General features: G+C 47.4%; 2 protein-coding genes, 5 long non-coding RNA genes, 1 other non-coding gene and 1 pseudogene across 28 annotated transcripts; 6 read left to right on the forward strand and 3 right to left on the reverse strand.

Annotated features, from left to right (window-relative positions):
- Nucleotides 1-18,447: 18,447 nt before the first annotated feature.
- Nucleotides 18,448-43,232, forward strand: SCAMP5 (secretory carrier membrane protein 5). The gene is given in 7 exon segments (NM_001260562.2): nucleotides 18,448-18,470; nucleotides 35,555-35,608; nucleotides 36,426-36,554; nucleotides 40,680-40,836; nucleotides 41,963-42,064; nucleotides 42,514-42,631; nucleotides 42,889-43,232. Coding segments are annotated over 6 exon segments (708 nt in total). The 5' UTR covers nucleotides 18,448-18,470; nucleotides 35,555-35,601; the 3' UTR covers nucleotides 43,084-43,232.
- On the reverse strand, nucleotides 21,349-28,613 carry LOC144330000 (uncharacterized). Its single transcript, XR_013395807.1, has 2 exons — nucleotides 27,453-28,613; nucleotides 21,349-22,786 (listed from the first exon to the last, which is right to left on the reverse strand). It is a non-coding gene; the product is annotated as an uncharacterized LOC144330000 (long non-coding RNA).
- Nucleotides 36,167-36,233, forward strand: MIR7192 (microRNA mir-7192). The gene has a single exon (NR_130440.1). It is a non-coding gene; the product is annotated as a microRNA mir-7192 (primary transcript).
- A 3,356-nt stretch (nucleotides 43,233-46,588) lies between the features above and the next one.
- On the forward strand, nucleotides 46,589-47,494 carry LOC144329996 (small ribosomal subunit protein eS17-like; annotated as a pseudogene).
- Nucleotides 47,495-47,548: 54 nt separating this feature from the next.
- On the forward strand, nucleotides 47,549-75,917 carry PPCDC (phosphopantothenoylcysteine decarboxylase). Of its 21 annotated transcripts, XM_077939961.1 has the most exons (7): nucleotides 47,783-47,884; nucleotides 51,417-51,531; nucleotides 52,774-52,980; nucleotides 69,038-69,133; nucleotides 69,970-70,098; nucleotides 74,729-74,897; nucleotides 75,327-75,917. In XM_077939961.1, the coding sequence occupies exons 2-7, from the start codon at nucleotides 51,505-51,507 to the stop codon at nucleotides 75,410-75,412; spliced, it is 714 nt and encodes a 237-aa protein (XP_077796087.1). In that variant the 5' UTR covers nucleotides 47,783-47,884; nucleotides 51,417-51,504; the 3' UTR covers nucleotides 75,413-75,917. The 21 variants fall into 21 exon arrangements, with proteins under 21 accessions (XP_077796085.1, XP_077796090.1, XP_077796092.1 ...); XM_001102073.5 differs by lacking the exon at nucleotides 51,417-51,531 and having other exon boundaries at nucleotides 47,744-47,800; XM_077939965.1 differs by lacking the exon at nucleotides 69,970-70,098.
- On the forward strand, nucleotides 56,213-68,281 carry LOC144329998 (uncharacterized). The gene is made up of 3 exons (XR_013395805.1): nucleotides 56,213-57,044; nucleotides 61,213-62,196; nucleotides 67,079-68,281. It is a non-coding gene; the product is annotated as an uncharacterized LOC144329998 (long non-coding RNA).
- Nucleotides 68,889-71,795, reverse strand: LOC144330008 (uncharacterized). The gene is made up of 2 exons (XR_013395815.1): nucleotides 71,746-71,795; nucleotides 68,889-69,935 (listed from the first exon to the last, which is right to left on the reverse strand). It is a non-coding gene; the product is annotated as an uncharacterized LOC144330008 (long non-coding RNA).
- On the reverse strand, nucleotides 75,325-79,834 carry LOC144330004 (uncharacterized). Its single transcript, XR_013395811.1, has 2 exons — nucleotides 79,600-79,834; nucleotides 75,325-77,182 (listed from the first exon to the last, which is right to left on the reverse strand). It is a non-coding gene; the product is annotated as an uncharacterized LOC144330004 (long non-coding RNA).
- Nucleotides 79,835-81,506: 1,672 nt separating this feature from the next.
- On the forward strand, nucleotides 81,507-89,597 carry LOC144330010 (uncharacterized). Its single transcript, XR_013395817.1, has 2 exons — nucleotides 81,507-81,584; nucleotides 87,781-89,597. It is a non-coding gene; the product is annotated as an uncharacterized LOC144330010 (long non-coding RNA).
- The last annotated feature ends 52,298 nt before the right edge of the window (nucleotides 89,598-141,895 follow it).

Here is a 141,895-nt window from a genome sequence, read left to right on the forward strand (position 1 = left end):
CCTTAGAGCTGCACTGCAGTTTAAGAGTTGTTCACTCAACTTCTTTCCTTCCCTCTCTTCTGCACTCAAGAGTCAGACTTCTATTATGCTCTGATGTCTCTCCCAACCTTTCTTAGTTCCCTCCTCATTTTTTTTCTCTCTCTTTTTAAAATAGAGATGGGCACTTTGGGAAGCCGAGTTCGGTGGATCACTTGAAGCCCGGATTTCAAGACCAGCCTGGCCAACATGGCAAAAACCCATCTCTACCAAAAATACAAAAATCAGCTGGGCCTTGTGGAGCTTGCCTGTAATCCCAGCTATTCGGGAGGCTGAGGAATGAGAATCGCTTGAACCCAAAAGGCAGAGGTTGCAGTGAGCTGAGATCACGCCAGTGCGCTCTAGCCTGGATGACAGAGTGAGACTTTGTCTCAAAATAAATAAAATAAAATAAATAAAATAGAGATTGGATCTTGCTATGGCTAAATAAAATAGAGATTGGATCTTGCCCAGGCTAATATGGAACTCCTACCTTAAGCAATCCTGCCTCAGCCTCTCAGTGTTGGGAATACGGGTGTGAGCCACCATGCCCAGCCCCTCCTTATTTTCTCTAACAGATGGTTTCCTAATAAATATCTTGCATATTTAATTTTATCTTGGAATCCCACCTTCTCTGAGGACCTGGACTAACACATCCCCAAATCTGTTTATGCCTGTTGTAGGTGCTATTGTAATTACATAATTTAACTAAGCCATAACTAAACCATAGAAATATGAATACAGAAGGAAGGTGAGTTGTTATTTCTATGAAAACCAAGTTTCTATGAAAACCAAGACTACTTTAGAAAGGTTTGAAAAGGGTATTTGCTTAAAACAAAAAACAGGCCGGGTGCAGTGGCTCACGCCTGTAATCCCAGCACTTTGGGAGGCCGAGGCAGGCGGATCATGAGGTCAGGAGATCGAGACCATCCTGGCTAACATGGTGAAACCCTGTCTCTACTAAAAATACCAAAAAAAAAAAAAAAAAAAAAAAAAATTAGCCGGGCGTGGTGGCGGGCGCCTGTAGTCCCAGCTACTCGGGAGGCAGAGGCAGGAGAATGGTGTGAACCCAGGAAGCGGAGCTTGCAGTGAGCCGAGATCGCGCCACTGCACTCCAGCCTGGACGACAAAACGAGACTCCGTCTCAAACAAAAAAAAAAAAAAAAAGAAAAAGAAAAAACAAAAGCTGTTCACAAAAAGACAAATAAGGTCTTTTTACAAAAAGACAAATAAGGGTGTGGTGGCTCGCGCCTGTAATCCAAGACTTTGGGAGGCCAAGGCAGGCAGATCATTTAAGTTCAGCAGTTCAAGACCAGCCTGGGCAACACGGCGAAACCCCATCTCCACAAAAATACAAAAATTTGCTGTGTGTGGTGGAGTAAGCATGTAGACCCAGCTACTCAGGAGGCTGGGGTGTATCACTTGAGCCCAGGAGATTTCAGCTGCAGTGAACCATGATTGTGCTACTGCACTCCAGCCTGGGCGACAGTCGTTACAAGGGACTGGAGGGAGGGAGAAATGGGGAGTTGTTTAATGGATATGGAGTTTCAGTTTTGCAGGATGAAAAAGTCGTGGAGATCTCTTGTAAAACAATGTGATTACACTTAATACTACTGAACCACACACTTTAAAATGGTTAAGATGGTACGTTTGGCACACCTGTAATCTCAGCACTTTGGAAGGCTGAGGCAGGAGCTCAGGAGTTTGAGACCAGCCTGGGCAACCTGCAGTGAGCCATGGTAACACCTCTACACTCCAGCCTGGGCAACAAGAGCGAGACGCTGTCTTGAAAATAAAATAAAAATAGGCCAGGTTCGGTGGCTCACACCTGTAATTCCAGCACTTTGGGAGGCCGAGGTGGGCAGCTCACCTGAGGTCAGGAGTTCGAGACCAGCCTGGCCAGCATGGTGAAACCCCGTCTCTACTAAAAATACAAAGATTTGCTGGGCGTGGTGGAGCGAGCATGTAGTCCAAGCTACTTGAGAGGCTGAGGCAGGAGAATCGCTTGAACCCAGGAGGCAGGGGTTGCAGTGAGCCTAGATAGCACCATTGCATTCTGGCATAGAGACAGAGTCAGACTCCATCTCAATAAATAAATAAATAAGTAAATAAATAAATAAATAGATAAAAATAAAAATAAAGATTGTAAGTTTTATATATATATATATATATATATATATATATATATAAATAAAATATATATTTTACTACGGTTAAAATATTGGGCTGGGTACCATGGCTTATGTGTGTAATCCCAGCACTTTGGGAAGCCGAGGCAGGGGTATCGCTTGAGGACTTCGGGACCCATCTGGGCAACACAGTGAGACTCTCCAAAAACAAACAAAAAACTAGCTGGGTATGGTAGTACATGCCTGTAGTCCCAACTACTTAGGAGGCTGAGGTTGGAAGATCGCTTGGGCCCAGGAGGTCAAGGCTGCAATGAGGTGTAATCACACCACTGCACTTCAGCCTGGACAACAGAGGGAGACCCCGTCTCAAAATAAATAAATTAATAAATAAAATAAAAAACTAAATGTCAGTACGTATTGTAAAAAATAATTAAAAATTACAACATGGCTGGGCGCGGTGGTTAATGCCTTTAATACCAGCACTTTGGGAGGCCGAGGCGGGTGAATCACTTGAGGTCAGGAGTTCGAGACCAGCCTGGCCAACATGGTGAAACCCCATCTCTACTGAAAACACAAAAATTAGCCAGGCGTGGTGGCGGGCACCTATAGTCCCAGCAACTCGGGAGGCTGAGGCAGGAGAGAATGGTGTGAACTCAGGAAGCTGAGCTTGCAGTGAGCCGAGATCGCGCCACTGTACTCCAGCCTGGGTGACAGAGCAAGACTCTATCTTAAAAAACAAAAACAGGCCGGGCGTGGCTCACACCTGTAATCCCAGCACTTTGGGAGGCCAAGGCGGGCAGATCACGAGGTCAGGAGATCGAGACCATCCTGGCTAACACGGTGAAACCCCGTCTCTACTAAAAATACAAAAAATTAACCAGGTGTGGTGGTGGGCACCTGTAGTCCCAGCAACTTGGGAGGCTGAGGCAGGAGAATGGCGTGAAGCTGGGAGGCAGAGCTCGCAGTGAGCGGAGATCGTGCCACTGTACTCCAGCCTGGGCGACAGAGTGAGACTCCGTCTCAAACAAACAAACAAAAAACAAAAATTAGCTGGGTGTGGTGGCATGTGCCTGTAATCCCATCTACTCAGGAGGCTGAGGCAGAAGAATCGCTTGAACTCAGGAGGTGGAGGGTGCACTGAGCCGAGATCACACCACTGCACTCCAGCCTGGGCACAGAGCGAGACTCCATCTCAGAAAATAAAATAAAATAAAACAAAAACTTACAAAGTAGCTGTTTGGTTTGGAGAGACTACTGGAAAAGGCTGGGGAAACGCTAAAGAAACCCGACGCTGCACTCACACTGGATCTTGAGCCTAGATGGAGTAGAAGGAAAAGGAAGGCAAGGTGGAGGGATGTTACAGGGATCAGGAGGAAGCTGATAAAAAGACCATTTGAGGACTGGGAAATGGTGTTCTTCAAGCCCATTCTCAATCTTGCTTTGCAAGAATCCTAAAGCATTTAGGCACTTTATAGGATGTGGAAATCTAGACAATTTGTCATGAGTATTGTTATGCAAGAAAAGAAATATGCCAGGAAGCTGAGGCAGGGAGATTACTTGAACCTAGGAGTTTGAGGCTGCAGTGAGCTATGATTACACAACTGTACTTCAGCTTGGGTGACAGAACGAGACTCCATCTCAAGGAAAAAAAAAAAAGGGCTGGGTGCGGTGGCTCACACTTGTAATCCCAGCACTTTGGGAGACCAAGGTGGATGGATCACCTGAGGTCAGGAGTTCAAAACCAGCCTGACCAACATGGAGAAACCCTGTTGCTACTAAAAATACAAAATTACCCGGGCATAGTGTCGTATGCCTGTAATCCCAGCTACTCAGGAGGTTGAAGCAGGAGAATTGCTTCAACCTGGGAGGTGGAGATTGCAGTGAGCCGAGACCGTGCCATTGCACTCCAGCCTGGGCAACAGGAGCGACACTCCATCTAAAAAAAAAAAAAAAAAAAAAAAAAGACAGGCGCAGTGGCTCATGTCTGTAATTTCAGCACTTTGTGAGGCCTAGGCAGTAGAATTGCTTGAGCCCAGTAGTTCAAGACCCTGGGGTGAGACCCCATCTCTACAAAAAATAAAAACTTGGTCAGGCATGGTGGCAGCACCCCTAGGCTCAGCTACTGAGGGTGCTGAGGTGGGAGTGTGTCCAGAATTGGTGGGTTCCTGGTCTTGCTGACTTCAAGAATGAAGCCATGGACCCTCATGGTGTTACAGTTCTTAAAGATGGTGTGTCTGCAGTCTGTTCCTTCAGATGTTCAAATGTGTTTAGAGTTTCTTCTGGGTTCCTGGTCTTGCTAGCCTTACGGAGTGAACCTGCAGATCTTTGCAGTGAGTGTTACAGCTCATAAAGGCAGCATGAACCCAGAGTGAGCAGCAGTAAGATTTATTGCAAAGAGCAAAAGTAGGAAGCTTCCCTAGGGTGGAAACAGACCCAAGCAGACCCAAGCACATGGCCACTGCTGGCTCGGGGCAACCTGCTTTTATTCCCTTAGCTGACCCCACTCACATCCTGCTGATTGGTCCATTTTACAGAGAACTGATTGGTCCATTTTGACAGAGTGCTGATTGGTGCATTTACAATCCCTGAGCTAGACACAGAGTGCTGATTGCTGCCTTTACAATCCTTTAGCTAGACACAGTGCAGGACAGAAAAGTTCTCCAAGTCCCCACTAGATTAACTAGATACAGAGTACTGATTGGTGTATTTACAAACCCTGAGCTAGACACAGAGTACTGATTGGTGTATTTACAAACCTTGCCCTAGACACAGAGTACTGATTGGTGTATTTTAAATCCCTTAGCTAGACATAAAGGCTCTCCAAGTCCCTGCTAGACTCAGGAGCCCAGCTGGCTTCACCTAGCGGATCTCCCACTGGGGCTGCTGGTAGAGCTGCCTCACCTGCAGTGCGCCCACACTCCTAAGCCTCTGGGCGGTCAATGGGGCCGGGCGCCAAGGAACAGAAGGCGGCGCTCGTCGGGGAGGCTCAGGGGGCGCAAGAGCCCAGGGCGGGCGGCCGGAGGGTGGGGATGGGGAGAAGCTTGAGTCCTGCCCCGCAGGGAGGCAGCTGAAGCCCGGCGAGAATTCGAGCGTGGTGCAGGCGGGCCAGCACTGCTGGGGGACCTGGCGCATCCTCTGCAGCTGCTGGCCCAGGTGCTAAGCCCCTCACTGCCCCGGGCCGCCGGCCGCCGGCTCCGAGTCCGGGGGCCCGCGGAGCCCGCGCCCACCCGGAACTCGCGCTGGCCCGAGAGCGCCGCGTGCAGCGCCGCTTCCTGCCTGCGTCTCTCCCTCCACACCTCCCCACCAGCGGAGGGAGCCGGCTCCGGCCTCAGCCAGCCCAGAGAGGGGCTCCCACAGTGCCTTGGCGGGCTGAAAGGCTCCTCAAGCGCCGCCAGAGTGGATGCCGAGGCCGAGGAGGCGCCCAGAGCTAGGGCTGCTGGCATATTGTCACCTCTCAAGAGGATTGCTTGAGCCTGGGAGTTCCAGGCTCCAGTGAGCCACAGTCCTGCCGCTCCAGCCTGGGCAACAGAGGGAGACCCTCTCAAAAAAAAAAAAAAAAAAAAAAAAAAAAAAAAAAAAGGAATTCCAATCAGCAAACCCATACTCAAAGAAAAAGCCTTGGCATTACATCAAAAGATTGGCAAGTTAGTGTATATTTAAATGTTTTACATTAAAGCGAAATATACAAATACGAATCACTTTTTTTTTTTTAGGCCAGTCAAGTGAGTCAGTGGGAGTGGAGAAAGAAACAAAGAAATCTGCAACTAGCCGGGCGCGGTGGCTCAAGCCTGTAATCCCAGCACTTTGGGAGGCCGAGACGGGCGGATCACGAGGTCAGGAGATCGAGACCATCCTGGCTAACACGGTGAAACCCCGTCTCTACTAAAAAATTAAAAAAAAAACTAGCCGGGCGAGGTGGCGGGCGCCTGTAGTCCCGGCTACTCGGGAGGCTGAGGCAGGAGAATGGGGGAACCCGGGAGGCGGAGCTTGCAGTGAGCTGAGATCCGGCCACAGCACTCCAGCCTGGGTGACAGAGCGAGACTCCATCTCAAAAAAAAAAAAAAAAAAAAAAAAAAAAAAAAGAAATCTGCAACTAGTTGTAATCAATGGTAAACACCACTGCACTCGGACTAGCCCACTGTTTTTTTTTTTTTTTTTTTATATGGAGTCTCGCTCTGTTGCCCAGGCTGGAGCGAGTGGCTTGATCTCTGCTCACTGCAAGCTCCACCTTCCGGGTTCACGCCATTCTCCTGCTTCAGCCTCCTGAGTAGCTGGGATTACAGGCACTTGCCACCACGCCTGGCTAATTTTTTGTATTTTTAGTAGAGACAGGGTTTCACTGTGTTAGCCAGGATGGTCTCGATCTCCTGACCTCGTGATCCGCCCATCTCAGACTCACGTATCATTTTTAATGATCCTTTTAAGCTTACTGTTTTTTTGTTTAATTGACCAACTTCTTGTCGCAATTACATCACATAAAAAAGCTTCCACTGAAATAATAATAACTGTGAATTGCTTTATTGTGTAATTACTATATACCTGGGTGAAAGGCTCAAGTGTTGGTCCAGTAGAAGAAAGGCAGGGAGGAGGGACGTTCCAGGCATCAGGAATATTTCAACAATAAACAGAGACTAAGTGAGGGGTTGGGGAGCAGTGTTCTTCAAGGTGGAAGTACCTGCATGGGGGTATTGAGAGGGCTGGAATAAGAGGAGGCTGTAGTCCAGAAGCAAGAGAGGAAAGTGTGATTCAGTGGGTGAAACAGTTTTTGGTGATGACAAAACCTCTGGTGAGGCCAGGGGAGTAAGTGGGTGACTGAAGGAGAGACAGAGGTCACCGGAGTTGAGGAGGAATCACAAACCCCGGGTATTGGGTGAGTCATCCTATGAACTCAGAAGTCTCCTAGAATGGCAGCAAGATTGGGCTTGGAGAGAAAATTGGGGGCAGGTGTCCAAGCAGTAGTGTGCTAGAAGTAAGCTCATATTGGCTCAGGAAAACCAATTGTTAAATTTTCAATTTTGTGGGCTGATTGTTACACATTGCCATTATTAAAATGTAATTATAAAGGCCGGGTGCAGTGGTTCATGCCTGTAATTCTGGCAGTTTGAGAGGTGAAAGCAAGCAGATCGCTTGAGCCTACGAGTTTGAGACCAGCCTGGGCAACATGGTGAAACCCCGCCTCTACAACAACAACAACAAAAGCAAAACAAGACAAAACAAAACAACATTAGCTGAATGTGGTGGTGGGCGCTGTAATCCCAGCTACTCAGGAGGTTGAGGTGGGAGGATCACTTTAGCCTGGGAGGCAGAGGTTGCAGTGAACTGAGATCACGTCACTGCTCTCCAGCTTGGGTAACAAAGTGAGACCCTGTCTCAAAAAAAAAAAAAGTACATAAACTTACAATTAAGTAAAGCATATTAAAACAAAGGTAATGAATATTCAAAGCTCATTGCTTTCTAATAACTTTCCTACATCTTACTACTATTCACGCTTTTGGAGTTATTTCTGCTTCTCGCATCTGTATGGTGGAAATACTATATAATGGTGTGCTATGGTGCATCTCTGCCCAACTCTGCATTCAGTGGCATCATGTTATTAACTCAAAATCAGCTGCGGTGGAAATATATACACCATGGAAATTAGCCAACACTACAGATACAGAGCTTGAGTTACTGAGTTTTTTTTTTTTTTTTTTGAGACAGAGTCTTGCTCTGTCACCCAGGTTGGAGTTCAGTGGCGCAATCTCAGCTCACTGAAACCTCCGCATCCTGGGTTCACGTGATTCTCCTGCCTCAGCTTCCTGAGTAGCTGGGACTACAGGTATGCACCACCACGCCCGGCTAATTTTTTTTTTTTGTATTTTTAGTAGAGATGGGGTTTCACCATGTTGGCCAGGCTGGTCTTGAACTCCTGATCTCATGATCCGCCTGCCTCGGCCTCCCATAGTGCTTGGACAGACTGGTGGACGTGATGCCTTTGGGAAGATACTCATGAGCCACCGCACCTGGCCCACTGAGTTATAGTTTTGTGAAATACCTATGGTCATTCATCAACTACAATCTTGAGTTCTGCAAAAAACGACAGCATTCTGTGAGAATCAATTGGTTATATGGAATTTACAATAAAAGGCGTTGCATATAATGTGTAAGGTCTGTGTTAAGCATCCTTTGTACAGTAAAATTTATAGTAAATATATTTTCACATTATATATACACACACACACATATATATGTAAATACACACACACACGTACATTTTTCCCTGAAGAGCTGGTTGGTAAACATTTACGAACGCATCACTCTGCCAAGGACTCCTTTCCCTGAGACTGGCATTGGGGTGATGGTGAGCAATACCATTCATGGTGGGGCTGACCCTCCCTCCTGCCCCTGAGCTCCCAGTCTCATGGGGAGTCAGGAACTGAGGTAACAATACAGCACTGGGTGTCAGGAAGGAAAGGAACTGAGACCAAGTAGAGGTAGGGAGGTGTTCAAAGCAAGTGAGATTTATGTAGGCACTCAAAGGATGAGTAGGAATCAGCCAGCCAAAGGAAAAACATGAGCAAAGGCCCAGCTGTTGTCAGAAACAATGGGAGGCAGGCCGGGTGCAGTGACTCATGCCTGTAATCCCAGCACTTTGGGAACTGAAGCAGGTGGATCACCTAAGGTCAGGAGTCCAAGACAAGCCTGGTCAACATGGCAAAACCCTGTCTCTACTATTAACACAAAAATTAGCCAGGTGTGGTAGTGCATGCCTGTAATTCCATCTACTCGGGAGACTGAGGCATGAGATTCACTTGAACCAGGAGGCAGAAGCTACAGTGAGCCAAGATCACATCACTGCACTCCAGTCTGGGCAACAGAGCGAGGTTCCATCTCAAAAACAAAAACAAAAACAAACCAAAAACAAAACCGAAAAAACCCCACAACAGGTTATGATGTGCCTGAGGAGAGTGGCCATGGGGTGCTCCTCCTGGAGCACCTGGAGAGTGGAGAAAGAGCAGCCTGTACTGGAAAGGGTTTTTCTGAACCCTAGACCTAAGAAGAGTAAACATTTCTGGACAAAGGGACAAAGATGGGAGTCAGGTGATGGGAAGAGAGGGTATTCTAGGCAGAAGGAACCACGTGAGCAAAAGCAAGGAGGTGAAAGAGAATCTGATTACATAGATCTGCAGGCAGTTCTGGGTGACTGGAGTGCATGTCGGGCAGAGTGTGCAAAAGACAAGGCTGGAGAAGTGGCCGTGGCTGAGGCCAAGAGGGCTGAGAACCAAGCCAGGGAGAGGGTGTGTGCCCTCAGGAGCTGTGGGGAGCCTTAGGAGGGGCCTGAGTAGGGAGTGACATGATTAAGATCCCCGTGGCTGCTTGGAGGAGAATGGCTTCAGTGGGTATCAGGTAGGGAAAGACTGGAGGATGTGATACCTTTGGGAAGATACTGCAGTAACATAGGTGAGAGATGATGAAATAGGGTAGTGGATGTGGAGAGGGAAAAAAGGAAAATTGATTCCAAAGATTTGGGGAAGCGGAATTGAAAGGACTCAACTTTCAGGAATCTGGCATGGGTGATTGAGGGCTGATGCAGTTGTTTTCGAAGAGCACTGATCCGTTATTTCGTAGAATGTCCCTCCACTGGAGTTTGTCTGATGTTTTCTCATGATTAGACTGAAGTTGGGCGGGCATGGTGGCTCACGCCTTTAATCCCAACACTGTGGGAGGCCGAGGTGGGCGGATCACTTGAGGTCAGGAGTTTGAGACCAACCTGGCCAATATGGTGAAACCCCGTCTCTACTAAAAATACAAAAATTAGCCAGGCATGGTGGTGGGGGCTCCTGTAATCCCAGCTACTTGGGAGGCTGAGCCAGGAGAATCACTTGAACCCGGGAGGCGGAGGTTGCAGTGAGCTGAGATTATGCCACTGCAGTCCAGTCTGATGACAAAGTGAGACTCTGTCAAAATAAATAAATAAATAAATAAATTGAGGTTACGCATTTTATGCATAAATATACAAATATCACACAGATCAGTGAATCCTATCAGGAAGTACATGATATACCCATGTCTTATTACTGATGATAGGGCCATCTTTGGGGGCAAGGCCAAAGGAGGAGGGACAGTTATAGGGAAAAGACCTAGGGTTCTGGTTTGGGATGGGGCTAGAGTGCAGAAGAGAATCCAGACCAGAGACAGGGCTTTGGGAACACTCAGCACCATGGAGGTAGCTGAGGACTTGGGAAGGGGCAAGGTTGCCAGGGCAGAGGATGTCAGAAGGAAGAGAAACAGCAGAAATAGAAGCAATACTGGCTTTGCATTGTATCCAAGTGGTCAGGTGGGCGAGGACTGGAGTGTGTCCTATGGATTTGGTATCCAGGGGCTTGGCCAGTGCCTGCAGTTAGTGCTCACCAGGGCCAGGCCCAAGCTGGGACTTGTGGAGGGCGTTTTTTCTTTCTGGACAGTTAATTGGAGCAGATTTGGATGGGCATTCCTGGCTGCACTGTTCCTGTGGTTTTGTTTTGTTTTTTGTTTTGTTTTGTTTTTGAGACAGGGTCTTACTCTGCTGCCCAGGCTTGAGTGCAGTGGCATGATCATGGCTCACTGCACCATTGACCTCCCCGGCTCAAGTGATCCTCTCCCTTCAGCCTCCCGAGTAGCTGGGACTACAGGTATGCACCACCACACCCAGCTAATTTTTTTTTTTTTTTGAGACAGAGTCTCGCTCTGTTGCCCAGGCTGGAGTGCAGTGGCCGGATCTCAGCTCACTGCAAGCTCCGCCTCCCGGGTTTACGCCATTCTCCTGCCTCAGCCTCCTGAGTAGCTGGGACTACAGGCGCCCGCCACCTCGCCCGGCTAGTTTTTTTGTATTTTTTAGTAGAGACGGGGTTTCACCGTGTTAGCCAGGATGGTCTCGATCTCCTGACCTCGTGATCCGCCCGTCTCGGCCTCCCAAAGTGCTGGGATTACAGGCTTGAGCCACCTCGCCAGGCCAACCCAGCTAATTTTTGTATTTTTAGTAGAGATGGGGTTTTGCCCTGTTGCCCAGGCTGGTCTCAAACTCCTGGGCTCAAGTGATCTGCCCGCCTAGGCCTCCCAAAGTCCTGGGATTACAGGTGTGAGCCACTGAGCCCAGCTCACTACTTCTGCTTTAACTCAACCAGTGAGAAGTGGGCAGCGTTCTGAATTCCATGTTAAGAACTCCTGGCTAAGGTGCAAGAGGTGGCAATGAAATTGGCTTGTGTGCAGGCCAGCAGGCTGCCTAGCCCCCAGCACTTCCAGTTGTGGACAGAGCCACCTAGCTGGTGGAGAACTAGCTCTGTGGGTGTGGGTGCCCCCAAGTGGTCTGTTGGAGGCCCTGCTGTTGGAAGGGAAGCAGTGAAGGGTGGCCGTTTGTAAATCTTTGGAGAAATTTCTATTCAGATCCTTTGTGCATTTTTAAGTGGATTATTTGTCTTTTCATTATTGAGTTGTAAGAATTCTTCATATATTCTAAATGCAAGTCTCTTTTTAGATATATCACAAGGGGTAGAAGGTGGGGTCCTTATTCCTTAGACTCAGGCTGCCCCAATATATGTAAATATACACACATACACATATATTTTTTGAGACAGGGTCTCACTCTGTCATCCAGGCTGAAGTGCAGTGGCATCATCACAGCTCACTGCAGCCTTGACTGCTAGGGCTCGAGCGATCCTCCCACCTCAGCTTTTCAGTAGCTGGGACTACCGGCATGTGCCACCATGCCAGAATGATTTTTTTTTTCTTTGTAGAGATGGGGTTTCACCATGTTGCCCAGGCTGGTCTTGAATTCTTGGGCTCAAGTGATCTGCTTGCCTCAACCTCCCAAAGTGCTGGGGTTTCAGGCATGAGCCACATTGCTTGGCCTCTCCCCGACTTTTAAAAATGACAGTATTTTAACTGAGTTCTAGTTTACATATAATAAATTGCGTCTATCTTAACTTTTCAGTTTGATGAGTTCTGATTTTTTTTTTTTTTTTTTTGAAACGGAGTCTTGCTCTGTCGCGTAGGCTGGAGTGCAATGGCACGATCTTGGCTCACCACAACCTCTGCCTCCTGGGTTCGAACAATTCTCTTGCTTCAGTCTCCCAAGTAGCTGGGATTGCAGGTGCCTGCCACCACAACCAGCTAATTTTTGTATTTTTAGTAGAGATAGGGTTTCTCCATGTCAGTCAAGCTGGTCTGAAACTCCTGCCCTCAGGTGATCCACCTGCCTGGGCCTCCCAAAGTGCTGGGATTACAGGCACGAGCCACCATGCCCTGCCGAGCTCTGATAATTTTATACATTTGTAACTATCACCCTAAACAAGATCTAGATTTTATTATTATTATTTTTTAGACAGAATCTCGCTTTGTCACCCAGGCTGGAATGTAGTGGCATGATCTCAGCTCACTGCAACCTCTGCCTCCCAGGTTCAAGTGGTCCTCCTGTCTCAGTCTCCCAAGCAGCTGGGAGTACAGGCGCATGTCACCACACCCGGCTAATTTTTGCATTTTCTTTTTCTTTTCTTTTTTTTTTTTGGGACGGAGCCTCACTCTGTCACCCAGGCTGGAGTGCAGTGGCGCGATCTCCGTTCACTGCAAGCTCCGCCTCCCCGGTTCACACCATTCTCCTGACTCAGCCTCCTGAGGAGCTGGGACTACAGACGCCTGCTACCGCGCCCGGCTAATTTTTTGTATTTTTAGTAGAGAAGGGGTTTCACCCGATCTCCTGACCTCGTGATCCGCCTGCCTCGGCCTCCCAAAGTGCTGGGATTACAGGCGTGAGCCACTGAGCCCGGCCTAATTTTTGTTTTTTCAGTAGAGATGGGGTTTCACCATGTTAGCCAGGCTGGTCTCCAACTCCTAGCCTCAAGCAATCCGCCTGTCTCGGCCTCCCACAGCGTTGGAATTACAGGCGTGAGCCACCGCACCCGGCCAAGATCTAGAATATTTCTATCACCCCCTTCTCCCCACAAATTTTATTTTTGCCCCTTTCCATTCAATCCACACACCTCCTCAACCAGCAACCACTATTCTGACTTCCATCACATTAATTTTCCTGTTCTTGAACTTTATATAAGTGTAATCATATAGTTTGTATTTTTTTGGTCTGGCTTATTTTGCTCAACATAATGTTTTTGAGATTTATCCACGTGTTGTATCAGCAGTTTATTCATTTAAAAAAAAAATTTTTTTTTTTTGAGACGGAGTCTCACTCTGTCGCCCAGGCTGGAGTGCAGTAGCGGGATCTCGGCTCACTGCAAGCTCCGCCTCCCGGGTTCATGCCATTCTCGGCCTCAGCCTCCCGAGTAGTTGGGGCTACAGGCGCCCACCACCACACCCAGCTAATTTTTTTGTATTTTTAATAGAGACGGAGTTTCACTGTGTTAACCAGGATGGTCTCAATCTCCTGAGCTCGTGATCCGCCCATCTCGGCCTCTCAAAGTGCTGGGATTACAGGCGTGAGCCACCGTGCCCGGCCCAGTTTATTCATTTTAATTGTTAAGTCATATTCCATTGTATGAATATGCAATGATTTGCCTATCCATTCTCTTGTTGATGGTTGTTTCCAGTTTTTAGCTACTATGAATGCAACACAATAAATATTCTTGGCCATTTTGTGAATATGTTTTCAATTCCCTTGGGTATATACCTAGGAGTAGAATTGCAGGGCCAAATGATAACTTGCTTAAAAAAGTTTAAATTTTGGCCGGGCGTGGTGGCTCATGCCTGTAATCCCAGCACTTTGGGAGGCTGAGGGGGGCGGATCACGAGGTCAGGAGATCGAGACCATCCTGGCTAACACGGTGAAACCCCATCTCTACGAAAAATACAAAAAATTAGCTGGGCGTGGTGGCCGGCGCCTGTAGTCCCAGCTACTCTGGAGGCTGAGGCAGGAGAATGGCGTGAACTCGGGAGGCGGACGTTGCAGTGAGCCTAGATTGCCACACTGCACTCCAGTTTGGGCGACAGAGCGAGACTCCGTCTCAAAAAAAAAAAAAGTTTAAATTTTTTAGGAACTGCCAAACTGTTTTCCCAAGTGGCTGCACTATCTTACTACCAGCAGTGTATGAAAGTTCTGATTTCCCTACATCCCTGCCAATATTTATTATTACCTATCTTTTAAATTATGGTAATCCTAGTAGATATAGAGTGGTATCACATTGTGGTTTTGATTTGCATTCCCCTGATGACTAATAATGTAGAACATGTTTTCACGTGCTTATTGGCCATTTGTAAATCTTCTTTGGAGAAATTTCTTTTCAGATCTTTTGTACATTTTTAAGTGGGTTATTTGTCTTTTTATTATCCAGTTATAAGAATTCTTCATATATTCTGGGTGCAAGTCTCTTTTCATATATATGATTTGCAAATATCTTCTTGCAGTCTGTGGATTGTCTCGGGGAGCTTCCAGTCTGTTTGGGCGAGAAGGGACAAACACAGGGACAGGGAGGTGTGGAGCAGTGTAAGGAGGAGAAGCACTGTTCAGGAAGGTCTAGGGTGAGCTCTCTGAGCCTCAGAGTTGCTCACTGCTGGATGAGCTGATCTGACATTTCTGTGGCTCTGTAGCAAGAATGTGTGTCCCTGTGTGCTTGTTCTGTGCAATCAGGAATACATGCTAAGTGTCAGGGAGGTGGCATCTTGCAAAACCAGGAGCATGAGGGGGGAAACTGGGGGAAGCAGGAGTTTCTTTCTCTTCTTTATTTCTTTTTCTTTTCTTTTCCTTTTTTTTTTTTAGACAGGGTCTCATTCTGTCGCCCAGGCTGGAGTGCAGTGGTGTAAGAACATGACTTACTGTAGCCTCAACATCTCAGGCTTAATGTGGTCCTTCCACCTCAGCCTCCCAAGTAACCAAGACTATAGGAGCGTGCCACCATGTCCAGCTACTTTAAAAAACTTTTTTTTTTTTTTTTTTGAGACAAAGTCTCACTCTTGTCCCCCAGGCTGGAGTGCAATGGCGCAATCTCGGTTCACTGCAACCTTCGCTTCCCGGGTTCAAGCGATTTCCCAGCTTCAGTCTCCCAAGTAGCTGGGATTACAGGCGCCTGCCACCACGCCCAGCTAATTTTTGTATCTTTAGTAGATATGGTGTTTCACCATGTTGGCCAGGCTGGTCTTGAACTCCTGACCTCAGGTGATCCACCTGCCTTGGCCTCCCAAAGTGTTGGGATTACAGGCCTGAGTCACTGCACCCAGCCAGGGGAGGCTCTTTCTTAAGAAAGAATACTCCATATTGTAAACTTCCACAGGACTAACAGCATAGATAATAACGTGATTAACAAGATTATCATGGAGGTGACATAATGTCGCTCAGGAGCCAGGCTGATGGGTTTAGGTCCTGGCTGTAGTAGATTGTCACGACATAGTGCCCTTCTCATACCCCCTTAGCCATTCCTGATGTGTTTTTTACTGCAAGCCCCTGGGATTTTCTGCCTGAGGGTGCTTTCTGCTCAAAAGGCACACTGGCAAGCTGGAGGTGCCAGGAACAGCTCTCATGTAATGAAGAAACCGTTAGTGTCATCACTCCTTCAGTGGGATGAGTACATTGTCTTCTTCACTCTCCCAGAGATGCCCAATACAATCAAACCCCATTTGTCCACAGTGGTAACCTGCTAATTATTGCACCCTATACTGCTTTTCTTCATTTCATTTCTTTTCTTTTCTTTTCTTTTTTTTTTTGAGACGGAATCTCTCTCTGTCGCCCAGGCTGGAGTGCAGTGGCGTGATCTCGGCTCACTGCAAGCTCCGCCTCCTGGCTTCACGCCATTCTCCTACCTCAGCCTCCCGAGTAGCTGGGACTACAGGTGCACGCCACCACACCTGGCTAATTTTTTTGTAGTTTTAGTAGAGACGGGGTTTCACCATGTTAGCCAGGATGGTCTTGATCTCCTGACCTCGTGATCCCCCTGCCTCGGCCTCCCAAAGTGTTGGTATTACAGGCGTGAGCCACCGCGCCCAGCCGATTTTCTTCATTTCTTTGTTTCACCCCCCCGCCGCCTCCTACTAGTGCTCCATGGAATCATCTCTCAAATGGACTATTTGTGTGAACATCCTTATCTCAGTGTCTGCCTCTGGGGAAATCCAGCCTAAAGATAGTGGTTCTTTTATTTCTTAGATCTATCTGTTCAATTTCCTTGGGCAGATCACTTTACCTCTCTGATTTTCACTTGTCTCATCTATAGAATAGGGATAATAGCACTTATTTCTTAGGATGGCCATGCAGTTTAGCATCTCACTCAGACATTAAAAGTTCAGTAAATACTTCTATTCTTTTCATTTGTTTACTGGCATGTAACATAAATATTCTCCAGAGACTCTTGGATGGACATGCCTCATTCAGGTATAGCTAGGCAGGGAAAGATAAGCAGCCTGGAGCTGGCCCTGTGCGATATTGATTGATTGGGTTCCTGCTCCCAGTTACTTGCTTCCTCTGCAATGGGATTAAATGTCCTCACCATTTGCCATGTGACTTATCTGGCATCCTGTATGGGTAGCATACCTCCCTGGCCCCCATGAATTAGTTTGGGGCTTACCCATGTGACTTGCTTTGAGTAATGGCATATGAGCAGATGTGACATTCTCCACATCTGCAAAGAAGCTTGAAATGTGTTACTGCATGGTTTGGCACAGGCTCTCTCACTCCTGCCCTCCACTACAACAAAGACATGTCTCCAGTGCCTGCCACACAGTTTGAGCTAGCACCTTTAAATACTTTATTTATTTAATTTTTTGAGAGGAAGTCTTGGTCTGTTGCCTAGGCTGGAGTGCAGTGGCATGATCTCGGCTCACTGCAACCTCCACCTCTTGGGTTCAAGCGATTCTCATGCCTCAGCCTCCTGAGTAGCTGGGATTAGAGATGCACGCCACCATGCCTGGCTATTTCTGTATTTTTAGTAGAGATGAAGTTTCACCATGTTGGCCAGGCGGGTCTCGAACTCCTGACCTCAAGTGATTCGCCCAGGACCCTTCCTTCCTGGTTGGTCTGGTGGCGGGATTATGCTTCCTGCTCAGCCCTTCCCAGGCACTGAGGCTCTCTCCCTCCTTTCCCCCTCTGCCACACTAGTTCTTGTCTGCCTTTTTTCACTCCCACCCCCTTTTCATGCCAGCTGTGGGAGTGAGGCACCAATCCTGGCAGGCTGGAGCCAGACAATGAGCCCTTATTCTAGGCAAAGAATCCCTGCAGTGTCTCCCACCCACTGAGGCTCCCTTCCAGGCCTAGGATGCTGTGGGTGGGGAGTGGAGGGTGGGAGGTATGGTGGGGGGGGGGGGAAGGAGCAATTGGCTGGCAGGACAGAGTGGCCCTGGCTGTAGAGATCCCATGGAGGTTTACTATGTAAACACCAATCACAATAAAAGCTTGTCTTTACTCCCAGCCCATCTCTCCAAGTGGGTCTCTCTCAACCCTCCAAAGCTCTGGGTTTTTAAACATTTACTCTGGCCTCTACTCTCTCGGTGTTCATCTCTGCACATCACTGTCTCTTTCATTCCTTTTTCTGAGTTTCTCTCTTTCTAAGCCTCTCTCTCTCTCTCTGTCTCTCTCTTTCTCTCCCTGCTCCTTTGCGTAATTTGTCCCTATTTCTTGCCTCTTTCTTGCTTCATTATGCTCCCTTACCTATCTTATCTTTCCATGTCTTTTTTCTCTCCAGGCCTTGATCTCTCATTTCAATCTCTCTCTCCGTGTGTCTCTGTCTCTGTTTGCAACTCTTCTTTCTCGTCCTCCTATGTCTGTCTTCCCTTGGATCTGTGTTCTTGCCTCTCTGAATATCATCTCCGATCTTCCGTCCTCTGTTCTCGCTTTCCCCCTGCGCCTGTAGATCTGAAGGACCTTCCGCAGTCACCACACTCTCCTGCTCTCAGCTCTTTCTCACTCCTTTCTGGCACGTCTCAGAGGCTCCTGGCATCGGCATGGGAGGTTATTCTCCCCAGTTTACAGATATGGAAGCTGAGGCTCTGGCTGCTGGTGCCAGGCTCCCATCTCTGGGTCTCTTGCTTCTGCCTACTTGCCATGCTCTTGTCCCTGAGGTGTCCGTCAACCACCTGATCCGGCCGGGGCCCGGGAACTAGCACCTCGGACAGCTCCTGGAAGGTGCTGGGGAGGCCGGGTCGTCCTTCTCGCGAGCTCAGGAGGAGCGGCCTTGGGAGTAGAGCGGAAGTCTCGCGAGAGTGACTGCTGCAGGCAGCGGCGGCGCGGGCGCGCGCGGAGACGGCCCCGGGCGCGCGCGCGCGCGCGCTCCCCGCCTCCAGCCCGGGAGCGGCTTGCGGCCGGCTCCGCGCCGCATCGCTCTGGTGCAGCGCAGCTCAGCGCAGCGCGGCGGCCTTTAGGCAGCCGAACGGCCGCGGCAGGTGAGTCTGGGCATGAAGGCTGGGAGGAGAGCTTTGCAGGGAAGCTGGGCGCGTGGCGAGAGGGGTGGGGGTCGCTGGCTGCAGCTTTGTACCCTCTACACTTCACCTTTGGATTCAGGGAGCAGGCCGAACTGTTGAAGAGGTGGGGATGGAGGTGACCTTTACTGTTTGGGGCTGGGGAAGAGCGCTCAGGGCGCACCCAGGCCCCCCAAACCCACCAAGCACCCCCATTCCCATCTGTGACTCCCGCAGAGGGAACTGGGCCTTTGGGTGACGTCAGACCCTGGATCTGGAGCCTGAGCTTTGGGCCCTACATCCCCCCCAGCCCCACCTGGCGTTCCCTGGAAACCGACCTTCTGGGGATGGCGCGCGCGGCCGGGGATGGGGGCGACTGGAAGGGGGTGCCAATGGACTCCTTCGGGTCTTTCCTTCCAACCAGCGCCTGCAGGTGGACCTGGGTTGACTTCCCTCACCTCCCTGGGGCGGGCGACCTTTGGATGGCGGACCTCAGCCGCCCCAGGGTTGCTGGGGTACGGGAGCGCTGGCCCAGGCCACCAGGCGGGCTCCATCAGGGCTTTGGGTGGTGAGCTGGGGGCGCCGGAATTTGGCTCATTTCAGCGCTGGCTGGAGTCGGTCACGAGGATGGAGGTGAGGTGTTTGGGAACCGATCCCTTTCCCCCGCCTCCGGGAGCTCCTGGTCTGGGGGGTTGGGGGAACCAAGTAGAGACTGGGACTGAGCATTCGCTGTCACAGGCGGCTTAAACCGGTAATGTCCCAGCTTCCCGGTGGGGAGATCTGTGAGGGCCTAGCAGACTTTCCCAGGGACACAGAAAGGGAGGCGACAGCCAGCGAATAGGAGACTTCCAGAGGTGATGGGATTTGGGTGGGAGGAGAGGCAAGAGAGGGCATTCCAGGAGAATGTATGGGCAAAGGCACAGGGGTGAAAACGAGCACAGCTGTTAGGGGCTGAACCTGGGAGCTCAGCCATGTGACTGCCGGTGGGGTGGTGAAGTCTGGAGAAATTTGCAACCTGTACCCTATGTGTTCTGCCTCACGAAGCAGGGCTCTGAAAGAGGTAGATGGTTCTTGCAGAGGCATGATTGGCAGAGAGATTTTGTTTGGGGCTACACAGGTCTTGCTAACTTAGGTTTGTTCTGGGCTTGGTGAGCCCTAGGGCAAAGTCTCCAGAGCTGAGAGGGGGCTGTCTCTGGTGAATGGGCCCCTGAAAGAGGGTCTTAGCTTTAGCAAACCCCTTGGACAGTTAGTGGGGTCCCAGGATGGGAGTTCTAGAGAGAGACCTCGGTCTTTGTGGCTGTTTTTAATATTTTCCTGAGTGGCCACCTCCAAGCAAGTTCCCCAAGTCACCTGCCCTCTCTTTGCTAGCACCTTTCTCTAGGGATGAAATAATAGGACTAAGTAGTGACCTCTCTTGAGGATGCTCCTTGTTCTAGTTTAGAGCATCCCCCCGTTCTTCTCCCTCTTCCTTTTCCTTTCCTCCCCCATCCCTCTGCCTCCCTGTCCCTGTCCCAACCCCTTGCCCCCCACAGCATTTCCTTTACAGGCTGCACTTCCTTCCATGCTGCCAGCCGGGAGTTTCAGAAGGTTTCCTGGAGGAAGTGTAATACAGCAGGTTTGACAGCAGCTTTGGACTTAGTCTCATTGGGGGAGGGTGTTAATTGCCTCCCTCCCACCCCTTGGGAGAGTGTCCAAGTCTTAAGCAAGTATATGGATTCACTGTGCCCTGTGCTGGGTCCCTCCTGGAAACTCCATCCAGGAGAGAGTAAAGAAGAGATTATGGGAGAAGACGTGAACACTTAGTGCCCAATGACTGACTCAAATGTATGCAGCGGGATGCAGAGCAGCGGTTTTTGGAAAGGCTTCCCAGAAGGGGTGGGATGTGAGAAGGTGGTAGGACTTAGAGGATCTGATAGTGCTGCCAGTTTAGGGGCACTGGAAGCAGAGGAGGCAGCTAGAGATCATCTTCTGCGTGAGGCTGGGAGTGTAGGAGGCAGGTCAGCCTGTAAGCAGCAAAAGGTTGTGGGGAGGGAGGTTTGTAGCTGACTGGCACAAAGCCTTGAATGCCAGGCAAGGATCTGTAGGAGGCTACTGAACAGTCATCAGTAGGACAGGGATAGCATGGCCAGGAGACTGCTGCTTTCTGAGGATTATTCATAGTTCTGGGATTTCAGGACAGAAGATGGGGCTAGGAGTGGGATGAGGGGATTAGAGGTAGAGCAGGAGGGGGAAACTTCCATCTTAGCAGATTGACTCTGGGCAGCAGAAAAGAATCACCATTTCTGTGCCAGGGATGAGGGGCCCATCCTGGTGAGCAGGGAGCCCTGGAGTTAGCCCTAGGGCTCTGGCCTGATCTGAAGCCAGGCTTGACCCTCTTCTGCTGCCAGGGGCCTCAATCTCCCCACTGTGGGGGCTTCTGTCCTCCTAGCTTCACAAAAAGGAATGGAATACATTATAGTCAGGGTTTCTTAAACAAAATTCAGGTAGTATATACTGTCTTATTGATAATTAAGGAGGTGTTTCCCAAGGCCTACATCTTTGGAGGGGTATGTAGCCCCCATCCCCATTATAAAAGATTATCAGTTGAGCAGATTGCTACTTCTTCTGTTTTGTAGTCTTTAAGAACTTTGGTTTGGCCAGCACGGTGGCTCATGCCTATAATCCCAGCACTTTGGGAGGCCGAGGTGGGTGGATCACCTGAGGTCAGGAGTTCGAGACCAGCCTGGCCAACATGGTGAAACCTCGTCTCTACTAAAAATATAAAAATTAGCCAAGCATGGTAGTGCACATCTGTAATCCCAGCTACCAGGGAAGCCGAGGCAGGAGAATCATTTGAACCTGGGTAGCGGAGGTTGTAGTGAGCTGAGATTGTGCCACTGCACTCCAGCCTGGACAATAGAGTGAGACTCCAGCTCAAAAAAAAAAAAAAAAAAAAAAGAAAGAAAGAAAAAAAAAGAACTTTGGTTTGCAGAGGCCAGTGATTGCTGTCTTCCCCTCCAACCCCCCACCCCCCATTTCAAAGGCTTGCCCTGAAACAAGGGCAGAGAAGCCTGGAAGCTTCCCTTTCTGTGACCCTAGTCTTTTACCGCCCTCTCAAGTCCCAGATTCTCTCTGCCCTAATCTTTATATACAAACAAGGCAGCTTTGCCCTGTGCTCTGGTTTCTACTCTGAATCATTCATACTTTGCTGCACTGACTTCTCTGGAACTGTAAGCAGACTTTTGGGAGATTGTCTGGGACCAGGGACAAGGGTTAGGCTAGAGCCCGGTTAGGGAGGAGACTCCTCCTTTGAGGCCCCTATGTTCTAGTTGTTTTCTCCTCTCCCTCTGCTTCCTTGTTTTCCTGGAGGTCTTTAGTGCTAGACCACAGTTGCCCACTCCACATCCCATTGTCTCAGGGGAGGTAGTGCCTCTTTCAGTCACAATTTTTACCAACTACATCTGAATGTGGTCCTCATTGGCATGGGGCCACCTCTGAAATCTTAAACTCTAGTATTTTTCTCTAACCACAGTCCAACTTCTGCTTTATGTGCTCTGACCTCAAGGAGACCTCTGGTTCTCAGACACCTCCATTTTCTCCGTCTCATGAATTGCCTCTTCTGTGTTTTTTCTGAACTCCATGCCCTCAACCACTGTGCCACTTTGCCTGTGTGTCACTCCAGCTGCCATGAAGGGTCTCCAGTCTTAGCCATCCCTCCATCACTTATAGAAACCCCTCTCCTCATTCCCATCAGTTCCCCTTTCTATTCCATGGGAGGAGTATTCCAAACTGGACTACTCTCGCCAGGCCCTTTGCTCATGTAGAGGTTGGTTGGATTGTGTGTGGGGGAGGTGGAACCACCCCCATGTTTTCCCATTCCTCTCAAATCCCAGTAGAAGAAGATTCCTACTCTAATGCACCTGATCTGTGCTATGGATGCCGACCCATCCTATCTCTTTTGTACCATTGTCCATCAGTTATTTTCCCCTTCATTGTATTTTTAGACTCTCTGGTATTTCCCTTAATAACTCTCTCCCACCTTATAAATATGCTCAAGTCTTCTATTCTGGGAGAAGCCTTTCTAACTCTGTGTCCTCCTCTCACTGCTGCCATTTTAAACCTATGACTTTGTCTTGCTACAAAAGATGGATATATGACCATTGTAGAAATTTTAGAAAATAAAGAAAACAAATAACTTATCCCACTATCAAGAGACAACTACTTATTTGTTTATTTTTATTTTTATTTTTTGAGATGGAGTCTCACTCTTGTCACCCAGGCTGGAGTGCGGTGGCATGATCTCAGCTCACAGCAACCTCTGCCTCCTGAGTTCAAGAGATTCTCCTGTCTCAGCCTCCCAAGTAGCTGGGATTACAGGTGTATATCACCACACTTGGCTAATTTTTGGGTATTTTTAGTACAGACGGCATTTCACCATGTTGGCCAGGCTGGTCTCGAATCCCTGACCTCAAGTGATCCGAACACCTTGGTCTCCGAAAGTGTTGAGATTACAGGTGTGAGCCACTGCACCCAGCCAAGAGGCAACTACTATTAATCTTTTGGCGTATGATGTTTCACTCTTGTCCCAGATATTCTGTGACTGTGTGTATTAAAATTTCAGTCAAGCTTTTTGAAAGACTGGTCTGCTAGATCTGTCTCTTTTTCTTCTCCCTCATATTTTCCTAGTTTCTTGGCAGCTTGGCTTCTCCCCTTTCACTTCCCTGAAACCATAGAGCTCATAGCTGGCTCAATTTTGCTAGTGTAATGAAACACTTCCTGGCCGGGTGCAGTGGCTCATGCCTATAATCCCAGTACTTTGGGAGGCTGAGGTGGGTGGATCATGAGGTCAGGAGATCGAGACCATCCTGGCTAACACAGTGAAACCCCGTCTCTACTAAAAATAGAAAAAATTAGGCCGGGCGCAGGGGCTCTCACTTGTAATTCCAGCATTTTGGGAGGCCAAGGCAGGGGGATCACAAGGTCAGGAGATCGAGACCATCCTGGCTAACATGGTGAAACCCCGTCTCAACTAAATACAAAAAATTAGCCAGGCGTGGTGGCGGGCGCCTGTAGTCCCAGCTACTCAGGAGGCTGAGGCAGGAAAATGGTGTGAACCCGGGAGGCAGAGCTTGCAGTGAGCCAAGATTGCACCACTGCACTCCAGCCTGGGCGACAGAGCGAGACTCCATCTCGAAACAAAAACAAAAACAAACAAACAAACAAAAAAATTAGCCAGCCATGGTGGTGCACGCCTGTAGTCCCAGCTACTCGGGAGGCCGAGGCAGGGGAATCACTTGAACCCAGGAGACGGAAGTTGCAGTGAGCCGAGATTGCTCCACGACACTCCAGCCTGGTGACAGAGAGAGATGCCGTCTCAAAAATAAATAAATAAAATAAAACACTTCCTGATTGCCATATCAACTTGTCACCTGACTGCTTCACAGCCATGGACGTTGTTGACCCAGTTGACCAGTCATTAAAAAGATTGAGATGGATCTGTATTCATTGACATGAAAAACTTTCACAAGATACTGTTGAGTGGGAAAAAACAGGTTATAAAACAGGATGTGTGGAATGACCTCATTTTTGTCATATATGCTTCTATATACATTAAAATTGAAAGCCAACAAAATCCCCCAAACCTAAAGATCAGACTGTTAAAGGGGTGGCATCTGAGAAGGGGGATTTTGGGAAGACTTTTCTAATTTATGCGCTTAGATTTTTGTTTTAATTGCATATATTTTTACACATAACTAAAAAGCAACATATTAATTAACTAATTAGTTTAGAGATGAGGTCTCACTATGTTGCCCAGGCTGTAGTGTGGTGACCATTCACAGGTGCAATCATAGCTCACTGTAGCGTCCAACTCCTGGGCTCACACAATCCTCCCGCCTCAGCCTCCTGAGTAACTGGGACTACAGGCACACACCACTGTGCTAGGCATATTTAAAAAAACTTTAAGGCCATTTTTTTTTTTTTTTTGAGAGGGAGTCTTATTCTGTTGCCCAGGCTGGAGTGCAGTGGCGCGATCTCTGCTCACTGAAAGCTCCGCCTCCCGGGTTCACACCATTCTCTTGCCTCAGCCTCCCAAGTAGCTGGGACTACAGGCGCCCCCATCACGCCCAGCTAATTTTTTTTTTTTAGTAGAGATAGGGTTTCACCGTGTTTGCCAGGATGGTCTCGGTCTCCTGACCTCGTGATCCGCCCGCCTCAGCCTGTCAGAGTGCTGGGATTACAGGCGAGAGCCACCACGCCCAGCATTTTTTTTTTTTTTTTTTTTTAAGGAGAAGAAGAATAAAATCCTTCAATGGCTCCCATGACTCTGAGGACAACTCCAAATCCTTCCCATGGCCTTCAAGGCCAGGATGACCTAGCCCCATTTACCTTTCAACTCCATTTTTGCCTTTCCTTTGCTCCCTCCACTTTGAGATTCATCCTCCCTCTGCCTCTTTCTCTTCCTTAAGTATGCCATGCTATTGCTCTTCTGACCTTCACACCTGCTTTCCTGATTCTCTTTCCCTGGCCAACTCCCTATTCCTTGTTAAAGGTTCAGCTCCAGACTGGGCACTCTGGCTCATGCCTGTAATCCCAGCACCTTGGGAGGCCGAGGCGGGTGGATCACGAGAGGTCAAGACATTGAGACTAGCCGAGATCATCCTGGCCAACGTGGTGAAACCCTGTCACTACTAAAGATATAAAAAATTAGCCAGGTGCACACGCGCCTGTAATCCCAGCTACTCAGGAGGCTGAGGCAGGAAAATCACTTGAACCCGGGAGGTGGAGATTGCAGTGAGCCGAGATCGTGGCAATTGCACCCCAGCCTGGGCGACAGGGCAAGACTCTGTCTCAAAAAAAAAAAAAAAAAAAAAAAAGACTAACCTGGGCAATATGGCGAAACCCCATTCTACCAAGAAACAAAACAAAAGAATTAGATGGGCGTGATGGCACGCACCTGTAGTCCCAGCTACTTGGGAGGCTGAGGTGGAAGGATGTTGAGGCTGCAGTGAGCTGTGATTGTACCACTGCACTCCAGCCTGGGCAATAGAGCGAGACCCTGTCTCAAATAAAAAATAAAACAAAATTCAACGCCTGTGAAAATAAAAATAATAAAACAGAAAATTGAAGCAGCCATCCGGGACGCTCTCGCTGCCCATCTAAGACCTCAAACCTGCCTGCATCTGCTTGGATCCTGTTTGGCTTCCCACCTGTTAGGATCAAGGCTTGTCCACCTCCTTGCACTGGTGCCCCTGTGTCTCCCTCTTCACAGGCTTTGTCTATCAGGTAGCCTCTATCTCTACTGTAATTGCAACCTTTCTATATATCCTACACATCTCTGCCTTATTTCCATCTTAAATGACCCCCAGCTGCAGCCCTCCCTGGGCCCTCTCCCTACCCCCATATCCTACCCAGGTAGTACCCTATCTTTATTCTTGCTCTATATTCTCAGCCAGGCTTCTCTCTCACTACTGTCACCACCAAAACCATTCTTGCTGGATTCACAGCTGACTCGATGCTGTTAGTGTCATGAACGCGTTAGTCCCAGTAGTGCCATCCTTTCACATGGGAGCCCTCAGTGGCATTGTCACATTTGTCCAGTCTCTGCTCCTGGCTGTGGAGACTCCACACTCTCTGGGGTCTCCTCCTGCCTCATCAGCTGCTCCTTCTCATTCTTTCCCAACTATCCTATTGTGCTTTTTTCTTTTTTTTTCTGCTTGACTTTCTTGACTTTTTATTTTTTTGAACAGGTAATGCATTTATATGATTTACAGTTCACAAAGATGTTCCAAATTTTGTCAGTTCTAAGATGAACATTTTGATATTTCTGAAAACATTTTCATGTCTGTGTTTTAAAATTTCTGTCATCTTACAGTTACAAATTGGCTTTTTTTTTTTTTTTTTTTGACATGGAGTCTGGCTCTGTTACTCAGGCTGGAGTGCAGTGGCACAATCTCAGCTCACTGCAACCTCTGCCTCCTGGGCTCAAGTGATTCTCCTGCCTCAGCCTCCCGTGTAGCTGGGATTACAGGTGCATGCCGTTGCACCCGGCTAATTTTTAAATTTTTAGTAGAGACAGAGTTTCACTGTGTTGGCCAGGCTGGTCTCGAACTCCTGACCTCAAGTGATCTGCCCACCTCAGCCTCTCAAAGTGCTGGGATTACAAATGTGAGCCATGGTGCTCAGCCTGCAAATTGGCAATTTTTGTTTTTACTTTTAGTCAATAAAATAATGGTCTATCTTAAAATTGATGATGTCATCAATTATATGGAAATAGCATAAGGATATATAGTAAACATTGTTTCCCATCTACTCTATATCCATTCCGTTCCTTTGTTCTCCAGAGAGCCACAATTACCATGTTTTTTTTTTGATATCCTTCCAGAGATTCTTTGTGCATATATTGTCATTGTCAAATACAGATATGTATATTTTTCCCCACTTTTTATTTTGAAAAATTCAAAGCTACAAAAAAGTTTAAAGAATAGGGCAATGGGCTGGGCACAGTGACCTCATGCCTATAATCCCAGCACATTGGGAAGCCAGGGCGGGCAGATCGCTTGAACCCAGGAGTTTGAGACCAGCTTGGGCAATGTAATGAGACCTTGTCTCTACAAAAAATAAAAAAATTAGCTGGGCATGGTGGTGCACACCTGTAGCCCCAGCTACTTGGGAAGCTGAGGTGGGAGGATTGCTTGAGCCCAGGAGTTTGAGATTGCAGTGAGCTGTGATTATGCCACTGCACTCCAGCCTGGGTGACAAAGTGAGACCCTATCTAAAAAAATAAATAAATAAAATAATGCAGTGACCAACTGTATACCCTTCTCCCATCAATTGTTAATATTTTGCAACATTTGCTTTATCTTTTATTTTTACTTTTTTTTTTTGAGATGGAGTTTCGCTCTTGTTGCCCAGACTGAAGTACAATGGCATGATCTCCGCTCACTGCAAACTCCACCTCCCGGGTTCAAGCGATTTTCCTGCCTCAGCCTCCTGAGTAGCTGGGTTTACAGGCATGCACCACCACGCCTGGCTAATTTTGTATTTTTAGTAGAGACAGGGTTTCTCCATGTTGGTCAGGCTGGTCTTGAACTCCCAACCTCAGGTGATCCGCCCGCCTCGGCCTCCCAAAGTGCTGGGATTACAGGTGTGAGCCACCATGTCCGGTCTATTTTTACTTTTTAGAGACAGGGTCTTGCTTTATTGCTCACTGAAGGCTTGAACACCTTGCCTTAGCTCCTCATGTAGCTGAGACTATAGGCACACGCCACCATGCCTGTTTCTGCTTTATATATGTGTATAAATTTTTTTGCAGAACCATTTGAAAGGAAGTTACAGACCAGACACTGCTTCTAAAGACCAGCGTGTATCTTCTAAGAACAAAGATGTTCTATAGGCTGGCATGGAGGCTCACGCCTGTAATCCCAGCACTTTGGGAGGCCAAGGCAGGTGGATCTCTTGAGCCCAGAACTTCAAGATCAGCCTAGGCAGCATGGCAAAACCTTCTCTCTGCAAAAAATACAAAAATTAAAATTAGCCAGGCATGATGGCATGCGCCTATAGTCCCAGCTACTCAGGACGGTGAGACTTGAGGATCTCTTGAGCCTGGGATATCGAGGCTGCAGTGAGCTGTGATTGTGCTGCTGCACTCCTCCAGCCTGGGTGAGAGAGTGAGACCCTGTATCAAAAATAAAGAAAAAGAAAGAAAGAAACAAAAACATGCACACACACAATACCCAAGAAATTTAATAGTGAATAGTAGTATCTTCTATACAGCCTATATTCACGTTTCTCTAGTTGTCCTAAAAATGTCCTTTGTAGCTGTGATTTTAAAATCCAGGACCTGGCCGGGTGCAGTGGCCTGTAATCCCAGCACTTTGGGAGGCCAAGGTGGGCAGATCATGAAGTCAAGAGATGGAGACCATCCTGGCCAACATGGTGAAACCCCATCTCTACTAAAAATACAAAAATTAGCTGGGCGTGGTGGCATGCGCCTATACTCCCAGCTACTTGGGAGGCTGAGGCAGGAGATATGCTTGAACCCGGGAGGCAGAGCTTGCAGTGCAGTGAGCTGAGATTGCGCCACTGCATTCTGGCCTGGGTGACAGAGTGAGACTCCGTCTCAAAAAAAAAAAAAAAAAAAAAAAAAAATCTAAGATTTGGGTTGGTGTGGTGGCTCACGCCTGTAATCTCAGCACTTTGGGAGGCCGAGGCAGGCAGATCTCCTGAGGTCGGGAGTTCGAGACCAGCCTGACCAACATGGAAAAATTCCATCTCTACTAAAAATACAAAATTTGCTGGGCGTGGTGGCGCATGCTTGTAATCCCAGCTACTCCAGAAGCTGAGGCAGGAGAATTGCTTGAACCCTGGAGGTGGAGGTTGCAGCAAGCCACGATTGTGCCATTGCACTCCAGCCTGGGCAACAAGAGCAAAACTCCATCTCAAAAAAAAAAAAAAAAATCCGACAGCCTTCCCCATTGCATTTGGTTGTATGTCTCTTTTGTCTCCATTAATTTAGAAAGTTCCCCCTGCCAATTTCTGTCTTTCATAACAATAACATTTGTCTTGTAGAATTTCCCACAATCTGAATTTGTCAGATTGTTTTTTCATAGTTATTTTCAGATTAAACATTTTTTTTGGCAACAGTATTCATCCATGACCTTGGGTCCTTCTGTGCACAGCATAGCAGGAGGCACATGATGTTCTTTCTTTTTTTCTTTTTTTGAGACGGAGTCTCACTCTGTCGCCCAGGCTGGAGTGCAGTGGTGCGATCTCGTCTTACTGCAACCTCCGCCTCCCAGGTTCAAGCGATTATCCTGCCTCAGCCTCCCGAGTAGTTGGGACTACAAGTACGTGCTACCATGCCTGGCTATTTTTTGTATTTTTTGGTAGAGACAAGGTTTCACTATGTTGGCCAGACTGGTCTCTAACTCCTGACCTCAAGTGATCCGCCTCGGCCTCCCTCTCTTTTTTTTTTTTGTTTTTTGCTTTGTTTTTTTGAGATGTAGTCTAGCTGTGTCACCCAGGCTGGAATGGAGTGGCACGCTCTCCGCCCACTGCAACCTCCCTCTCCTGGGTTCAAGCTATTCTCCTGCCCCAGCCTCCGGAATAGCTGGGATTACAGGCACCCGCCACCACGCCCAGCTGAGTTTTCGTATTTTTAGTAGAGACAGGATTTCACTGTGTTGGCCAGGCTGGTCTTGAACTCCTGACCTTGTGATCCTCCTGCCTCAGCCTCCCAAAGTGCTGGGATTACAGATGTGAGCCACTGCACCAGGCCCTCCCTCTCTTTTAAAAAATAAAATGGACTGGGCGCAGTGGCTCAAGCCTGTAATCCCAGCACTTTGGGAGGCCAAGACGGGCGGATCACGAGGTCAGGAGATTGAGACCATCCTGGCTAACACGGTGAAACCCCGTCTCTACTAAAAAATACAAAAAAAGTAGCCAGGCGAGGTGGCAGGCGCCTGTAGTCCCAGCTACTCAGGAGGCTGAGGCAGGAGAATGGCGTAAACCCAGGAGGCGGAGCTTGCAGTGAGCTGAGATCTGGCCACTGCACTCCAGCCCAGGCGACAGAGTGAGACTCCGTCTCAAAAAAAAAAAAAAAAAAAAAAAAATGTCACTTTGGATTCATGGATTTTTTAAAAACAATAATCCATGTGGGCCAGGCAATGTGGCTCATGCCTGTAATCCCAGCAGTTTGGGAGGCCGAGGTGGGTGGATGGCTTGAGGCCAGGAGTTCAAGACCAGCCTGGCCAACATGGTGAAACCCTGTCTCTACTAAAAATACAACAACTGGCCAGGTGCGGTGGCTCAGGCCTGTAATCTCAGCACTTTGGGAGACCAAGGCAGGCAGATCACGAGGTCATGAGATCGACACTATCCTGGCTAACACAGTGAAACCCTGTCTCTACTAAAAAAATACAAAAAAATTAGCTGGGCATGGTGCTGCCTGTAGTCCCAGCTACTCGGGAGGCTGAGGCAGGAGAATGGCGTGAACCTGGGAGGCGGAGCTTGCAGTGAGCCAAGATCGTGCCACTGCACTCCAGCCTGAGCGATGCAGCGAGACTCCGTCTCAAAAAATAAATAAATAATTAAATAAAAAAACAGTTAGCTGGGTGTGGTGGCGGGGTGCCTGTAATCCCAGCTACTCGGGAGGCTGAAGCAGGAGAATCAGTTGAACCCAGGAGGCGGAGGTTGCCTGAGCTGAGATCACGCTGCTGCACTCCAGCCTGGGCAACATCGCGTGACTCTGTCTCAAAAAAAAAAAAAAAAAAAGAAAGAAAGAAAAGAAAAAAAAATTCACATGGTTATTACTTTTGATACTCTAATTGTCCCAAATTTGGTTGGTTGTAGCCTTTTCAGATTGGCTCTTGTGTCCTTTTGACTTGCCTCCATTAGTTATTGAGTACTTTCTTCTTTCTGATACCACAAGATGTTCCAGGCTAACCTTGTATTTCCTTTTCCTGGCTTGGAACCAGCCATATATATTTAAAAAATTCTGTGTTCATACTGATACCTCCGCTTTGAATCCAACACCACAAGGCTCTTTCTTACCTTTCCATGGTCTGTATTCTGTCTCCTTCAGTGAGAACCCACCTTCCCCAAATCATCAGCACACTGACTCATTTGCCCTCTTCTGTAGTATACATGGCAAAGCTTTAGAGTCATTGCAGCAGTACCAGCAGTAAGAGTAAACCTGCTAAAATTCATGCCTTTTTTGCAGTTTCTTTTTCTTTTTTTGAGACAGGGTCTTGCTCTGTCACCCAGGCTGGAGTGCGGTGGTACAATCACACCTCACTGCAGCCTTGACTTCCAGAGTTGGAGTGATCCTCTCACCTCAACCTCAGGAGAAGCTGGGACTATAGGCGCACATCACCATGTCCTGCTAATGTTTGTATTTTTTTTTTTTTTTTTTTGAGATGGAGTCTCACTCTGTCGCCAGGCTGGAGGGCAGTGGCATGATCTCAGCTCACTGCAACCTCTGCCTCCCAGGGTCAAGCGATTCTCCTGCTTCAGTCTCCCGAGTAGCTGGGACTACAGGCACATGCCACCACACCCATGTAACTTTTGTATTTTTAGTAGAGATGGGGTTTCACCATGTTGGCCAGGATGGTCTTGATCTCTTGACCTCGTGATCCGCACGCCTCGGCCTCCCAAAGTGCTGGGATTACAGGCGTGAGCTACCGTGCCTGGCCATGTTTGTATTTTTTCTAGAGACTGTATCTTGCTGTGTTACCCAGGCTGGTCTTGAACTTCTGAGCTCAAGTGATCCATCTGCCTTGGCATCTCAAGGTGCTGGGATTCCAGTCATGAGCCACTGCACCCAGCCTGTTTGCACTTATTTTTGCCCTTGAGGTTTATCTTTCTAAGAGTACACAGAATTACTGTGATCAAAAGTTACTTGGGCCTTTTTTTTTTGTCTGTAAGATTGTTAGCAATTTAAAGTATAGTTAGCTTGATTTGTTTTTGTTTCAGTTTTAGGGTTTGCTTTTCTTTTTGGTTTAAGTTTTTGAAATATGGAAGTCATTTTATGTGTACAAGTATATTAAAAAAGCTTGTTAACAAGTATGTAAAGAATGGAAGTCTCTCTACTCATCCATTACTTTCTGGTTGATTCTTCCTGTGTTTCTTTTCAAAAATAAGCAAATTCATATGTGCATTTTTACTTCCCCTTTCTTACATAAGGGGTAGCATATGATTTACACTTTTCGTCCTCTGCTTTTTTTTTTTTTTTTTTTAAACTTAATATATCCTGGAAAGCATTCCACAGCAGTTTACTGAGCTCATCTTTATTTTTTTTTTTAACTTATTTTATTTTTTTGAGACATGGTTTCACTCTGTCACCCAGGCTGGAGTGCAGCAGCGCAATCTTGGCTCACTGCAACCTCTGCCTTCTGGGTTCGAGATTCTCCCACCTCAGCCTCATGAGTAGTTGGGATTACAGGCTCATGCCATCATGCCCGGCTAATTTTTGTATTTTTTTGGTAGAGATGGGGTTTCACCATGTTGGCCAGGCTATTCTCAAACTCCTGACCTCAAGTGATCCTCCTGCCTTCGCCTCTGAAAGTGCTGGGATTACAGGTGTGAGTCACCGTGGCTGGCCTCTTTTTTACATCTGTGTAATACTCTATTGCATGATGCATCTTGTATATTTAAATAGTCACATTTAGGTTGCTTTCAGCATTTTGCTAATGCAAGTAGTGTCATGTTGAATAACGTGTGTGTTTGTCATTTCTTATATCTGGGTAAATGACTAACAGGATCAGGATTATTAGGTTAAAAGGAAAATATATTCTTATTCTCTTCCTTTAACATGAAAGGTTTACCATACAGACTGTTGTACATCTTGCTTTTTTTAACTAATCATGTTTTTGGAGATTTTTCCATATCAGTACCCGGAGAACCTCTTTCTCTTTTTAAAATTTTTAACAGCTGCAGAGCATTTTTAAAAATAGCTGCGGAACAGTCCATTGTATGACTGTACCATTGGTTTAATCAGTCCCCTATTGATGTTATCCTTTGTTATTCAAAACAGTGCTGCAATTAATGCACCTGTGTATGGATATCATTTCCTGATTGTCTCTATCATACCCTTCTCTTTTCTTTTTGTGGTAGATGTTACTGGGTTTTTATATCTGTATTTGATCCCATATCACAAAAGGGCCCAAAAGATTGTAATTGCCTGATCTTTTAATCAGGTCCAGAGGAATTTGACTGGAATGCTAGAAGTGTTTTTATATGTGTGTGTGTGTGTGTGTGTGTGTGTGTGTGTGTGTGTGTGTGTATGTTTTTCCTTTGAGACAGTCTTGCTCTGTTGCCCAGGCTGGAGTGCAGTGGTACAATCACGGCTTACTGCAGCCTCCACCTCCCAGACTCAAGCAGTCCTCCCACTTCAGCCTCCTGAGGAACTGGGACTATAGGCACGCACCACCATGCCTGCCTAATTTTTTATTTTTTGTAGAGATGGAATCTCACTATGTTGGCCAGACTGGTCTTGAACTACTGGTCTCAAGTGATCCTCCTGCCTCAGCCTCCCAAAATGATGGAATTACAGGTGTGAGCCACTGCGCCTAGCCTGAAGTTTTTATTTTAAAGCAAACTTCTCATGGAAGTCTAACACACAGGAGATTGCACAAGTTGTAACTGTATGCTTGGAGAATGTTCACAAAATCTACCTCTGTGTATCCAGCACCCCTACCAGGAACAGATGCTGGGCCCTCAGTTGCTGCCCCATCAAGGGTAATACTGTCTTGACTTCTAATACCATAGATTAGTTTTTCCTGTTCCAAAACTTTAAGCAAATTTCTGCCCAGCTTTTAAATGTTGCATTGCCTTAGCACTTGGTTGTGGACCATTTTCTGCTGTTGACTCTATAAATGTCCACCAAAGTTACTGTTCTAACAAGGTGATTGCTGCTTGGTTTCCTTGGCGTTAACTTGCCAATGATTACTTAGCATGGGTCAACCAGGCCTGCTGCTGAACTTCCAGGAGCAGAGCATGTTTGTACATTCCAGATTCCTATAAGACGCCCTGTCCAGGTGTCCCCCAGCGTCTCATATCCTGCATGTCCATAGCACACGCTGCTTGTCCTCCCCTGGAACCTCCGCCTCATCTCACACAGGCTTGTCATGATGGGTCTCCACCATCCACTCGGAGTTAAGTGGGCAGGGAGTCTTCCAATTGCTCCCTTTCCCTTACTCCTTAAAACCACCTCAAGACTCCTTCAAACTTGTCTCCGAAGGGTCTCAGGGAGCACAGCCTGCCCACCTTGCCTCTCTAGCCTCATCTGCTGCTCCCTCATTTGCTTTCTGCTTTGGCCATAGTGGCTTTCTTTCCCTTATGATAGGTGGCTCATGCCTATAATCCCAGCACTTTGGGAGTCCAAAGCGGGAGGATTGCTTGAGGCCAGGAATTTGAAACCAGCTGTGCAACACAGCAAGACCTCCTATCTACAAAATATTTAAAAATTAGCATAGTAGCCTGTCCCTGTAGTCTAGGTACTCGAGGCTGAGGCAGGAGGATGGCTTGAGCCCGGGAGTGCCACTTCACCCCAGCCTGGGTGACAGAGTGAGACCCTGTCTAAGAAAAAACACAAGTGTGAAGCTCCTTCCTAGTGAGGAACTGTCCCTGTAGGATGCTTTCCCATCTGTCTGGAAGGCTGTTTTGCCCGGGGAACTCTTCTTCATTCTTCAGGTCTTTACTACCACTTGTATTTAATTTCCCTGAGGCTGGGTACAGTGGTTCATGCCTATAATCCTAGCACTTTGGGAGGCTGAGGCAGGTGGATTGCTTGAGCCTAGGAATTCAAATTAGCCTGGGCAATATGGCGAAACTCAGACTCTACAAAAAAATATAAAAATTAGCTGGGCATGGTTCATGCCTGTAGTTCCAGCTACTTAGGAGGCTGAGCTTGGAGGATCACCTGAGCCTGGGGAGGCTGAGGCTGCAGTGAGCTGAACTTGTACCACTGCACTCCAGCCTGGGCAACAGAGAGAGACCCCATCTCAAAAAAAGTTTTTTTAATTAAAATAATTTAATTTCCCTGACTCCCCAGACCAGATTAGATCACTGTGACATGCTATATATGTTTTCACGGCAGCTGTGCTTGCCTTTTATATGATTTACTGCAGAGGTGATTGTTTCATGGGGAGAGCAGGGACCACATCTGTCTTGCTCATTCTCTCTTCCAGCACCATATAAGTGTCTTAATAAATGAACAAAGGCAAAAGGAGTGAAGGGAGGCTAGCCTGTGACCAAGACTGAGGCTCAGTCTGTACTTCAAGGTCAAGGAATAGAATGTCACTTGGCTTTCCCTATATGGGATCCCTTCCCAGGTTCCTTTCCCATCCTTGGATGGGGTTTTCGGAGGGTAGATTTTGTACCTTGAGGCAGAGGGCAGGAGCAGCTGGGAAGATGCAGCTGGTGGAAGGGTGGCTCTGGGAGGAGGGGAGCTGCCTCCATTGTGTTCACGGTACTGTGGGAGTATGTGCTGGGTCCTGTCCTGGGGAGCTTGCTACGCAGATGGGGAGTAGAGAGGGACTGGGTTGAGTGTGGTCCGATCTCATCCTTCTCTGGCTTTTCTTTCCTTCCAGTTCAGGACAAGAGGTGTGGGCAGGCCACTGGGCCAACTGGTACCATCATGGCAGGTAAGGAGAGGGGCAGGCTGTGTGGGTAGGATATGACAGTGAGCATAGCGTGGATGGCCCTCTTCCTGGTCCCCTTATCTCCCCTAGTCTTTGGAGGCCAGGTTCTTTCCATCTTATTGTCCCTAAGCTTTCCCCACTCTCTCCACTGAGGCGTGTCTGAGAACCTCAACATGACATTGTCTAGCCCTCTGTCAGATCTTTGGTCCTAGGGACCAGGAATTGAGCACCTTGATGTCCTTGTCTTACTGTCCATCTGCCTGATTAGTGGCCCCCCTCCCCTCTGTCTCTATTGCTTTCTAATACTCTGAGGCCTTTTTTTATCTGGTTCAGAAGGCTCAGAGGTATAGAATGCCAAAGTTGGAGGGAACTTTAAGAACCGTGTAGCCCAGCCCCCACTAGGCAGATAAACTGAGGTCTAGAGAGGGGCGATGATTTGCCCTAGAGCACAAATGCTGAATGGAGGCTGGAACCCACATCTGTAGATTCTCACACATCCCGCTTCCTCTGCTTGGAGCTGCCCCCGCTGAGAGGGTGGCACCTTGAGGCCCCGAGACAGTGTCACTCAGAATTAAAAAACAATAACTGTGGTCTGTCAAGGTGACATTGTTTTTTATTCTGAGTGACACTGTCTTAGGGCATTTGGCTACTTTGGGATCATCTCAGCTGACCTGGGGAGGTAGGGACGGCTGAGTGGGGGAAACAGAGCAGCCGGTGGCCACAGGGGCCAATAGGGCAGCACAGCCAGAGAAATGATGAGCGTCTTGGATTGTCAGGGGAAAGACTGGAAGTGATGTTGTGCAATGTGTCTCATCCACAGAGAAAGTGAACAACTTCCCACCATTGCCCAAATTCATCCCGCTGAAGCCATGTTTCTACCAAGACTTTGAGGCAGACATTCCTCCCCAGCATCTCAGCATGACCAAGCGCCTCTACTACCTCTGGATGTGTGAGTGCCGTGGGATGGGGGTGGGCCAGGGTGACTGGAGGAGGAAGGAAGACTGGGCGTGCTGGGCAGCAGGATGGGGTGCCCACAGGCCCGACTGTCCTTCAGTCCCACTGTGGCATATGCATGGACCATAAGTCTTCCCCTGCCAGGCTCCCGGAGGCTTCTTCCATGGGCCACTTCCCCGACTGGGCCTCAGTTTCCATCAACCTCCCCATCTAGGCCTCTCCTCCCTTCCTTCCCCTCCACCCTCCTTTCACAGAGCATCTGGACAGGGGTCCCTCTCTGCAGTGTAATCCCTGTCTTCTTGCTTCCCCTTTCCCTTCCACTGGAGTAACTTTCCAGGGAACATCTGAGGACTGTCAGGACCTCAGGATTCTGGATTTGGAGAGGAATCCTTCCCTCAAAACCTTATTTGTCTTGCTTTCTCTGGAAGATTGCTCAAAGAGGAGGATTCAACTGGGAGTTGGGAGCTGTGGGGTCATGTTCGCCTGGACACTGTGCTTCCCAAGCAGCAGGTTCCTCATTTGTAGGAAGAGAGTATTGGCTTGGCGATTGCTGTGATTCCATGCAGCTCTGTGTTGGGTGGTCTGTACCTGTAAGAGTCTAATGTCAGGCACAGTGGTTCACACCTGTGATCCTGGCACTTTGGGAGGCTAAGCCAGGAGGATCACTTGAGGTAAGGAGTTTAAGACCAGCCTGGGCAACACAGCAAGACCCCTATCTCTACAGAAAATTTAAAAAAAAAAAAAATTAGGCCTGTGTGGTGGCTCACACTTGTAGTCCAGCTACTCAGGAGGCCAAGGCAGAGGATCCAATGAGCCTAGGAGTTTGAGACCAGTGTGGGCAACATAGCAAGACCCCATCTCTTAAGAAAACTAGCTAGGGATAGTGGCACTTGCCTGTAGTTCTAGCTACTCAGGGGACTAAGGTGTGAGGATCACTTGAGCCCAGGAGTTCAAGGCTGCAGTGAGCTATGATCATGCTACTGCATTCCACCTTGGGTGACAGAGTAAGCACCTGTCTCTAAAAAAAAAATTAAATAATCTAGAATTCTTTATTTAGAAAACCTTAGCATCAATGTTCTAAGGTTTTAAGGTTGAGAGTGTAAAGGCCTCATTTCTGGTGATCTGCAGCAGGTGGTGGGAAAGGTGTCTTCTTGGGAGGATGGGACTTGGCTGTGCTGAGGTTGGTTAGAAGGTACCTCTTAGGCATGTGAGGGGAAGGGAGGCTGGCTATCCTGTGCTGGGTGTGAACCCCAGAAGCCAAAGATACCCGCAGTGTGACTACAGTTGGATTCTGCTATGTGTGACATTGCCCTCAGTGAGGCCTGCACTTAGCTGCCTACCTGGGCAGATGCTTGCACATGCCAGGAAGGTGGTAAAATATGCTGTCTTTGCAGCAGGTCCCCCATGGCATGGTAGGAAGAGGATGGGGCAGACAGACTCCGTTTCAAGGCCTGGCTTGGCCTTTGAGTGAAGAAGGGATCTCCTACCATGTAACCTGAGAGAAGGGGGGATGGAACAGGTGTGGGTAAGTCTGTAGATGTTGGGAAGCAAATAAGGAAGTTAACTCTGATGGCTTCCGTTTTTTCCATCAAATATGATGTAGTGGGGAGAGTGGGCTCAGGACAAGGCTATGGCCATGTTTGTAGACAGAGAGTGAGGACACTCTCCAAAGAAACCTGGCCCCTAAAATTTCTGGGCCACACACAAGGTCCATTTGAGGTTGGCTGATGTGAATTTATACTCCTGCCAGTCTTCCTCAGGGGGTCCCCTTTTTTCTCAGCGACATTCAGCTCAGGTACAGATGAGAATTATGTTCATCTAGGATGAGTGTGACCAGAAGACAGGGCAGGAGAGGGAATAAGAAAATGAGTAATGAATTATGGACTCTAAGCTGAATAGGGGGAAGAGTGAAGACAGACAGAAACTGATCGCTAGAGAGAGAGGGGCTGAGCCCATGGGTATCCATTCCAGAGAGGAAGCAGAGTAATTGCAGCAGAAGTGTTTGAGCAAGGGAGCTGGGGACAGGTTGGACTAGGGAGAGATGTAACCAATGTAATAGGTTAGTGTCTTTTCTATATAAAGAGCAAATAAAATCAGTTCTTAACACCAAGCCTCCAGGAGATTTTGGGACAATGAACAGGGATAGAGGAAATACAGCTGAATGTACAGGAAGAAATGCCCACTCATTATGAGGGGCCCTGAGATGGGTGACATGGTGGTCAGGCCAGGCTTGTGGGTCACTGTCTGACCTGGACTCTGGGAACTCCACTCCTGGGAACATCTCATCCAGAAGCTGGATTTAAGGGCTATAAATATCTCCTTAAGTCCTCACTAGGCACTCGCCAGGTGGTTTACTCCCAAGGAAATGTATATAACCCTTGAGGTGCTTAAGAGTTTTATTCAGAAGACAGGACCACAGATGCCTGGCTGTTTGAGGCCATGATTGAGCCCTCCTTCGTTTGTTTGTTCAGCAGGTCTTTGTGGACTTGGCTTTGTTTTCAAGGAAGGGAGTGCCCTGATGTTAGATAATGATGTGCTGCACAGACCTGGGTGTGTGTTAGTACCAGCATCACTTTTATCTGTAAATCTTTGAGGTCCCTGCTGGCCATGACTCAGTGACACTATGCCTCCTAGTTCAGATAGATGAGGTGGGGACAGAGGAGGGAGAGCCTGGGTCCTGTTCTTGGGGAACTTTTAGTCTGGTTGATGGGCTGGGATTTACATCTGGGGAAACTTGAGAGCAGCCCAGGTCAGCAGAAGGTCAGAGGGATGGGAGACGATGAGGTTGCAGTAGCAAAGGAAGACTTCTTCGAGGAGCTGGCATGAGAGTTATCTAAGAAATAGATTAGATAGCTGGGCACAGTGACTCACAACTATAATCTGGCACTGTGGGAAGCCAAGGCGGGTGGATCACCTGAGGTCAGGAGTTCGAGACCAGCCTGGCCAACTTGGCGAAGACCCATCTCTACTAAAAATATAAAAATTAGCTGGGCATGGTGGCGGGTGCCTGTAATCCCGGCTACTTGGGAGGCTGAGGCAGGAGAATCGCTTGAACCTGAGAAGTGGAGGTTGCAGTGAGCTGAGATCACGCCACTGCACTCCAGCCTGGGCTACAGAGCAAGATTCCATCTCAAAAAAAAAAAAAAAAAAAAAAAAGAAATAGATTAAATAAAGACTGAGATTCCAAGGCCAGGTGTGGTGGCTCACATCTGTAATCCCAGCACTTTGGGAGGCCTTGGCGGGTGGATCACGAGGTCAGGAGATCGAGACCATCCTGGCTAACAAGGTGAAAACCTGTCTCTACTAAAAAAATACAAAAAAAATTAGCCGGGCATGGTGGCGGGTGCCTGTAGTCCCAACTGCTTGGGAGGCTGAGGCAGGAGAATGGTGTGAACCCAGGAGGCGGAGCTTTCAGTGAGCCAAGATCGGCCACTGCACTGCAGCCTGGGCGACAGAGAAAGACTCTCTCTCAAAAAAAAAAAAAAGACTGAGATTCCAGCCGCCAATGCCTGCCCTATTTAAGTGCAAGGTAGATGGCACAATGGCTAGAAGAGATGTTTCCACAAGGCCTTTTACTTTTCCTTTTCCATGCCCCTCTTTCAAAAGAGAAAGTGTAAGGTCGGTTTCCCATGTCCTGGACTTGGTGATTGCTGTGAGTCTGGGAGGGTGAGGGGCTGAAGCCATTCTTATAAGGACAAAAGCATTTTACCACCCTGAGGCTTTGGAGCCCTTCAAAGGGGCTTGCTGGGCAGAAGCTCTGGGTTCTGGAGCCTGTGCTCTCCAGATTTCTCAGGAGTGGGTGCTGGGGTTGTTGGGGTGGGGGGTGGCGGTTGGTTCGAGCTCCCAGCTTGCTTTCTTACGGTCTTTACTCCTCTGTGTGTGTATGTGTGTCTCATGTGTCTCTGTATGTATTTGTTGGTACGGGTTGTGGGTCTTTTGTGTGGGTGTGAATCTGTGAATGTATCTGCATCTCTCTGTGTTTGTCTGTGCTGTTGGCCTGGCTTGATTGTGGGTCTCTGTTGCGTTACTGGTGTGTGCGTGCCCATGTCCATGTGCTCATGTGTCTCTCTATGGGCCTGGGTGTCTGTCTCTATGTGTGCATGTGCTCCTGGGCCTGCAGTGAACAGCGTCACGCTGGCCGTGAACCTGGTGGGCTGTCTCGCGTGGCTGATCGGAGGCGGGGGAGCCACCAACTTTGGCCTCGCCTTTCTCTGGCTCATCCTCTTCACACCCTGCTCCTACGTCTGCTGGTTTCGGCCCATTTACAAGGCCTTCAAGTAAGTGGTTGGTACTAACTGCAGTGCCTAGCCGTCTCTTTGCCTGTCTCCCCTGCCTCTTCTCCATATCTTTTCTCACTTCTTTTTTTTTTTTTTACCCTCCCCCAAACTCACTTTCCTTTGTTCACCTTTGGCTCAGATTGCTAGGTAGGGCTGGGCTTGGGCTTTCTGGGGGTATCAGGTTGAGGTGAGAGGGCTGAGAGTTAGTTCCTTTCCTCCTCACTCTACCCTTGGGTAGGGGAAATACAGAGAGACCAGGCCTGTTTTTTCTTCTGTCATCACCTTCCTCGGGCAGCTGCATGTTAAATTTTGCCTGTGGGGCTGCCTGTCTTGGTGGAGCTGCCCATCCTAGTACCTGTGGGGCTAGCCGACTTGGTGCCAAGGACACCATCTTTCCATGTGCCAATGGAACCAGCCAGCCATGCACCATGGACGCTGTTCATGTGCAATGAGGTCATCCAACTGTGTGCCAAAGGGAACACCCATCCACGTATCAGTGGAACTTGCTGTCTCGGTGCCAGTGGGTGTCCACCTAGTGCCAAATGGCATTTTCAATCTTTGTGCCCATGTGACTATTCATCAGTGTACCAAGGCTATCTGTCTTAGTGCCAGTAGAATATCCATCTCAATGCTAATGGGGCCTTAAATCTCTTTGTGCCAATCAGGCCATCTATCTAAGTGCCAATTAGCTACTATTTTGGTGCCAATAGGGTGTCCATTCTAGTGCCAATGCGACTTTCTATCTCTGAGCCTATGGGACCATCCATTCATGTACCAGTGGAGCTAGCTGTCTTGGTGCCGGTGTCCATCCCCTTGACAATGAGACTGTTTATTCCTGCCTCAATGGAGCCATCTATTTCTATGCCAATAAGCCGTCCATCCATGTAACAGTGGGTGGTCTGTTCATGAGGAAATCCCTCCCTGTGCGATGTTGCAACACACAGGTCTACCATGTGGAAACTTGCAAAGATGTATGGGTAAAACTATCCCATTCTGACCTCTCAATTAAGGCCTTTAAATGTCTTCTGTCCATTACGCACTTAAACTTGGAAGGGCTTGGGGGCCTTGAAGGCAGGGAAGCCCTTGCCTTCTGCCCAGGTGACGGGAGCCACCTCCTCTGCCGCAGGACTGACAGCTCCTTCAGTTTCATGGCATTCTTCTTTACCTTCATGGCTCAGTTGGTCATCAGCATCATCCAGGCCGTGGGCATCCCAGGCTGGGGCGTCTGGTAAGAGGCAGGGGTGTGGCCTGGGGCTGGAAGGGGTGGCACTGCGGGTGTATCTTTTGCGTACCTTTGTGTGCTAAGCTGCCTAGCCTATGGGGCCTGAGTGACATGGGTTGTTGGGAGAGTGAGAGGATTCGGGATAGTGTAGTAGTACAGCCATAGCATCAGAGGGAAGGAGAACCTGGCAGTGGTTTCTTGAGGGCTGAGGGGTGTCAGGGATTATGGGAAAATCTGGGGAAAGGAAGTGTTGTATCTGAAGAGCACCTCTGAGCCACAGGGAAGGGGTCTTCTTGAGCCACTGACACAGGCCCTTCGGGTGTCAGTAAGATGGTCCCTCTGCATCCAGTGATATGTTTCCTCCCTGTGACAATGAGATGGTCCCTTCCTCTGGGAGAGGGGCTCCTGGGCACCGCTCATCCTGCCCGCAGCCCCACACTGGCCTCTTCCTGCAGCGGCTGGATTGCCACCATCTCCTTCTTCGGAACGAACATTGGCTCGGCAGTGGTGATGCTAATTCCCACTGTCATGTTCACAGTGATGGCCGTCTTTTCCTTCATCGCCCTCAGCATGGTACGTGGTCCCCTCAAGGGTGAGAAGGTGGCTTAGGGAAGGGGCTGTGTTCTGAAACAAACCCTCCTCCAAGTTACAAGAGGATCCTGAGGTCTTCCAAGAGACTCACTCTGGAATGGCCTGCAGGACTCTCCTACAGAGGCATGCATAGGGAGGGAGCACTGTTTTTTTTTTTTACAGATAGGTCCCATCTATTTCCTGGATGCGCTGTCTTTTTTTCTTTGATTAACCCTTTCTTATGCTCTTTTTTCCTACAGGTTCATAAATTTTACCGGGGAAGTGGGGGGAGTTTCAGCAAAGCTCAGGAGGAGTGGACAACAGGGGCATGGAAGAATCCACACGTGCAGCAGGCGGCCCAGAATGCAGCCATGGGGGCAGCCCAGGGTGCCATGAATCAGCCTCAGACTCAGTATTCCGCCACCCCCAACTACACATACTCCAATGAGATGTGAACCAGCCACACCTACCAGGTGGCAGGGCTGGGGCCATTGGGACAGGGGGCTCAAGCCACATCATCATTTGTGGTGACCAAGCAGGGTTCCCCCTTTCCTTTTTCTCCTTCCCTACTTTGTACAAAGGACCAGAGTTTTTTATATATATATATATATATATATATACACACACACACACACACACACACACACATATATATATATATATATATATATATGTATATGTCTGTCCCCCGGCCCCCAACCTTTGTATTCTGCTCTTGGCACTCTGCTCCCGTGCGGTGGTAGCTGTGTCCGTGTCCCCTCGTGAAATAGTGTGCAGTGGAGGTCTCTTGTTGTGGTGCTAGATGTGTGTTTAGAGCTAAACCAGCCCCCACCCCCATCCTCCACCTGCCCCTCCTGCCCCTTGCCCCTCTGACCCTGGTCCAGGGACCCCTCACAGGGCCAGGGGATGCATAGCGGAAAGACTGGCCCCTTCCTAGGGTTATAAGCTGGAACTGCTTCCACTTTCAGTCTTCCTGGGAAGCAGCAGTTTTTAGCACTCTTGGTGGTGGGTGGGAGGATGGGTACAAGCCCAGGATATTCCCTTGCTCTTCTCATCCGTCCAGGCCTCCCCTCCCTCAGCCTCCTCCTCCCTCATCTGTTCCCTAATGTCACATTCCCTGTGCTATCTTCCCTTGCCCAGGGTCTGTCTGTCTCTTTCCTACGTGGCTTTTCTTTGTCTTCCCCAAGGCTGAGTATCCCAGTTTTACCTGCTCCTGAGACTGAGCCCAGATCCCCAAATCTAACTTGATTTACAGTTCAAGGAAGCTGATGAGGGAGTTGGGCCTTACCCCTGATGTAGGAGGGGCACACAGCTGGGGGTGCAGAGCCCACCTGGGTAACTGACACCCAGGGGATGGAAATGCAGGGTTTCTACTTGGGCCTGAGAGTTTGGTCTGCAGGGGCAGGCTCCTTTTTTCTCTCCCCTGCCTTCTCCTCCTTCTCTCCCCAGAGCCCCCTTGAGCCCCTCTGCATATGTCCCTCTGCCTCCTCCCCATGCCCCCAGCTGCTGTAGCTTGATTCTCCTACCCTGACCGCACCATGTGCCAGGTGGCATCTGCCTTACTGCCTTCCCTGAGGAGTTGGGACATGCTGGGCAGTTGTCAGATGTAAAGGCACAGCTGGAGCAGAGGGCATGTCAGTAATGATTGGTCCCTGGGGAAGGTCTGGCTGGCTCCAGCACACTGGGGCATCTAGGTGTCTCTCAGTGACTGTTGGATTCCTGGGAGCAGTAGCTGTTCTGTTTGGATCTGGTAGAAGGGACAGGGGCTCAGAGGGCTAGGCCCAGAGGGAAGGTCAGAGGAGAAGGCAGGCAGGGCCCAGTGAGAGGGGAGCATGCCTTCCCCCACCCTGACTTGCTGTTGGTCACAGGGCAGTTCTGGGCACTTGAACTCAGGGCCCAAGCAGAAGCACAGGCCCAGTCCTGGCTGCAAGCACAATGGCCTGAATGGGATTTCAGGTTAGGTGGGGTGGGAGGCGAGGCTCTCTGGCTTTAGTTTTGTTTTGTTTTCCAAATCAAGGTAACTTGCTCCCCTCTGCCTACAGACCTTGGTCTTGGCTTGTCCTCACCCAGTCAGAACTCCCTAGCACTTTCAGGAGAGTGGCTTTAGGCCCATGGGGCTGTTCTATTCCAAGCAGTATAAGAACATGGCTGGTAGAGGCTCCAGCTGTGTGCAGGGCCTGAAGGGGAGTGGGTTCTCACCCAAAGAGCATCTGCCCATTTCCCACCTTCCCTTCTCCCAACAGAAGCCTGCCTGAGCTGTTTGGACAAAAATCCAAACCCTGCTTGGCTACTCTGGCCTGGCTTCAGCTTGGAACCCAACACCTAGGCTTCCAGGCCACCCTGAGCCAGGGACCTCTGGAAGTTCTCTTCCTGATGGTCCTTTAGGTTTGGGCCACAAAATATAATTACCTCTCCTCTCTCCCATTTTCTCTCTAGGGAGCAATGGTCACAGTCCCTGGTACCTGAAAAGGGACCCTAGGTCTAGGCCCTTCTTCCCTTTCCCTTCCTCTCTCTTACCTGAGACCTTTGGCTCCCTTTTCCTTCTCTCTCTGGTGGCTCCAGGAGGCCTGTGATCTAGCTCCCTGCTTAGCACCCATGACCTGTTGGATGTTACCTCCAATCAATATCCTGTCCTACCTGCCTCTTTGGCTCAGACCTATATGGCCACGCTCTGGCTTTACCCTTGGGAAAGCCTGATCCTGGTGTGTGGCCCAGCTTGTTCAGGCCCTGGGATGCTGCATCTCCAGGCAACTATGCACTCTCCCAGGGAGGGAACCAGTATGAGAAGTGGGGGCAGGGCACACATTTCATCTTTGCAGGAAGGTCTGGCCTGGGGTCAAGTGGAGGAGGGCCCAGGTCAGTTCTGGGGTCCCAGTGACCTGCTTTGCTATTCTCCTGGTGCCGCTGCTGCTCCCTATTTCTGGAGCTGGATGTTCCCCAGCTGGCAGTTGAGCTGCCTGAGCCAATGTGTCTGTCTTTGGTAACTGAGTGAACCATAATAAAGGGGAACATTTGGCCCTGTGTGTTCTGCTGTGCCATGTGTCTTCCTGTGGGCTTGCGTGGAGCCTCACGGCAGGCTGTGGGGCAGGGGCATGAAAGTATGGGGGCTGGGTGGGTCTGTGGTCTGTCATTCCTGGGATCTAGAGCTATACGACCCTGTGTGGCTCTTTATCTGATGCAGCCTTGCGTAGGTGATGAAATTGCCACCGAGGCCCCCTGCCTTGGGGGGAGGAAGTGGAAGAAGCAGGCTTGATCAGCCGGGCGTGGTGGCTCACGCCTGTAATCCTAGTACTCTGGGAGGCCAAGGCAGGTGGATCACGAGGTCAGGAGATTGAGACCATCCTGGCTAACAAGGTGAAACCCCATCTCTACTAAAAATATAAAAAATTAACCAGGCGTGGAGGTGGGCACCTGTAGTCCCAGCTACTTGGGAAGCTGAGGCAGGAGAATGGCGTGAACCTGGGAGGTAGAGCTTGCAGTGAGCCAAGATCACGCCTGGGAGACAGAGCAAGACTCCATCTCAAAAAAAAAAAAAAAAAAAAAAAAAAAAAAAAGCAGGCTGGATCCCTGGGTAAGGGATGGTTTGGCCCAGATGGTCCATTGCAGCCAAGGGCAGGGGTAGAGCAGAGGCCCCACCTCAGCTCAGGGCAGGGAACCCACAGCTGCTTTAGCCACCTCAATGAATACAGAGGTTTCTGGGGCCTGTGAAGGCTAAAAAATGAAAGGGGCAGGGAAGCATGCCCAATGTGCATTCTCCTGCTGCCTTCCCTTTGCCCATTCGATGCCCTCCACCTGGATTGCTGTTGGGATCCTGTATCTAAGCTCCTGGCTGTCCTTCAAGATTCATCTCAAGTCACTCCTTCAAGAAGGCTTTCCTGCCTGGAGGTGTTGCTTCCTCATGGAGGATCTTACCCTGTCATTTTCTGTGTCCCTGTTTGTGTCAAGAACAGGGACGCATCTGATTTATCCTGTATCCTGTGTGTATCCTGTGCACCTAAAATAGAAGAACCTTGGTAAATATTCAGCATTAAGTGCCCCGAGCCCTCTTTTACTAAGGACCTGCCAACATGGGCCCCATTCACACTAACACCGTGAAGATGGCCCTTTTCTATATTCCGTCATAAAAAAGTACTACACGCACCCGGGCAGCAACTTCCACACAAACAAGCACATGTGAAAGGAGATCACCATTATTTCCAGCAAAAAGCTCCCCAGGCCTGGGTGCGGTGGCTTACTCCTGTAATCCCAGCATTTTGGGAGGCCAAGGTGGGCAGATTGCTTGAGCCTAGAAGTTTGAGACCAGCCTTGGCAATAGAGTGAGAACCCGTCTCTACAAAAAATACAAACACTAGTCTGGCATGATGGTGCACTCCTGTAGTCCCGGCTACTCAATAGGCTGAGATAGGAGGATGGCTTGAGCCCGAAAGGTGGAGGTTACAGTGAGCGGAGATAGCACCACTGCACTCCAGTCTGGGTGACAGAGCCAGTCCCTGTCTCAAAAAGGAAAAAAAAAAAAAGCTCCCCAACAAGATAGCAGGCTAGAACATGCATGTGATGAAGGTGATATGAAGGGCTCAGTGAGAGGTATCTCCATCAAGTTGCAGGAGGAGAAGAGAGAAAGGAGAGGTGATCATGTTCCCGAGGTCTCAGGCCTGGATCAGGAGATCACTGAAGTATTAACAGATCCTGATATTAAGGAAATGCTGATGTTTTTGGACTTTGGCAGTCTGTCCAACCTGCAGGTCACTCAGCCGACAGTGGGGATGAATTTCAAAACGCCATGTAGAGCTGTTTGAATCTTTTCGGGATACTGTAATATATTCAATAAACCTGGGACAACAGCAAAAAAAAAAAAAAAAAAAAAAAAAAAAAGGCTCCAAGCAACGAGCAGTGTGTATGGGGCTGATAGGAGTGAGGAGAGGCGGTCGGACAGTTATGCCAGCCCCTATCGAGAGTCCCAGCAATACAAAGAACAGGAAGCCAGGGTTTGCTCCAGGATTTCCCCAGTGGACTATAACTCCTGGAAGACAGAGAAGTGGACTACAGCTCCCAGAAGGCTGCGCGACACACAGCCCCCACGGTGCTCTCGTGAGGCGTGACAGTCAGATTCCGCGGGAGGGCGGCAGAAATACCGCGATATTTGGGGTCGACCCCGAGACGCGCCTGGCGCGGGTGAGCAGTGGAACGGGGCCGGGAAGCTGGGTTCTCGCGGCGGCGCGGGAGGAGAGGTTCGGGGAGCTGTGTCTGCGAGCGTGGGTCCGTGGCTGTCTGTGTGTGTCCTCACTTTCCCCTCTGTGGCCATGAAGCTCTGCTTGCGACTGTGCGTGGGTAGACGGCTGTGCATGTGTGCGACCTCCGTTTCCCGGCTGTACGGGTGGGGCCGCCTGGAGCAGGAGGGACTCCAGAGCCCGGAGTGGAGGGTTTCCATCTGTGCACGTCCAGCCCAACTTTGTGCTGCTCTGCGATTATTTGTCCAGCGTCGTTTAATCTAGTTTAAATGATGGCCGTGTCAGCTCCTCACACTTAGCGTTTACTCGGGCTGCCCAAAATACAAAGTGTATTTTAAAAGTTGGTAAAATTAAAAAAGGAAAGCCATGGGATATTGGAAGTAGCCCTAGGCCTGCCAAAAAGTGCAGAATGCCGTTTAAAAATTAGGCCAAATCTTGTCGAAAAAGAACTTCCTGCTGTCCTTGAAGTATTTGGAAGCAGGTGCTAGATGGTGAGCCGGAGAGGTTCCCAGGTTGGGGAAGTGGTGGGTGTCTTGGACCAGGGGTTTCCATCTCTCTCACAGTGGCTGGAAAGTAGCAGTACGCAATCACTGCCTTTCTAGTAGCCCACGTGTGTGAGTGTGTGTGTTAGATACATTCATCCCTCAGTATCCGCAGGGGATTGCTGTATACTTTTTTTTCTCATTCTGTGACCCAGGCTGGAGTGCAGTGGTGGGAACATAGCTCACCGCAGCCTCGACCTCTTGGGCTCAAGGGATTCTCTTGCCTCGGTCCCCTGTGTATCTGGAACCACAGGCATAAGCCACCACACCCGGCTAATTTTTATTTTATTTTACTTTTGTAGAGACAGGGTCTCACCATGTTGCTCAGGCTGGTCTCAAACTCCTGGCTCAAGCAATCCTCCTCCCTTGGCCTCTCAAAATGCTGGGATTACTGATGTGAGCCACCACATCAGCCTTCCCGTATACTCTTTTTTCTTTTTCTTTTTTTTTTTTTTTTGAGTCAGCGTCTTACTCTGTTGCTCAGGCTAGAGTGTAGTGGTGTGATCATAGCTCACTGCAACCTCGAACTCCCTGGGCTCACATGATCCTCCCACCTCAGCCTCCCAAGTAGCTGGGACTACAGGCCCAAGCTACCACGCCCCACCATATAATTTAAATCATCTCCAGATTACTTATAAAACCTGATACAGTGTAAATGCTATGTAAATAGTTACACACTTTTTTATTGTGGTACAATTTAATAATAATTTATTATTAAATTATACAATATAAATTACAATAATAATTTATTATTATCAACATATTTTGAAACAGTCTCTGTCACCCAGGCTGGAGTGCAGTGGCAAAAACATGGCTCACTGCAGCCTTCTAGGCTCAAGTGATCCTCCTGCCTCAGCCTCCCAAGTAGTTGAGACCACAGGCATGTGCCACCACACCTAATTTGTAAATTTTTTGTAGAGCTGGGGTCTTGCTATGTTGCCTGGGCTCAAGCAGTCCCCCCACCTTGCCCTCTTAAATTGCTGGGATTACAGGTGTAAGCTGGAGCAGAACCCTGGGCGGCTGGTAGTGAGGGGCTTTGATGTTAGGCTAAAGGATTCGGGCTCATAATGGATCTTGGATCCCTGCCTACCCACCACCCACTTCCCTTGTTTGGTTCTGCTTTGTCTCAGGCTCAGTTCTCATCCTTCCTGTATTGAGCTTGAATGTATACCCTGTCTGACCTTGCTTTCCTTGCTCCCGTCTTTAGTCTGTTCTGTGCCAGCTCCACCTTTGCCCATATAGGGACTGGCAGGTATCCCTGAAACCTAAAACTCTGCCCTGAATTAAACTCATCAGAGGAGACTTAAACACACAAGCCGAGGCTCTTTGCGCTGTCTGTCCCTGTCTTTCTAGAGGATAGAGAAGCTGCCATTTTTCTGGCTGTGGCTTGCCTGCTTGGCTTGGTGCCCTGGGATCTTGAGGCTCAGTAATCACAGCCTGTAGCCCCATAATCTGCCTGCTTGCCAACTCTTTTTGCTGCTCAGGAGTTCCTGTGAGTTCAGCAGAGCCCGGGGAAGTGAGGTACTGTCTCCAGCTACCCTTCCCGTGCAAATAGGTGACTCCAACAGGATCTGGTTAGAGTAATAGACTTACTGGTTTGGAATTTGATCCTCTTTGCAAGCAAACAAAGGAATCCTGCCAGCCGTCACCCTTCCTGGAATTCTCAGGTTGAACTGATTTGACCTCGCCTCCAAATGTTGGTTAAATGATCCACTTTCTATTCCTCAAGTATATTAAACACACACATACACACACACACCCTCTTTTTTAGGAAGGTAGGTAGGTTTGATCCTTAGCACAGCTTTACTAAGCAGGCTAAGTACTATATTTCGGACTATAGTGCCTGCTGTGGGGAAGCAGTTGAAGTCACTAACACAGATTCCTGCCCCAAATTTAACTGATTGCTTTCTGTAACCTGTTTCCTAGGAATGAGATCAGCTTGATGCGGATGAGGTTCAGGGGCCTCAGAGATAAAATTTGGCTTCTGGTTTTGCAGGAATCTACCTATCCTAGCACCAGTTGGCTAGGGTGGGACAGGGTCAGGGTTTGAGATCTGGCAGGTAGGTTTCCCTGGAGAATAAACAACGTGCTCCCATCATCTACCAATGATGTGTTCTGGGAAGCAGCTGGCTGGTAGGCCCTCTGTACCTTGTCAGATGCTAACAGGGTTCCCCACTCCCTGGAGTAAACTGAGTTCTCCAACTCTGACCAAGCATTGCCCTGCAGTGGAGCAAACATTGAGATTACTGGCAAATCAAACTTTGGGTGATCTTGCCCTAGGGAACCAGCCTGTGGTTAACCCCTGCTGAGAAGTGGGATAATGCAGCCAAGCATGATCCTCAGCCCACGTGGGTTGTGCCCAAGTACTGAAGGCAAATCCTGGGCAGAGAGGCTAGAGAGCCAAGGGGCCTGTGAGCGAAGAGGAGACAGGCCCCTGTGGATGCTCAGCCATGGAGGGAGCCATTGGGCGACTCACCAGCATTGCTTCCTGGGCAGCTGCCTGGGTTTCCCTTGCCCTGCTGGTTCTTTTTAAAGTGTATCTTCTAGGACCTTCTGTCTTGTACGGAGAGGCCCTTACTGCTCTCTTTCATGTATCGAGTCAAAGTTTCTGCTGGAAGGAGCTTCAGAGATCATCTGGTCCTACCTCTTCATTTTTCTGATGAAGGGACAGGTCCAGGGAGGGAATGACCCTGGACCAAGGTCACTCCAGGTCAGGAGCACACCATGGTCAGGGCCCAGGGCTTCTGATTCACAGGCTGGGTATCTGTCTTCTGCCCCACACTGCCTTGGAGGGTATAGTTATTCATTCAGCACATGTTCAGGACTGCCAGCTAGTGGACTGCTGGTTGGCAATTAGACTTGGTCACACATTCAGGGAGCTTGCTGGTGGAGGGAGAGGCAAGGAAACTGATGTGTAAATTGAGTCTGTGATCACCAAAAAGGTACATCCCAGGGAAGGACTGATATCAGATAATTTCAGACAGGTGTGATTCCTGTCTTCTCGAACTCAACCTACAGATTCCCCAGAGGCAGCTACTGTGTTTTCCACAATTCTTTTGCATGGTGTTCAGTGTAATCGGTCCTCAGTGATGGTTGCTGATGAAGCATGTTCTGCTGGCCCAACCTGCAACGTGTAGGTTTTGGTGTCCATCAGCCATATTATCAAGAGCACTCACTTCTAGCAACGTCTGAGAGTCAGAGGAAGAAGCAAACCAGCTGGTCTCCTGGGGTGGCCTGCATCCTCTTTATGCTGGTTTCTTCTTGGGCTTTGATTTGTACGGTGGTGCCCATCTTGATTAACAAACAGGGACAGAGAGGTAAATCTCCTGGCTCCCTGGAGCACCCAAACCTCCTTGTTGCCCAGGGTTCCACCACATGAGCATCTTTGGAACCCATCCTCTCCTAGTCCAGTCTCTCCATTAGCCCAGTCCACTGCAGCAGCTCCTCTCACCCTCCAGTCTCTCCATTAGCCCAGTCCACTGCAGCAGCTCCTCTCACCCTCCAGTCTCTCCATTAGCCCAGTCCACTGCAGCAGCTCCTCTCACCCTCCAGTCTCTCCATTAGCCCAGTCCACTGCAGCAGCTCCTCTCACCCTCCAGTCTCTCCATTAGCCCAGTCCACTGCAGCAGCTCCTCTCACCCTCCAGTCTCTCCATTAGCCCAGTCCACTGCAGCAGCTCCTCTCACCCTCCAGTCTCTCCATTAGCCCAGTCCACTGCAGCAGCTCCTCTCACCCTCCAGTCTCTCCATTAGCCCAGTCCACTGCAGCAGCTCCTCTCACCCTCCAGTCTCTCCATTAGCAGGGTCCCTTTGACACTATCACTAGGTGTCAGCACCATCTTTCTAAAACCGAAACTCCTCACCCTGGCCCTCGCTGCCCATGGCATTCTGGCCTCACCCCGACTTTCAGCCTCACCTCCTACCCCTCCACCACCCCACATCACACTCTGGCTTCACTACTAAGGCACTCCCTGTTCCCCAACCTGCCGCACTCCTTCAGGACTTTCACCTTTGCAAGATTGTACCTTCTTTTGAAGTGATTTCTTCCCATCTCTGAAAAACTAACTCGTCCTTCAGGACTCAACCCTAACATCATCTTTTCTGGGATGCAGCCTCTGACTTCCAGAGATGGTCACTCTGAGCAGCCACGGCACCTGGTACAGCCCTTCCCCACAGCACTGCAACATTCCCTTGTGACTGACTGGCCCAGGTGTGGGGATGGCATCTCACTTTCTTTTCAAACTGTGTGCTCCCTGAAGCCGGGACTGCTGATCCCTTTAGCTGCCTCAGCCTCTGGCCTGGGGCCTAACACGTGGTGCTGCATACATTCTGGTCAGGTATATGAATGAAGAGGGTGGCCCTTGTTCTGCTTTTAGATCCTAAATCCTGACAGCTTTATGGAGCCCAGGCCTGGCAGGCTCCCAGAACTTGAAGCCACCAGACCCCACATGGAACCAAAGGCCTCCTGTCCAACTGCTGCACCCTTGGTGGAGAGAAAATTCCATGTTCTTGTGGGTGTCACGGGGAGTGTTGCAGCCCTGAAGTTGCCTCTTCTGGTGTCAAAGCTTTTGGACATTCCTGGGGTGAGTATCCTCACCAGACAAGCATGGCAGCCTCCGGCATGGGAGGCCAGTGCTCCTGGGGACGGCCCATTGTTCTGCAGTGGGTGCAATTTTCTTTTTCTTTATCATGTTAATCATGCTTGTGGAGGTCCTGTGTGTGTAGTGCTCTGTGGAGGATTCGGGAGACAGAGACCAGTGTCCATTGTAACCAGGGGCTAGATTAGATAGTACAGACAGAGCCTGAGGGGAGGCTGGGAAGGGACCCGGTGAACGGAGGGTTTGGGCTCCCATACATTAACCCTGAGAATCTGTGAAGTCCTGTGTGGGAGGAGGGCTGGTTGGAGAAGTGCAACAAGTTCTTAGTACCCATTCCTGCCTTGGGCTCCCCCACCCCCACTTTCATTCCATCTTGAACACTGCGGCAGTGTTCTCCCTCCTTGTGAGACCCCATGGTTGTCCTGTCAGTCAAATGCTCTGAAACCCCATTGCCTGAAGCTCTAGGTTCAAACTTTGCTCCTTCAGGCATTCAGAGATGCCCCAGGGGCCCCCAACTGTGTGCTGGGGTCAGGGACTCTAGTCCCCGTCCTTGGCCAGACCCTCAACTTGGATCTATTTTCTATATTGGATTTATTTTCTTTGGGTGCAGAAGTTCAAGGCTTTAAACAGCGTGAAATCTAACAGGCAGTGGCCCCACTTCCTATGTTCCGCCTCCAGGGCCCTTTGTTGGTCTGTCTTACCTCCTTGGTCTTTGCGTGGCTGGGCCCTGCTGGGCTGGCTGCCCTCTCTGCTCCTCTCCCGCCTTTTCACATTCTGTGCAAAGCCTTCCCTGACTGCCCCAGCCCAGTCCCTGTGGTTTTGGCCCCTTCTTTTAAACTCATTTGACATAGAACTATAGGTTGCCTTAGACACTGCTAATGTTACTGGCCCCTAGTTTTGGTGGGGTCTTGTGAAGTTGCTGGGACCCAGGCCTGGCTTTTCCCTCTCTTGTATCAGCTGAGCACCCAAGGTGCAGTGGCCCAGGCAGCCATATCTGGCATGTCCAGCAGGGGGCGGTGCTTACTCACAGTGGTCCCATCAGCTGGGGCTGGTGGTCCCATCAGCTGGGGCTGGGCTGGGAAGTGTTTCACTTTTTTACTTTCCACCAACTTCCACCCAGAAAGTCACCCCGTCACCCCACCCCCAGGGCTGGGATAAGCCATGAAGCTGCTAGCCAGGGATGACAGCTGGCCAGAGTGGGGGAGGGAGGAGAGTCTCGTGGCACTCTGAGACTGGGTGCTGCACTTTTAGGGCAGTACTGCTTAGGCCCAGCCACCCCCTTTGTACCCAGAACCACTGGTAGGAGCTGGCCAGCTAGAGCCGTGAGGGCGGGAGGCCTGGAAGGGTTTGCAGCAGTGAGAGCCTCTGCCACCACCCCCTGGGGAGGGAGGGAGCCATGCAGTTCCCTTTTCCCATAGCCCCAGAGCAAGTGAGTTTCCGGACTAGGGGTGGATAGGGGCGGGGAGTCCTATCCCAGGAAACAGATGGGCAGCCTCAGAACGGAGGGAAATGGCAACCCCACCGCTTCCTCCCATCCCACACAGCCAGCGTTTGGCTGGGGGGCGGTGTGTGGAAAGGGTTGCCTGGAGCGGGGAGGCGATCGAGCCCACCCCAGGGCTTTTTAGCCTGGGCCCCATGGGAGGGCAGGCCATGTCTGGAACAGGACTTGGCTTCCCCTCTCTGGTTGGAGTTGACGCCAAAAGTGAGGCAGCCAGAGGGCACTGAACTGGGAGGGAAGGCTCCCCGACTCAGCCTCTTGGAGCCTGCCTTTCCCATTTGAAAATAAGGCTGATTCCTGCTACCCATCCCCCAGGCTCTTGTCAGGCTCCCTGAGATGTTGGCTGGGGTGGGAGGGGTCACAGATGAAATAGTCCTGTGCCAGTGACTTGGTGCAGAGCCTGGCATGTTGAAGCACTCGGTTGTGTGTGTTTGCTGGCCATCACCGTGTCCTTTCCCCTTGTTCATGTCCTTTGGGCCAGCCACATGGTGTGGGGCAACCCCACTGGGAAGAGCCATGGAAGCCACAGTTCACCTGCACTTGTGGAGGGCCCATGCCTTTCATCTGCAGGGAGACAGCTCTCCAAGCCTGGCTTTGCTTATTGGGGCCTTCCTGAGGTGTGGGATCCAAAGGTAATCCCTGGATTGCCTTGTGTTGGCCCCAGTGGTGGCGTCTACCCCTGCACACTCCCCTGGATTTCCTGATGGCCCCGATCTCCACACTGCCTCCTGCTGGATCTCCTGCAGGAGCATCATTGTCCCTTGGAGCAGTCACTTTCAGCTCTTCGCCTGCCGAGTTGTGGGTTCGCATGCTCAAGGCTTTCTGGAACTACCTTAGGTACCTCCAGATTTGGTCTAGCACATGAACAGCTGGGGTGTGGGCTGCAGGGAGCTGGGGGATTCTACAGATCTGGCCCATCACTGTTTCTGATTGACCAGCATGTCCAGACATCCCGGGAAAGCCGCTAACCTCAAGGTAGCCAAATCAGGGAGACTGTGAGGGGTGCTGGAGAGACATGGATTAGGCACAAGCCACACACACCAGCACGATGGGGAGAGTAGTCACTAGCAGAGACGACCTTGAGTATGTTGGGGCAGATGGGCAACCGTGTCACAAGAGAGGCAGCTGAGCACATTTCTGATGCTGGGACGCTGGGCAAGTCAGTTCTTTTTGGCCATAGTTTTCTTATCCACACAGTGAAGGACGGGCAGGTTCTCAAATGATCCATCTCCAGGGTCTCTTCTGGCACTGGTGTTAGAATATTCTAGATGTGAGGGCAAAAAGGACTAGGACCCAAAGGCAGCCTGAGAGAAGGTCCTGGGGCCCAGGAACTTCAGGGGGATCGGGGGTTTTGTAGTTCCATGGTTGTCATGTAATTGAGTGGCAGTAAAATCTGGTTTGTCAGCTCAGGCAGTTTATTCCCTGGGGTTGGCAGCCTGGCCCGTGCAGGGGAGCAAAAATGGCTTTCCTCCATCTTGCTAGGCTGCTTGGCTGGGCTATGAGTTCAACTGACTTATAAACAAAATTAACAGGACTGGGTGCAGTGGCTCACTTTGGGAGGCTGAGGTGGGCGGATCACTTGAGGCCAGTTCAAGACCAGTCTAGCCAACATGGTAAAACCCCAACTCTACTAAAAATACAAAAATTACCCGGGCGTGGTGGGCGCCTATAATCCCAGCTACTCGGGAGGCTGAGGCAGGAGAATCGCTTGAACCCGGAAGGCAGAGGTTGCAGTGAGCTGAGATTGTGCCACTGTACTCTATTCTGGGTGACAGAGCAAGACTCCACCTCAAAACAATAACAACAACAAAAAACAAGATCAACAGGAGAAAACCATATTTAATTACATAATCTGCACGTGGGTGTACCACAAAATATGAGATTCCCAGAAGGGTGAGATGACTGAAGCCTGTATAGCAGCCTGAGTTACAGAAGGAAATAGGGGCTTGGGGCTTCTGGGGGTGGTGGCGACACAAGTTATGGGAGGGTGAGGGGAGGAATTGTACAGTGAATAAACGTCTTGTTAGGCAGATAAAAACTTCTCAGATAATGAAAGATGCCTCAGCAGATTGTCAATAAGTCAGTCTTCCCTTCTCAGGGAGGGGGACTCAGGACAAGGGGCATCCCTCTTTAGGCAGATAAGAGAAGTTCAGAGAAAGTTCCTCCCTGCATCTGTTTTTTCCCAAGTGTCTTCAGGTTTGAAATAATCAGCATGCCAAAGCCACATATTATGGGATGGCATTTCCTGAACTCCTTCATCCACACCCTTTAAACTTGGGAGGAGAAGGCAGATATCGCCCTAGCTTTTGCCAGGGCAGGTGTCAGCAGAATTCAGAGCCAAAAGGGGATTTCTAAAGATAGAGAAAACCCCCGACTCAAGGAGTCAGCAGGCCTCGGGCTCAGAGGAGGATACATTTCTAGGGTGTCCGTCGGGACATCCAGGTCTGTTGAGGGTGAGGAAAAGAAGGCTGTGCTCATAGGTAGTGTGGAGTAAATTCTGACTTTCTGGAGGACCACTTGACAGTATTGAGAGAAATTAAACATGTTCATAGCCCTTGATTTACCCACAGGATTAAACCCTGTGGGGTGTATTTACAAAATAAAAGGATGTTCATTATAGCATTATTTATAATTTCAAAGCAAAACTGGAAGCAAACAAAATGTCCAGCAGTAGAGAGCTGTGGTGCCCTTATGATTTATGGGACAATCTCTCAGTGAATTACTTGGCAATGTTTCAGAAAAATGGGGTGGCTCTCTCTGTGCTAATGGGAGCAATCCTCAAGATAGAAGCGGAATAAGCAAGGTGTAGGAGCTAGTGAACTGGACCCCCAGGCCAAATTCGGCTCAATGCCTGTTTTTGTATAGCCTCCAGCTAAGAATGATTTTTATATTTTAATTTTTATTATTTATTTTTGAGACAGGGTCTTGTTCTCTTGCTCAGACTGGAGTGCAGTGGTGTGACCACCACTCACTACAGCCTCGACCTCCCAGGCTCAAGCAATCCTCCCACCTCAGCCTCCCAAATAGCTGGGAGTGCAGGTGTGCCATCACACTCCACTAACTTTTTTGCATTTTTTTGTAGATACAGGATTTCGCGATGTTGCACAGGCTGGTCTCAAACTCCTGGGCTCAAGTGATCTATCTGCCTCCACTTCTCAAAGTGCTGGGATTACAAGCATGTGCCACTGTGCCCAGCTTGATTTTTACATTTTTAAATGGTTGAATCAGAAGAAAAATAGTATTTTGTGACTTATAGAAAAAGTGATATGAAATTCAGATTTCAGGTCCAAGACAATTTACTGGAACACAGCCATACCCATTCATTTACGTATTGCCTATGACTGCATTCGTGCTACTACAGAGTTGAATCTTGCAACAAAGCCTAAAATATCATCTGGCCCTTTATAGAGAAGGTTTGCTGACCCCTGGTACGCAGCCTGATTCCTTCTGTGTGTTTTTTTTTTTTTTTGAGACGGAGTCTTGCTCTGTCGCCCGGGCTGGAGTGCAGTGGCGCAATCTCGGCTCACTGCAAGCTCCGCCTCCTGGGTTCACACCATTCTCCTGCCTCAGCCTCCCGAGTAGCAGGGACTACAGGTGCACACCTCCACGCCCAGCTAATTTTTTTGTATTTTTAGTAGAGACGGGGTTTCACTGTGTTAGCCAGGATGGTCTCGATCTCCTGACTTGTGATCCACCCGCCTTGGCCTCCCAAAGTGCTGGGATTACAGGCGTGAGTCACCGCGCCTGGCCTCTATGTGTTCTTATACTGACTTACTGCGCACAGTTTTTTCCTCTGGAGGTGGTTACTCTTGTGGAGGGGGACCGGTAGAGGAAGGGAAACTTGGATTTTTCATTTTGTATCATTCTGTTCAGTTTTAATTTTCTAACCTATGTGTATATTTGTGTGTGTGTGTGTGTGTGTGTGTGTGTGTGTTTTTTTTTTTAGTCAGTGGGGCTTTTGGTGGGAATATTGTGGAACATTCTTGGTAACTTTGTGCTTTTTTTTTTTTTTTTTTTTTTAAAGTGCTCACTGAGGAAAGAGCAGACAACATAAGGCCTGGTTTGATGATTTCCTTTTTGTTCTGGGTGGGGGCCACCTGCCCGCTCTGTGTCCTGATGTGGAAACTCTGAGACCTTTATTTGTGTCTCCACCTGCTTGGCTGGCTCCTTCCCCCTCTGGCCTGCAGCCCTGTCGCCTGCTCCCCTAGGGACAGAGCTCTGTCGGCCACTGGTCAGAGGGTCCTGCACCCCAGGGTCCTTCCCTGATTGCCCAGAACAACGTCCCTGTGCAGGGCCTCCATAGACCACCTCTCTGGTTTCCTTCTGGAGAATTTTCTGGAGTTGGGGAAGCACACAGAAGGGTTGGCATGAGAAGCTGGCACAACCCGAACACCAGCTCCCCCAGGGGCAGATGAGAGAGCGGCTGTTTCCTGCAGAGCCAGGTGGGAAAGGGTCAGGGTCACAGAAGGGCTGGGGTGGCACAGTGAACTGGATGGACCCCTACCATGTGGTCTAAATGGCTCATGCATGGGTCATAAGAGGAAACCAGGGACACAGGAAGAAGGGCTCGCCCACGGCCTTCCAGGGAGTAAGTGAGTTAGCAGAACTGGGGGCTTGAGGCCAGGTTTTCTGGGTCCTATCAGTGAGTGAATTGAGGAGCTCAGACTTGGAGCTCATTCTCTGCTCAAGCTCACCAGTGCTTGAGGATGGTGGAATTTGTGGATTCCTATCTTGGTCTGCCTTGCAGTTAGGAGTTACCTGTACCCCACCTATCTGTTAGACTGAGCTGCAGCAGAGGGTAGAGCTTGGATCTTATCAGCCTTGCCCCCACCATATAAGAGGCTTAGTAAATGTTTGCCGAGTAGAGGCATCATCATAAGCCATGGAACCCACGGAGCCAACCGGAACTCCCTTGGGGGTTTTGTTAAGGAGGCCAGCCACCTCCTTCACAGCTCCCGTGCCTCATGTGCCAACTGCACTGGGCCCCAATAATCCTTTGTCCTAGAATGTACCTGCCACTCCCATGCTCAGGTTAGTGTTACTTCTTGGCTGGCCGCTAGGTCCTGGGCACAGATCTGGAGCATGCCAGCGTCAACACTGGTAGACCCAATGTCAGGGTCCTCTGCTGTGCATCCTGGTCCTAAGGACTGGGCCACCAAAGCCCTGGGTTCCTTGCCTTGTCACAGCTTAAGTGCAGGGCTACCACTTCCTCTTTAGAATCCTCCTTTGTCTCCAGTGGAGGCATCATCACGCCCTACTAGAAACACCTGCTCTCCAGCCACTCAACTGCTGGTTCCACTTGGGCTCTTCTCCTTTTCTTGTATATGCCAGAGCTGTGCTATCTGATATATTTAAATTTTCTTGTATATTCCAGAGCTGTGCTATCCGATAAATGTAAATTTGAATGTGGCAGCCGCTTGCCACATTCAAATTTAAATTAATTAGAATTTAATAAAAAATTCAGTTCTTCAGTCACAGCAGCCACACCTCAGGTGCTCAGTGGCCACACATGGCCAGTGCTGCCACACCGTACGGCACATGTAGGGCCGTTCCCATCATTGCAGAGATGGAAATGCTCTTCATGGATAATGCTGTAGAGTTGTGGTTCTCAATGGGGGCAATTTTCCTTCCCAGGGCACATTGGATAATGTCCAGAGACATTTTTAGTTGTCCTAACTTAGGGGTGGTGGTGCTACTAGCTCTTGGTTCTAGTGGGTAGAGGCCAGGAATGGGCTTGGCAGTGGAGACTCAGGCCATGGGATTTGTCTCATCCCGTGGCTGCGAAGTGCCTCTCCACGGGTTCCTTTGATAATCTTCCCCAGAAGTAGCCTGGCCACACTAAGGGCCTGAAGTAGAAACAGGAGGTATCACTCTAAATCCTGATTCCATTTCTCCTGACCAAACCCAAATCAGGATTCCTGATGTTTCTTCAGCAAAGAAAAGGAAACCAGACTTGCCAACTGGTTTCGGGAAGGAATCTCTATACATGCTAGATAAAATGCAGGCAGCTTATGTAATAGGGTCTGTCCTAGCCTCAGTCACATACACAAAGAGATTCAGTTTAAAAATATTAGCTGTAAAAACTTTTCTCAGGTAGGCCGAGCATGGTGGCTCACGCCTGTAATCCCAGCACTTTGGGAGGCTGAGGTGGGCGGATCACCTGAGGCCAGGACTTTGAGATCAGCCCGGCCAACACGCTGAAACGCTGTTTCTATTAGAAATATAAAAATTAGCTGGGCATGGTGGTGCACAACTGTAATTCCAGCTACTTGGGAGGCTGAGGCAGGAGAATCTCTGGAACACAGGAGGCGGAGGTTGCAGTGAGCCGAGATAGTGCCACTGCACTCCAGCCTGGGCAATAGAGCAAGACACTGTCTCAAAAACAAAAAAAAAAAACAAAAAAAAGAGGAAAAAACTTGTTTCTAAGTGATGTCAGCAGGGGACCAAGCCAGGAGCTACCTTTCAGGAATTCTGTAGCATATGGGAGATTCTTTTTTAATGCCCAGCCCTGCTTCTACCAGGACCCACAAAGGTGTAAGAGAAAGCCAAGGAAGGCTTCTGCCCTCAGGGAGTTTCTGCCCTGCTGGGGTTCCTTGGCATTTGCTGGGAAGAGGTCAAGGTACATGAGTAAATGGTCAGAATTATTTAGTATTATAGAAGGTAACACAGGCCTTTTTTTTTTTTTTTTTTTTTAAAGTGTGTACAGACCCAGGGCCCAGCCCTTGGCTCCCAGGACCTTTTGGTGGAGTGAATGAAAATAAAAGAACAAAGCCCATAGGGCTGATGAATCAGATCAAGTGACATCCCTCTAAAACCAGAAAAACTAGTCTGGGCCTGCTAGACAACACTGGGGTCAGTCAGGGTCACCTCCAAGGAGAGTCAGCTGCTTCAGTGGGTCAGAGGTGAGGCATCAGGAAGGACCCGCCCATCACATATATTTCACATTACTCCTTAGTGAAGACCTTGACCCCAGGAGGCTCCCTAACAATGTGACTGTGTAACCTGGGAGGGTGGCTAGAGAGTGGAGCCTCTGAGAGGTAAGGCAAAGAGCTTAGAGGGAAGATCTCAAGCAGGGTGAGAGGCTTAACAGGACCCGGGTTGGAGCTCCCCAGGGGACAGTGGGGGCTTAAAGGCTCTGAGACCTTGAGTGATGGTGTAGGGAAGAAAGAAAGGGTAGAGCTGAGAGGGAGGAGAGAACCCCCTGAGTCAAGGGCATTACCTATTTGGGGATTTTTTTTTTTTTTTTTAGGTTTTTATTGATTGATGATTGATTGATTATATTTTTTTTGTAGAGAAGAGGTTTTGCCCTGTTGCCCAGTCTCATCCCAAACTTCTGAACTCAAGCAGTCCGCCCACCTCTGCCTCCCAAAGTGCTGGGATGACAGGAATGAGCCACCATGCCTGGTGCCCAATTTGGGGATGATTCTGAAGTCCAGCACTAGGCAAGGTCCTCTGCTTTGCGAACTGGAAGATGGTTTTGGGAGTTGGGGAGAGTGGAGGACCTAGATCTTCAGGAAGTAGCTTTCCAAATTTCAGAATAGAGGCGATGAACCCGATGAACCTGGGACGTTCTTTTTTTTTTTTTTTTTGAGATGGAGTCTCACTGTGTCTCCCAGACTGGAGTGCAGTGGCGCGATCTCGGCTCGGCTCACTGCAAGCTCTGCCTCCCGGGTTCACGCCATTCTCCTGCCTCAGCCTCCCGAGTAGCTGGGACTACAGGCGCCCACTACCACACCCGGCTAATTTTTTGTATTTTTAGTAGAGACGGGGTTTCACTGTGTTAGCCAGGATGGTCTCGATCTCCTGACCTCGTGATCCACCCACCTCGACCTCCCAAAGTGCTGGGATTACAGGCGTGAGCCACCGCGCCCGGCCACCTGGGATGTTCTTAAGTAGCAAATAGTTCAGGATGGTTAGGAAGCTCTTAGAAATGAAAGATGGGGGTCCCATGAGCAGAAGCAGGCAGTGTATCAGGAGAGATGTGGTCTCTGGCTACCTGAAACCTTCTGTTGAAGGAGTTGGAAAACAGTTAAGTGGAAGGGAGGACATGTAACTAGAGATGAAGGAAGAGTGTGGTCCAGAGCCCCCCCGGGTGAACTGAAGCTTGTGGCAAAACTCAGGAGGCTCGAGAGGGCTGTTTTATGTATTTGGAAGAAGAACAATGAAGCAGTGTCTGGTGCTGGAGGTCAATGGTAACATTAGCAGAGGACAAGAAGAAATGGGAGGGGCTGGGCGCAGTGGCTCACTCCTGTAATCCCAGCACTTTGGGAGGCAGAGACAGGTGGATTGCCCTAGCTCTGGAGTTCAAGACCAGCCTGGCCAACATGGTGAAATCCTGTCTCTAGTAAAAATACAAAAATTAGCTGGGCATGGTGGTGCACACCTGTAATCCCAGCTACGTGGGAGGCTGAGGCAGGAGAATCCCTTGAACCCGGGAGGTTGCAGTGAGCCGAGATTGCACCACTGCACTCCAGCCTAGGTGACAAAGTGAGTCTCTCTCTCTTTTTTTTTTTTAACAAAAAGAAATGGAGGGATTCTTTGATCTCATTTTGTTCATCTTCTCTTTTGAGCTTGTAGTGGTAGGAGGGACCTGAACTGAGGGTGGGTGATTCATCTCCTGTCCTGGGAAAGTTCTCTCCTGGGGTGCTAGGGAACTGTGGTTGGTGACCTACAGGAAGTGTGGGAAATGTCAAAAGGGGTCAGGGGCAGGAGATGGCTAATGTCCATTTATCAAAAAGGTGAAGGAGGTGAGCTCTGCAAATTGCTACAGATGAGGCTTGTAAATGCTAAGAAAAGCTAGATTGGGATCACTAGGAACAAGGCATATTGATTTTAGTTTATGTTTTGGATAGTAGCAAAGTATTTTTCGATTTAGATGAGGCCTTTGATGGAATCCTAGGACCTCTTCCTAGACTGCCTGGGGATGTTGTCAGCATGTTATATATAACCAGTGAAAGATCCAACTTGGAAACAGTTTCTTCTTGGTTCTTTCTTACCCCTTGCTCTGCTGCCACACCCACTTCTGTGGACCTTGTGGATGGCCTCTGCCCTTGACTTTGTTCTGTTCATAATTTGGATTAGTGTCTCTGGGGGCTACTGATGGTGGTGCTGGCTGAGAGGAGGAGCAACAGGATTGAGCTCTCAGGAGCTCTCTGTAGGCTGAGCAAACAGCAGGCCAACTCTGATAAGGGGAAATTTGCCAGGGACATGTGAGGGACTGCATTTGGGACCAGAAAAATAACTGCTCAGATACAGCCTGGCGCTTGTGCCTAGTAGCAGCATGAATGAGAAGAATTTTTTTGAGTTTTTGCTGATTGCAAACTCCATACATCAGCAGGGGGATGTGGCCACCAGAAGAGCTGCTGTGGGTTCAGGCTGCATCGATAGACATGATGCTCTGGTTTCTTCATGAACCTAACAGTGGGGATGCCTTCTCCCACCCCTGCAGGCAGAGTAAATGGCTCTCACCTGTGGGTTCTTCACTTCTGGAAAATTTAATTTATTTTTAATTTTTTTGGTAATTATCTCCTCTCTCTTTTTCTGTTCTCTCTGGAACTCTTTAATCATCAAAATTTTTAACCTACTGAGTTGATTAGATTTTCTCATCTTTTTTCTACTATTATCCATCTTTTTTTTTCTCCTTTCTGGAAGATTTCTTTTAAACTTGTGTTGAATTTTTTATCTCACTGTTTATAATGTTAATTTCTAAGAGTTCTTTTTTGTTCCTTGAATATTCATCTTAAAAAGTGTTATGTTCTTGTTTTTTGGGTGTAATCTCTCATTTTTAAATTTTCTTCTCCCTCCATTGCCGCTGGGTTTCTATTTTCTGTTTGTGTAATCTCTTTCTTGCTAGAGGGCTCTCCTCAAATACCTGATACTCCTTGGCTGTTCTTATTTGGGTGCCAAAAGCTGATTGGAAACTGTCTTCACTGCCAGGGTACTCATCTGGTATTGAAATGTTTTGTTGGTGGACCTCTGAATTCCATATCTGAAGGTTTCCTTCCCTACCACATCTCCCTACTCCCAGGGTTATTTGTTTTTTCCAGACCAGTAGTCTCCTGCCTGGTTGACCTAGCATTCTTAGGGTCAAGTAGGGGAAGCAGGCTTGGGTCTCTCTGTTTGGTCTATAGATACTCACTTCTGCTCCGAGACTCCTTTGTCCTCTGTTGTGCTAACTCTTCAAGGGTAGTATGTCTGGCTGCCTGGGGTGGGAAGAAGAGCTGGGGGGACTTTAGCTGTTCCTTCTAACAGGTCAGGAACCAGTCCTTTTGTATTCAGCTGTCTTCCTCGTGCTCACCTTTGTGGTACTCACTTCCTCAAGTCCTAGGCTCCTGGGTTCTAATTGGCTTGTGTCTCAGTTACTGTGTAGGCTTTGGATATTTTCTTATCTAATCTAATCTGATCTGATCTGATCTAATCTAATCTAATCTTTTAGGATCTGCTCTGCTAGTGCTTCCTTTCACTTCCATCTTCTGAAAGCTCATTGGCATGTCTTAACTACTGTTGGTGGTTGTTCCTCTTCTTTTTGTTCTTGGGAGTTTCTTTCTTTTTTTCTTTTCTTTCTTTTTGAGACGGAGTTTAGCTCTTGTTGCCCAGGCTGGAGTGCAATGGCGCGATCTCGGCTCACTGCAACCTCCACCTCCCAGGTTCAAGCGATTCTCCTGCCTCGGCCTCCCGAGTAGCTGGGATTACAGGCATACGCCACCACATCCAGCTAATTTTGTATTTTTAGTAGAGACGGGGTTTCTGGCTGGTCTCAACCTCCGCACCTCAGGTGATCCGCCCGCCTCAGGCTCCCAAAGTGTTGGGATTACAGGCATGAGCCACCGCGCCGGCAGTTCCCTCCCCTCCCCTCCCTTCCCCTCCCCTCCCCTCCCCTCCCCTCCCCTTCTCTTCGACAAGGTCTCACTTTGTCACCCAGGTGGGAGTACAGTGGCATGATCTTGGCTCACTGCAGCCTCGACTTCTTGGGCTCAAGTGATCCTCCCACCTTGGCCTCCAGAGTAGCTGGGACTATAGGTGTGCGCCACCATGCCGGCTAATTTTTTTGTATTAAGGATGTGGTTTCACCATGTTGGTCTTGAACTCCTGTCCTCAAGCAATCTGCCTGCCTCAGTCTCCCAAAGTGCTGGGATTACAGGCATGAGCCACTGAGTTTAGATCGTTTCTTTTTTTTTTTTTTTTTTTTTTGAGACGGAGTCTCGCTCTGTCGCCCAGGCTGGAGTGCAGTGGCGCGATCTCGGCTCACTGCAAGCTCCACCTCCCGGGTTCACGCCATTCTCCTGCCTCAGCCTCCCGAGTAGCTGGGACTACAGGCGCCCACAACTGTGCCCGGCTAATTTTTTTTGTATTTTTAGTAGAGACGGGGTTTCACCGTGGTCTCGATCTCCTGACCTTGTGATCCGCCCGCCTCGGCCTCCCAAAGTGCTGGGATTACAGGCGTGAGCCACCGCACCCGGCTGAGTTTAGATCTTTTCTAAAAAATTACTTTGCTTTTATTTTAGTGGGTTTCTGGGAGGGAGCAGAGTTTACCTTATTTTAACTAAAAGCTTTTTCTTCTGTTTAACCTTTATATGTTCTTTTGCTTTAAATATATCTTTTTAGACAACATATTGATGGATTAAACAACATCCAAGATGAGAATCTGAATTTTAATCAAGGAGATAAGCCTGTTATATATTTACTATAATTATTATTATGTTAGAATTAACCTATGCTGTCTTATTTAATGCTTGCTTGCTTTTTTTTTTTTTTTTTTTTTGAGATAGGGTCTCACCCTGTCACTCAGACTGGAGTGTAGTAACTTGATCTCTGCTCACTACAGCCTCTGCCTTCCCAGGCTCAAGGGGGTCTGCCTACTTCAGCCTCCCGAAGGTAGCTGGGACTGCAGGTGCACACCACCATGCCTGGCTAATTTTTGTATTTTTTGTAGAGATAGGGTCTTACCATGTTGCCCAGGCTGGTGTTGAACTCTTGGGCTCAAGCAGTCTGCCCGTCTTGGCCTTCCAAAGTGCTGGGATTACAGGCATGAGCGTAATCCCATTACTGCTCCCGGCCAAATGGTTTATCATACGTTCTCTCTGCTTCTTTTTCTCCTTTTGTATCCTTTATGTGTAGATTGAATTTCCTTCTGTGGGTTTGAAAGGTGTAGGTTATTCTTCTTATGGTTACCCTGACTTATTATGCCCTCTCCTTTACCTTATCACTACCTTGTGTCTTCCCCACGAAAAAGACAGGCCTTCAGCATGGCCCCGCCCTGCCCTGCCCTACTCTCCCCACCTGTGCTGGCCCAGTGGCATCTCTAGGACTGGGTTCTGGGGAGGGATAAGGCAGCCCTCAGAACTGGGCAACACTTGTTCAGGGTCATCCTAGGGGGACTCCAGCATTCAGTCGGGGTTTGGTTTAAATGACCTCTAGGCCGGGCATGGTGGTTCATGCTTGTAATCCTAGCACTTTGGGAGGCAAGGTGGGTGGATTGCTTGAGCCTAGGAGTTTGAGACCATCCTGGGCAACATGGTAAAACACTGTCTCTACCGAAAATACAAAAAATTAACTGGGCATGGTGACATGCACCTGTAGTCCCAGCTACTCGAGAGGCTGAGATGGGAGGATCACCTGAGCCCAGGGAGGTTGAGACTGCAGTGAGCCATGATCACGCAACTGCACTGTATCCTGAGCAATGGAGTAAGACCCTGTCTGTAAATAAATAAATAAGTGACGGACCTCTGAAAAGGTCCCTGAGGATTTTTTTGCAGGTTCTGGGCATGGTAGATCCTAAGGGGGAGTGAGATGGAGAATGGACAAGTTAATAGAACTCAGAACCCCAGACTTTCTGAAGTTCTTCCTTAGTCTTCTTCTCTGAGACTTCTACTCCTTGGTCCTAGCTTTTTGCCTAGGTGCCGTGCCAATGTGTCACTCACTCCGTCCTGTACAATATACAGGAAGCAAGCGAGGAAGGGGTGCCTCAGAGAGACAGTAGTGAAGAATGAGGACAAGGTGAAATTGGCATGGGCACGCTCTACAGAGCGAGAGGCAGGCCTTAGGGCACCACGTCGCTCTCAAGTAGGAATGTGTGTCCAGCAGCGCCGAGCCTTCAGCTTTTCACAAGAACTGAGGAAATTGAATTTTCTATGCGAAATCTCCCAACTTGGACATGTTGGCTCAAAAATGTTAATGATCTTGTATAGGCCAAACAGCATGTCTGTAGGCTGGGTCTGGCCCAGACATGGCCCACGACTATAGCTCTGGCTGCTCGATGGTTCTGTCCTTGCCACCCTTGACTTTTCTTTTTTCTGGATAAATGTCCAGAGAAACAAATGTCCTCTCCTGACTCATTGGTTTCCCCCAAAGATGTGGTTTCCTACACTCCCCTCTCCCTGCCAGCTACTTCTTCTGGGCCCCTGTACTTTGCCAGCTTGTTAGTCTAAAATCTTGTTTTACAGGCTGGGTGCGGTGGCTCACACCTGTAATCGTAGCACTTTGGGAGACTGGGGTGGGCTCACACCTGTAATCGTAGCACTTTGGGAGACTCGGGTGGGTGGATCACCTGAGGTCAGGAGTTTGAGACCAGCCTGGCCAACATGGTGAAAAACCTCGTCTCTACTAAAAACGCAAAAATTAGCTGGATGTGGTGGTGTGCACCTGTAATCCCAGCTACTTGGGAGGCTGAGGCAGGAGAATCTCTTGAACCTGGGGGCGGAGATTGTGGTGAGCCGAGATCATGCCACTGCACTCCAGCCTGGGCGACAGAATGAGACTCCATCTCAAAAAAAAAAAAAAAAAAAAAATTCTTGTTTTACAAATGATGACCAACCCATCTAGTGCCCTTCACACTCCTGGGTGCTGTTTCTCACAGCCATGTGTTCTGTTAAGCAGATTGCAGGCAGCCCTGGTTTGCATTAGTAATTTCTTAGTGAATGGGTAGTGTGCGGGTAAACCTCATTCTCACCCCATGAGTGTAGGGCACACACAAGCTGGGTTTTCCAGGAGCCTGTCTGCAGCCTGTGCCCATGTTCCTAGAAGTACGTGAAGGGACACTGTCTGCCTTCTCTTGGGGGCGTGCATGCACAGAGGACATGCTGTGCCTCAGCCCCCAGTGCCTTGGCCTGCAGAGGGCAGGGCTGCTGTGTGGCACAGAACTCAGGACCTATGAGCCTCCTTGGGTGGCCCCTCCTGCCTGCTGTGGCCTCTGCAGCCCTGGCCTTGACTTCCTTTCCTGTCACTTGCGTGCCTCTGCCCCTGGGCCTCCCTCTGCCCGAGTGGCAGGAGCTTGCAGCTTTGTATATATGGGCAGTTGGTGACTCATTCCTCAGCAGCCCCTCAGATAGGGAAGTGAAACAGCCACACCTGGTAGGGCCTGACCTTTGGGTGACAGCAGAAGTAGCTAAGCAGACATGGGGCTTGCAGCTAAGGAGGGAAGTCTTCTCTAAAGCCAGCCTGTGAAGACAGCACTTGCCTGCCCTGACCCTCCTGTGACCTCCAGGCCTGTGACTCTGGTAACAGTTTCTTCCTCCCTCCCCACCACCCCCTTTTTCTTGGTGACAGCTGGAAGTAGCAGTGGTCACAACTGAGAGAGCCAAACATTTCTACAGCCCCCAGGACATTCCTGTCACCCTCTACAGCGATGCTGATGAATGGGAGGTCAGTGCTGGGGGCTCCTGGGCTGAGTCCCGTTGACTTTCCACCAGCAGGACAGAGCAGTCCTCCCTGCAGCCTATGGTCTGGCAGCTGGAACAGACAGGCTGGGCTCAAATCCACGGTCAGGGCCCTCTGGGCAGAGGCAATGAAGAAAACATCTGTCTAGCTTCTGGCCTGCAGGAGGCCCTAGTCTCCTCCCAGCCCAGGCGGAGCTGGGCTTTGGCCTGGTGCCTGAGGTTGAGTGTCCTTGTACTTATCTGGGCTGATGAAACCACAGAGGAGCTCTGTTCCCACCACCCTTGTCCACGTGGCTCCTGGCGTCAGGGCTAAAGAGAACGCCTCACTTCCCACGGCCACTGGGCTCTGCTGCATCTCCCCTGCGGATGGGTGGGCACTGGCTGATTCACCAGACACTGAGTGTGGGCCTCACAGGGGTTCCCTGCCAGGCATTTCCAAACATTCTCAGCCTAGAACATTTCCGGCTGGTCTGTCTTCCCTGCCCCCACCCCCTCCATTTCTCACTGCCCCAGAGCCTTCCACTGGCTTGGACAACCCAAGCATCCGCCTCAAGCAGACAGGCCGGGAGCTCCCTGCCAGATGTCAGTTCTCTTGAAAGCCAAACCGTGAAGGGAGTAGCTCAGAGAGACAAGGGGCGCTTGTTTCCTCTGGCCTGGTTCTCTCGGCTGCTGGCTCCATGGCTAGTGCTCGCCAGCTTAGCTGCAGGAGGGAACGGAGGTTGGCCTGGGCAGGGCAGGTCAGTGGGCTTCTCAGTCTCCTCGCCTGCCTTGGCGCTGCATCCCACTTCCTCCACACTGACCCCTTTTTCTTCCCTCTGCCAGATGTGGAAGAGCCGCTCTGACCCAGTTCTGCACATTGACCTGCGGAGGTGGGCAGACCTCCTGCTGGTGGCTCCTCTTGATGCCAACACGCTGGGGAAGGTGGCCAGTGGCATCTGTGACAACTTGCTTGTGAGTGATGCCCTGGTGCCCTTGTCCCTCCCTGGGCTTCACTCCCAGTTTGCTGAGCTGCAGACATCCTTGTACAAGGAGACCTGCTGCTGTGGGGCCCCAGTCTACTCAGGGAGATCATGCTCTCCCATTCCCCCCATCGCCCCCTAGTCATCTCACCTTCTCTCCAGCACGTGGGCACAGCCCTGGTCCTGATGGGTCAGCTTGACCTACTGCTGCTCCCCAGGAGTGTCCCCTTCTCCCCTGCCCTTGGCATCCAGCCAGGTGCCCACAAGCAGACCCTCGTTCCTTGTTCTTTGTCCCTCTCTGTGGGCTGCCTGGATGTGCTCTTCCACTGTTTCTGCCCAGCCCCATCACCTCCTGCTTCTGCCTTCTCCCCAGATCAGGGTATACACGTGGGCAATGTGATTGGGGATTCACTTCTTCATAGATGTCTCATACACTTTATTGCCCTTGTAGTGTTCCTATATATTACGGGAAGCTTAGAGGGGAAGAGGGGAGAAAGATAGGGGCAGTGGCGAGAGCCGATGGGTGGTAGGGAGAAATGGAAGTCCAGCTGTCCAAAGTGGGCGCTGTCCTAGGCCTAAGATGCCTCCAGGGAGCTGTTGCCCGTAAAGGGGAGCTGCCTTTGTTTATATAATCGTTCTGGGAAGATTTGGGTGTGATTTCTCTCCTCCCTCTCCCTTATTGCCACCCCTCACCTCATTTATTGAGCTTTCGCCTACCACGTACTGGGATCTATGCTGAGAGCCTCACAGGACACGGAGCTCCCAGGCTGGAAGGAGAATGCCACGCTTGATCACCCATGGCAGTGGGAAGGGAGTATCCTCTGGTGAGGACTACAGTCCTGAATGACCCCAGTCAGTCCTTTGACTATGGAGTCACCACCTTGCATAGTGCTGGGCCTGTGGTAGACATCCAGTAAATACTGCATGTATGGGGTAGCTAGCAGTTTTACTTTTGCAAGTAGCTGGGAGTTTTTCAGAGTTTCATGTGGTGAAGAAGGTGGATAATGAAGCTGGGACAGGATGTTTTTTGGGGTCACAGATTAGTGTTCTTGTATACTTGTCAATGGGCTCTAAAGGCACTCCTCAAAGAATCTGCCAGTGATTTAAGCATCATTTGAATAAGAGCACAGAGTGAGCAGAAGAACAACTTGTGTGGCCAGGAACAGGGGAAGGGAGTGCAGAGAAGAGAGCCTGGGAGTAATGTCATCAGGAAGACTTTCCCTATAGTCCCAGCTACTTGGGAGGCTGAGGTGGGAGGATCGCTTAAGCCCAGGAGTTCTAGGCTGCAGTGCCCCTTGATTGTGACTGTGAATAGCCAGAATAGCCAGTGTGGTCCACCCTGGGCAACATAGCGAGACCCTGTCTCTATTGAAAAAAAAAAAGAAAGGGCCGGGGATGGTGGCTCATGCCTGTAATCCCAGCACTTTGGGAGGCTGAGGCAGGAAAATCTATTGAGCCCAGGAGTTTGAGACCAGCCTGAGCAACATGGTGAGACTCCATCTCTACAAAAAATACAAAAAAATTAGCCAGGTGTGGTGGTGCATGCCTGTGGTCCCCAGCTACTCAGGAGGCTGAGGTGGGAGGATCGCTTGAACCCAGGAGGTCAAGGCTGCAGTGAGCTGTGATTGTGCCACTGTACTCCAGCCTGGGCTACAGAGGTGAGACTCTGTCTCAAAAAACAAACAAAAAGGCTTCCCAGCAGCACTGGTGCCACAACTGACATAGCAGCTGCAGCTAGAACAGTTGAATTTCCTGGCTGCTCTCATCAAATTGGGTCAGAGTTCTGTGTGGCCAGCACCATCTCATCAAATCTCCAGGCTCCCCGCTGGTGGGTCAGCAGCAGCTGGTGTGACAAAGCACTGGCCTCTGGGAGCTAAGCCCTGGCCTGGGTCAGCTCTGCAAGGGTGCTTTCCTCCTTCCTGCAAGCTCTGCTTTCCATTTTCCTTCTTTTTTTTTTTTTTTTTTTTTTTTTTGAGGTGGAGTCTCGCTCTGTCGCCCAGGCTGGAGTGCAGTGGCGCGATCTCGGCTCACTGCAAGCTCCGCCCCCCGGGTTCCCGCCATTCTCCTGCCTCAGCCTCCCGAGTAGCTGGGACTACAGGCGCCCGCCACCTCGCCCGGCTAGCTTTTTTGTATTTTTAGTGGAGACGGGGTTTCATTGTGTTAGCCAGGATGGTCTCGATCTCCTGACCTCGTGATCCGCCCGTCTCGGCCTCCCAAAGTGCTGGGATTACAGGCTTGAGCCACCGCGCCCGGCCTCCATTTTCCTTCTAAGCTGCCATCACTTCATGAAATCCCTGGGCTTCTCTCCTCCAGAGTTGGCTGGGAAGTGAAACATGTTCCCAAGACCAGCCCCCGGATCATTTGCCTCAAAGGTTTTCCTTGGAAGTCACAAACGTTTCAAGGAATCTCAAATTTTACAAAGTTTGAAGTGTGGGCATTGGTGGCCTGTGGCTGTGTTCTCTCTCTGTAGCTGTTTTCTCCCTACATCCCTGAAAGGAAGCTGAGCCTGCTCCTCCCTCCACAAACCTCCCTTTCCAGGGCCCAGGGCGTGGAGTGCTGTGAGGGCAGTGTGCTAGGCGTGACCGTGCTCCTGGCCTCCAGGCCCATCTCCCTCTGTCCTCTAGCTCAATAAGGCCCTGGCCTATTTGTGCTAAACAGGCAGTCGGACCTAGAAAGAGCAGACAATCTCTCTGGGTCACCATTCTGGCTAGGAGCCGGTCTCCTAACTGGGATCCAGGCCTTCTCCCCTGTCCACGTGAACTCCCAGGGGCATAGCCTGAAGTGTTGAACACAGCACTGGCCAAAGAGATGTCACCGTGGGAACCGAGGCCCTCCTTTCCCTCGTCTGCTTTCGTGGGTTCAGAGGAGCTGAGGCTTGTCTGAGAGGAGGTAGAGTGCTGGTTTTCACCCTGGTTGGTGTTCTTTGCTTTGAGGGCACTTAGAAAGCCAAGCCCAGCCCTTGCTCCCACCCTGCACACAGTGGAGAGATTCTTCTAGGTATGCTCTTGACTTCTGCAGAAGTAGTGGGTGGCACGGAGCCAAGAGGAAGTGTGACTGAAACTGTCCACTCATAGCCCGGGTGCCGCATTGAGAAGGCTTGGTGGGAAACTAATGCTGTGGCTGATGCAAGCAGCCAGGTCCCAGGGCTGTTTGCTGTCCTGCTTCCTCCCTGTCCCTGGGACTTGGGGGAGGTGCTGGTCCTGGCCTGTCGAGGCATTGTTCTCTGGACTCCCTCTTTTCCCAGATGAGCTTCCCTTCAGGGGAGGGGTTTCCAGCCCCTGTTACCCTGAGGGGCTCACAGCCCTGGAAGGAGTGTCTGGATTAGTCAGAGCACTGGGAGCTTCTCTCTCCCCAGGCGGCCCCCAGCCCAGGGAGCCTACGCCTGTGGGAAGCCCAGGAGTCACTGCCCTGGAGCCTGTGCTTTGTGCCTGGCCCTGCGCTCAGAGCTTTGTAGTCATTCTCACCTCAGTCTTCACTGCTGCCCAGGGAGGGACCTTTCTAGAGAGGAAAGCAGGCCCTGGCCTTCAGTCCCATGTCCAGGTTCTCACAGCTAGTAATACAGAGCACAGCCAGGATTTGAACTCAGCGCTACATAATTTCAAAGTCCATGGCACAAAGGACTCTGTGAGCTGGATGGCTCCTTTCATAGCTGCTCAGGTCTGTGGCTTGGTGGGACAGCCTGGATTTGGGAGATGGTGAGGCTGTGCAGTGGAAAACTGCCTGAGTGGCGCCCATTGTCCGGGTGTGGACTTGGATGACTGCTTACCTCTCAGGGAGCTGCAGCTCCCCATCTGTGAAATGGGACAGCACCTTCCTTTTTTTTTTTTTTTTTTTTTTTCCTGAGATGGAGTCTTGCTCTGTCACCCAGGCTGGAGTACAGTGGTGTGATCTCGGCTCACTGCAAACTCCGCCTCCCAGGTTCAAGCGATTCTCCTGCCTCAGCCTCCCAAGTAGCTGGGACTACAGGTGCCTGCCACCACGCCTGGCTAATTTTTTGTATTTTTAGTAGAGACAGGGTTTTACCATGTTAGCCAGGATGGTCTTGATCTCCTGACCTTGTGATCTGCCTGCCTCGGCCTCCAAAGTGCTGGGATTACAGGTGTGAGCCACTGCACCCAGCCAACACCTTCTTTATAAGGTCACAGTGAGGGTTAATGAGATCCTATACATGAGAAGGTTTTGGTAACGGCAGATGTTTTCATTGCCAGACTTTAGCTGGCCTTGCAGAGCTGATGTCGGGTAGATGGGCCCCACTGAGGAGCAGCCTCGTCCTTTGCTTTCTGGTGTAACCAAAAAAGCCTGCCTTCTGCTCCCCAGGGTTGCTTCTCCCAGGAGGTGTGAGCCTACCTGGAGGAGGCTTAGGCACAGGGATACCTGCTGGAGGTCTGAGCGTTGGTTGAGCACCTCCTGTTTGTAGGATCCTGTGCCAGAGCCTGTGGGGAGGTGGAGAGAGGCGAGGAGACACAGCCTCCACCCCTGAGAGACGAGACAGTTCTCTGCAGCCAGGCTGTGCCCATTCATCTCAAGCCCACAGCTGGGCTGCTGGCTGCAGGGTCTGGAGGGCAGTGGGGAAGGTGGCAGACAGAGTAGCAAGACCCCCACTTCCCCGGCTTTGTTCACAGACCTGCATCATCCGGGCCTGGGACCGCAGCAAGCCCCTGCTCTTCTGCCCGGCCATGAACACCGCCATGTGGGAGCACCCTATCACAGCGCAGCAGGTAGACCAGCTCAAGGCCTTCGGCTATGTCGAGATCCCCTGTGTGGCCAAGAAGCTGGTGTGTGGAGACGAAGGTGGGTGTCTTGCCAGGCTCATAGCCCATGGCCGTAGAAGGGGCTCAGCTTTGGGGTCACATCTCAGTTCAGTTCCTGGCCTGTTATGACCTTAGCAAACCATTCTCTGAGCTTAGCTTTCTCAGTTGGAAAATGGGAATTGTAATTCCTGCCTCCAGATTGGTAGGGTAAAATGGGATGGACCATGTAAAGTACATGGTAGAGTCCCTGGCACGCAGCCCACACGTAGTTAAGGATGGCCACTGGAACGATTCCCAGGGCCTCACCGGGGGTCTCGGGAGAGATATGATGTGTCTGACTCAGGCAGAGACAGACCTTGCCCTCTCAGGCCTTGGGCTCTCGGTGGAGCACTCAGGGAGCAATGGGCAGGGGTCTGCAGGGCTACAGGCACTGTCTGCCTGTCTGGCTACAGCGGAATTTTGCTCCCAGGTCTGGGGGCCATGGCTGAAGTGGGGACCATCGTGGACAAAGTGAAAGAAGTCCTCTTCCAGCACAGTGGCTTCCAGCAGAGTTGACCTGGAATTTCTGTCATGGTTGTCCCTCTGTATTCAGCATGTGTTCAGGCCAAGTTGGTGAAGATGGATGTTGGCAAAATAGGAGGATTCCCTTATTTGCTGAATGGGGGGCCTGCTCTGAGCCTCCCCAGGGGCTGGGCCTGCTCCAGGTTATACTGGACAGAAGGCTCAGGTCTCAGCTTCTTTCAACCAAGAGAGGCCGCTGCCTAGAGCCCATCCCCACCTTTTCCTGGATGGGCGAGGCAAGCCAGGAGAGCAAGCAGTGTTGTCCTCACTGGAGGAGGACTGAGCGACTGGGAAAACTCGGCTCTACATCTCACCCAGAATGACTTTTAGAAACACCACAGCTGGAGAGTCCTGGCTGAGCCTTGGGAGCTTCAGCTCTTTGGCGGGGTGCCCAGATGCCATGCGATCAGCGAAGCCTGCGAGTTGGCAGGACTCTGAGGTTTCCTGCAGACCATGCCATGAGATTGAAGGTGCGGGGAAATAAAGAACAATCACCGTTTAGGAGGCTCCATTCTTTCCCTATAACCCAACTGTGGTCCCAGAGACCAGGGGGTGTTGCCAGGTGTGGCTGGGGAAGGGTCTGGGTTGATGACTCACTGGTACTCTTTAGTCCCCATATAACATGGTGGTTAAGGATAAAGTTCTGAAGCCAGAAAGCCCCTAGTTCCAATCCCAGCTCTGCCACTTACTGGCAGTGGGAGTTTGGTTCAGGACTTAGCCTTCCTGACCTTCACTTTCCTCAGCTATCTTGTTTCCTACCCTCAGGGAGTTGTTGAGAGGATTCGGTGAAATTATGTGTGCAAAATACCCATGCCACTGAGTGCCTGGAACATAGTAAATGTCAAATCAATGGAAGTTAAAACTAGGCATGCTTATATGCCAGAGAGCTTTCCTAACATTTACTGCAATGCCCCATCTCATTTTGGGAAAAAGAAAATCCTGGATGCTAAGCTGACACATCCCTTTATGCAGGTGACAGGTAAGCAGCCAGGAGGGTTGACCCTGCCCTGGGTCCCAGGCCTCTTTCCTGCTTCCTGGTTTCCTCTGTTCTCATCCTTTCAGCTTTGCTGGACCTGAGGCAGGGGCCTGGGTGTCTGTGACCCCCCGACCCCCAGTATACATGACCAAGGGAAGTAGATCCAGAGACACCATGCACTCTGGCCCAGAAACCCTCTGCTACCCAGCTTTTGACCTAATTGCCATTTGGTGTGGCTGCAGTGGGGAGGGCTTGTCTGGATATTTGGAACTGAGCCTGAGGCTGGCTTCCTGCCCTCCGACTTCCAGGCCAGGTATAGGGGACATCCCACGTGGGCTCTGAGAACGCTGAGAGTAGAGGTGCCTTGAGGGGACCAGGAAGCCCTCTGGCTGGAATCAGTGCTCCAGCAGCCTCCACAGCCTTTATCTCAACAGCACTTGACTTCACCATGTGACCCTTTGGGATAAAATTGCCTTAGGGCACGAAATAAACTATAACTAGTAACATCAAGAACCAACTTCTTTGGCTAGCTTGGGGATGGGGCCTGAAGGGAACCTGGGTAACTGAAACCCAGGGATGGTCCTAAAAGTCCATTTCCAGGGTTTCCAACTTCCTTCTTGTCCACATTGCCCTTCCTCTCCCTCAGCAACCCACCAGTAAATGGTGAGGCTTCCCAATTTTATTTTTATTTTTATTTATTTATTTTTTGAGACACAGTCTCGCTCCGTCGCCCAGGTTGGAGTGCAGTGGTGCAATCACAGCTCAAGCCATTCTCCCTCCTCAGCCTCCTGAGTAGCTGGGATTACAGGTGCCTGCCACCACGCCCAGCTTATTTTTGAATTGTTTGTAGAGATGGGTTTTGCCATGTTGGCCAGACTGATGTCGAACTCCTGACCTCAAGTGATCTGCTGGCCACAGCCTCCCAAAGTGCTGGGATTATAGGCGTGAGCCACCGCGCCCAGCCACTTCCCAATTTTAACAGAAACTGATACCGTTTTCTGAGTATTCATCATGTGTGAGGATCTATGCCAGGCATTTTAGGGAAGGCAGTTGCCCAGGGAGATCAACCAAAAAGTGCCTGTGTGAAAAGGCCATGGGAGCAGGGAAGTTCACAGGCCACTGTCCCAGAGCTCTGAAAACAGCTGTTGCTGCTCAGTAGGACTTTGCCTTGTTGGCTAGAAGGGAACATAGATCTCTGTGGACTCAGGCCAGCTGGAGGCCCCTGTCCCTGGGGGTTCGCCTCTCCATCTCCCACCCACAGCAGTCCTGCATCCCTGCTGCTCATTTTGAAGGGGGGGTCTGGATGAATGGGGCTGGGCTGGGCCTAAAGAGCCCAGCTGTTGCCTGAGCCAGACTGGAGCTAAGAGGAGCAGGTGCTGCATTTAGCTGGCCCCATCTGCCAGCGAGGTGCTGAGTGGGAGTGACAATCACCGCTTTCCCCATGAGGTGTCCAAGCACTGGAAGTTATCTTCATCTTGGGGAGAAATGTTTCTCAGAGAAGATTCTAGCCTCCCTGATATTTTTATAGAATTCTGGAAGTTTCAGAGAATAGAACATTTGGGTCTGAAACATGCACTCTTGTGTGGCAGCCATGAGCCCTTCAAGGCTGCTGTGGATGCTGCTGGGTGGGAGGCAGAAGCCTCCAAACCAAGGCCCAGCTTCCACCCTGGGCCGCCTCCAGCCCTTCCTGCACCCCGCTGCGCTGGTCAGGTCCCGCTGCTGCCTCCCCACTGCCTCAGATCAGGCCCAAATTCCTGGGCAGTATACACCTGGCCCTTTGTGATCTGGCTCCTGCCTACCCTTCTAGCCCTGCCCTTTACCACACACGCCAACCCTGAAGGGCTCCCTATTCTCTTGCCAGGCTGGACGACCTTGAACTGGCCAGGCCTCTTGCTTGTGTACATGCTGCTGCTTTTACTGGGACAAGACTGACTCCCACACATGCCTCTGGATGTACCTGGGTGCTACCTCCTTTGGAAAGCCTTCCCTGGCTGACTGCATCCTCCTTGCCCAGGTTCCCATGGTGCTTCCTACTATTATTTTTTATTTTTATTATTTTTTTTGAGATGGAGCCTCATTCTGTCACCCAGGCTGGAGTGCAGTGGTGTGATCTTGGCTCACTGTAACCTCTGCCTCCTAGGTTCAAGCAATTCTCCTGCCTCAGCCTCCTGAGAAGCTGAGATTACAGGCATGCCACCACGCTCTGCTTTTTTTTTTCAGACGGTGTCTCGCTCTGTCTCCCAGACTGGAGTGCAGTGGCGCGATCTCGTCTCACTGCAAGCTCCGCCTCCTGGGTTCACACCATTCTCCTGCCTCAGCTTTCCGAGTAGCTGAGACTACAGGCGTCTGCCACCATGCCCGGCTAACTTTTTTTTGTATTTTTTTAGTAGAGAGGGGGTTTCACCATGTTAGCTAGGATGGTCTCGATCTCCTGACCTTGTGATCCGCCTGCCTCGGCCTCCCAAAGTGCTGGGATTACAGGCGTGAGCCACCGTACCTGTCCTGATTGTTAATTTTTTTTATATATTTTTTTATTTTTAATAGAGACGGGGTTTCACCATGTTGGCCTCGCTGGTCTCGAACTTCTGACCTCTTGATCTTCCTGCTTCGGCCTCCCAAAGTACTGGAATTACCGGAGTGAGCCACCGTGCCTTGCCACCACTATTTATTACAACAGAATTGTAATTGTCAGTTTACTTTATTTCCTCCTAACACTGGGATCTCTTGGAGAGCAGGAGTTGTCCTATTCCTTACAGAACCCAGCAAGTCACTCCAAGCTTGTACTGACAAAAAAGTGGTGTGTGTGTTGGGGCTATTGGTTTCTGCTCCTTACTGCACAAGAGACAAAATTTAGGAACCACAAAAGCAAAGATTGATAAATTTGACTATAGAAAAATAGGTTCACTGAGCAACAACCCAAAGTCAAGGTCAAAGGACAACATGCTGGGGAAATTATCTGCAGGTCATAAACAAAGGGCTGATTCTCCTAATATATAAAGAGTTCCTATGCATTGATGACAAAAAGACCAAGGGCTGGGCACAATAGCTCACACTTGTAATCCTAGCCCTTCAGGAGGCTGAGGCGGGCAGATTGCCTGAGTTCAAGGAATTTGAGAGCAGCCTGGCCAACCTGGTGAAACCTCGTCTCTATTAAAATACAAAAAATTAGCCAGGCATGGTGGTGCATGCTTGTAATCCCAGCTACTTGGGAGGCTCGGGCAGGAGAATTGCTTGAACCCGGGCGGCAGAGGTTGCAGTGAGCTGAGATCATGCCACTGAACTCCAAGCCTGGGTGACAGAGCGAGACTCCGTCTCAAAAAAAAAAAAAAAAAATTACATATGCACCTTACCCTTTGACCCAGCAATTCTGCTTCTAGGAATTTGTCCCACGGATAGACTCAGTTGTATGACATTATGTCTGAACAGGAGATTTATTGCAGCCTTGTATATGGTACTAAAAGACTGGAAACACCCTCACTATCTAACAGCCAGGAGATTGGTTAAATAAATTAGTGTTCCTTCATACACTGGAACTCTTTTTTTTTTTTTTTTGAGACGGAGTCTTGCTCTGTCGCCCAGGCTGGAGTGCAGTGGCGCAACCTCGGCTCACTGCAAGCTCTGCCTCCCAGGTTCACACCATTCTCCTGCCTCAGTCTCTCGAGTAGCTGGGACTACAGGTGCCCGCCACCACACCCGGCTAATTTTTTGTATTTTTAGTAGAGACGGGGTTTCACCGTGTTAACCAGGATGGTCTCGATCTCCTGACCTTGTGATCCGCCCACCTCAGCCTCCCAAAGTGCTGGGATTACAGGCGTGAGCCACCGCACCCGGCCATACACTGGAACTCTACACAACCATAAAACAAAGTGTTGAGGAAGCTGATTTGGGAAGATTTCTGAGGTACATTGTTAAACAGAAAAAGCAAGGTGCAGAAGAATGTGTGTCACATGCACGCTTGTGTAGAAAAAATGGGGGTGGGGAAAGAAAAGGAGGATATATTCTTATTGACTTGTGTATGCATCAAATGCTTTTAAAAAGATAAACAGAAAAAAAGTCTATTGTTTTCCTCTTGGCAGGGGAACTAACTGAGTGGTTGAGAAACAAAGATAGGAGGCAGGCCAGGACTCTGTCTCAAAAAAAAAAAAAAAAAGGAGGTGACTTCATTTTTAATTGTTGGGCCAGATGAATACATTTTAAAAAGAGTTCCTTCTGGTCAGGCACAGTGGCTCACACCTGTAATCCCAACACTTTGGTAGGCCAAGGCAGAAGGATCAATTTAAGACCAGAAGTTTGAGACAGGCCTAGGCAACATAGTGAGATTCCATCTCTACCAAAAGAAACACAACTAACTGGACATGGTGGCACACACCTGTCTTCCCAGCTACTTAGGGGGCTGAAGTGGGAGGATCACTTGAGCCCAGGAGTCCAAGGCTGCAGTGAGCTATGATCATGCCAGTGCACTCCAGCCTGGGTGAGGAGTGAGACTCTGTCTCTAAAAAATTTAATAATAATAAGTAAAAATATAAAAAGATTTTTCTGCTCTTTTTGTTTGTTTTTTTAAGGTAGGGCCTCAGTCTGTCATCCATGCTGGAGTGCAGTGGCGTAATCACAGCTCACTGCAGCTTTGACTTTCTGGGGCTCAAGTAATCCTCCCATCTTAGCCTCCTGAGTAACTGGGACTACAGGTGCACGCCACCACGGCCCAGCTAATTTTTGTATTTTTGGTACATACGGGGTTTCACCATGTTGGCCAGGCTAGTCTTAAACTCCTGGCCTCAAGTGATCTGCCTGCCTCAGCCTCCCAAAGTGCTGGGATTACAGGTGTGAGCCCGGCCTCTTTCTGTTCTTTATCTAGAAGTTCTTAAAAATGATGGTAGAGAGTTAGTGCAAACAAACGAACAAACACAAAGACTTGGCAAAGGCATCTGGAGATTTTGTTTTTGAGACTGGGTTTCACTGTGTCACCTGGGCTGACTGCAGTGCAGCGGCACAGTCACAGCTCACTGTAGCCTGGAACTCCAGGGGTCAATCGATCCTCCCACCTTAACCTCCCCAGTAGCTGAGACTACAGGCACATGCCACCATGCCTGGCTAATTTTTTATTTTTTGCAGAGATGGGATTTTACCATGTTGCCCGGGTTGGTCTTGAACTCCTGGACTCAAGTGATGCACCTGCCTTGGCCTCCCAAAGTGCTGGGATTACAGGCATGAGCCACCATGCCTGGCCTTGAAGATATTCATCAAGGCCTTTGGAGTAGAAATGGGCCTTCTTTTCTTGTCACAAGCTAACAGAGGAAAATGAATTTTGAGTATCCTTGTGTGCTTTTAATAAGCCTTTAAGATCCCTGACCTCAAGGAGTTTATGTTCTTACGGGAGAAAGACTCACAATGATCAAATAACAGTAAACAACGAAAGTGAGACTGTGTGGCATGGACTCTACTTCAGAATTGAGCAGTCAGGGTGGGTCTCCTGGAGGGAACAGAACTTGGACTGGGGCTTACAGGAGGACCAAGGATACAAAGGGTGAAGACGTGCTGCCATGTGCTTGATGTAGGACACCCAAGGAGGAACTCAGGCTCCACGTGCTGGGGAGGTTGGGAGCTGTTAGCAGGGGAGGCACATGGTGAGTGTGGAGTGTGGTCAAGATCACCGAGGCGGTATGTGCAGAACAGACTGGGGCCGGATTGAGAAGCTGGAGTCTAGGAGGAAGCCAGGATGCTGAGAAGGGGAATCTAGGTTGTGCTGAAGGCCTTGACCACACCCTTGATTCTGGAAAAGGGGTGACAAAAGTGAGTAACAATGTGAAGAAAAATCAACACCATTAAAAACTGTAAAAGCCATGGTCTTTCCCTAAGGTGGTGAGTGCTAAAAACAAAACACAATATCCAACAAACAAACAAAAACAACCCACTCTCCTTGTGGCCAGTGGGGGAGGGAGACTAAATGACACCGTGTGTGTGTGTTGGTGCAAGATTTATAGCAGTCTTCAGCCCCATCCACGAAAAATAATTTTGTTTTGTTTATTATAGTATAGTTTTTTTCTCTCTCCTGACCTCACAGTGTTGTTCAGTCTTTCCTTGTGGCCAGGCGCAGTGGCTCACGCCTGTAATCCCGCACTTTGGGAGGCCGAGGTGGGCAGATCACTTAAGGTCAGGAGTTCAAGACCAACCTGGCCAACATGGTGAAACCCTGTCTCTACTAAAAATACAAAATTAGCCAGGTGTGGTGGTACATGCCTGTAATCCCAGATACTCAGGAGGCTGAGGCAAGAGAATTGCTTGAACCCAGGAGGAAGAGGTTGCAGTGAGCCGAGATTGCACCACCGCACTCCAGCCTGGGTGGTTTGGAGTTGGCTTAATAGGGTCTCAGAGCAGCTAAGGGGTAGAAGGAGATGGGGTGGGGAATAAAAGGATTTTTGAGGAATGTTGCTGAGAATTGTGAATTTGACACACTTTATGTTCTTCAAGAGACCCAAGTAAAGATCAAGGTTCTCTCTTTTTTTTTTTTTTAGAGATGGAGTCTCGCTCTGTGGTCCAGTCTGTGGTCCAGGCTGGAGTGCAGTGGCACGATCTTGGCTCACTGCAAGCTCTACCTCCCAGGTTCACACCATTCTCCTGCCTCAGCCTCCCGAGTAGCTGGGACTACAGGCGCCTGCCACCACACCCGATTAATTTTTTGTATTTTTAGTAGAGACGGGGTTTCACCGTGTTAACCAGGATGGTCTCAATTTCCTGACCTTGTGATTTGCCCGCCTCAGCCTCTCAAAGTGCTGGGATTACAGGCATGAGCCACTGCGCCTGGCCAAGATTCTTTTTTTTTTTTTTTTTGAGATGGAGTCTTGCTCTATTGCCAGGCTGTAGTGCAGTGGTGCGATCTCAGCTCACTGCAACAAGATCGAGGTTCTTTTTAAAGCCCTTTGCAATGTGTAATTCTCTGAGTGCAGCTGAGTAGGACTGAACTATGTGGTGGAGCCCTAGATAATACTTGGGTTATGGGTATGTGTTACATGTTCTCCATATTGCCAAGTGTTTCTTTGATCTCATTTCACCCTTTTCACATCACAGCTTCACAATGGAGTCAATTAGCATATGTAGCTGTTTTATAGACAAGAAACTGAGGGCCACACAGCCAGTGCAGTGTACTAGGGTTTTCTCTTTCTGCCCTACAGCTACGTGCAAACAGGCTCCTGCACAGGATTCTACCCTCATTTGCATTTACCTCCTTGGGATCAGTTGAAACACCCCTTCCACCACACACCAGCACCACCAGATGCCTGCCCTTTCAGTCCCAACTGGACAGCTGCTTCATTACCTTTTTCTTCTCATGGCTTCCTTCATGTATTGTGGTTTCTAGGGCAGGATGAAAATCTGTGATTAAGTGTCATGCAACTGCCTCTGAGCTAAGAGTCAACCCCAATAACTGACAGGTTGTTTACACTGAGAACTTCCTGGTGGAACCAAATATTCTACAATATTTAAGCCAGGTTTGGTACCCCCTGCGGCAAGGCAATGGGAATGGTCAGGCCAGAAGAACTACCGGTTGTCTCATAGCAAAAGAATGTGGGGAGTGGGTGGGAGTAAGGGCAAGAGGCAGATACATGAGCTTCAGGGCTTTTGGAGGACATGTGGCTAATCCAGGTAGAATCTGGGAGCAAGTCATTCCCTTGCTGCTATGGGCTCATCTCATGGTGGCTTTATCTGCTGAGATTACATGGTGACCCTTTGCCTGCTAGCCCGGACAGCAGGTCCTTAGGGACTGGAGGCCCAGCACTCCCTTTCAGGCCTCTGGATTCCTGGAAGAGGAAGGAGCGTTCAAAGGTGAGTTCAAAGGTGCCTTCCGTCTGTATAGGCAAAACGATGTTACCAGCAATAGCAATGCGCTTGGAAGCAGCCAACGTGGGTTGAACATGAACACATGGATGCTGAAGATCCTTTCTTTCTCTCTTTAATTTTTTTTTTTTTTTTTGAGACAGAGTCTTGCTCTGTCGCCCAGGCTAGAGTGCAGTGGCGCGATCTCGGCTTATTGCTAACTCCACCTCCTGGGTTAATGCCATTCTCCTACCTCAGCCTCCCAAGTAGCTGGGACTACAGGCACCTACTACCACACCTGGCTAATTTTTTTTTTTTATTTTTAGTAGAGATGGAGTTTCACCGTGTTAGCCAGGATGTTTCAATCTCCTGACCTCGTGATCCGCCCGCCTCGGCCTTCCAAAGTGCTGGGATTACAGGCATGAGCCACCATCCCTGGCCCTCTCTAAAATTAAAACAATTTTTTTTTTTTTTTTGAGACGGAGTCTCGCTCTGACTCCCAGGCTGGAGTGCAGTGGCCGGATCTCAGCGCACTGCAATCTCCGCCTCCCGGGTCCACGCCATTCTCCGGCCTCAGCCTCCCGAGTAGCTGGGACTATAGGCACTCGCCACCTCGCCCGGCTAGTATTTTTTGTATTTTTTAGTAGAGACGGGGTTTCACTGTGTTCGCCAGGATGGTCTCGATCTCCTGACCTCATGATCCACCCGTCTCGGCCTCCCAAAGTGCTGGGATTACAGGCTTGAGCCACTGCGCCCTGCCCCCAATTTTTTTTTTTTAACTAGGTCCTCACCAGACATAAAATTTTTTTAATTAAAAATTTTTTTTGGCGAGGCGCAGTGGCTCACACCTGTAATCCCAGTACTTTGGGAGGCTGAGGTGGGTGAATCACGAGGTCAGGAGTTCAAGACCCACCTGGCCAAGATGGTGAAACCCCGTCTCTACTAAAAATACAAAAATTAGCTGGGCATGGTGGCGGGTGCCTGTAATCCCAGCTACTCAGGAGGCTGAGGCAGAGAACTGCTTGAACCCGGGAGGCAGAGGTTGCAGTGAGCCAAGATTGTGCCACTGCACTCCAGCATGGGCGACAGAGTGAGGCTCCATTTCAAAATAAATAAATAAATAAATAAATAAGTAAACAAAATTTTTTTAAGAGACAGGGTCTTACTCTGTCATCCAGGTTGGAGTGCAGTGGTGCGATCATGGCTCACTGCAGCCTCGACCTCCCTGGGCTCAGGTGTTCCTTGCACCTCAGCTGCCAGAGGAGTAGCCAGGACTACAGGCAAGAGCCACCATGCCCAAGCAATCTTCCTGCCTCAGCCTCTCAAATTGTTGGGATTACAGGTGTAAGCCACTGCTCCTGGCCCTGAAGATTTCCTGCTCTCAGAAGAGACCATGGCCTGGCCCTGGCTTGGGAGCTGATATGTCACCTGGAACTTCTGGAAATTGCTCTCCTGGCAGGGGAGAAGTTGAGTTCTGGTGTGCCATGCTTGGGGGAAACTGGCATGATGGAGGGAAGAGAGAGAAGGCCATGGAAGGGAACTCAGGTTTATTTGGCTCTTGGCCTGTGCCAGACCCTACATTTAAGCCTCCTAAATATCCTTCAAGATGGGCATTGTTACCCCCATTTAGGAAATAAGAGGCCGGTCGGCCGGGCACGGTGCCTCACGCCTGTAATCCCAGCACTTTGGGAGGCTGAGGTGGGTGGATCATGAGGTCAGGAGATCGAGACCATCCTGGCGAACACGGTGAAACCCCGTCTCTACTAAAAATACAAAAAATTAGCTGGGCATGGTGGCGGGCGCCTGTAGTCCTAGCTACTGGGGAGGCTGAGGCAGGAGAACGGCATCAACCCAGGAGGTGGAGGTTGCAGTGAGTGGAGATCCTGCCACTGCACTCCAGCTTGGGCAACAGAGCCAGACTCCATCTCAAAACAAACAAAAAAAGAAATATGAGTCCGGGCACGGTGACTCACGCCTGTAATTCCAGCACTTTGGGAGGCCAAGGTGGGTGGATCACGAGGTCAGGAGTTCGAGACCAGCCTGACCAACATGGTGAAACCCATCTCTACTAAAACTACAAAAATTAGCCACGAAACCCATCTCTACTAAAAATACAAAAATTAGCCAGATGTGGTGGCACGTGCCTGTAATCCCAGGTACTCAGGAGGCTGAGGCAGGGGAATCACTTGAACCCAGGAGGTGGAGGTTGCAGTGGGCTGAGATCGCGTCACTGCACTCCAGCCTGGATGACAGAGCAAGAGTCAATCTCAAAAAAAAAAAAAAAAAAAAAAAGAAATAAGAACTTGTGCTAGGTGTGGTGGTGTGCATGGGCAATCCCGGCTACTCAGAGGCTGAGGCAGGAAAATCGCTTTAGCCCAGGAGTTCGAGGCTATAGTGTGCTATGATTGCGCCTGTGAATAGCCACTGACTGCAGCCTGGGCAACATAGGGAGACCCTATCTTTAAAAAATGGTAATAGTATAAGAGGAACCTGAGGCCCAGAAAGAAGGATATAACTGAAATTGACCCAATAGTTTCATAGACAGTTTTTCCTAATAAACAGAAATTGACACATCTGGTCTTAGAGCCTGAAACTCACCAGATTCAGACAGTGAGATACCAGGCCCCTCAAAAAGTATCAAATAACTGAAACTCACAGATCATAGCATCCAGACAGGGAGACCCAGGCCCCTCATTACCATGATCGCTTCCTTACTCCTCCGGAGTTCCTGTTTTCCCTTACATTGTTACGTGTCTTCCCTGCTGTACAAACCCCTAATTTTAGCCAGGGAGATGGATTTGAGACTGAGCTCCCAGTTCCTTGGCCGCAGCACTCGATTAAAGCCTTCCTTGGCAATCCTCTGTGTCTCAGTCATTGGCTCTCTGTGTGACCCACAGCAGGACCTAGACCGAACCCCTGGTGTGTCAGTAACATAACCACAAACCAAACATGGCCTGTTGGAGGGGAAAGTAGAAATAGTGGTGCTGCTCATGCAGGCTGGACCTGAGCTGGGAATAGAAAGAAACACAGATAGGCTGACTATATTTTGTCTAAACTGGGCGCTTCTGAGAGTGAAAAGGGGCAATTAACATGCCAGGCCAGTAGACATCAACCGGACTGTTCCAGGCAAACCAGCATGTATGGTCACTACTCACAGAGCACCAGAGGGAAGCCATGCTCTGTGAAGCAATGGCCACGATTTACAATTTAATCCTCACAGCAACACTAAGGTGGATATTGTCCCCTGGCCATGATTTCTTCTGAGAGCAAGAATTTGACAAATGAGGATGCTGAGGTTCAAAGAGGTTACTTAACTTTCTTTCTTTTTTTGAGACACAGCCTTGCTCTGTTGCCCGGGCTGGAGTGCAGTGGTGCAATCTTGGCTCACTGTAGCCTCCACCTCATGGGTTCAAGTGATTCTCCTGCCTCAGCCTCCTGAATAGCTGAGACTACAGGTGGACACCACCACGCCCAGCTAATTTTTTGTATTTTTAGTAGAGACAGGGTTTCACCATGTTGGCCAGGCCGGTCTTGAACTCCTGACCTCAAGTGATCCACCTGCCTCGGCCTCCCAAAGTGCTGGGATTATAGGCGTGAGCCACCGCGCCTGACCAGTTACTTAACTTTCTGAAGGTCCCACGGCTAGGAAGTGAGGAAGTTCTGGCAGGCTCCAAGCCCTTGCTCTTTCTGTGAGTCATGTTGCCTCCAAGGCCCAGGGCCATTGGAGGAAGACCAGAGGAGGAGGTCAGCTGGAGAGAACGAAGCTTGGGTCTTGGAGGGTGACAGGCCAGTCACCAGACCATCCCTGAAGTCCCTGTATGGCCTCTCCCAGGGCTGGCTTGCAAGGGAAGGTGAGTGTGCAGTGGGGGTTTAGGGCAAGGTAGAGGCCCCCCCAGGCTTCCACAAGGATCGTCCTGGGCTTCCAGGGAGGCAAGACCAAGGTAGAGGTTTGCCTGGGAATTTTCTAGGAAAGAAGTCATGCCCTGAGTTGCCCCATTTTTATGACTGGAGAACAGGAACACTAGTACCTGGAGGTATCCTGGAGCCAGGACTGTCCCCTCTGGTCTATAGATTCTGCCATGGCCCCGGCTCAGTCTCTTTGGAACTTGAGAGAATCACGGTGGTTTGGGATGCAGGAATACTCCAGATTAGCAGCAGAAGGTGTGCAAGCATATGCGTGCATGGAGAATTTGTAAGCCTCAGGGGTTAGTTCTTGCTCCGCTCACAAGCCAGCCTGACCCTCCAGGGTGGACCAGTGGCCATAGCATAGACAATGGAGGGCACACACCAAAGCTCAGATGGCCTTTGGACTCCCCTTGACTTATGACATCGCAGGCAGATGGGTAGGAAATAGGCCACCCCGTCATCCAGTCAGGTGGATCACAGCACCTGCTCGCACCCAGGCCTGGGCCAGTGGCAGGTCTGCAGGGCGAACAAGGGAAGGAAAGTCCTGGCTCTCAGGGGGATGAGTCTGCCTGTGGTACTTCACACAAACATAATGGCCTGAGGCCTCTGCAAGCCAAAGCTGTATGAGCAAGGGCTGATCATATGTCTTCACTCATTTATTAATTTGTTTAATTAGTAAAGTTATTTGAAGTAGTTTTAGGTTCACAGCAAAACTGAGTGGAAAGTACAGGGAGTTTCCATGTCGCACTGTCCCCACACATCCACAACCTCTTTTCATTCATTCATTTTTCTTTCTTCCTTTTTTTGAGATGGGGTCTCACTCTGTCACCCAGGCTGGAGTGCAGTGGGTGTGGTTTTGACTCACTGCAACCTCCGCCTTCCAGGCTGAAGTGATCTTCCCACCCCAGACTCCCCAGTAGCTGGGACCACAGGCGTGTCCCACCATGCCCAGCTAATTTTTCTGTATTTTTGATAGAGACAGGGTTTTGCCATGTTGCCGAGTCTGGTCTCGAACTCCTGAGTTCAGACGATCCACCTTGGCCTTCCAAAGTGCTGAGATTACAGGCATGAGCCACCATACTTGGCCTGTGAGAAAACATTTTAAGTGGTCAATTTTTAAGGCATGATAAATCTAAGTAATGGCAGCCAGCCTGAAAACGTAACAAACCACAGGGCTCATGCATCTAGAAGGTCACAATAAATGAACAGAATGTAGAGGAGGGGTGAACCCATAAAAGGGAAAAAAGTTTCATTATTGGGAAATCTAAACAAGTGGGGAAGGGGATGGGGTATAATCTTATAAGGGGGATAATAAAACGTTGGCAATGTCTGGAAAGATTGTAACCCCATAGTACTCGATCAATGAGGAACTGGGGGAGGGACTTTTGTGCTAGGAGATAAATTACCTGCTGTGACTGTCCTAGGTGTGCCTGCCTGCAAGACACCCGATATTGCAAGACCACTATTAAAAGTCTCACTTTCACTGTTCTTCATGCCTCTAAGTCCATTCTTTGGGTTTGGACAGGTGAGCATGTTTCTCACAACCTGGGGGCCTGTCCGGGATCTCTATGCCTGCGTGGAGTGGGACTCTGGCCAAGAGAGGAGACATGTCCTACGCAATTTAGGTGGCCTGCTCTGTCGGGCATCCCAGCTCCCCACAGAAGCCACAGACAAACCCAAGACTTACTCAGGAGACAGTTGAGATGACACAGGGAGAAAAGCAGGCACTGTGGCAACCAGGCAACCTTGTGCATGAGCCAAGGTGGAAAATTGGACTATAAGTACTGCCTTGGTGGTTGGGCATTTTCGGCAGTTGAGCGTGTGTGTGACTGACATGTATCTTAGATACAAAGTGAGTGCAGAGTCCCAATCTGTGGTTCTCTTCTCCCGAGAGGGAGATGGCTGGAAATTGATGAAGCTATTCTCGGGGTGTGCAAGAAACCTTCAGTAAGGGGGGTTGAGTACACAGGGAAACTCAGAGACTGACTGAAAATGGGAAACAGGAATTCTAGGCCTAGGTGACAAAGGAAATAGGGAGCCAAAGAGACTCCCTCTGACGTTCCCCCAGATAGTCCTTTGGGGAGAATGTGGCAGGTTTGGAGGAACAACCCTTGAACCAGGGACAAGGAAAAGCAAAAGATAATAAAGCATTGCTGTTTTACCTGGCCCAAAGACCCATTTGTAAACCTTCAGTCTTTTGGCCCAAGTTAGGCTCAGATGAGGATTGGGTATGCCAAGCTTTAATTCTCTATGTGAATGATAAAACCCCATCCTCATAAGAAGAGATGTTATGCTGTCTGCTGGATCAAGGAATTCACCCCCATGTTCCCCTTCAAAGAAGAAGAAAAAGAGCTAGTAAAAAGCCCTCACCTAGGGAAAAGCCCTGGGACCCCCGTCATGCGTGCCCGCTCCATATGTCTCACAAAATAGGGGACAGGAAGATCAAGGGGCAGCAGGAGGGTTAGAGGAAAAAAGACCTGGAGACCATGGGGGAGCTGAACCAACTGCTTCTTTAAATCCTTATCAAAATTTTAAAAAAGAATTAGAACAGTATAGGAGAGAGATTGAGAACTTCCCTATCCACACAGCAGGCATCTAGCATGTTCCCTTTTAGGGAAGTTCTTATGGAACAGGGAGAGATTGGCTTTGTAAATGCTCCTCTTACAAGTACTAATGTTAGGAATTTCAAGAAGGAAATGAAACCACTCCTAGGAGATCCCCTCGGTTTAGCAGACCAGCTGGACAAATTCATAGGACCCAGCTTTTACACCTGGGCTGAAATGATGTCTATCTTAAATATCCTGTTCATAGGAGAAGAAAGGGGAATGATTAGGAGAGTGGCCATGACTATATGGGAGAGGTAACACCCTCCCAGGCAAGAAGTCTTGACAGTCGAACAAAAAACTTCCAAATGTTGATCCCAAATGGGATAATAATGATCCCAGGGACCAGGCTCAAATGCAGAACCTCAGAGAACTAATAATTAAAGGGATCAAAGAGTCCACTCCTAGGACTCAAAATGTCTGAAAGGCACTCGAGATTCAACAAGAAAAAGAGAAAACTCCCTCTGCATTCCTGCAGAGGCCAGAGATCAGATGAAGAAAAAAAAAAAAACAACCTCCGGATTAAATACAGAGGACCCAGTAAGTCAAAGCCTTTTAAAAGTTAATTTTGTAACTAAGAGCTGGCCTTGTGGGCCAGGAAATGCAGCTGCAGGTGTGGGGGTGGCAGGAGCCGCAGAGCGGGAGCAGACAGCTGAAATAAAGGTGGACAGTGTGAGAGAGAGCTAGTGTGAGTAAACCCTTGATAAAAGAACTAATGTCTATAGTACACAAAGGGAGTCATTGGGGACCCCAGGCTCTGTGTAATGCAATACTTAGTGAGGCAGCCTTGTTGGCTGGGGTGGATGCCAGGATTCTTGGTCTTGCAGCTGGGGAGATCAGGGTCCCACAGGTGGAGTGGGTTTGGAGCAGGAATTTGGTGGCCGGGGGCGGGAGCCGCTCTGCATTGAAAGGGGGATCCTAAGCAGGTTGCCAAGTTGCAATAAAAATGTTTAGAGTTTTCATAAATGGGCTAGCGAGGAGGGGGCTAGTGAAGAGGGGATGTATTATCCTCCTAGGGTCTGATGATTTAGTTGTGACCAGGTGTGCTATCTGTTTAGAGCAGAGTTTCTATCACCTTTACCCCATTTTGTCACTTACCTGGGAGGGAGAGTGTCTGTGTCTGTTCCAGGCATCGTCTTGCAGCTTCAGGCACCCACCCCCCAACCCCAGTCCGTTTTTAGCCTCCCTATCTTAGTGTGCCTAAAGGGAAAGGAATGTGCTTATTAAGGCCCACTGTTTTTACTGGGGCCCATTGTATGAGTGTGAAGTTTGGTGATTACCCAGGAGACTTCCCCCCAATCCCAACCCCCCCAACCCCCTTCCTTCTGTGCCTGAGCTGTTTATCTGTGATTTACAGGCTGAGCTTTTAGGCTGCCCTTTGTTAGAAGAGAAGTAATTTCTTTGAACCACATGAGGTTAGAAAGGGAGCTTTCTGAGCTGCTTTTTGTTAGAGGGAAAGTTTTCTGCCAGGGACTCACTTTACCCTGTCTACCTAAATTTCTTTCTGCCTCCTATAACATTAGGAATTATGGGTGTATAGGGACTTATACCCTCGCTAAACAAGTATGTGGAAATTGTGTAACTTGTCAAAGGATAAACCAAAAGGTAATTAGAAAACAAGCCATGGGAGGAAGACCTCCTGGACTAAGACCATTTCAAAGCATCCAAGTAGATTTTACAGAAATGCTCAAAGTAGGAAGATTAAAGTATTTACTGGTGATCGTAGATCACCTTTCCAGCTGGGTGGAAGCCTTTTCTCTCCCAACAGCCACTGCCAGGAATATGGTCAAAATAATATTAGAACATACTGTACCTAGATTTGGTCTGGTGAAAAATATTGATTCAGACAATGAGAGCCACTTTACCTCAAGGGTGTTAAGGGGAATTATGGAAGGTTTACCAATTAGATGGCATTATCACACCCCTTGGCATCTCCCATCCTCTATAAAGGTAGAAAGAGTGAATCAAACTCTCAAAAAGCATATCACCAAACTAATCTTAGAAACTAAAATGCTTTGGACCAAATGTCTCCCAGTAGCACTCCACAGGATTAGGACAGCTCCCAGAAAAGACTTGAGATTGTTCCCCTACACGTTATTATATGGGCTCCCGTATTTAGGCAGAGCTACAGATCTCCCTTCTATGAAAACCAAGGATCAATTCTTAAGAAATTATATACTGGCCATATCCTCCACCCTGTCATCCCTTAGGTTAAAAAGACTTCTAACTCAAACTCCGCCCTTAAGTTTGTGGTTCACCACTTCCAGCCTGGTGACTTGTTGCTGATTAAGACTTGGAAAGAAGACAAGCTCCACCCAAGCTGGGAAGGTCCCTATCAAGTGCTCCTGACCATGGAGATGGCCCTGCAAACAGCTGAATGGAGATGGACTCACTATACTAGAGTCAAGGGACTGGTAAAAGAGGCCCTGGAAGGGAGGGAAGAAGACCAGTGGAAAGTGCCCCAGTCTAACTTTAACTTTAAGGAACCCTTAAAGTTAACTCTAAGAAAAATTTAAAAAGAAAACATGGGCTGGCCCCATTTCTGGAAGTTAATATGACTGGGATGGGCTACTATGCAAAGAGCAGAAGGTCAAAATGGAAGCTGGCAGGGGACTTCTCTCTACCCAGTCAGGTTGGTGATTAATGTGACCAAGATGGTAGCACCCCAGACTATAAGATTTAATGCCTGCCAGGTTTTACCTTGTGGAAATTAAAAAAATCAGAGACGGATCTCACAGGCAGATAAGTATCTTTGCCCTAAACCAAATACAGGTTACAGTAGGGCATCACCCTGCCCAAACTGGGATAATATATGGTGGACTACCCAATTTCAGGGTTGGACAGTAAACATGGGGTGGGTAACTCCAAGCTGGAGACCCCTAAAGGATAAACTACATCTGTCCAAGGGCTTCCTGCCAAATAACTGCCAGAATTTTTTTTGAGACGAGTCTCCCTCTGTCGCCCAGGCTAGAGTGCAGTGGCCGATCCCAGCTCACACACACAGGAGGAGATCGAGACCATCCTGGCTAACACAGTAAAACCCCGTCTCTACTAAAAATACAAAAAATTAGCCGGGTGTGGTGGCAGGTGCCTGTAGTCCCAGCAACTCAGGAGGCTGAGGCAGGAGAATGGCGTGAACCCGGGAGGTGGAGCTTGCAGTGAGCTGAGATCAGTTGGATGCCACCAGTTGAATGGCCTGATAAAACAGGTTTGCGCTAAACATGATACTAGCAGAAAAAGGGGGTGTATATGTTATGCTGGGTGGGAAATGTACTTGCATTCCCAACACTACTACCCCAGATGGGACCATCATAAAAGCTTTATAAGGACTAACAACTCTAGCCAATGAACTGGCAAAAAATGCTGGAATTAATGACCCATTTACAGGTTGGCTAGAAGGTTGGTTTGAAAAATGGAAAGGCATGGTAACTTCAATCCTTCCGTCTCTCTTAATTGTGCAGGAGTCTTAACAGCAGTGAGATATTGTATAATCCCTTGTGTGAGGGGACTAGCACAGAGATGAATTGAAACAGCTATTAATAAACAAATGCCCATGACTTACCAGCAGAGTAACCTGCTACTATTAGAAACCAAATTAAACTCACTCTCCTATGTAAGGAAGAAAAAAAGTAAACAACTTCTAGAGCAATTCAAGGACCAAAAGGGTTTAAATGAAAATGAGACCAAAGGAAGTCAATAGAAAACAGGAGGGAATTTGTGAGAAAACATTTTACATGTTCCATTTTCAAGGCATGATAAATCTAAGTATTGGCAGCCAGCCTGCAAATGTAACAAGCTGCATGGGCCATGCACCTAGAAGGTCACAATAAGCGAACAGAATGTAGAGGAGGGGTCAGTCCATAAAAGGGAAGAAAGTTTCATTATTGGGAAATTGAAACTTAAGTGGGGAAGGGGACAGGGTATAACCTTATAAGGGGGATAATGAAACTTAGGTGACGTCCGGGAAGATTGTAACTCCATAGTACTCGACCAGTGAGGAACTGGGGGAGGCACTTGTATGCTAGGAGATAAATTACCTGCTGTGACTGTCCTGAGTGTGCCTGCCTACTAGACACCCGATCTTGCAAGAGCACTATTAAAAGTCTCACTTTTGCTGTTCTTCATGCTGCTAAGTCCATTCTTTGGGTTTGGATGGGTGAGAGTGTTTCTCACAGCCTCATTTGCTCATTTTACAAACTCAGTTCCAGACATTGTTCTAGACTAAGGCCAGCCCTGCCCTCAAGGCACTTCTAGTTCAGTGAAGTAGGCAGACAAGCAGATAGACCAGCTTGGGGGTGGGGGATACATCAACAGAGATAAGCCCAGGTCAGACCAGGGTGCTGAGCCCTGCAGGGCATCCTCCAGCCTGCAAGTGAGGCCTGGGGAATGCAGAGGGATGGCATAGGAAGTTTTGCCTGGGCTGAATTCTAAGGAAGGTGTAGGCATTAGCAAAGAGGGTGATGAGGGCGGGAGTGGGGTGCAGGGTGTGCAAAGCCCTGGGGGCCAGATAGCACACCCAACCCAGACTCTCAGTCTGGCTTTAGGGTATCAATAGGTGGAGGCAGTGATAGCCTTAACTTACGGAGTCCAAAGCTGAGGGGTTCCGTTTGAGGAGGAAGGGTCCAGATGGGCCACAGCAGGCACAGTGGGGATCTGGGGAGCTTCCCAAAGGGGTGGGGTCTGTACTGGCCCTTGAAAGAGACTGGGGGAGCTGGGGCACTGGACGGTGCCATTTGTGGCTTTACATGTGTCCTGAAGATGCTCCAGGGGTTTTCACTGATGCCTCATGTGTCAGCCCCTTGAGAATGGGATCATTTTTCTGATGGGCCAAGGGCTGACAGCCCCTTCCCTTCTGCTCAGAAACGGCCTTGGCCGACAGTCTCACATGCCACAGAGAAGTAGCTGAGGTCCACCAGGGTGTGGGGTTTGGGCCTAGAGGGACTTCTCGGGTTATGTCACGTTTTCTTATTTATCCCTAGAGGTGGTTCCAGGAAAGAGGGACATGAGAAAAAGCAACCCTTTCCTAATAGAGTGAGCACGGGAGACCAGGGACTTGGAACCTCTCCTCAGCAAGTCTGCGGCAGACCGGACTCACTCGGCCTCCTGAGCCCCCCGGAAGGGGCGGTAGCCAGGCCTGGGGTAGATGGGGGCCAGGAACTGGGGGCCTGTGCAGCTGGGGCTTAGGCCTCTGCTTGCTCAGTCAGAACATGAAGACGGTAAAGGTGCCTTTTCCCTGCGGCTCTTACAGAGGGACAAAGATGATGGGGCTCTGAGGCCACCAGAGAGAATGAGGATGGCCTACCTCGAGAAGGGAGTATCCCAAGAGCAAGCTGCGCCTGAGAGGTGAGCCTGGTCACCACCCCGCTGCTCTGGATCTTCAGCAGAGCAAGCCCCGCCCTGCCCTGCTTGTTTGAGGTGGCCAGGACGCACACACACCCTGCCCACAAGCACCCTATAAAGGAGACTTCTGTCCTGAGCACTGTGTGCTGGGCCCTTGCACGTGCCACTGTATCACATCCGTCATCCCAGGAGGTGGGTACTATCACCATCTCCATTTTACTGGTGAGTAGACGGAGGTTCCGAGACACAAAGTCACTACAGGTGCACGCTGGTAAGCAGCTGTGCTGCAACGTGGGCCCAGGTCTGCCTGTCTCCAAAGCACACACTCTTGACGCTGCATCCTCTTGCTCAGGCTGGGGAGGATGGAGTGGTGTGGCAATCGAGGGCTTTGCATAACCAGATCAATAAGGATGCCTCATTTACAGGTCCACTCAGTCCATCTTTACTGTATGTACATGTGCTCTGTGCTAGGCACTGTGCCCAGTGCTGGGGACACTGTGGGGAACAGAATCCACATGGTCCCTGGCCTCGGGGCCTTTCTGAGATAGCTGCTCAAGGTAAGGAAGAGTAGACACCCTGATAAGCACCATGGAGGAAAAGTACGGGTTACTGAGAGAGGATAACCTCGGAGCCTAATTTAGGCAAGGGCAGGGGTTTTCAGGAAAGACTTCCTGGAGGAGGTGAGTGGAAGTAAGATGAGTGAGCAGGGGTTAGCCAGGGGAAGATGAACCAGGGCATTTCAGACCCAGGCTATTACACATACAAATGTGGCAAGGGGAAGAGCTGGCTGGGGCACGTAAAAGTTTTGTGAGTGGGGCAGAGTGCAGTGGGTGAAGGAGGGCAGATTGGGTAGGGGCCCAATGGGGCGGGGACTGGGTGGGGATCATGGAGAGGCTCTGGGAAGCCAAGGTGGTATGTGAAATGAGAACTCCCTCTTTTTCCCATCAGCTAAATGGGAACCACACACTGCATGTAGCCTCCTTAGCTAATAGCTTGGGCTGTATTAATAGTGGTATAGCATGAAGGTCAAAGGAGGTGATTTTTCCTCCTTCTGGCTCAGACTGCATCCGAAGGATTATGGTCCTTTCGGGGCCCCTGCTGCCCAACATCTGCAGGAGAAGAGCCAGCATGCTGAAGGCTTTGCAAAAGCCAGGCTGGATGAGCAGGGAAGAGCAGCCTCAGGGGACAGCAGTTTATCCTAGAACTCTGAGAAATGTCCTGGAGGCAAAGTTGAGCCCCAGAGAAGGAAAATGTCCTGGCACTTAGAGCTTATGGAAATGGAGGGAGTGACTGAGGGAGTGAGCCTCCTGCTCTGGGGATGTTTGAGGAGACACTGGAGGACCAGAGGTGTGAAGAGGGCCCCTGCTTAGCTTCATGGGTGGCCTAGAGTCAGTCCTTGCCATTGCTCGAGCATCTACTGTGTGCTCCCTCCTTTCCACCTTCAGGCTGGAGATTCACCACACATGTCCCCCAAACACAGGATTTTGGACCTCACAAATGGTGGGGCTGACCCAGGCTAGTCTGGGGCGGGCTCAGGTCTTTTTTCTGCTCAGACTGCTTTGGGGGAAACCAGGGATTAGGGATGGGTGGTGCTCAGGCCCATGGGCTGGCTGCTGCTGATCACCCTCTGAAGTTATTTCCCAGGGCCTGACTTTCAGAGTCCTGAGTGTGTTCTGGTGCCCTGGACCCTCCAGCTGTCAGTCACGCAGTCCTCACCTATTCGGAACCTAAGAGAAGTCAACACATCCCTCCTCCACTTCCCCTTAAACTGTGTGCATACTGGGACTTCCCAGTCGTCTCTGGGTGTTCCCCAAACAGAAGGCTGCCCTGGCTGTCATACCCCAGACCTCTCACTCTTGGCTGCCTCTGTCTCTGACGTTATGTTAGTCCCCAGGCCCTCACCTTCTTTCCTGATAATGGCTCCAACCCATGCCCACGGCTCTTTTCCACTGCCATCACTGGGCCTCCAGACCTGGCCTCCCTGGAGGTCCTGCCACCTACCTTCTGCTCCCCGCTTGGCCTGTCTACTCTCTGCTGAGTTCTGAGACCAGGGCCAGTTACAGTTAAAAAAAAAAATCGAAGAATAACACATATGGTAAAGTGCACACATCTTAAGGGTACACAGCATGATGGATTTTTTTTTTTTTTTTTTTTTTTTTTTGACACAGGGTTTCTCTGTCACTCAGGCTGGAGTGTATTGGGGCAATCACTGCTCGCTGCAACTCAGCCTCGACCTCCTGGGCTCAGGTGATCCTTCCACCTCAGCCTCCTGAGTAGCTAAGATACAGGAGTGTGCCACCATGCCCAGTTATTTTTTGTAGAGATGGGGTTTTGTCATGTTACCCAGGCTGGTCTCCAACTTCTGGGCTCAAGAGATCTGCCCACCTCAGCCTCCCAAAGTGCTGGGATTACAGGTGAAAGCCACCACACCTGGCTGGCCTGCATGATGGATTTTTAGAGGTGTACACACCTGTGAACCACCACCCAGATCAAGCTCAAGAACTTTTTCAGGTCCATTCTTTCCAAAAACCTCCATCCTCTAGGCTCCCATAGCTTTACTGTGGGATACTTGGCAAGTGTTGCCTTATATTCCAACTAGCTAGAGGGCCGGGACCCCTCCTGTTTGCTGTTTTTGCTTCGCCCTGCTGACCTAGCATGGTGCAATGCCCGTAGGTAGTGCTCCTGAGGCCCATTAGATGGAAGGGTTTAGAGTTCTCCCAAAGTGTCCCAGAATCTGTGCTCAGTTGTCCCTCAGAAATGTGGGAGAGGCGACAGAGATGGAGGATGAGGTCACCAGAGTGCACAGGATCCCTGAGCACCCAGTGTGCTGGTTCTGCTCAGGTGACCTGCCACCCCAGGGATGACATGCACAGGCCTGGAGGCAGACATTCTCAGCAGAGGTCTCAGGAGTGTGGAATTCCTTGTATGGATGCCCTGCCCAGAGGACACAGGCTGCAGCATAGCTCTGCCCAAACTCCCATCCCAGACCCAGAGACACCTGCCTTGAGTGCCCACCATGGCAGGCTCAGAGATCTGAAGGAATAGGGCCAGGCTGTGCTTAGGGGAGCCTTTGAAGTCAGGTGCCTGTTGCAGAATGCTCTGGGAGAGGTCAGAATGCATAGCTTCTCACCTGGAGGGCAAGACCTCCTTGGCTGACCTCCCCCTTCCCCTGGAACCTGTCCCTTCCCTCTCCTTGGTGCAGAGCCCAGCTAGGGAGGTAGTACCACCAAAGGAACAGAGTCTCAGCCTAGACTTGAGCAGCAACATGGGGATGGCAGGCGGCTGGAGGTGGGTGGGGAGGCAGGGCAGCATGGGTGTGTGGTGCATAAAGTCCAACAGCTGTTTTGGAGAGGTAGGTCTCCAGGCTGCCGGAAGACTAGAAGATGCTTTCTTTGCTCTTAAGGCACAACCCTCCAGATCTTTGAGGAGGAGAGAAAGAGCCCTTTTCTGGGGTCCAGATCCCCGTTGTCACTGGGAGTCTTTCCCTTGGGTGGACTCTTGAGTCCTGGAAGCCATATTATTCCTGTCTTCTCTTTGACTGTAGTAAATAGGGATCTCACACGAGGCTTGGGGCTGCTAGATAAATCTTTGTTTTTACATCACATCTGCTATTTCAGTGATGGATGCAGGCCTTGGATCCCAGACACCAACGTATGTCTTCTGAACCACTTGCTTAAGGCAGCATGGTGGCAAAGTCTTATTATCAGAGATGGTCTGTCCCTCCATGATTGGTAGAGGCATGGCCTTGAGCATATGAGGCCAAAGAGGGAGGGAAAGAGAAGGAGGAGAAATGAACATCAATGATCAATGCAGGTGCTAAGTACCTTAGATCAACTGAAGTACCTCAGATCAACTTCTGAAAGGGGAAGGCTGACAAGTTAACATTTCTGGAGTGTCTGTTCTGTGACAAGTGCTTGCTTGCTCTTGTGTGATCCACAGGATGTCTTACTATCCTCATCTTACTGAGAAGGAAATTGATGCTCAGGGGAGTTATCCAATCAGAATAAAAAAGCAGGCAGATATGGTGCTGGATTCTGAGCCAGTTGGATTCTTGTATCCAACTCCAAGGCTGGCTCCTTCTCCTCTATAGAATATATTGGGGCCATGAGCATGCTTTCATGGTAAGATGTCCTGTCCCACACCAAGGGGCCCCTCTCCAGAGACTTTTTTTGAGATGGGGTCTGGCTATGTTGCCCAGGCTGGTCTTGAAATCCTGGCCTCAAGCGATCCTCCCACCTTAGCCTCCTGAGTAGCTGTGATTACAAGCACGAACCACCATGCTCAACTTCTCTAGAGATTTGAGGGAAGCTTCCAACATGTAAGAGAGAGGCCAAAACAGCAGAACAAATGGAACTTAGAGGAAACAAAGATGATGCAAAGAGCAGAAGAAAATGTTGAAGAAACTGCCATTGATCATTTCAGAGAGATTGGAAAACATACTGCATCCACAAAATAGGAACTGGATGCCATAGAAGGTGGAGCAATCAGAGAACAAGAATTTAAAATGTGAGAGAGTGGTAGAAAGGTAAAGTCAAGGAAACCTTTCAGAAAATTACACAGAAAGATTCAGAGATGAACAACAGGATATAAAAAATAAGAAAATTAGATCAATCTGAGATTCAACATCTGACTGATTGAACTTCCTGAAAAAGAGGACAGAGATAACAGGGGGTAAAGAGTTAGAAACACAGGCTGGGCGCGGTGGTTCACACCTGTAATCCCAGCACTTTGGGAGGCCAAGGCAGTTGGATCACGAGGTCAGGAGATAGAGACCCTGTCTCTTCTAAAAATACAAAAAATTAGCTGGGCGTGGTGGTGGGTGCCTGCAGTCCCAGCTACTCGGGAGAATGGCGTGAACCCAGGAGGTGGAGCTTGCAATGAGCTGAGATCATGCCATGGCACTCCAGCCTGGGCTACAGAGCAAGACTCCATCTCAAAATAAAATAAAATAAGAGTTAAAAACACAATAACATTTTCAGAAAAGACGAAAGTGCTTAATTGAGAGTCCATTGAGTGCCTGGCAAAATGAATGTATATAAAACAAAGCAAAATCTCTCAGCAAGGCTCATCATTGTGAAATCTTAGAACACTAGGATTCAAGAGAAGATCTTAGGGAGTGGACATCTGGAATGCTGACAGGAGGAGCTCTGCAGACAACACAACCATAACTAATGAAAAATAATTTTAAAAACAACCATTCATATTCTCTGGAATTTTTCTTAAGACCATATAGCAAATAAAGAAACATTTATTGGCCGGATGCAGTGGCTCACACCTGTAATCCCAGCATTTTGGGAGGCCAAGGTGGTAGGATCACTTGAGGCCAGGAATTTAAGACCAACCTGGGTAACAAAGTGAGACCCCATCTCAAAAAAAAAAAAAAAAAAAAAAAAAATTAGCCAGACAAGTGGCACACACCTGTGGTCCCAGCTACATGGGAGGCTGAGGCAGGAAGATTGCTTGAGCCCAGGAGGTCGAGGCTGGAGTAAGCCATGTTCGTGCCACTGCACTCCAGCCTGGGCAACAGAGCAAAGGGGCTTGAATTTAATTTGATCGGACTGTGGAGAAATTTATGCCCAAGTGATAAAAAACAATAGAGGAACCAGTCAGCAGTTAGTAGAGGCTAACAGTTGTGTGACACCCATCTACAGGTTAACAGAAAGCTCAAGAACAGACACAAAGAAAGCTATCTTAAAGCCATGGTCATTCCAGGGTGACAGTACACATACGCAAGGCTGTGGCTTCTTAGGCATGACGTCAGAAACTGCGCACAGCAGGGAAATAAACTTCCCTAAAATAGTCCAGCCAGGCCACTAAATAAATAAGCAAATGACAAAAACAAGAAGTTGTGTGCATGGGGCAGAGGGGTCGTGGTTAGTATCCAGAGTTGCTGCAATTTATTATCTGAAACATTTATATATATATATATATATATTTTGAGATAAAGTCTCACTCTGTTGCCCAGGCTGGGGTGCAGTGGCGAGATCTCGGCTCACTGCAGCCCCCACCTCCTGGATTCAAGCAATTCTCCTGCCTCAGCCTCCCAAGTAGCTGGAATTACAGGTAGTGCCACCACACCCAGCTAATTTTTGTATTTTTAGTAGAGATGGGGTTTCACCATGTTGGCCAGTCTGGTCTTGAATTCCTGACCTCAGGTGATCTGCCCACTTCAGCCTTCCAAAGTGCTGGGATTACAGGCGCAAGCCACCATGCCTGGCCAATGTTAATATATTTTATACTATAAATATGTATTATTTTAACATAATATATAACTATGTATATACTCTATATATTATAAAATACAGTTTTTAACAAAAAATTATGGGACATGCATAGAAAGAGTAACATGTGACCCATACACAAGAAAAAAGCAGGCAACAGAGCTGTCTTTGAGAGGGTCCAAATGTCAGACTTAGCAGGCAAAGACTTCCAAGCAGCCATTAAACAACTAAAGGAAACCACACTTAAAGAAGTAAAGGAGGCCAGGTGTGGTGACTCATGCCTGTAATCCCAGCACTGTGGGAGGCCGAGGCGGGTGGATCACAAGGTCAAGAGATCGAGACCATCCTGGCCAACATGGTGAAACCCTGCCTCTACTAAAAATACAAAAGTTAGCTGGGCATGGTGGTGTGTGCCTGTAGTCCCAGCTATTTGGGAGGCTGAGACAGGAGAATCACTTGAATCCAGGAGGCAGAGGCTGCAGTGAGCCGAGATCACACCACTGCACTACAGCCTGGTGACAGAGCAAGACTCTGTCTCAAAAAAAAAAAAAAAAAATGAAGTAAAGGAAGGAGGGGCATGGTGGCTCACGCCTGTAATCCCAACACTTTGGGAGGCTGAGCTGAGAGGATTGCCTGAGGCCAGAAGTCAAGACCGGCCTGGGCAACACAGAGCGGCTCATCCCTACAAAAAATTTTAAACTTACCCAGATGTGGTGGCACATGCCTGTAGTCTCAGCTACTTGGGAGTCTGAGGCAAGAGGATTGCTTGAGCCCAGGATTCTGAAGCTGCTATTAGCCATGATTTCACCACTGCACTCCAGCCTGGGTGACAGAGTGAGATACTGTCTGAAAAAAAAAAAAAAAAAAAAAAAGCTAGGCACAGTGGCTCACTCCTGTAATCCTGGCACTTTGGTAGACTGAGGTGGGCAGAGTGCATGAGGCCAGGAGTTTAAGACCAGCCTGCCTAACATGGTAAAACCCTATCTCTACTAAAAATATAAAAATTATGGGTGCATACAGTGGCTCATGCCTGTAATCCCAGCACTTTGGGATACCAAGGCAGGCAGATCATTTAAGGTCAGGAGTTCAAGACCAGCTGGCCAACATGGTGAAATCCCATTTCTACCAAAATTAAAAAAAAAAAAATAGCCAAGCATGGTGGCACATGCCTGTAATCTCAGCTACTTGAGAGACTGAGGCACAAGAATTGCTTGAACCTGGGAGGCGGAGGTTGCAGTGAGCTGAGATCATGCCACTGCACTCTAACCTGAGTGACAGAGTGAGACTCTGTCTAAAAAAAAAGACAATACAAAATAAAGAAGTAAAGTATAATGACCATGTCTCATCAAATAGAAAATATCAACAGAGAAATAGAAATTATACAAGAAAAAACAAAATGGAAATTCCAAAGTTGAAAATTATAGTAACTGAAATGAAAAATCCAGTAGAGGAGTTCAGTAATCAATTTGAACTGGCAGAAGCAAGAATCAGTGAACTTAAAGATAGATTGATAGAGAATATGCAACCTGAAGAACAAAGAGAAAAAGGAACGAAGAAAAATGAACAAAGCCTTAGAGAAATGTGGGATATCATTAGGTACACCAAAATATATATAATAGGAGTACCAGAAAGAGGAGAAAAAGAAAGGAAGACAACAAATATTTGAAGATGTAATGGCTGAAAATTTCTTAAAAATGATGAAAACCACTCAGCTACACATCTAAGAATCTTAAGGAACTCCAAGTAGTAGAGATCCACACTCAGATACACTCTATTAAAACTCTGGAAAGGTAAGGACAAAGAGAATATATTGAAAACAAGAGAAAAATGATTTGACATGTCCAAGGGAATCCCAATAACAATAACAGCCACCTTCTCATCAGAAAAAAATGGAGGGAAGAAGGCAGTGGGATTATACATTCAAACTGCTGAAAATAACCTGTCAGCCAACAATCTTTTCCAGCAAAACTGGTATTAAGGGATCTTTGGGTTTTCGATTTTTTGGCCAGAAACCTGTGGCTGGTGGTGCCTTTGCTCAAGCTCTTGTCCTGTGTCCAGGAAGAATGAGAAATGCAGACAAGTGAAGGGTGAACAAGTCAAAGAGGAGCTTTATTAAGTGTTAGAACAGCTCAGAGGAGGCCCGCAGTGGGTAGCTCCTCTCTGTAGGCAGGTTGTCCTGTTGAGTGTTCAGCTCTCAGCAGAGAGGAGGCCCTGGAGAGGGTAGCTCATCTCTGCAGCTGGTCATCCCATTGTCTCTTCAGCTCTGGCTGAGCCCGGGGCTTTTATGGGCCTCAGAGGGGAGGAAGTGTGCAATGACTGGTCCATGGGCAGCCATGGTGGCCTGGAAAAGGCACCAGTTCTTACTCCGACTGTGGGACTGGCTGCCTGGCCCACAGCCTTCAGGCCTTCCCTGACCTGAAAGTGGGGCCTCACCGGGGACCTGTTTTCCTCTGCCCAGGAATTGATCCACCTCATGCTGCTATTCATGGTGTCAGGGCTTGGCCCCAACATTGTTCCAAGATTGGAGTGGGTGCCAACAGCAGGGAGAAGCCAGGCAGTGGGAGTAGGCATTTCTGAGCCTGAAAAGCAAGGGGTGCCTTTCTGTTCCCCTAAGAATGCAGGGACGTCTGAGTCTTCAGCCTGGTTTGGATGGCTGCAGCCACGCCCAGGAAGGCAGGGCTCCTGCACGGCCTGCTCTGTGGAGCAAAAGGTGAGGACCATGCCTCCCTGCTGCAGCTGGTGTTTTGGCAGTGGCCACTCTAGATGGATCGCTGTTGCCATTACTAGATTCCAAAAAGAAAAATGAAATATAGACATTTCCAGATAAACAAAAATAAGCATAATTGGTTGCTACCAGACCTGCCTTACAAGATACAATAAAGAAAGTTCTTCAGAATTTAAGTAAATGACCCCAACAGCACTCAAAAACCATATGGAAAAACAGAGTGCTGATAAAAGTAATTATGTAAGTATAAAAGACAGTATAAATACACATTTCTTCTTCTTTCTGTTAACTGATTGTAAAAAGCAATTGTATAAAACAATGTCTATTATTATTGGGTTTATAGCATATAGAAATGTAATATAGTCAATAACAACAGCACATAGTAGGTGTTCAAAAGCTGGGAGCTGCTGTGTTGTTGTTGTCATTATTGACTGGCCTGTTTAGGGGCACAAAAGTGGATTATAGGAACTCCAGAAAGGGATGCTTGATTTCAATACTCGGAAAAATTTTAAAGGAATATTAAAATGCATATAGAAGCACTTTGAAAATATTGACTATTTACTCCTGTATCTAGAAATATGCAGACTAATTGAATAGAGAAATCCCTTCCTAAAAATGCTGAATAAAACATCAAATATGTCTTATGTGAAAGCACAGATGAACGGGTGTTAAACAGGGAACCAGTCAGAAGCCAGAATAACAAGAGCATGACCCTATCAGGGTGAACCTGCACTGAGGCCTGTGCTTCCTGAGGCCCTGGGTTGTAAATGGCCAGCATGCCAGGCACCTCCTGGGCACCACTTCAGTCTGCTTGGCCCCAGTTCTGATTCTGGCCACTGCTGACGTGATGAGTGTTCTGTAGGCCTCATGCAGGTACCACCTCACTTTGGGCACATGGGGCCCACCCCTCCCTTCCTGTCTGAGTCTCACTGACCCCACAGGGCAGATGCTCTTGGGAATCCCCTGGACCCTTATGCATGTGTGGACCCCAGGTTCAGGGGAGTTCATGTCTGTGAGGCCACTCTCGACCAATGAGTGACACAAGCAAATACTCAATGTGTCTTTTTTGTTTCTCCCATTTCATAAGACTCCTTGGAAGATCCTATGGAATCAAGAATTCCTATGGAATCAAGCACCTATCAGAGGTCCCAGGTCCCCTTGATAACCTGACCTTGTCCCAGGCTTCCCTCTTTCTTTGTTTCTCTCTCCAGCCCTTACTCCTGCTCCCTGGGATTACGTCCCAAATTAATTCCACAAAAACCTTTGTCTGAGGCTCTGCTTTTAGGGGACCCAAAACTAATCGGGAAAGAGGAGGAAAGGCCTGAAGTCTGGTCCTGGGAGGTAGGACCCTTCCACTCCTCCAAATTTGGGACTTCTCAGAAGTCAATACCCTAGGGGAGATACAGGGAAAACAACTCACCTACAGAAGACTTTGCTGTATCCACTTAGCTGTGGCCGGAGACGCAACACAGGGTAAAAAGGAAGTCCAAAAGCCAACATTCATGCAGAGAAAAGCCCAAAATTATATTCCCCGTATGACCAGAAAAACCCTAAGCCAAAAAAATGTTTAAAGTGGATCTGAGTTGGAAGTACTTTTAGGCGCCTGGCAAAAGCAAACAAAAAGCCTTTTTGGAAGAATATATTTTAAACACAGATTCAAAGACTTCCCACAAAGAATTACAAGAAACATGACCTCATAATTAACAATTAATAAGTTCATGTGGAAACAAACCACAAGGAGTATGAGTCAGCAGAAACAATAAATAAATAGCAGGGTGAGACCCACAAATACTGCATAAGATAGAATAATGAGACACAGAATAGAAACTAAGTATTTTAATGTATTTAACGAAGTGAAAAAAGATACTGAAAATATAATGAGAAACTAATAATATTAATTAGGCATATTTATTTATTTATTTATTTTTATTTATTTTTTTAAGATGGAGTCTTGCTCTGTCACCCAGACTGGAGTGCAGTGGCACAATCTCGGCTCACTGCAAGCTCTGCCTCCTGGGTTCAGGCCATTCTCCTGCCTCGGCCTCCGGAGTAGCTGGGACTACAGGTGCACACCACCACGCCCGGCTAATTTTTTGTATTTTTAGTAGAGATGGGGTTTCACCGTGTTAGCCAGGATGGTCTCGATCACCTTACCTCGTGATCTGCCCGCCTTGGCCTCCCAAAGTGCTGGGATTACAGGCGTGAGCCACCACGCCCAGCCTAATTAGGCTTATTTAAAGATGAACCAGATAAAACTTCTACAAATGAAACTGCAATAATTAAAATAAAAAAGACTCAAAAGACAAGTGAAAAAGCTGAATAGACCAAGGTGAAGACAGAATAGTAAACTGAAAAGTAGAGCTTAAGAAATTACCAAGAATTCAACAAAGAAAGGTAATAAAGTGAAATATGAAAAAGAAGTTAAGAGACATGGGAGAAATTCAGCATTTATTCATGATAAAACCTCTCAGCAAACTAAGAATTAAAAGGCACTTCCTCAACTCAGTGAAAGACATCCACAAAAATCCTATACCTACTGTCGTATTTTATAGTGAAAGACTGAAGTCGGCCGGGCGCGGTGGCTCATGCCTGTAATCCCAGCACTTTGGGAGGCCGAGGCGGGTGGATCACCTGAGGTGAGGAGTTTGAGACCAGCCTGGCCAACGTGGTGAAACCCTGTCTCTATTAAAAATACAAAATTAGCCGGGTGTGGTGGCGCATGCCTGTAATCCCAGCTACTCGGGAGCCAGAAGCGGAGGTTGCAGTGAGCAGTGGCCTCACCATTGCACTCCAGCACGGGTAACAAGAGTGAAACTCTGTCTCAAAAAACAACAGCAATAACAACAAAAAACAATACTGAAGTCTTTTACTCTAAGTCAGGAACAAGCAAGGATGTTCACCCTTACCACTCCCATTCTGCATTCTACTGGAGGTCCTAACCAGGGCTAGAAGTCAATAAAGATATAATCAAATAAATAAAAGTCTTACAGATTGGCAAGGAAGAAATAAACCTGTCTCTGTTAGTAGAATACATAATTGTTTATGTAGAAAATCACAAAGAATCTACAAAAAAGCAACTACAACTAATAAGTAAATTTATCAAGGTTACAAGATACGAGATCAACAGAGAAGAATCATTACGTTTCTATATATTAGGAATGCCCAATTAAAATGGGAATTTTTAAAAAATGCCATTTTAATTAGCATAAAAAACATGGAATACTTGGCATAAATCTAACAAAACATGCAAGACTGACACGTTGAAAACAAGACATTGATAAGAGACACTAAAGAAGACCTAAATAGAGGCAATGAGTTGGGAAAAATATATATATTTTTTTCTTTTTTGCTTTTTTACACTATCCACCTGGAGACAGAAAAATCTATATTTTAGAGTCCCAATTCTCGCCAACTTGATCAGCAGATTTAACGTAATCCCAATCAACAGCCCAGCAGGATTTTCATAAAAATCAGTATGTTGATTCTAAAATATTTATGGTAATACAAAGAAACTTGAATATCCAAAACAAATTTTAAGAAAAAGAACAAATTAGGAAGACTCACACTGCTAGGTTGTAAGACTTATTATAGAGTTACAGTATTTAAGTCAGTGTAGTATTGACAAAAGGATAGATACGTACACTCCATCAATTGAACAGAATTGAGAGTCCAGAATTAGAGGCACATATATACGGTCAACTGACAATTGATAGTTGACAACGGTGCTAAGTCAATTCAAAGGAAAAATAATAGTCTTTTTGACAAATTAGGATGGAACAACTGGTTACTATATTTATTTATTTTTTGAGACAGTCTCACTCTGTCACCCAGGCTAGAGTGCAGTGGCGCAATCTCAGCTCATTGCAACCTTTGCCTCCCAGGGTCAAGTGATTCTCCTGCCTCAGCTTCCCAAGTTGCTGGGATTACAGGCGCTTGCCACCACGCCCAGCTAATTTTTGTATTTTTAGCACAGACGAGGTTTCACCATGCTAACCAGGCTGGTCTCGAACTCCTGACCTTGTGATCCACCCACCTTGGCCACTTAAAGTGCTGGAATTACAGGCATGAGCCACTGCGCCCGGCCTTGTTATTATTTTATTTTATTTTTTATTTATTTATTTTTTTTGAGACAGAGTCTTGCTCTGTCGCCCAGGCTGGAGAGCAGTGGTGCGAGCTCCGCCTCCTGGGTTCATGCCATTCTCCTGCCTCAGCCTCCCAAATAGGTGGGACTACAGGCACCTGCCAGCCTGCCTGGCTAATTTTTGGTGTTTTTTTAGTAGAGACGGTGTTTCATTGTGTTAGCCAGGCTGGTGTCGATCTCCTGACCTTGTGATCTGCCCTCCTCAGCCTCCCAAAGTGCTGGGATTACAGGCCTGAGCCACCGCGCCTGGCCCACACCATATTTTAAAAGTCAATCAATATTTAACTTATTAACATTACTGTCACTAAAGTTGGTATACAACTCCCTTCTCCTAAATTTGACTGACTTTTTTTTAAAGTAACTCAAAATGACCATACACGGAAAATATAACTATAAGCCTTTTAGAAACAAACAAACAAACAAACAAAAAACAGTGGAAAAATCTTTGTGACCTTGGGTCAGACAACATTATTAACTAACTTGACCTACCTTTGATAGAAACTCAGTCCATTAACACTAGAATACACATTATTTTCAAGCAAACTTGGAACATTCTCCAGTACAGATAACATACTAAGCTATACAACTAGACTCAACAAATTTTTTAAAATTGGAGTCATGCAAAATATGTTCACCATACTCAACAGAATTAAATAGAAATCAATAAAAGAAGAAAATAGAGAAATCCCCAAATATTGGGAAATTAAACCAGGCACTTGTCAATACTCATGGGCCAAAATGAGAGCACAATAAAAATTAAAGTTTAAATGGACCTGAATGAAAACTGAATCACAGCATGTCAAAATTCATTGTATGTCATTAAAGCAGTGCTTACAGGGAAGTTACAGTATTAAATGCTTATATTAGAATGGGAGAAAACCAAATATCAATAATCTAAGCTTCCACCTCAAGTAGTTCAAAAAAGAAGAGAAGGGCCGGGCGCGGTGGCTCACGCCTGTAATCCCAGCACTTTGGGAGGCCGAGGCGGGCGGATCACAGGTCAGGAGATCGAGACCACGGTGAAACCCCGTCTCTACTAAAAATACAAAAAATTAGCCGGGCGCGGTTGTGGGCGCCTGTAGTCCCAGCTACTCGGCAGGCTGAGGCAGGAGAATGGCGTGAACCCGGGAGGCGGAGCTTGCAGTGAGCCGAGATCGCGCCACTGCACTCCAGCCTGGGCGACAGAGCGAGACTCCGTCTCAAAAAAAAAAAAAAAAAAAAAAAAAAAGAAGAGAAAATCAAACTCAAACTAAGCATACCAAGATATGCATCTGCCAAAAACAAAACAAAACAACAAAACAAAACACACCAAGGTAAGAAGAAGGGAGGAAATAATAAAGAGCAGAGATAAATGAAATAGAAAAAACAATAGAGAAAATCTATGGAAACAAAAGTTGGTTCATTTAAAAAAATCAACAAAATCAGCCAGGCGCGGTGGCTCACGCCTGTAATCCCAGCACTTTGGGAGGCTGAGGTGGGCGGATTACGAGGTCAGGAGTTCCAGACCAGCCTGACCAACATGGTGAAACCCCATCTCTAATAAAAATACAAAAATTACGGGCACCTGTAGTCCCAGCTACTCGGGAGGCTGAGGCAGGAGAATGGCGTGAACCCAGGAGGCGGAGCTTGCAGTGAGCTGAGATCCGGCCACTGCACTCCAGCCTGGGCGACAGAGCGAGACTCCGTCTCAAAAAAAAAAAAAAAAAAAAAACATGGTGGTGGGCGCCTGTAATCTCAGCTGCTCGGGAGTCTGAGGCAGGAGAATCGCTTGAACCTGGGAGGCGGAGGTTGCAGTGAGCCGACGTAGCGCCATTGCACTCCAGCCTGGGCGACAGTGAGACTCTATCTCAAAAATAAATAAATAAATAAAATAAAGAAAAGAAAAAATCAATAAAACTGATAAAGCTTTAACTGGTCTGACCAAGCAAAAGGAGAGAATATACAAATTACTAAAATCAACAATAAAAGAGGGACATCACAACAGAGGAGTTACCAAATAACTACAGCTGACTTGATACTTAATGGTACAGACTGAATACTTTCTCCCTAAGATCAGGAAAAAGGCAAGAATATTGTCTGTCTCCACTTCTATTCCACATTGTATTGGAGTAGAATTTCCAGTACAATCAGGGAAGGAAAAGTAATTAAAGGCATGTAATTAGAAAGTAATAGGTAAGACTGTCTTTAATTACAGAATACATATATGTACATAATTCTAGGGAATGTACTTTAAAACCAGGAATACTAATAAGCAAGTTTAGCAGGATCACAGTATGCAAGATCAATATACATAATCAAAAAACTCTCCACAAAGAAAAGCCCCAAGCACAGATGACTTCACTGGTGAATTTTATGATACAGTTAAAGAAGAATTAACAACAATTCCTTATAAACTGTTTCAAAACTTAGAAAAGGAGAGAACACTTTCCAAATCATTCTATGAAGCCAATAATTCCCCAATACCCAAAACAGACAAAGACATCACAAGAAAAGACAAACAAAAGTGAAGAAAACAGACCAATATCTCTTGTCAGTATAGATGTAAAAATCTTCAAAACAAATAGTATCAAACTGAATCCAGCAACATATGAAAAAGAGTGTACAACACGGCCAACTGGGACTTTTCCCAAGAAGGCAAGGTTGGCTGAAGATATGAAAATCAATCAATGTTACATACCACATTAATAGAAAAAAAGATTGAAGCTTTAAATCAGGTCAGTGATGCAGAAAAAAATTTTGAAAAAAATCCAATACCTTATATGATAAAAATTCTCAGAAAGCTAGAAATAGAAAGGAAGTTCTTTGAACTGATAAAGATAATCTACAAAAAGTCCTGCACTAACATAGCACCTAATTGTGAAAGACTGAAACTGTCTGACCCCTAAGATCAGCAGGAACGGATTTTTCCTCTTACTACACCTGTGCGAACACTGTACTGGAAATAATAGCCACGCAAATTAGATCCTCCCTCCCTGCTCCAAAATGAAAGAAATAAATGGCATCACTGTTGAAAAAAGAAGTAAAATTACTTCTATTCTCAGGTAACATGACTGTTCTATGGAAAGAATTATTAAATCTTATGGAAGCCATAAAAAACCTATTAAAGATAATAAACAAATTTAGCAAGCTTGCAGAAATTAAGAAAATAATTCCATTTACAATAGCATAAAAAAGGATAAATTGCCCGGGTGTGGTGGCTCATGTCTGTAATCCCAGCTACTCAGGAGGCTGACACAGGAGAATCGCTTGAATCAGGGAGTCGAAGGTTGCAGAGAGCCGAGATTGTGCCACTGCACTCCAGCCTGGCAAAAGAGCCAGACTCTGTCTCAAAAAAAAAAAAAAAAAAAAAAAAAAAGGGATAAATTACTTAGGAATATATTTAACAAAAGAAACACAAGATTTGGCCAGGCTCACACCTGTAATCCCAGAACTCAGAACTTTGGGAAGCTGAGGTGGGCGGATCACGAGGTCAAGAGATGGAGGCCATCCTGGCCAACATAGTGAAACCCCACCTCTACTAAAAATACAAAAATTAGCTGGGCGTGGTGGTGTGTGCCTGTAGTCCCAGCTACTCGGGGGGCTGAGGCAGGAGAATCACTTGAATCCGGGAGGTGGAGGTTGCAGTGAGCCAAGATTGGGTCACTGCACTCCAGCCTGGAGACAGAGTGAGAGTCCATCTCAAAAAACAAACAAACAAAAAAACCCCACAAGATTCATATGCTGTAAACTACAAAACATTGAAAGAAATTAAAGAAGGCTTAAATAAATAGAATGATGTTCCATATTCATGGACTGGAAGACAATATTGTTAAGGTGGCAGTACTCCCTAAATTTGTTTACACTTTCAGTGCCATCCCTATCAAAATCCCAGCTTCTTTTTGCAGAAATTGAAAACTTGATTCTGAAATTTGTATAAAAATGCAGCAGACCCAGAATTGCTAAAACAATCTTGAAAAAGAAGAACAATATTGAAGGACTTACACTTCTTGATTTCAGAACTTCCTGCAATGCTGCAGCAATCAGGATTGTTTAGTACTGGCATAAGGACAGACATATAGATTAATGGAATAGAATTGAGAGTTCAGAAGTAAACACATACATTTATATTCCATTGATTTTTTAACAAGGGTGCCAAGATAATTTAACAGAGAAAAATATCTTATCATCAAATCGCTGATGCTGGGACAACTGGATATCTACATGCAAAAGAATGAAGTTGATCGCTTCCTTAGACCATATACAAAAATTAAGTCCAATCTGCAAATGGCTCAGATGCCTAAATATGATAGCTGTAACTCTAAACAATCAGGATTGTTTAGTACTGGCATAAGGACAGACATATAGATTAATGGAATAGAATTGAGAGTTCAGAAGTAAACACATACATTTATATTCCATTGATTTTTTAACAAGGGTGCCAAGATAATTTAACAGAGAAAAATATCTTATCATCAAATCGCTGATGCTGGGACAACTGGATATCTACATGCAAAAGAATGAAGTTGATCGCTTCCTTAGACCATATACAAAAATTAAGTCCAATCTGCAAATGGCTCAGATGCCTAAATATGATAGCTGTAACTCTAAAACTCTTAGAGGAAAACATAATCATAAACTTTCATGACCTTAGGTTAGGCAAAGTCTTCTTACATGCAACAACAAAAGCACAAGCAACAAAAGATGAAATAGATAAATTGTACTGCATCAAAATGGAAATCTTTTGGCTTCAAAGGACACTATCAAGAAAGCGAAAAGACAACGCAGAGAATTAGGTAAATTATTTGCAAATTATGTATATGATCAGGGACTAGTATCCAGAATATAAAATAACAACTACAACTTAAAAAGACAAATACCTCAAAAATTGGGCAAAGGATTTAAACAGATATTTTTCCAAAGAAGATATACCAGTGGACAACACCCACATGAAAAGACTGTAAATATTATTAGCCATCAGGGAAATGCAAGTCAAACCCACAAGGAGATGCCACATCACACATACTAGGATGGCTATAATAAAACAGATGGACAATAACAAGTGTTGGCAAGGATGTGGAGAAATTGGAACTCTCATACATTGCTGTGGGAATATGAAATGGTGCAGCTGCTTCGGACAAGTCTGGTAACTCCTCAAAAAGCTAAATATAGTGTTACCATATGACCTAGCAATTTCATTCTTAGGTATATACTCCCCAAAATGGAAACATATTTACACAACAATTTGTACACAAATATTCATAGTGGTGTTATTCATAATAGCAAAAAAGTAGAAACGACCTAGTGTTCATCAGTTGGTGAATGGCTAAATAAAATATGGTATATCCATACAATGGAATATTATTTGCCCATTAAAATGAATGAAGTACTGATAGCACTACAACTTGTATAAACCTTGAAAACATCACTCTAAGTGAAAGTTGCCAGCTACAAAAGGCCACATATTTTATAATTCCACTTACATGAAATGCCAAGAATAGGCAAATCTCTAGAGACTGAAAGTAGATTAGTGGCTGCTAGGGTATGAAGACAGGAGACAGTGAAGGCTACTAATAGATACAGGTTTCTTTTGGTGTAATAAAAATATTCTGGAATCAGATAGTGGGGATGGTTACACAACTTTGTGACTATAGTAAAAAATACATAATTGTACATTTTATTTTGAGACGGAGTCTCCTCTGTCACCCAGGCTGGAGTGCAATGGCACCATCTTGGCTCACTGCAACCTCCACCTCCTGGGTTCCAGCAATTCTTTTGTCTCAGCCTCCCGAGTAGTTGGGACTACAGGCGCGAGCAGCCAAGCCTGGCTAATTTTTGTATTTTTAGTAGAGACAAGGTGTCACCATATTGGCCAGGCTGGTCTCAAACTCCTAGACCTTGTGATCTGCCCGCCTTGGCCTACCAACGTGCTGGGATTACAGGCATGAGCCACTGTGCCCGGCCCATAATTGTATATTTTAAAAAGGTGAATTTTATGGTATGTGATTTATATACTGCTTTTTTTTTTTTTTGAGATGGAGTCTTGCTCTGTTGCCCAGGCTAGAGTAGTGGCGTGATCTCAGCTCACTGGAAGCTCCACCTTCCAGGTTCATGCCATTTTCCTGCCTCAGCCTCCCAAGTAGCTGGGACTACAGGTGTCTGCCACTACGCCCGGTTAATGTTTTGTATTTTTTAGTAGAGATGGTGTTTCACCGTGTTAGCCAGGATGGTCTCGATCTCCTGACCTCGTGATCTGCCCACCTCAGCCCCCCAAAGTGCTGGGATTACAGACGTGAGCCACCGCGCCCGGCCTATATACTCCTATCATTTAACAATGAACACTCAAAAAGCAAATTTGTCCATAATGGCAAATAAAGAATAAATTTTTAAAAAAATAGCATAACATCTGTATACCATTGACTGTCTTCTGTACACTCAAAACTACAAAGCACTGCTGAGAGAAAATTTTAAAATTTCCAATAAATGGAGAGATATAGGTTGGACGCAGTGGCTCATGACTGTAATCTCAGCACTTGGGGAGGCTGAGGTGGGAGTAACAGGGCTCCTCAAGGCTTGAGGAATTCAATGATTCAAGGCTGCAGTGAGCTGTGACCACACCACTGCACTCCAGCCTGACCTACAGAACAAGACACCATCTCAAAAAAGAAAAAAAAAAGTAAAATAAAATAAATGAAGATATATACAATGTTGATGGATTCGAAGACTCAATATGGTTAAGATGGTATATCTGCAGATTTGATGCAATCGCTCTCAAAATCCCAGCAAGCTTTTTTTGGCGGGGGGGGAGTGGGTAGAGTTGACAAACTGATCCTAAAATTTACATGAAAATGCAATGAACCTGGAGTAACCAAAACAATTTTGAATAAGAGAATAAGAAAGGTAAGATTTTAGGACATATACTACCGGATACAAAACTTTCTATAAAGCCACAATAATTAAGACAATGTGGTATTAGTAAGCATACACATGTAGATTAATGGAACACAATAGAGATTTCAGAAACAAACTCTTGAATTAGTTTTTAGCAAAGCTTCCAAGGCAATCCAATAGGGTAGAAGAAAATCTTTTCAACAAATAGTATTAGTACAACTCATCCATGTACCAAAATAAATAAACAAGAAAAGCAAAAAATCTCCCACAAATGTGGACTATTACTTTCTCACTTTACCCCAAAAATAACTCAAAATAGATCACAGATCTAAAGTTAATAACCAAAACATGTAGAAAATAATAGAAGAAAATATTTGTAGACAAATATTTCTTACCTTGACAGCAAAAACATGATCCATAGAAGACAAAATTCATAAAGGACAAAAATCATATACTGGACTTCATAAAAATTTTAAAGGACTTTTGCTCTTCAGAGACACAAGTAAGAAAATGAAAATACAAGCCATAAGCTAGGATAAAGTATCTGCAAATCGTATCTCTGCTAAGGGACTTGTATTAAGAACAGATAAAGAGCTCTTACAACTCTGCAGTTAGACAAACAACCAAATTTTAAAATGGGCTAAAAGTTAAATAGTTATTTCACCAGAGAAAGTTTAATAAAAAGTTAAGCATGGCCAGGTGCAGTGGCTCATGCCTGTAATCCCAGCACTTTGGGAGGCTAAGGTGGGCGGATTACCTGAGCTCAGGGGTTCAAGACCAGCCTGAGCAACACAGTGAAACCCTGTCTCTACTAAAAATACAAAAAAATTAGCTGGGCATGGTGGTGCGTGCCAGCTACTCGGGAGACTCAGGCACGAGAATTGTTTGAACCTAGGCTGCGGAGGTTGCAGTGAGCCGAGATCGCACCACTGCACTCCAGACTGGGAGACAGAGCAAGACTCTGTCTCAGATAAATAAATAAATAAATAAATAAATAAATAAATAAATAAATAAAATGTGGTATATCATTATAATATAATACTATTCAGCAAAAAAAAAAAAAAAAAAAAAAACTATTCATGGCCAGGCGTGGTGGCTCATGACTATAATCCCAGGACTTTGGGAGGCCGAGGCAGGTGGATCATGAGGTCAGGAGATTGAGATTGAGACCATCCTGGCTAACACGGTGAAACCCCATCTCCACTAAAAATGCAAAAAATTAGCCTGGCATGGTGGCGGGCGCCTGTAGTCCCAGCTACTCGGGAGGCTGAGGCAGGAGAATAGTGTGAACCTGGGAGGCAGAGCTTGTAGTGAGCTGAGATCACGCCACCGCACTCCAACCTGGGTGACAGAACGGGACTACATCTCAAAATAAATAAATAAAAATAAAAAACTATTCGTGAATGGTATAACACAAAGAATCTCAAAAATATTATTTAAAAAATACACCTGACACGGCCGGGCGTGGTGGCTCATGCCTGTAATCCCAGCACTTTGGGAGGCTGAGGCAGGAGGATCACGAGGTCAGGAGTTTGAGACCAGCCTGGCCAACACGGTGAAACCCCATCTCTACTAAAAATAGAAAAAATTAGCTGGGCATGGTGCCAGGCACCTGTAATGCCCGCTACTCAGGAGGCTGAGGCAGGAGAATCGCTTGCACCCTGGAAGTGGAGGTTGCAGTGAGCTGAGATCGCACCACTGTACTCCAGCCTGGGCAACATAGTGAGATGGTCTCAAAACAAAAAAACAAAACAAACAAAACAAACAAAAATACCTGACAAAAAATACTACATATTGTATGATTTTATTTATTCCAAGTTCAAATAATATGAGTCCATAAAGACATAAAGCAGATCAGTTGTTGCCTGGACCTTGGGTAGAAGTAGGCATTGACAGCAAATGGGCAGAAGGGAAGTTTTTGGGATGGTGAAATTTTCTTTTCTTTCTTTCTTTCTCTCTCTCTCTTTCTTTCTTTCTTTCTTTCTTTCTTTCTTTCTTTCTTTCTTTCTTTCTTTCTTTCTTTCTTTCTTTCTTTCTTTCTTTCTTTCTTTCTTTCTTTCCCTCTCTCTCTTTCTTTCTTTGTTTCTTTCTTTTTCTTGCTTTCTTGCTTTCTCTCTCTCTCTCTCTTTCTTTCTTTTTTTTTTTTGACAGAGTCTCACTGTGTCACCCAGACTGGAGTGCAATGGCGTGACCTCGGCACACTGCAACCTCCACCTCCCGGGTTCAAGCGTTTCTCCTGCCTCAGCATCCCGAGTAGCTGGGACTACAGGTGCACGCCACTACGCTAATTTTTTGTATTTTAGTAGAGATGGGGTTTCACTGTGTTGCCCAGGCTGGTCGCAAACTCTTGAGCTCAGGCAATCCTCCCGCCTCAGTCTCCCAAAGTGCTGGGATTACAAGCGTGAGCCACCACACCCGGCCAGGATGGTGAAATTTTCTAAAACTGTATTGTTGTGATTATTCCACATGGGTGAATTTTATGGTATATAAATTATAACTCAAAACATCTATTTTAAATTTTTTTCTTAATCATAAGTCAAAAACCAACTAGTTTTTAAAATACAAATATTTTAACACTAAAGAAGACTATAGGTAGTAATAAGCACATTTAAAATGTTCAGTGTCATTAGTCATGAAGAAAATAAAAAATAAAACCACAATGTGATACCATTACACAACTATTAGAAAGACTAAAAGAAGAATCGAGACGATGGAAAGCATCTAGAATTCTTCTATGTTATTGGGTGAGATTGTTGAATGGTGTGGCCGTTTTACTGGGTAGAATTGTACAATGGTACATCCTCTTTGGAAGAAAATCTAGAAGTTTCTTGTAAAGTAAAACGCATACTTACTATATGAGTCAGCAGTCTGACTCCTAGGTATTTATCTATGAGAAAAGAAAATGTGTAGCTACACAAAAAACCCGTGTTTTCATGTGCATACCAGAGTTAAGGAAACAGAGTTAAGCATTTGGGGAGGTGGCTGGAATTTTCAAGGCAGAGTACTGGAGAAAAGAAAGCTTCATAGAGAAAGAGAGTTCCAGTAATCTGCAGTCTTCAGCTGAGTGTTGATCACTGTAGATGCGTGGGGACACTACCATGGCTGGGGAAAGAGCCACTGGAAAGGACAGGCAGAGTCATCACCAGAACATACAGGACTGGGAATAAGTCACGTTCCCAACAGCAGAGTAGAAAGACCTCCTAATAAATCAGGTGTCAGACAGAGGACTGAGAAAAGAGAGTATTGCCAAATAAGTCTAAAGTCTACTCTGGGCCCATGTTAAAAAACTTAAAGGCAAGCCTCAAAAAGGTCAAATTGTTTCCAAGTAACTTAGCTGCATCCAAGACCAAAGCTGAAAATTAAAGGGAAAAATCCCAGAACACAACTATGTAAAATGACAGCATCTGGCATCCAATTGAAAATGACCAGGTATATGAAAAAGTGGGAAAATATGACTCATAATGATAATAAAAATAAATCAATAGAGACAGACTGAGAAATGACATAAATGATAGGCAGAATTAGTAGACAAGGGCATTAAAACAGAAATTATAGACTTTGTACGTTCAAGAAGGTAGACAAATCCTGAGCATAAGAGACATGAAGTCTATTTCTGAAAGTCTAAATTCAAAACTACTGGATAATGAATTTGCAATATGTGAGATTAAAAATACACTCATAGGCTGGTCTCAGTGACTCACACCTGTAATCTCAGCACTTTGGGAGGCCGGGGCGGGCGGATCCCCTGAAGTCAGGAGTTCAAGACCATCCTGACCAACATGGAGAAACCCTGTCTCTACTAAAAAAATACAAATTAGCCAGGCATGGTGGTGCATATGCCTGTAGTCCCAGCTACTTGGGAGGCTGAGGCAGGAGAATTGATTGAACCTGGGAGGCAGAGGTTGTGGTAAGCCAAGATCGCGCCATTACACCACTCCAGCCTGGGCAACAAGAGCGAAACTCCATCTCAAAAAAAAAAAAAAAACAAACACTGGATGGGATTAGCAGCAGTCTAGGCACTGAAGAGCAGATTAGTGAATTTGGAGACATGGCTGTAGAAACTATCCAAAATGAAATACAGAGAGAACAAAGACTGGAGAAAATAAAAAATAAAAAAGGAGCAGAGGATCAATGAACTGTGGGACATCAAAGTCTAATTTATATGTAATTGAAGTCCCAGAAGAAGAAGAAGAGAGAATCGAAGGGACTTAAACATTAAAAGAAATAATGGCATAAAATTTTGTAAACTTGATAAAATTAACAATAATTACAAAAAAGCTCAATGAACCCCAAACAGAAGAAACCTGAAGAAAACTATGTGAAGGTAAATCATGATCGAATTGCTTAAAACCAATTATCTTTATTTTATTTTATTTTTATTTATTTACTTATTTTTTTGAGATGTAGTTTTGCTCTTGTTGCCCAGGCTGGAGTGCAATAATGGCGCAATCTCGGCCCACTACAACCTCCGACTCCCAGGTTCAAGCGATTCTCCTGCCTTAGCCTCCTGAGTAGCTGGAATTACAGGTGTCCGCCACTACGCTTAGCTTTTTTTTTTTTTAAATTTTTAGTAGAGATGTGGTTTCACCATGTTGGCCAGGTTGGTCTCGAACTCCTGACCTCAGGTGATCTGCCCACCTTGGCCTCCCAAAGTGCTGAGATTACAGGGGTGAGCCACTGCTCCTGGCCCCAATTATCTTTAAAAGACAGTGTTTACAAAAATGAAAAGGCAACACACAGCCTGGGAGAAAATATTCGCAAAACAGATCTCCAGCAAAGAACTTGTATCTAGAATATATAAAAACTCTTACATCTCAATAATAAGAATTCAAACAACCCAATAAAAATTGGACAAAAGAGGCTGGCATGGTGGGTCACACCCATAATCTCAGCACTTTGGGGGTGGAGGCAGGAGGATTGCTTGAGGCCAGCAGCTTGAGAGCAGCCTGAGCAACATAGTGAGACCACCGTCTCTACCAAAAATTAGCTGGGCATGGTGGCACATGCCTGTGGTCCCAGCTACTCAGAGACTGAGGTGGGAGGATCCTTGAATACAGGAGGTCGAGGATACAGTGAGCATGATTGTGCAACTACACCCCAGCCTGGGTGACAAGCCCAACTACACCCCAGCCTGGGTGACAGAATAAGATCTTGTCTCAAAAAAAAAAAAAAAAAAAAAGAAAAAGAAAAAGGACAAAAGATATATCTAAACAGATATTTTGCTAAAGATGATATACAGATGGGAAAGAAATATATTAAGAAATGCTCAATGTCGTAAGTCATTGGTTAAATGCAAATTAAAACCACAAAGACACACCAATATGCCCCCATTACAATGGTTGACATTTTAAAAGTTAACTGTACTAAATGTTGTAGGGGATGTGCAGAAACTGAAACTCTCATACACTGCTGGGAGAATCTAAAATAGTGTAACCACTTTGGGACAGAGTAGCGAAGTATTTGTGTATGTTTTTAAATAGTTAATTATAGACACGGAAGGGTGGCTCATGCTTGTAATCCCAGCACAATGGGAGGCTGAAACAAGGGGATCACCTGAACCTTGACAAGTGACCCAGACAAGTTCAAGACAAGTCTGGGCAACATAGGGAGACCCCATCTCTACAAGTATTTATTTATTTATTTTTTTAATTAGCTGGGCATGGTGTCACATGCCTGTGGTCCCAGATACGCAGGAGGTTGAGGTGGGAGGATCGCTTAAGCCTGGGAGGTCAAGGCTGCAGTGAGCCATGATCACACCACTGCACTCCAGCCTGGGTGACAGGGCGAGATCCTGTGTTAGTCCACTTTCACACTGCAATAAAGATACTACCTGAAACTGGGTAATTTATAAAGGAAAGAAGTACAGTTGATTCACAGTTCCAGATGGCTGGCGAGGCCTCAGGAAACTTATAATCATGGTGGAAGGCAAAGGGGAAGCAAGAACCTTCTTCACATGGTAGCAGGAGAGAGAAGAGTGAGCGTGCGGGAAAAACCACATTTATAAAACCATCAGATCTCGTGAGAATTCACTTACTATCATGAGAACAGCAGCATGGGCGAAATGGCCCCCATAATGTAATCACTTCCCTTCCTCAACACATGGGGATTACAGATCCCTCCCTCAACACTCTCATCTCTCTCTCTTTTTTAAAATTTTATATATATATAAAATTTTAAAATTTTAAATATATATATATATTTATTTGTTATTATACTTTAAGTTCTAGGGTACATGTGCACAACGTGCAGGTTTGTTACATAGGTATACATGTGCCATGTTGGCGTGCTGCACCCATTAACTCATCATTTACATCAGGTATATCTCCTAATGCTATCCCTTCCCCCTCCCCACACCCTACCACAAGACCTGGTGTGTGATGTTCCCCACCCTGTGTCCAAGTGTTGTCATTGTTCAATTCCCACCTATGAGTGAGAACATGCGGTGATTGGTTTTCTGTCCTTGCGATAATTTGCTCAGAATGATGGTTTCCAGCTTCATCCATGTCCCTACAAAAGACATGAACTCATCATTTTTCATGGCTGCATAGTATTCCATGGTGTATATGTGCCACATTTTCTTAATCCAGTCGATTATTGGTGGACATTTGGGTTGGTTCCAAGTCTTTGCTATTATGAATAGTGCCACAATAAACATACGTGTGCATGTGTCTTTATTTTTATTTATTTATTTATTTATTTATTTATTTATTTGGAGATGGAGTCTCGCTCTGTCACCCAGGCTGGAGTGCAGTGGTGTGATCTTGGCTCACTGCAAGCTCCGCCACCCTTGTTCACACCATTCTTCTGCCTCAGCCTCCCAAGTAGCTGGGACTACAGGCACCCGCCACCATGCTTGGTTAATTTTTTGTATTTTTAGTAGAGATGGGGTTTCACCATGTTAGCCAGGATGGTTTTGATCTCCTGACCTCGTGATCTGCCTGCCTCGGCCTCCCAAAGTGCTGGGAGTACAGGCGTGAGCCACCGCGCCTGGCTGCATGTGTCTTTATAGCAGCATGATTTATAATCCTTTGGGTATGTACCCAGTAATGGGATGGCTGGGTCAAATGGTATTTCTAGTTCTAGATCCTTGAGGAATTGCCACACTGTCTTCCACAATGGTTGAACTAGTTTACAGTCCCACCAACAGTGTAAAAGTGTTCCCATTTCTCCACATCCTCTCCAGCACCTGTTGTTTCCTGACTTTTTAATGATCGGCATTCTAACTGGTGTGAGATGGTATCTCATTGTGATTTTGATTTGCATTTCTCTGATGACCAGTGATGATGAACATTTTTTCATGTGTCCATTGGCTGCATAAATGTCTTCTTTTGAGAAGTGTCTGTTCATGTCCTTCACCCACTTTTTGATGGGGTTGTTTTATTTTTTCTTGTAAATTTGTTTAGGTTCTTTGTAGATTCTGGATATTAACCCTTTGTCAGATGGGTAGATTGTAAAAATTTTCTCCCATTCTGTAGGTTGCCTGTGCACTCTGATGGTAGTTTCTTTTGCTGTGCAGAAGCTCTTTAGTTTAATTACATCCCATTTGTCAATTTTGGCTTTTGTTGCCATTGCTTTTGGTGTTTTAGTCATGAAGTCCTTGCCCATGCCTATGTCCTGAATGGCATTGCCTAGGTTTTCTTGTAGGGTTTTTATGGTTTTTAAGACTTTAATCCATCTTGAATTACTTTTTGTATAAGGTGTAAGGAAGGGAGCCAGTTTCAGCTTTCTACATATGGCTAGCCAATTTTCCCAGCACCATTTATTAAATAGGGAATCATTTCCCCATTTCTTGTTTTTGTCAGATTTGTCAAAGATCAGATGGTTGTAGATGTGTGGTATTATTCCTGAGGGTTCTGTTTCATTCCATTGGTGTATATCTCTGTTTTGGTACCAGTACCATGCTGGTTACTGTAGCCTTGGTTACTGTAACCTTATAGTATAGTTTGAAGTCAGGTAGCATGATGCCTCCAACTTTGTTCTTTTGGCTTAGGATTGTCTTGGCAATGTGGGCTCTTTTTTGGTTCCATATGAATTTTAGTTTTTTCCAATTCTGTGAAGAAAGTAATTGGTAGCTTGATGGGGATGGCATTGAATCTATAAATTACCTTGGGCAGTATGGCCATTTTCACAATATTGATTCTTCCTATCCATGAGCATGAAATGTTCTTCCATTTGTTTGTGTTCTCTTTTATTTCACTGAGCAGTGGTTTGTAGTTCTCCTTGAAGAGGTCCTTTACATCCCTTGTAAGTTGGATTTCTAGGTGTTTTATTCTATTTGAAGCAATTGTGAATGGGAGTTCACTCATGATTTGGCTCTCTGTTTGTCTGTTATTGGTATATAGGAATGCTTGTGATTTTTGCACATTGATTTTGTATCCTGAGACTTTGCTGAAGTTGCTTATCAGCTTAAGGAGATTTTGGGCTGAGATGATGGGGTTTTCTAAATATACAATCATGTCATCTGCAAACAGGGACAATTTGACTTCTTCTTTTCCTAATTGAATACCTTTTATTTCTTTCTCCTGCCTGTTTGCCCTGGCCAGAACTTCCAGCACTATATTGAATAGGAATGGTGAGAAAGGGCATCGCTGTCTTGTGCCAGTTTTCAAAGGGAATGCTTCCAGTTTTTGCCCATTCAGTATATTGACTGGGTTTGTCATAAATAGCTCTTATTATTTTGAGATACGTCCCATCAATAACTAGTTTATTGAGAGTTTTTAGCATGAAGGGCTGTTGAATTTTGTTGAAGGCCTTTTCTGGATCTATTGAAATAATCGTGTGGTTTTTGTCTTTGGTTCTGTTTATACGATGGATTACATTTATTGAACTAGCCTTGCATCCCAGGGATGAAGCCAACTTGATCATGGTGGATAAGCTTTTTGATGCTGCTGGATTTGGTTTGCCACTATTTTATTGAGGATTTTTGCATCGATGTTCATCAGGGATAGTGGTCTAAAATTCTCTTTCTTTGTTGTGTCTCTGCCAGGCTTTGGTATCAGAATGATGCTGGCCTCATAAAATGAGTTAGGGAGGATTCCTTCTTTTTCTATTGATTGAGATAGTTTCAGAAGGAACGGTACCAGCTCCTCTTTGTACGTCTGGTAGAATTCGGCTGTGAATCCTTCTGGCCCTGGACTTTTTTTTTGGCTGGTAAGCTATTAAATATTGCCTCAATTTCAGAGCCTGTTATTGGACTATTCAGGGATTCAACTTCTTCCTGGTTTAGTCTTGGGAAGATGTATGTGTCCAGGAATGTATCCATTTCTTCTAGATTTTCTAGTTTATTTGCATAGAGGTGTTACCGTATTCTCTGATGATAGTTTGTATTTTTGTGGGATCAGTGGTGATATCCCCTTTATCATTTTTTATTGCATCTATTTGATTCTTCTTTCTTTTCTTCTTTATTAGTCTTGCTAGCAGTCTATCAATTTTGTTGATCTTTTCAAAAAACCAGCTCCTGGATTCATTGATTTTTTGAAGGGCTTTTTGTGTCTCTATCTCTTTCAGTTCTGCTCTGATCTTAGTTATTTCTTGCCTTCTGCTAGCTTTTGAATGTATTTACTCTTGCTTCTCTAGTTCTTTTAATTGTGATGTTAGGGTGACAATTTTAGATCTTTCCTGCTTTCTCTTGTGGGCCTTTAGTGCTATAAATTTCCCTCTACACACTGCTTTAAATGTGTCCCAGAGATTCTGGTATGTTGTGTCTTTGTTCTTATTGGTTTCAAAGAACATCTTTATTTCTGCCTTCATTTCATTATGTACCCAGTAGTCACTCAGGAGCAGGTTGTTCAGTTTCCATGTAGTTGAGTGGTTTTCAGTGAGTTTCTTAATCCTGAGTTCTGGTTTGATTGCACTGTGGTCTGAGAGACAGTTTGTTATAATTTCTGTTCTTTTACATTTGCTGAGGAGTACTTTACTTCCAACTATGTGGTCAATTTTCGAATAAGTGCGATTTGGTGCTGAGAAGAAAGTATATTCTGTTGATTTGGGGTGGAGAGTTCTGTAGATGTCTATTAGGTTCAAACTGAGTTCAATTCCTGGATATCCTTGTTAACTTTCTGTCTCATTGATCTGTCTAATGTTGACAGTGGGGTGCTAAAGTTTCCCATTATTATTGTGTGGGAGTCTAAGTCTCTTTGTAGGTCTCTAAGGACTTGCTTTATGAATCTGGGTGCTCCTGACGGGTACATATATATTTAGAATAGTTAGCTCTTCTTGCTGAATTGATCCCTTTACCATTATGTAATGGCCTTCTTTGTCTCTTTTGATCTTTGTTGGTTTAAAGTCTGTTTTACCAGAGACTAGGATTGCAAACCCTGCTTTTTTTTGTTTTCCATTTGCTTGGTAGATCTTCCTCCATCCCTTTATTTTGAGCCTATGTATGTCTCTGTGTGTGAGATGGGTCTCTTGAATACAGCACACAGATGGGTCTTGACTCTATCCAATTTGCCAGTCTGTGTCTTTTAATTGGAGCATTTAGCCCATTTGCATTTAAGGTTAATATTGTTATGTGTGAATTTGATCCTGTCGTTATGATGTTAGCTGGTTATTTTGCTTGTTAGTTGATGCAGTTTCTTCCTAGCATCGATGGTCTTTACCATTTGGCATGTTTTTGCAGTGGCTGGTACCAGTTGTTCCTTTCCATGTTTAGTGCTTCCTTCAGGAGTTCTTGTAAGGCAGTCCTGGTGGCGACAAAATCTCTCAGCATTTGCTTGTCTGTAAAGGATTTTATTTCTCCTTCACTTATGAAGGTTCAATATTCACTTTTGGCTGGATATGAAATTCTGGGTTGAAAATTTTTTTCTTTAAGAATGTTGAATATTGGCCTCCACTCTCTTCTGGCTTGTGTAGTTTCTGCCAAGAGATCTGCTGTTAGTCTGATGGGCTTCCCTTTGTGGGTAACCTGACCTTTCTCTCTGGCTGCCCTTAACATTTTTTCCTTCATTTCAACTTTGATGAATCTGACAATTATGTGTCTTGGAGTTGCTCTTCTCGAGGAGTATCTTTGTGACATTCTCTGTATTTCCTGAATTTGAATGTTGGCCTGCCTTGCTAGGTTGGGGAACTTCTCCTGGATAATATCCTGAAGAGTGTTTTCCAACTTGGTTCCATTCTTCTCGTCACTTTCAGGTATACCAATCAGATGTAGATTTGGTCTTTTCACATAGTCTCGTATTTCTTGGAGGATTTGTTTGTTTCTTTTTACTCTTTTTTCTCTAAACTTCTCTTCTCACTTAATTTCATTCATTTGATCTTCAATCACTGATACCCTTTCTTCCACTTGATCAAATCGGCTACTGAAGCTTGTGCATGCATCACGTAGTTCTCATGCCATGGTGTTCCTCTCCATCAGGTCATTTAAGGTCTTCTCTACACTGTTTATTCTAGTTAGTCATTCATCTAATCTTTTTCCAAGGTTTTTAGCTTCTTTGCAATGGGTTTGAACATCCTCCTTTAGCTAGGAGAAGTTTGTTATTACTGATCGTCTGAAGCCTTCTTTTCTCAACTCATCAAAGTCATTCTCTGTCCAGCTTTGTTCCGTTGCTGGCAAGGAGCTATGTTCCTCAGTTGGAAATGCAGAAATCACCTGTCTTCTTTTAAAGATGAGATTTGGATGCAGAGCCAAACCATATCAGACCCTGTCTCAAAAAAAAAAAAAAAAAAAGATTAATTATTCACCTGTCATGTGACCCAACCATTCCACTCCTAGGTATTTACTCAAAAGAAATGAAAGCATATGTCCATACAAAGACCATACATCAATGTTCATAGCAGGTTTATTTATAATGGCCCTAAACTGGAAATAACCCAAGTGTCCATCAACAAGAGGGTGGTAAACAAATGGTGGAACATCCACACAATGGAATACTACTCAGCAATGAAAAAGAGCAAACTATCATGTATGGTGTGGATCACTAAGTGAATGAATCTCAACAATTATGTTAAATAAATGAAGCCAGACAAAAAAGAGCTTATCCTGTATAATTCCATTTATATAAAATCCTAGAAGTGGGAGGATTGGTTGAGGCCAGGAGTTTGAGACCAGACTGAGCAAGATAGCAAGACCCTGTCTCTAAAAAAAATAGGAAAAAAGTTAGCCAGGTGTGGTAGTGGGTGCCTATAGTCCCAGTTACTTAGGAGGCTGAGGCAGGAGGATCACTTGAGCCTAGGAGTTTGAGGCTGCAGTGAGCTGTGATTGCCCCCACTGCACTCAAGCCTGGGCAACAGAGCAAGACCTCATGTCTAAACATAAATAAATAGGTTGAGAACAATGGCTCATGCCTGTAATCCCAGCACTTTGGAAAGCTGAGGCAGGTGAATCATGAGGTCAGGAGTTCAAGACCAGCTTGGCCAAGATGGTGAAAACCCATTTCTACTAAAAATATAAAAAATTAGCTGAGCATGGCAGCACGCGCCTGTAATCCCAGCTATTCAGGAGGCAGAGGCAGGAGAATAGCTTGAACCTGGAAGGCAGACATTGCAGTGAGCCGAGATCATGCCACTGCACTCCAGCCTGGGCGACAGACCAAGACTCTGTCTCAAAAAAAAAAAAAGAAAAAAAAACAAATAAAAAATTAGAAATAATAAACAAATAAATAAATTAAAATATAAGATAACATTCTAGAAAATGCATATTAACATGTGGTGATAGAAAGTTGACCAGTGGTTGTCTGGGAGCAGGGTGGGGGAAGAGTCAAATTAACAAAGAAGTACGAGGGCACCTTTGGGGCTGATAGATGTGGTCATCTTTTTTTTTTTTTCCAAAATGGAATTTCACTCTTCTTGCCCAGGCTGAAAAGCAATGGTGCAATCTCGGCTCACTGCAACCTCCACCGCCCGGTGGAGTGATTCTCCTGCTCCAGCCTTCCAAGTAGCTGGGATCACAGGTGCCTGCCAGCATGCCTGGCTAATTTTTGTATTTTTAGTAGAGACGGGCTTCACTATGTTGGCCAGGCTGGTCTTGAACTCCTGACCTTAGGTGATCCACCTGCCTTGGCCTCCCACAGTGCTGGGATTACAGGTGTGAGCCATCGTGCTTGGCCTGCACGTGGTCATCATCTTGATTGTGATGATTTGTACACCCATGTCAAAACTTATGAACACCTGTGTATACTTCAAATAATTCAGTTTATTGTACATCAATTATACCTCAGTAGAGCTATTTTTAAAATAATACGTATCTTTGATTAGATCATGGGTCTTAACAAAGCCGCTCCAACTCAAATTTTGAAGAAATGTGACATGAGACAAGGTATCACATGATGTTGAGAAATTATTGCAGCCAGGTGTAGCAGTTCATGCCTGTAATTCCACACTTTGGGAGGCCAAGATGAGAGGATTACTTGAGCCCAGGAGTTTGAGACTAGTCTGAGCAATGTAATGAGACCCCATCTCTACAAAAATATCAAAAAATTAGCTGGGCATGGTGGCACATGCCTGTAGTCCCAGCTACTCAGGAGGCTGAGGTGGGAAGATCACTTGAGCCTGGGAGGTCGAGGCTACAGTGAGTGATCACGCTACTGCACTCCAGCCTGGACCACAGATCAAGACCTCATGAAAAAAAAAGAAAACGATAAATTATTGTTAATTTTTGTTTTTGAGATGGAGGCTTGCCCTGTTGCCCAGGCTGGAGTGCAGTGGCGTGATCTCAGCTCACTACAACCTCTGCCTCTCGGATATAAGCAATTCTCCTGCCTCAGCCTCCCAAGTAGCTGGGATTACAGGTGCACATCACCACGCCTAGCTAATTTTTTGTATCTTTAGTAGAGATGGGGTTTCACCATGTTGGCCAGGCTGGTCTCAAACTCCTGACCTCAGGTGATCTGCCTGTCTCGGCCTCCCAAAGTGCTGGGATTACAGGCGTGAGCCACTGCACCCAGTCTGCTAATTTTGTTAGTTATGAAAATGTAATAAAATGTTCTAATTTATTTTTAAAATGTGAGGAGGGATGGGGGGGCTCTCAAATGGGCTCCATAAAGAGCTCTGGAGCTAGCTTCCACCTCACGGCCAATCAGGGGTGGCTATGCGCTAGCCTGCAGGTCTCCAACCTGTCCAGCCCAGTTTTCTTGGAGATGGGGATGGGAAGTGGGCAGAGAGAAGCTCTTAATCCTTCTAACTTCCTTGGAAATGTCCTTGGAGCCTAGTAACATTGTACTTAAAGTAAATCTTTGCCTTCTGCATAGAGACTCTTTGTCTTCACCCTCTGGGACCACTGGCTCTGAGGCAGTTACTGTTGTCTAGATCAAGTTTCTGTCTGTACACGTCTTTCTTGCTGGCAGAGACACCATTTATGTGTGTGTCCCACTCCTCCCAGGGGCTCAGGAAAACCATTCCATTCTACCCAGCTCAAGGGGTACATCCTGATTGGTGTAGGCTAGTCTTCTTTGCAGAGATTGGTTTAGGAGCTGGCATGTGAATCAGTGAGATTTGAGAAAAGGGTGGGGAGGGAGACTGTATTAGTACTTTCCTGCCACTGTAACAAAATACCTTAGACTGGAGAGTTCAGAGACAGCATAACTGTATTGCTCACAGCTACAGAAGCTGGAAGTCCGAAATCAGGGCACCAGCAGATTCAGTGTCTGATGAGAGCTTAGTCTCTGCTTCCAAGATGGGACCTTGTTGCTGCGTCCTCTGGAGGGGACGAATGTTGTGTCCTCCCATAACACAAAAGATGAAAAGGCAAAAAGAGATGAATGCTGTTTCTTCACGGCGCAGAAGGTGGAAGGGCAAAAGGAAGAAAGGCAAGCTAGTTCCCACCTGCCCTTTTGTAAGACACTAATCCCATCTGTGAGGACAGAGCCCTGGTGGCCTAATCATCTCCTAAAGGCTACACCTCTTGATACAGCTGCACTGGGGATTCAGTTTCAACATGAATTTTGGAGGAGGCACAAACACTCGCACCATAGCAGAGTCTTCTGGGAAATGTTTCCTTGCTCTTAAAAAGGGCTCCAAGGGCTAGGCATCCTTCCTCTCATAGCGGATATTGTTTCTGGATATGACGCCTGGAGCTGTGGCAGCTCTCCTGAGACAATACCCAGAGCCCTTCCTAGGACAGACCAAGCCAGTAAGCATGGGAGAGGAAAGACAGGAAGAGCCTGAGCCTGACACTGCTGCTGAGTCACAAATTAGTCCATTCTGGAGCTGCCCTCACCTCTCCGCTTCCTGCTGTATGAATTAATAAACTTTCCTTATTGTTTTTTTGTTTTGTTTTGTTTTTGAGATGGAGTTTCACTCTTGTTGCCCAGGCTCATCTCCTTGCTGCCTGCTGTATGAATTCGTAAACTTTCCTTTTTTTTTTTGAGATGGAGTTTCACTCTTGTTGCCCAGGCTGGAGTGCAGTGGTGTGATCTCCACTGACTGCTACCTCCGCCTCCCAGGTTCAAGTGATTCTCCTGCCACAGCCTCCTGAGTAACTGGGACTACAGGCGCCTGCCACCACACCTGGCTAATTTTTGTGTTTTTAGTAGAGATGAGATTTTGCCATATTGGTCAGGCTGGTCTCAAATTCCTGACCTCAAGTGATCCTCCCACCTCAGCCTCCCAAAGTGCTGAGGTTACAGGGATGAGCCACTGTGCCTGGCCAAACTTTCCTTATTGTTGAATCCAGTAAGATAAACTAAAATAGGCCGGACGTGGTGGCTCACGCCTGTAATCCCAGCACTTTGGGAGGCTGGGGCAGGCAGATCACGAGGTCAGGAGATCAAGACCATCCCGGCTAACACAGCAAAACCCTGTCTCTACTAAAAATGCAAAAAATTACCTGGGCATGGTGGCGGATGCCTGTAGTCCCAGCTACTCGGGAGGCTGCAGCAGAAGAACGGCGTGAACCTGGGAGGTGGAGCTTGCAGTGAGCCAAGATCATGCCACTGCACTCCAGCCTGGGCAACAGAGTGAGACTCCGTATCAAAAAAAAAAAAAAAAAAAAAAAAGGCTCAAGGTACAAGGTGGAAGACTTTAACAAAATTGCTCATTAAAAAGGACCATGAAGGCCGGGAGCAGTGGCTCACGTCTGTAATCCCAGCACTTTGGGAGGTGGAGGCAGGCAGATCACGAGGTCAGGAGATGGAGACCATCCTGGCTAACATGGTGAAAACCCGTCTCTACTAAAAATAAAAAAAAATTAGCTGGGCATGATGGCGGGCGCCTGTAGCCCCAGTTACTCGGGAGGCTGAGGCAGGAGAATGGTGTGAACCCGGGGGGCAGAGTTTGCAGTGAGCCGAGATCACACCACTGCACTCCAGCCTGGGAGACAGAGTGAGGGAACAAGACTCCGTCTCAAAAAAAAAAAAAAAAAAAGTTTAGCAGAGTTGCCAGATGTAAATTCAATATCTAATAAATTAAAGTTTAATAAATGTATATACATCATCAATACGTTAGAAAATGTAACTTAAAAATTTACAATAGCAATGAAAAATGTAAGATATTGAAAATAAATCCAACAAAAGATGTGTAAAAACCTTTTTTTGTTTTTTAAAAGAAGTGGGGTCTTGCTATAGTGCCTGGGCTGGATTTGAACTCCTGGGCTCAAGCGATCCACCCACCTTTGCCTCCTAAAGTGCTGGGATTACAGGCATAAGCCACTGTACCCAGCCCTGTAAAATCTTTTTTTTTTTTTTTTGGAACAAAGACTTGCTCTGTCACCCCGGCTGGAGTGCAGTGTCGCGATCTCGGCTCACTGCAAGGTCTGCCTCCTGGGTTCACGCTATTCTCTTGCCTCAGCCTCCTGAGTAGCTAGTTCTACAGGCACATGCCACTACTCCGGGCTAATGTTTTGTATTTTTAGTAGAGATGGGGTTTCACTGTGTTAACCAGCATGGTCTGAATCTCCTGACCTTGTGATCTGCCTGCCTTGGCCTCCCAAAGTGCTGGGATTACAGGTGTGAGCCACCGTGCCCAGCCTGTAAAATCTTTATGTAGAAAATTATAGCACCTTACTGAAAGGCAACAAGAAAACCAATTGATAAGCAACACCATGTTCATAGATAGAAAGACTCAAAGCTGTAAAGCTGTTATTTCTCCCCAAATTGATCTATAGCTTTACTACTGTTTCCATCAAATCACAACAAAACTTTTCCCACATTAAAAAAAAAAAAAAAAAAAAAAAAAAAAAAAATTAGTGCCTAGATCCAATAAATCAATTAGGAGGACAAAAAATGCAATAGAAAAATGTTTAAAAATATGAACAGGTGCTGGATGCGACGACTCACGCCTGTTAATTCCAGCACTTTGGGAGGCCGAGGCAGGCAAATCACTTGAGGTCAAGAGTTCAAGACCAGCCTGGGTAACATGGTGAAACCCCATCTCTACTAAAAATATAAAAGTTAGCCGGGCATGGTGGCAGGCCTCTGTAATCACAGCTCCTCAGGAGGCTGAGGTAGGAGAATCACTTGAACCCAGGAGGTGGAGGTTGCAATGAGCTGAGATCACACCATCGAACTCCAGCCTGGGTGACAGACTGAGACTCTGTCTCAAAAAAACAAAACCATGAAGAGGTATTTCACAGAAAACACAAATGGCCCATTAAATATATAAAAATATACTCACCTTCATTAGTAAAAAGGGGAAATGTAAATAAAACCACAAATTTTCATTTCATGCCCACTAGTTTGGAAAAAATTAGAAGATTGACAAAATGCTGGTGAAATGTAACGATTAAACTGCAGTGGGACTAGAGGTGAGTACACTCACTTTGAAGAAGAGTCTTGCATTATTTGGTAAAACTGAACATTCACACACCCTGAGACCCAGCAGTTCTACTCCTGTAGACATGGATGGAATAGTCACAGAGCACTGTTTATTAGATCAAAAACAAAATAGCCCAAATACCCATGACAGTAGAGTGAATAAATGAATTGTGGTTCAGTCACACAATATAATACTATATTGTAGTGAAACAGAAAACTATAGCTCCATGCATTAACATGGATGTAGCTGATGATATTTTCCAGACGGCTGCCACCATATAGCCCATCTAAAATGCTCTTCTCACCTTTTGAGATGCCAGTGACATATTACATCTTTCTTGTAGTCCCACAGGCCCCTGAAACTGTTTTTTCCCCCCTGCCGTCTATTTTCTCTCTGGTTCAGTTTCAGTCTATTTTCTCTGTGGTTCCAATCGAGTCATTTCCATTCTGTGTTTCATTTCACGGATTCGTTCTTCTGTCCTCCCATTCTTCTGTTGAGCATATCCACTGAGCTTTAAAATTTCAGTCATTGTCTTTTTCAGTTTGAGCATTTCCATTTGGTAGTGCATATGTTAATTAACTTGATTTAGACATTTCATAATGTCTACATTTATCAAAACATCATTTGTATACCATAAATATATAATTTTTGTTTGTCAACAAAAATAATAAAATTTCTATTTGGTTCTTCTCTCTCTCTCTCTCTCTCTTCCTCCCTCTGTCCCTCTGTGCCAATGCCTGTAAGTGTAAGAATACTTTTTTTTTTTTTTGAGACGGAGTCTCTCTCTGTCGCCCAGGCTGGAGGGCAGTGGCGCAATCTCGGCTCACTGCAAGCTCCGCCTCCCGGGTTCACACCATTCTCCTGCCTCAGCCTCCCGAGTAGCTGAGATTACTGGCATGCGCCACCACGCCCAGCTAATTTTTGTATATTTAGTAGAGACAGGGTTTCACCATTTTGGCCAGGCTGGTCTTGAACTCCTGACCTCATGATTACCTGCTTGGCCTCCCAAACTGCTGGGATTACAGGCGTGAGCCACCACACCTGGCCTAATTTTTGTATTTTTAGTAGAGACAGGGTTGCACCATGTTGGCCAGGATGGTCTCAATCTCCTGACATCTTGATCTGCCTGCCTCATCCTCTCAAAGTGCTGGGATTACAGATATGAGCTGTTGCACCTGGCCTACAGTTAGCTTTTTAACTGCATTTTCTTTTACTACTGTTTTAGTGGTCATCTTAGAGATTATAATACGCATCCTTGATTTATTTCAATCTACATTAAGTTAGAACGTTTCAATTTGTACTTAAATGATGCAGTAACCTTTTAACAGTTAACTCCCATTTAGTCCCCTCCCCTCTTTGGTTTTATTGTTGTCATATATTTACTTTTTTGATTTTTTTTGAGACAGGGTCTTGCTGTGTTGCCTAAACTGGAGGGCAATGGCATGATCTCGGCTCACTGCAACCTCAGGCTCCAGGGCTCAAACGATCTTCCTGCCTTAGCCTCTCCAGTAGCTGAGATCAGTAGCTGAAACCACAGGCATGCACCACTATGCCTGGCTTTTTTTTCTTTTTCTTTTTTTTTAAATTTTTTATAGAGATAGGGTCTTTTTATGTTGTCCAGGCTGGTCTCAAAATCCTGGCGTCAAGTAATCCTTCCACGCGGGCATCCCAAAGTGCTGAGATTACAGGTGTGAGCCACCACATTGGGTCTCATATACTTACTTTTATGTGAAAAATCTTAAGAGATATTGTTTTTTTTGAGACGGAGCCTCGCTCTGTCGCCCAGGCTGGAGTGCAGTGGCGAAATCTCGGCTCACTGCAAGCTCCGCCTCCTGGGTTCACGCCATTCTCCTGCCTCAGCCTCCCAAGTAGCTGGGAATACAGGTGCCTGCCACCAAGCCCGGCTAATTTTTTTTGTATTTTTAGTAGAGATGGGGTTTCACCGTGTTAGCCAGGATGGTCTTGATCTCCTGACCTTGTGATCCTCCTGTCTCGGCCTCCCATAGTGCTGGGATTACAGGCGTGAGCCACTGCACCTGGCCTATGAGATGTTGTTTTAAATAGCCAATATTTGATTCTCATTGGACACATTTTTACTCTTTCCCTGTGCTCTTCATTCTTTCTTGCAATACCATCAGGGATCATTTTCCATCAGCCTGAAAAACTCCCTCAGCCTGGGCAACATAGGGAGACCTGGTTTCTACAAATACTTTAAAAAAATTAGTTGGATGTGGTGGTGCATGGCTGTGGTCTCAGCTACTCGAGAGGTTGAGGCAGGAGGATGACCTGAGCCAGAGAGGCTGGGGATGCAGTGAGCTGTAATAGCACTAACTGCACTCTAGCCTGGGTGACAGAATGGGAGCAAGACCCGGTCTCAAAAAGTAAAAAACAAAAACAAAAATAAACCTTCTCAAGTGTTTCTTTTTTTTGCTTTTTTTTTTTTGAGACTGGGCCTTGCTCTGTCACCCAGGTTGGAGTGCAGTGGCACAGTCACAACTCGCTGTAGCCTCGACCTCCAGAGTAGCTGGGACTACAAGTGTGCAGCACCACTCCTGGCCAATTATTTATTTTTTGTAGAGATGTGGTCTTACTATGTTGCTCACGTGGTCTTGAATTTCTGGCCTCAAGCAATCCTCCCAAAGTGTTGGGGCTAGAGACATGAGCCACTGAGACAGCCTCCTCAAGTATTTCTTATAGTGCAGATATGCACTAGTAACAAAGCAAATTCTTGTCGCTTTTGTCTGTCTGACAACATGTTTCTTTTATCTTTTGAAGTGGGCATAGAATTGTAGCTTGGCAGGGTTTTTTTTTTTTTTTTTAGCATTTTCTTTTATTTTTTCTTTTATTTGTTTTTTTTGAAAGAAAGTCTGGCTGTGTTGCCTAGGTTGGAGTGCAGTGGCACAATCTCAGCTCACTGCAGCCTTGCCTCCTGGATTCAAGCGATTCTTGTGCCTCAGCCTCCTGAGTAGCTGAGATTACAGGTGTGTGCTGGTATGCCCAGCTAATTTTTGTATTTTTAGTAGAAATGGAGTTTTGCCATGTTGGCCAGGCTGGTCTCGAACTCCTAACCTCAAGTGATCTGCCTGCCTCAGCCTCCCAAAGTGTTGGGATCACAGGCGTGAGCCACTGCACCCGGCCCTTTTTAGCATTTTAAAGATGTCATTTCATTGTTTTCTGGCTTCCATAGTCTGCCATCAATTGTCTTGTTGGTTATCTCTGTCTCTCTCTCTCTCTTTTAAAATATGGTTTCTTTTAAGACTTTCTACTTTGTCTTTGATTTTCAGCAATTTGACTGTGATGAGGCTAAGTGTACTTTATGCTTACTCTGCTGGAGCTCATTGATATTCTTGAATCTATGGCTTGATGCCTTTCATCATATTTGTGGAATTCTCAGCCAGTATTTATTTTTCTTTTCTTTTTTTTTTTTTTTTTTTTTCGTTGAGGCAGAGCCTCACTCTGTCACCCAGGCTGAAGTGCAGTGGTGCAATCTTGGCTCACTGCAACCTCTGCCTCCTGGGTTTAAGTGATTCTTGTGCCTCAGCCTCCCGAGTAGCTAGGATTTACAGGCATGTGCCACCATGCCTGGCTAATTTTTGTATTTTTAGTTGAGACAGGTTTTACTATTTCTGCCAGAATGGTCTCGAACCCCTGACGTCAGGTGATCTGCCTTCCTTGGCCTCCCAAAGTGTTGGAATTACAGGGATGAGTCACTGCGCCCAGCCTTCTTTTTCTTTTCTTTTCTTCTTTCTTTTCTTTCCTTTCTTTCCTTTCTCCTTCCTTCCTTCCTTCCTTCCTTCCTTCCTTCCTTCCTTCCTTCCTTCCTTCTCTCTCTCTCTCTCTCTCTCTTTCTTTTTCTTTCTTTGTCTCATTCTGTTGCTCAGGTTGCTGGAGTGGAGTGGTACAGCCTGGCTAGTTTTTGTATTTTTTGTAGAGCCAGGGTTTTGCCATGTTGGCTAGGCTGGTCTTGAACTCATGGGCTCAAGTGATCCTCCCACCTCAGTCTCCCAAAGTGCTTGGAATACAGTTGTCAGCTACCATGCCCAGCCCATTATTTCTTCAAATACTGCTTCTCTCCTATTCCCTCTCTTCTCTCCTTAAGAAATTCCAAACACATATGTTAGACCTTTTGAGCATGTCTGATGCATCTCTTTTACTCAGTTCTGTTTTTCCTTCTATTATTCTTTTTGCTTTGTGCTTCAATTTGAATAATTTCTATTGACCGGTCCTTAAGTTCACTAGTCTCACCTTCTGCTGTATATAGTCGCTTGCTAAATCTATCCAGTGAGTTCTTAATTTCAAATATATTTTGCAGTCCAAAATGTCAGTTTTTTGGCTGGGTGCAGTGACTCATGCCTGTAATCCCAGCACTTTGGGAGGCTGAGGTGGGTTGATCACTTAAGCTCAGGAGTTTGAGACCAGCCTGGGCAACATGGCAAAACCCCATCTCTACAAAAAATACAAAAAATATCTGGGTGTGGTGGTGCATACCTATAGTCCTAGCTATTCTAGAGGCTAAGGTGGGAGGATCACTTGAGCCTGGGAGGTCAAGGCTGCAGTGAGGCGAGATTTGCACCACTGCACTCTGGTCTGAGCAATAGAGAGAGACCCTGTCTCAAAAAAGAAAAAAAAAAGGTTTTCTGTTTAAGTATTCAGCCTTTTAACATGTTTTGTGCATCTCTTGCTCTAGTCTCCTTAACATATTAATTTTACTTATTTTTAAACTCTTGTTTATTAAATCCACCATCTGGATCATCACTGGGTCTGTTTCTGTTACCTCTTTTATCTTTCAATTATGTGCCATGCCACTTTTTCCTGCTTCTTCACATATCTAGCAATTTTTTATTGTAGTTGCTACATTTTAGAGTCTCTGAATTATGTTATTTCCCTCTAAACTATGTTAAAGTGTTAGGTTTTGTTTTGATGAGCACTTAAATTACCAATGGGTCACCTGTATCTACAGAGGCTTGGTTTTAGGCTTTGTTAGGGCAGTCATTTCAATTTTGCCCTTTCTCCTAGGGGACAGCCTTTACTCCTGGGGTGTATGTAGCTGTTCCGAAATCCTAACTGAAGGCCTGGTGTATTCACAAAGATCTCTCCCCTTTGCCTGGGCCTGAATTCCAAAGTCCTCCAGCCCTGTTTGACTGCTGAAGTCATGGCCAGCTCTCTGACTTCTCCATGCCTATTCCCTGTTGGATCTTGCAGACTCACCCTGAACACGTAGAGGTTAGGAGTCAGTCAAGGAACCAGAAGGGATCTTTAGACAGATTTTGGTACCTGCACTCCAAATTCAATTGCAGATTCTCCCCTCCCCTCCCCTCCTTCTTTTTTGAGACGGAGTCTCGCTCTGTCACCCAGGCTGGAGTGCAGCGGCACAATCTCGGCTCACTGCAACCTCCTCCTTCTGGTTTCAAGCGATTCTTCTGCCTCAGCCTCCTGAGTAGCTGGGATTACAGGCACCCGCCACCATGCCTGGCTAATTTTTGCATTTTTCTTTTCTTTTTTTTGTTTTGAGACAGAGTCTTGCTCCGTCGCCCAGGCTGGAGTGCAGTGGCACGATCTTGGCTCACTGCAACCCTGCCTCCTGGGTTCAAGCAATTCTTCTGCCTCAGTCTCCTGAGTAGCTGGGAGTACAGGCGCCCATCACCACGCCCAGCTAATTTTTGTATTTTTAGTAGAGACGGGTTTCAGCATATTGGCCAGGCTGGTCTCGAACTCCTGACCTCGTGATCCGCCTGCCTAGGCCTCCCAAAGTGCTGGGATTACAGGCATGAGCCACCGCGTCCGGCCAGGTATTTGTTTTCTTGGCCCGTTGAGACTATGACTTCCTGCTTGGTCCATTTCCTTGCACCTGAGTTTTGGAAATGGCTTCATGGAAAAAGCAATTTAAATGTGAGGCTTGTCCAGGTGAGGTGGCTCTTGCCTGTAATCCCAGCACTTTGGGAGGCCGAGGCAGGTGGATCACCTGAGGTCAGGAGTTTGAGACCAGCCTGACCAACATGGCAAAACCCCGTCTCTACTAAAAATACAAAAATTAGCTGGGCGTGGTGGCACATGCCTGTAGTCCCAGCTACTTGGGAGGCTGAGTCAGGAGAATCACTTAAATCCAGGAGCAGAGGTTGCAGTGAGCCAAGATCGTGCAGTGAGCCAAGATCGTGCTACTGCACTCCAGCCTGGGGTACAGAGAGAGATCCTGTCTCAAAAAAAAAAAAAAAAAAAAAAAAAAAAAAGTGAGGCTCACCTCATGTGCACTCCTTCTTCAATGATCATAACCCTGCATTGGCTGCTGTGCAGTGCCTACAAACTGTTGTTGGATATTCTGTTTTGCCCAGTATTTATGGTTGTTTACCATGGTAGGGTAAATCTAAGATCAATGAGTCTGCCATGGCTGGAATCAGGTTTCTCCCTCAGGGGTTTGAGTGGTTGAGGCTAAGTTGAAAGGGTGTGTTTCAGAGTGACCACAAAGCTGTCTGGACTCTGAAGTCATGCCCAGGAAGCTGAGAGATGAGGAAATGGAAAAAATGAGTTTGCGGAAGTTGGGAAGACAAGAAAAACCTTAACAAATGCGGGGTGGTTGTGGGGTGTTTGTGAGGGAAGGGAGCGGATGCTGAGAGAGCTCAGGAAGTGTCATAGGACCATTCACCACGCCCTGTTGTCCTGACCCCATAGTGCCCACACCCAGTACCACTCTCCAGCTCCAGGGTCCATGCCTGGACAAGGTCCAGATCCTACTCCTGGAGTCCTGTGAGGGCCTGTCTCCCTTACTGATTATAATCCCCCAGACTCAAGGGAACCCGAGGGACCTGCTGATCTGGCAACCAAAAGGACTCAACCTCCCACCTCCCCAACAGGTAAAGAAACCAAGGCACAGAGAGGTTAGGTTCCCTTCTGAGGGCTACACAGGAATAAATTGTACAGCCAGGATAAATACCCACATACTGTAAACTCCTGAGCCTGAGCTCTTAACAAATAGGTTCTCCTGCCTCCCATGAACAAGCAGAATCCAATCTCTTCTCATGAAAGAAAATCTTCTGGACCCAAGCCCCCAAGGCATCCCATGAGCTCAAGTAGCCTGTGCCCCCTGCACCCTTGGAAGGCACGAGCTTCCTTGGGCCTATACATGGAAGGCAAGGCTCTGAACAGGTAGCAGAAGCTCTGGTTATGAACCCTGCTCTGTTAATGATATGCTAGGGAACCCCAGGCAAGTCACCATCCTTCTCTGAGCCTCAGTTTTCCCCAATACTTGTGAGGCTATTGTAAACTGATGATAAACCCATGTGGGAGGCTGGGCATGGTGGCTCATGCCTGTAATCCCAATACTTTGGGAGGCCGAGGCAGGTGGATCACTTGAGGTCAGGAGTTGGAGACCAGCCTGGCCAAGATGGTGAAACCCCATCTCTACTAAAAATACAAAAATTAGCCAAGCCAATGGCGCACATGTGTGGTCCCAGCTACTCGGGAGGCTGAGGCTTGAGAATCGCTTGAACCCAGGAGACGGAGGTTGCAGTGAGCTGAGATTACACCACAGCACTCCAGCCTGGGTGACAGAGCAAGACTCTGTCTCAAAAAAAACAAAAACACAAAAACCCATGTGGGAAACAATCCTCGGGGCTCCCAGTGCCCAGCAGTGCCAGGCCTGTCACTGACCTTGCTCTAGGATGATTCACAGGGACGTCGTGGGTGGCCAGAGGGCCCCTTGCCTGCAGCAGCGAGAGCAGAATGGCTGGTGTGCCAAGCCTTGGGGCTCCAGTGGGCAACAGGAGAATTCTGTTAGTGCTGGGGAACGGAGGAAGGAAGCAAGAACAGCCTTCAGGCATGGGTCTCCCAGCCAGAGGGGCTATAGGGGAGACCCCAGAAGAAGGATGGGGCAGCTGTCTTGGAACTACCCATCACCCAAAGGAGCCCGTATTCCATGTTTACCAGGAGTACCAGGGTCCTCAATATTGTCCTCACTTGTGTTTATTTGCATTTTTTGCTTATAATTTGTCATTTGGTGGGGTCTCATTTAATGTCACAGTCTCTACTTTTTCCTCCCTATTTGGGCACAGGGAGAGGTGGACCTTCAGCTAAGTCCTCCTTTGGGAATTTCATTTTAACTCTCAATATACCTTCAGACTCCATTAGACCCAATTTGAATTTTAATTTTTAACCAACCTTCCTTCCTTCCTTTCCTTCTTTTTTTTTTTTTTTTTTTTTTTTGACAGGGT

The sequence above is a fragment of the Macaca mulatta genome, chromosome 7 (genome assembly GCF_049350105.2).
Source record: "Macaca mulatta isolate MMU2019108-1 chromosome 7, T2T-MMU8v2.0, whole genome shotgun sequence".
Taxonomy (NCBI): domain Eukaryota; kingdom Metazoa; phylum Chordata; class Mammalia; order Primates; family Cercopithecidae; genus Macaca; species Macaca mulatta.

What these genes read in the sequence shown, in the direction of transcription:
- PPCDC (XM_077939959.1), top strand. Translation starts at nt 47,564, where the DNA reads ATGCCAGCCCCTATCGAGAGTCCCAGCAATACAAAGAACAGGAAGCCA. An exon ending in CCGAGACGCGCCTGGCGCGG is followed by an intron (nt 47,801 to 69,037) that starts GTGAGCAGTGGA and finishes TCTTGGTGACAG; the next exon opens with CTGGAAGTAGCAGTGGTCAC. An exon ending in GCATCTGTGACAACTTGCTT is followed by an intron (nt 70,099 to 74,728) that starts GTGAGTGATGCC and finishes CTTTGTTCACAG; the next exon opens with ACCTGCATCATCCGGGCCTG.